This window comes from Engystomops pustulosus, chromosome 2 (assembly GCF_040894005.1).
Source record: "Engystomops pustulosus chromosome 2, aEngPut4.maternal, whole genome shotgun sequence".
NCBI classification, from domain to species: domain Eukaryota; kingdom Metazoa; phylum Chordata; class Amphibia; order Anura; family Leptodactylidae; genus Engystomops; species Engystomops pustulosus.
In genome coordinates, this window is record NC_092412.1 from 132,075,228 (window position 1) to 132,205,452 (window position 130,225).

At 41.7% G+C, this 130,225-nt stretch overlaps 3 protein-coding genes across 6 annotated transcripts; 1 reads left to right on the plus strand and 2 right to left on the minus strand.

Moving 5' to 3' along the window:
- Positions 1-3,844: 3,844 nt before the first annotated feature.
- Positions 3,845-18,755, minus strand: OGG1 (8-oxoguanine DNA glycosylase). Of its 2 annotated transcripts, none has more exons than XM_072136454.1 (8): positions 18,492-18,755; positions 17,210-17,320; positions 16,111-16,463; positions 14,513-14,692; positions 13,507-13,685; positions 5,584-5,731; positions 4,582-4,631; positions 3,845-3,995 (listed from the first exon to the last, which is right to left on the minus strand). In XM_072136454.1, coding segments are annotated over exons 1-8 (1,113 nt in total). In that variant the 5' UTR covers positions 18,494-18,755; the 3' UTR covers positions 3,845-3,905. The 2 variants fall into 2 exon arrangements, with proteins under 2 accessions (XP_071992555.1, XP_071992556.1); XM_072136455.1 differs by lacking the exon at positions 18,492-18,755 and adding an exon at positions 17,619-17,682.
- A 9,673-nt stretch (positions 18,756-28,428) lies between these two features.
- On the minus strand, positions 28,429-63,742 carry RPS6KB1 (ribosomal protein S6 kinase B1). Of its 2 annotated transcripts, none has more exons than XM_072136456.1 (15): positions 63,435-63,742; positions 59,025-59,071; positions 57,508-57,628; positions 56,572-56,640; positions 54,959-55,106; positions 52,026-52,083; positions 48,321-48,421; positions 46,199-46,289; positions 45,425-45,515; positions 43,644-43,751; positions 43,468-43,530; positions 36,619-36,696; positions 35,390-35,497; positions 31,944-32,056; positions 28,429-29,984 (listed from the first exon to the last, which is right to left on the minus strand). In XM_072136456.1, the coding sequence occupies exons 1-15, from the start codon at positions 63,564-63,566 to the stop codon at positions 29,747-29,749; spliced, it is 1,566 nt and encodes a 521-aa protein (XP_071992557.1). In that variant the 5' UTR covers positions 63,567-63,742; the 3' UTR covers positions 28,429-29,746. The 2 variants fall into 2 exon arrangements, with proteins under 2 accessions (XP_071992557.1, XP_071992558.1); XM_072136457.1 differs by lacking the exon at positions 63,435-63,742 and adding an exon at positions 63,199-63,293.
- On the plus strand, positions 63,562-90,615 carry TUBD1 (tubulin delta 1). 2 transcript variants are annotated; one of them, XM_072136459.1, is made up of 9 exons: positions 63,562-64,169; positions 72,928-73,118; positions 73,193-73,340; positions 73,895-74,111; positions 80,669-80,900; positions 81,908-82,072; positions 89,241-89,375; positions 89,560-89,743; positions 90,412-90,615. In XM_072136459.1, exons 2-9 carry the CDS (start codon positions 72,950-72,952, stop codon positions 90,512-90,514), a joined length of 1,353 nt encoding a protein of 450 aa, XP_071992560.1. In that variant the 5' UTR covers positions 63,562-64,169; positions 72,928-72,949; the 3' UTR covers positions 90,515-90,615. The 2 variants fall into 2 exon arrangements, with proteins under 2 accessions (XP_071992560.1, XP_071992559.1); XM_072136458.1 differs by lacking the exon at positions 63,562-64,169 and adding an exon at positions 64,262-64,533.
- The last annotated feature ends 39,610 nt before the right edge of the window (positions 90,616-130,225 follow it).

Sequence of the window (130,225 nt, forward strand, 5' to 3'; positions counted from 1 at the left end):
TGCATGCCCACAGTAAGCGATTTGAAATCCTCTTGTATCATATCGAAAAAAAATTTTTTATATGATGGCCTTGATTATGTACAGGATAAAATTTCGATTTATTTCTAACCTTCGAAGGATTTACACTAGAGGACTTACAACTATTAGTTATCGAATTGGTGTTCCCCATAGTGGAATTACGACTCTTTTGTTTGTCTATCAAGGCAAAGTGACGTTTAAGAGTTAATTTTCTAATGAACATATTTATGTCTAAAAAAAAGTTCAAAGTTATTGGGGGGTTGATTGGGGCAAAAGGACAATCCTTTAGATAACAATGATATCTCATCAGGGGTTAGAGTATAACCAGTTAGATTAAAAATGTTTACCGAACTAGTATGTTCGGATTTTTGTTTCCTTTTTATCTTGTTTCGTCCTCCTCGTGTCCCCCGTTTAGTTTTTTTCTTTTCTTTTGTTGGTGGAGAGGCTGAATCCCTACTACTAGAGCTCTTATCACTGGTGCTAGAGAACAATTTTTTTTCCTATAATTCCATCCTGTTTCATCAGACCTGTGGAACGGCGATGGGCACGAAACTAGCACCAGCCTATGCAAATTTGTTCATGGGGGTATTCGAGAACAGATATATATTGTGTGATCACCCATACAGACAATATATACATTTTTACCGTCGATATATAGACGACCTCATCCTCATTTGGACTGGGTCCCCTGAAGAAGCCATAGCCTTTTCGGAATATCTCTGTACAAATGACTGGGGGATATCTTTCTCCGCGGAACATCAAAATGATACCATCACATTTTTAGATCTCAATCTCTATATTAAAGATCAATCTATCTATACATCCACTTTTTAAAAAAAAAAAGTGGATACAAATAGCTATCTTAATTATGATAGTCTACATTTTAGTAAGTGGAAAAAGAATATACCGTTTAGCCAGTACAAGAGAGTTAGAAAAAATTGTACGGACCCACAGGTTTTTAAACAACAGTCTAAAATTTTAAAGGAAAGGTTCCTAGAAAAAGGGTACCCTAAATATATTTTAAATCAAGCGTATAAAAAGACCAGTATTCTAACACAAGAGGACTGTCTCACAAAAAACAGATCAGAATCTGAACAGAAGGTAACACAAATTAACGATCATTCTCTTAATTTTGCGACTCGCTATAATGATAAATCTAGGGAAATCACAGAAATTTTAAATAAGCACTGGCCCATTTTACAAAAAGACAAAATTCTCAAGACTATTCTTCCACTTAGGCCCAAAATTACTTATCGACGGGCCTCGACTCTCAAAAATATTCTGGCTCCCAGCCAAATAAAACAACATAAGACATTGGGAAGCATGAATATTAAAGTGTCAGGGAAGGACCTCCCAATGATTAAGAAATGCAACCATAAGCTGTGTCTATGCTGTTCTGTTATAAAGAATGAAGCCATTACCTTTAAATCGAATGTCACACAGCAGTCATACCCGATAAAAACGACTATGACCTGCAAGTCGAGCTATGTAATTTATTTGGCAGAATGCCCATGCGGCCTCCAGTATATAGGGAGGACCACGCAAGAATTACATGATCGGGTCACCGGACATAGAAATAACATCAAAAAAGGCTTCCTTAAGCATGGTCTTTCTAAACATTTCTTGTTTAAACATCAAAAAAACGAAAATGTACTTAGTATTATGCCTATAGACCATGTTCCAGAAAGTGTTAACAATAGATACCAGACCCTATGTCGTAGGGAGGTATATTGGATTTTCAAGTTGCAGACTCTCAATCCTGACGGCATGAATGAAGTCTCAGAAACCATTATTTAATCCTTTTATCTCAATTCATGTTTAATTTTCATGCTTACCTTTAGTCTGGATTTCCTGCGAGCTTGTTTCTGTGACACTCGGCTCCGTTGTGTGTCAGTTATAGTCACTGATAATATCGCGCATCCAAATATTAGTTAAAGAAAGTAGATGTCGATCATGGGACTAGTCATGTGATCGAGAGACGTCACGTGATGTGATCATGTGATCGAGAGACAACATGTGATCGTGATCACGTGATCGAGATCGCGTCATGTGATCGAGAGATGTCACTCCCACCCAGTGTATTCCACCAACATTCCAAACACCTCTCTCAGGACTTACGTCCTACGAATTAACTAGTTTTTGGAACAAAGAAATATAGACATGTTCTAGCTTTAGTCTTGCACTACATCAGATAATATAGAACTATTTTGTGATAAAATATTAAATGCAAATTGTTTATATGTGAGATCATTAGTTGACATCACTTCCTGTTGACATCACTTCCTGTAAGTTGGGTATTTATAATGTTGGGCTAACAAGTGTAATTTAGACCTGAGGAAGCGTCCGTGCAATAGGACGCGAAACGCGTTGTCTGATATTTTATTTCTATTTTTAACTTTTGATTTTATATGTTAAAATAAAAACTACCATTTTTGGATCAGAGAAGCGCCGGGAGTATAGTCCTTTTTTCCTACTACCGTAAGGACGGAATCCCTTCTACCTTTCGGATCATATTTGTTACAGAGAAAATAAGCCCTCACACAGCTCTGTACATGGAAAAATGAAAAAAGTTATGGATTTTTGAAAGTGGAGAGTGAAAAATGAAAAAAAAACCCCGCTGCCTCCTTAAGGGGTTAAGGGTTATACTCAAGTGTTTTTGGGAGACTTGGCATTTTCGCTCTAACCCCTACTATTCCTCAACATTATTTTTTCTGACAGACTGGCAGTGCCATGCGGTCTGGACCCTCAGCTGATAGCATAGAGCCTAGTGAACATACTGTGTATCTACTACTGCTAATGGGGGACTGGAGCAAACGGCCTGGTTCTGCTAATCTGAAAGTAGAGATAAAGACAGTGATTTTATTTTGGGCACTAGAGAGACCATTTACAATATCAGAATTAGATCTTCTATGGTGTCAGCAAACTTAATGCCATTGACATGTATACTTGAAAATGGCTGTCTCCATTGTTCAGTAGTCATATGATGTACATGATATGGGAACTCTCTTGCTCCGTTATGCTGAAGGTTATTCATTCCTAATGCCCCTTTTACAAATTTCCTACTCTGGTTGTGATTTACTGAACCACCTTGTGCCAATAGTGGAATTTTTATCCAGAAGGGAATTGATCAAGTCATTTTTACTGGCGTCTGCAATGGCATAATTTACACAAAATGTATTAAGTGTCAAACAATACTTGATAAATGTGGCATGTTTGTAGGTCCTAATACTTCTGTTCTGTAAAATTTCCTCGCATTCTACTCTTCCAATTCACTGGAATTAGTTTTCAACAGTTTGACAACTTTTTTTTAAAGTCACATTTGATAAATCAGGTTTACAGACAGCTTAGCCGTGCACGCAATTTTAAAAAGTGGACTGAATGGTGTAAAAAAAATCCAAACTGTAATTTGAAACTTTTTAAGGTAGAATTTGGTGTGCAGGACCTAATGTTCCCCACACATTGCCTGCATTCATGCTACAGTGGTTCCCACTAAGTAATTTACAGAAAACATGGCATTTGTTTCCATAAGGCAGTGGTCTGCTCATAGAGGGATGGCTTCCTTAGAGTATAATAGTAAAAAAACCAAACTACTTTGTGTCCGCAAAGTACTGGTCTGAAGAAGTGTCACTGTAATTTTTATATTCCGTCAAAAATTGCAGTTAAATCTTAAGTACTCAAACCCAATGTATAAACACTGACAAAAGTAATAAAACCACCACTGCACTTCACTTGCTGAGGGTTTTCTATCACACTTCATCACACATGTCAAACATAAGCTCCAGGGGCCAAATGCAGATCTTTTTAACGACAAAACATACAAAGGACACAAGGTTATGAGGAGTTCATTATTAAGTAGAAAAATAAAATTGTGCATTACAAAATAACATTCATTTCAATTCTTTAAGCTTCATTTTTGACATTTTTTTTGGTTGATTTCCTGAACTCTGAAACCTCTTAAGATCCGAACAAAATAAGACCTGGTAAAAGAATACAAATAATTATTATAGCAGTGATAACTTCACTTGTTGTTCTTGTTTTAAGTTGAAATGTGAATATTTAAATTAGTTATCAGTTTATAAGTTTTTGAAAACATAAGTCAAATGTCACACTGCTGTGTAAAAGTGGCCACCATTATGGTAAACACTGGATTCATAGAAATATCTTCTAGCCACCAAGTGATCGATAAAAACCTGGTGGATAGGATTTACACTGTGGATGTATTGATATTTTCAAATAAATTTTGAACACGCTTTGGAACCTGGCTGGACCATTGGATTATTTTGCTTGTTGTTTTGCCTTCTCAAATGTGGTTGGTCCTTTGCCGGCTCCGTGTATGATCAAAAACAGGCTGGAGGTGAGCTGGAATTTAGCTCTTTTTTTCTTAGGTAAAATTATGGACCTCGGCTATGTTTTAAAATGGAAGTCATTAGTAAATAGATAATAACCAAGTTATTTTATTTTTTCCCCAAATACCTGCACCATCAAAATAAATTTAAATATTCTATGTTCTTTCACAGATGTTATAATGTGTTGTGTTTAACATAAAATTTTACAAGAACTTACTCCTTGGGCCCATCCAGCATAAGCACCCCAGAGACTGCGGAAATAATCTCCTGAAAAACAAGAGCCGAACAGAAAACTTAGTTAACCCCTTCAAGTAAAGCTCCATTTTCGTTTCCCTGTTTACACTCCTCATTTCAAAACCATAATTGTTTTTTGTCTTTCCCAATCCAAAGCCATGGCTTATCTGTAGGACCATATTATACTTTCTAATTGGCACCATTAACTGGGAAAATGTCAAATACAGTGGAATTGACAAATAAAAATTGGGTTCGGTTGTTACAGCTTTCATTGTATAGTCCAAATAACACCTCCCCTTTATTCGTTGGTTCAGTATGAGCACAGATGCCTGATTTCTATCGTTTTATATTCCTTATCCCTTTAAAAAAATTAAATACTTTAGAATTATTTTTATCAATCAATTTTTTCCCAATTCTAAAATAAATAGCATTCATTTTGTGTTATGGCATTCAACCTACAGGATAGTGAAGCCCTGCTAAATTAGAAAGCACCAGATATCTATCTTACATCAAGGAGATTTATCTCCTTTTTTCATTACCTTCTCATGTAAATAAAACCAACTATCCCACTTGACTTGGTTCGCACCAAATTGGTGTGTGTCATGGTGAACAACAGACTTTACTATCTAGTCAACAATAAAAAAGCTCTTTTTCAGGATACGTTGCAACTTTGACAGTGTTTGATGTAACTACCCACAGAGCTTCATCCTCCCCCTTTCTCTCTTCTCCCTACCCCCACTTTACATTATTTCTGACTGTACCATGTCATTCTTCCACTCCATTTCTTACATTATAATATTAACAATTGTTTGTTTCATGTCTAACAAATTGTTCATGTTTCTATTGAACCACCTGTAACCCCCAAAAAAATTCCTTGAAAAACAAATACCAATACACAAGCTGCATAAAAAAAAGTCTTGCTTCAGCATTCATAACTGAACATGAAAAAGATAAAAATGTAATAAAACCTCTTAAATATCCTTACCAATCTCACGGTAAACTCGCTCTGTGAGAGTCTTATTACCCTGACCGAGCTGAGGTAAATAGTTTCTTTTTGCAATCTGCCAGACATGTGTGTCCACAGGTACCGCTTCTGCTTTATCTAGAGCCATTAAGCAAACACAATCTGCAACCTAAAAGGGTAGAAAAAAAACTGAGTTTAAGCAACACCTTGGAATTTAGGTTTTCTTTTATCCCTATACCCCCAGTATCTATAATTCAGTTACTATAACCATAGACTGAGCAATAGTCAGAAGGGAGTAAAGAGCACAGTAGAATGTCCACTTCTGCTGACTTTAGTAATCCTAGATACCATACTTGTCATGTCCCAGGACTTGTTTCTATTCATTGACATGTATGTGTGTTATACTGCTTTGCCTTTTGACCCTCCTGTCTTCCTGTCCCCTAGCTGCAGTATTGTAACTCCTCCCCTCTCCCTCATGTATGCAGCCATCTTTGTCAGGAAAAGTGTATATCTGAATGTCTCTGCTACCCTGGCAAATTATATCCTTTTCACACCGTTGTAACCAGCATTTCTTCAAGATTTCTGCACTAAATAAAGCTGGAATCTTCCCACATGCTTTTTTTCGATGGAGTTGACACTATCTGACGAAAAGTGATTTTTGCTGTGAGTACTGGTTAAAACAAAGATATAAGACTATCTATAAACACCTGCTTACAGCCAGGTTATTGAGTCAGAATAGTGAAAAGGATCATAGACTGCCAGTCCCAGCCGTGGGGACAGAGACTCAGCTACAGCTACAGTCATAGCAGCCATCTCTCCTCAGAGTAATCCGTCCTGTGTGTATTCCATCATCATGGCTGAGGGACACTCAGTACAGGGAGGCATGGATCCCAGTCTGCTGTCCAGTGATAAGGACAAACGCTCTGTTAAGCCTACATGGAAGGTTAGAGAGAACCTTGAAAGCCTCCAGCATGAACTTTCATCAGACATTATGAATCTGTGGAAAAATTTACAGGCACATGTCTTCACCATTTCCTTGCCTGAACATAATGTATTGCCTCTAGAGGGAGCCCTAGAGACACTGTCCACTATGCATGAGCATTACATGCTGAAGTGTCAAGAATATGAAAGCATTCTGAAAAGAATCAATACACAAGATAGTCTAGAAGAACTGCAAAACTTCCAGCATCTTAATGCTGAACGAGACGGCTTAATATATGAAACTTTGTCAAAAACAAGGGCAAGAATTGTGCAACTTCAAGAAACAACATCTTGTACTTCTGAGTCCACAAGACGTTCTAAACGCACGTCTAGGTCACAATCTTCAAAATATTCAACACTCAGTGAGCAGCTTATAAAGGCGCGTGCAGAAGCCGAGGCGACTAAGGTTCAGGCAGCCTTTGCGCAAAAGAAAGCTGAAATGGAAGCAGAGGAAGGCTGAAATGGAAGCAGAGGCTGCGCAAAGGAAAGCTGAAATGGAAGCAAAGGCAGCAGCCAGAGAAGCAGACGCAGCAAGAAGAAAGGCAGAAATAGAAGCTCTTCAGAAACAATGTGAGCATGCTGTAGCCATCGCAAAGGTGAAGGTCCTGGAAGAAGCAGCCAGTGGGAGTGAAAGAGACAGTGTTGCCTTAAGCGGAATGGATGCAGAGGATTCTCTCAAGCGTACTAGAGACTATGTGTTAAGCCAAAGCAGTGAACCCCAGATTGCTATTACCGTCCCTGACAAAGCAGATATGTCTTCACAGCGACAACACATAATTCCTCCTGCAATATCCCAAAATCAAGGTCAGTACAACATTCTGCCTGTTCATCATCCTGATTCTTCACTCTACATAAATCACCACGGCCCTACACCCCAAGACGCTCAACAAGCTAAAACGCCAAACCCTAACAATGGCCTAGCATCATACCAAGCCACAGCTAATCCTATGGACAGTAAGCCACCTCCTGGGCTAAACACCTATGCAGCCTCATTTACACCTCTGTTTCTTAGCCAGAACGCCGAGAACAATGTGACCAACATTACTCAGCCAGCATTTCCTTGTCCAAGCTCAGAGCGAACAGACATGTCAGAGTTTGCAAGATACATGTTACGCCGTGAACTTACTAAGACCGGACTCACAAGGTTTGATGACCAACCTGAGAACTACAGAGGCTGGAAATGTGCCTTCAGAACCGCAATTAGTGACCTCGGCATCACTGCTGCTGAAGAGCTAGATCTGTTGATCCGATGGCTAGGCCCACAGTCCACAGAACGTATTAAGAGACTCAGGTCTGTTCACATTGGTAATCCTGCAGCAGGTCTTACAGCTGCCTGGGAGAGATTACAGCGAACCTATGGCAGTCCTGAAGCAGTTGAGAGTGCTCTCTTCAAACGGTTGCAAAGTTTCCCAAGGCTATCTGGCAAGGACAACCAAAAATTTCAAGAGCTTAGTGACCTACTTTCAGAGCTCCAACTGGCCAAGACAGACCCTCACCTACCTGGTCTCAGCTACCTGGATACTTGTCGTGGGGTAAACCAAATAGTTGCCAAACTGCCACTTAACATTCAAGAAAAATGGTCTACAGTTGGGTCAAGATACAAAAGAGAGAATGAAGTCTGTTTTCCTCCATTTGACTACTTCTGTCAGTTTGTCAGCAACATTGCAGAGTCCAAGAATGACCCAAGCTTTTCCTACGGTGAGTCCAGCGGCCTCAGTTCACCACCTTCTAAATATGACAGCTCACACTCCGAGTACAGAAAACACAGAGGTCCAGTGTCAGTAAAAAAGACTGATGTTCTTCCCACTACCTCATCAGCTTCTGAGGAGCTCAGCTGTAAGATCAACCAAGGTGAAAAGATTGAGAACCCCAATCGCCTATGCCCTATTCATAAGAAGCCGCATCCTCTCAAGAAGTGTATTGGCTTCAGAAAGAAGCCACTTCAAGAGCGCAAGGAGCTGCTAAAGAAGTTTGGAATATGTTTCCGATGTTGTGCTTCCACTGAACACGTTGCTAAGGACTGTAAATCCACTATAAAGTGCATAGAATGTGACAGTGAGAACCACGTACAAGCTCTTCACCCCTCTCAGTCCAGCCCTACACCACCTGCAGATCTCCCTCCTCCGGCAAAGCATGGCGGGGAGAACACAGATCAAGCAGCAAGGCCTATTACAGTATCCTCTTCATGTACAGAAGTCTGCGGAGAAGATCTTTGTGACAAGTCCTGCGCAAGGATATGCCTGGTCAAGGTGTACCCAAATGGTCAGCCAGAAAAGACTTTAAAGGTGTATGCCATCCTGGACGACCAGAGCAACCGATCACTTGCAAGGTCAGAACTTTTTGATCTGTTTAACCTAAAGGGAGATGCTTACCCATATACCTTGGGCACTTGTAGTGGCATTACAGAGGTTTCAGGGAGAAGAGCCAGTGGACTTGTAGTAGCTTCTCTAATGGGAAATCTAGAGGTACCTTTGCCCACACTTGTTGAATGCAACCAGATACCATCAAACAGACAGGAGATCCCTACACCAGAAGCTGCTCTCCATCACCCTCATCTAAGGACCATAGCCAGTGAAATACCAGCTCTGGACAAAAATGCTGAGATCCGGCTTTTACTGGGAAGGGACATTCTCAGAGTGCACAAAATACGTCAGCAAATCAATGGTCCACATGATGCACCATTCGCCCAGCGCCTTGACTTAGGCTGGGTTATTATAGGCAACGTCTGCATTGACCGAATGAAAAGGCCTACCAAGATATCCTCATTTAAGACTCATATATTGCCAAATGGTCGCAGCACTTATTTTCAGCCATGCCCATGTCATTACCAGGTGAAAGAAAAGATGAGTAACTGTAAGGGGCAGCATGACCAGCAAGATGACATGAACATTTGCCTTCCATGGGATGATAGCCTTGGATCTACAGTGTTCAACACCACAAGTGATGACAACAAGTTGGCACCTGCTAGAGAAGATAAAGAATTTCTCAAAGTAATGGATAAGGAATTCACTCAAAATGATTCCAACAGCTGGGTAGCACCTTTACCTTTCCGTACTCCAAGAACAAAACTACCAAACAATCTGCAGCAAGCAGCCTCAAGATTTTCATCTTTAAAGCGTACCTTAAAGAGAAAGCCAGAGATGGAAAAGCACTTTGTAGACTTTATGCAGAAGGTGTTTGATAGAGACCATGCAGAACCTGCACCGCCACTAAAGGAAGGAGAAGAATGTTGGTACCTGCCATCATTTGGTGTGTATCACCCTCGGAAACCAGACCAAATCAGAGTGGTGTTTGATTCTAGCGCACAGTTTGAGGGAGTGTCTCTCAACAATATGCTCCTCACTGGTCCTAACCTCAACAACAGTCTTCTAGGGGTCCTAATGCGCTTCAGACAAGAACCTGTTGCAATAATGGCCGACATTCAACAGATGTTCCATTGCTTCATTGTTAAAGAAGACAACAGAAACTATCTTCGGTTTCTTTGGCACAAGGACAATGACGTCAACAAGGAAGTCATAGATTATCGAATGAAGGTGCATGTCTTCGGCAACAGCCCATCTCCTGCTGTAGCCATCTATGGACTGAGAAGGACAGCCCAACAAGGTGAGAAGGAGTATGGTTCCGATGCTCGTCAGTTTGTTGAGAGGAATTTCTATGTTGATGATGGTCTTAAGTCTTTACCCACAAGTGAAGAGGCAGTTGATCTTCTTACCAGAACACAAGAGATGCTGTCTGCAGCAAATCTCAAACTTCACAAGATCATCTCCACTAACCATGAGGTAATGAAAGCATTTCCCTCAGAAGATCATGCCATCAACTTGAAGAGTCTTGATCTTGGTTCTGACGCTCCTCCTGTGCGCAGCCTAGGGTTGCTCTGGAACATTGAACAAGATACTTTTACTTTCCAAGTGTCTGCTTGTGATAAACCCTTCACCAAGCGAGGAGTTTTATCTGTTGTGAACAGTATTTATGATCCTCTTGGGTTCATTGCGCCCATCACCATCCAAGGCAAGATACTGCTAAGACAACTTAACACTGAAAATACGGACTGGGACTCTCCGTTACCTATTGAGAAACAACTAAGGTGGGAAAAATGGAAAAGGTCTCTGGAAGTGTTAGAGCAACTCCAAGTTCCACGTTGTTATTCAACCAGCTCCCTTTCAACAGCCATCAGAAGGGAAGTCCACATCTTCTCTGATGCATCAGTGGAAGCCATAGCTGCAGTAGCCTATCTGAAGACCACAGGAGCCAGCAATGAGACACATTGCGGATTCGTCTTAGGCAAGGCAAAACTTACTCCAAAACCCGCACACTCCATACCAAGACTTGAGCTTTGCGCAGCTGTGCTAGCAGTTGAAATTGCTGAAGTAATACGAGACGAAATAGACATTTCAATTGATTCATTTACATTTTACACTGATAGCAAAGTCGTGCTCGGTTATATACATAACCAGACTAAACAGTTTTACATGTACGTCAGCAACCGAGTAGAACGCATCAGGAGTTTTTCTATGCCTGAACAGTGGCAGTATATCTCCACGGAACTTAACCCTGCTGATCGACGAACAAGACCTGCACCAATTGCACGTCTTTTAGATCACATGTGGTTATCTCCTCCAAAGTTTCTGTTTGAGGAAACTTGTCTGACTCCATCCAATGATGTCTTTGAGCTAATTGATCCTGAGTCTGATAAGGAAATCAGGCCCACAGCCTCCACATTGTACACTTCTGTAACTTCAAAGGTCAAGCTGAAGTCACATTGCTTCGAGCGTTTCTCAACTTGGTCATCCATTGTGCGAGCTATTGCCAGATTGGTTCACATCTCTCGCTGCTTTGCTAAGGACACACCATCACAGTGTCATGGGTGGCATATGTGTAAGGATCACCCTACTGCTTCAGACCTTGAACATGCTGAACAAGTCATCATCTGTTGTGTTCAACAAGAAGTGTATCGTCAGGAGATAAATTTCATCTCAAAAAACATCAGTTTGTCCAAGAGTAGTGCACTCTACAAACTCAATCCAGTGCTCGATCACCACCAGTTACTGAGAGTGGGCGGCCGGATAGAGAGATCTGACTTGTGTAACAAGGAACAAAATCCTATCATAATACCAGGTAGACATTATATTGCTACATTGCTGATCAGACACCATCATGAGCTAGTACAGCACCAAGGCAGACAGTTTACTGAAGGTGTCATCAGGTCAGCTGGTTTCTGGATTGTGGGCATGAAGAGATGTATTTCCTCTGTACTCCACAAATGTGTTAAGTGTCACAAGTTAAGAGGAAGACAGCAACAGCAGCAAATGGCAAACCTACCAGCAGACCGTCTAAGTACTGATCCACCATTTACTTATGTTGGGGTCGATGTCTTTGGTCCATGGCCAGTAGTTACTCGTAGAACCCATGGTGGAGCTGCAAATAGCAAACGATGGGCAGTACTGTTTACTTGTCTCAGCATTCGAGCAGTACACATTGAAGTAATTGAATGCATGGATGCCTCTTGCTTCATCAATGCCCTTAGAAGATTCTTCTCCATTCGTGGACCTGTCAAACAGTTGAGGTCCGACTGCGGTTCCAACTTTGTGGGAGCTTGCAAGGAACTACAATTGGAAAACTTCTTGACCGACAATAGATGTACTTGGGTGTTTAACCCTCCACATTCATCCCATATGGGAGGATCCTGGGAACGCATGATTGGAATTGCACGCAGGATACTTGAATCAATGCTAATGGACAGCAAGTCTTCTTTGCTTACTCATGAGACATTGGTCACTTTCCTTGCTGAAGTATCAGCCATAATCAATGCAAGGCCTTTAGTTCCAGTTTCCTCAGACCCTGATTCTCCAATCATTCTTACTCCTGCAACACTCCTTACTCAGAAGATCGGAACTGCTGATATTCCTCCAGGCACCTTTGACCACAGTGACATCTACAGACGCCAGTGGAAACAGGTCCAACATCTGTCTAATGTGTTTTGGCATAGGTGGAAGAGAGAGTATCTACATATGCTTCAAAGCCGTCAAAAGTGGCAGACTTCAAAACCTAACCTCCAAGAAGGTGATCTTGTTCTATTAAAGGATAAAGAAGCTCATCGTAATGAATGGCCCATGGGTCTCATCACTAAAGTCATGCCTAGCGACGATGGAAAGATTCGCAAAGTGGAAGTCAAGGTAACAAAGGGAGGTTCCGCAAGGGTCTTCTTCCGTCCTATCCATGAGCTAGTGCTTCTGCTACCAAAAGAAGAAGCTACATGAGTGACTTGGATACCCACTTAGCTTATGGCGGGGAGCATACCACCATAGACTATGATATCACCTGTGGATTACAGTGTGGGTTGGTAGAAGTTTTGCTGATTGCGTCTTCCCCAATCCGAAGATGGGTTTACTTGAACTTCTTCACAGTTTCGCATCAGGATTTCAAATCTTCAACCCCAAGATTTGGACTTATTGTTATTGTTTGCATGTTGTTTTTTCTCTTGTTTACAGGTTTTAAGAACAACCTTTGGACTCATACGACATTCTTTCAATTTTGGTATATTATGAAATCTTAAGATTTCAGACGGGGAGTGTCATGTCCCAGGACTTGTTTCTATTCATTGACATGTATGTGTGTTATACTGCTTTGCCTTTTGACCCTCCTGTCTTCCTGTCCCCTAGCTGCAGTATTGTAACTCCTCCCCTCTCCCTCATGTATGCAGCCATCTTTGTCAGGAAAAGTGTATATCTGAATGTCTCTGCTACCCTGGCAAATTATATCCTTTTCACACCGTTGTAACCAGCATTTCTTCAAGATTTCTGCACTAAATAAAGCTGGAATCTTCCCACATGCTTTTTTATTCGATGGAGTTGACACTATCTGACGAAAAGTGATTTTTGCTGTGAGTACTGGTTAAAACAAAGATATAAGACTATCTATAAACACCTGCTTACAGCCAGGTTATTGAGTCAGAATAATACTCACTTTGGCTCCTACACCAGGGAGGGCACACAGCGCTGTCTTTGCTTCCTCGTAGGGAGCTAATCGAAGTGTATCCAACCAATCAGGACCTTGCTTCTGTAAAATTGTCCGGGCACTCTCGCAGACAAACTTTGCCCTGTAGCCAAAACCCAAATCACGCAACTTTGCCACAGTATCATCAGCTGGCCAATAAACACAAGTTGAAAATATTAGTGGATTTGAAACATATAGGAAAATTATAAAATCACCTTCATAAAATCTCACATGAACACTGCAACAAGACAAATATTTTTTCCGTTAATAAAGTATATCACAAAGTTTACTATAATCATATATACTGTTGATTTATGCAGTTTGGTTTTATTAATCTTTACACTGCTTGAGGGGCTAAAGCACATAAGACCTTCAATTATGACGTTTATTAAACACAAATCATCAATAAATATATGCCTGTACCACCTTTTAATAGATGCCTAATGGTAACGTGCATTGTATAGCATTTTTCATAAGATACTAACTATGAACTACTTTCATGACCAAGGGTCATTGGTGCCTGAAGGTTATTTTGTCACATTGTTTAATCTTTCATTGATGATATCTTTGGAACAGCTTTGAAAGAGTTTATAGAATTAGAAGAAAAATAATTAAAGATCTGGAAAAATATGCTTTTTGTAATTTTTCTCATTAAAGATTTAATTTAATTTAGTTGCCCCCCGCCAGGTTTTAAGAGACACCACTGGCAGGGAGCCACATAAGGTGAAGTAAAGTTCATATAGTGCTGAAATTATTCAAAGGCATTTTTAAAATCAGCAATCATAGGCTTATGGAACCTGTCACCAGCACAAAATCACATTCCTGATGATAGGTTCTCTTTATATTCTAATTTAGGTTTCGTCTTTCCCACTAGTACATAAAATAAATATAATTCATACATTTGAAGGCCTCCTCACTTACAATTACTCTAAATTCATAAATGTATAGGTGGTTCAGAGGATGACCAGTATATTACCTGCCAGTGCCTGGAGTGTGGGGAAGGTATAGTACTCCACTGAGTCAAGTTGGCACAGTCTTTTACCCAGAGCAGTGCATAGTCGCTCAATCATTCCAGTGATGCGAGAGATGTGGTTGTTGGAGGTGCAGATGAAAGAGAAAAGACATTCTACGGGGTCCTGACGCAAAACTCTAATTCCTAGGATACAGGAAATACACTGTCAAAGATATATAAAGGAACACGGATATTCTCACCTATGAAGACAATGTGATTGATAAGTTATGGGTAGCTAAAAGAGGATTTCCATTAATACAATGTTACATACTTGTTATGAGCCCCGGGTGTTCCTTTGATTTCCTCTCAGAGTGTTCACTTAATGTGAACAAGGGGCTAACTTGCTGATTGTGGAGGTGATGGGTCTCAATGACGGTTCTATCCCCATTGCACTCAACTATCTCTGTAAGCACCAAAGAGATTAACAGAGCAGCCGGCCCACGCCTAACTGACTGCTCTATTCATCGAGGGTACAATGGGGGGGTTTAACAGATCCCCATTCTTGTGATCCATGGGGGTCCCATCACGGAGACCCCCACGGATCAGAGAATTAGTTTCTATCCTGTGGGCTTACTTGTTGTCAATGGAGAATCCCTTTAAGTAGATGTTTTGAGAAACAATCAAAGGTGTGTCATACCTGGAATAATACCTATACGGTTAAAGGAAATCTACTACTAGCTGGTAGACATATTAAACAAGGTAAGTATTAGTAGTTTAATATGTCTACCAGCTAGTGGTATATTTCCTTTATTGTTAATTTGTTGATACCTGTGTTTTCTATTGGTTGACTGCTATATAGCCCTTTGTAATCTATTATCATTTTTATGGGTTGAAAATTGTAAAAACATTTATTGTCACAGGTCTCTTACAGCAAGATCTATAATACCTCAAAAACGTGTAATACTCTTTGTGATTGGCTGTATAAAATATTATTTGATCATAGTAACAACCCCTTTTACGACAGCAAAAATACATTGATGTTACATGTTTAACCTTTATGATATATGTGATATGTAATTGGGAATGTATATACTTGCAGATAACATTAACTTTCATGGTATGTAGCATATTGCCACGTTTGTTATTTTAATAACACCCTGGAACACACACATTAGTCCCAGTCAACCCCTTTAGGGGAGCTATTCTAGCAACAGGGGGAGCAGTGAGGTACAACAGCTACAGTATGTCTCCACCCAGCTACTCAGAACCAACTGCAAATTATAAATGAAGACTACAGAAAGGAGAAAAAATTTGGAGAGGTTTACAGGTAACACAATGGGGGCATTTATACACCAATTTTCAACCCCCCAACCAGCACATAGATCCCCCTCATGCTGACTGGGTGTGACAAAGGGTGAGCTAGGATAGATGCCCAGGAAATGTACTATAGTTATAATACTATTCTACATCAGACAGGACCTGGAGTAGAGCTAATCAATGCCCCACCATCTTGATAAATTCTCCCCAATGAACATAAACAGTGTTATTCCTTCCAGATACACAAACTATAACAACTGGTTTCTGAAATGTTTGATATTATGCTTTAATATCTTAAATATTACCTGGAAAATCTTTAGCTATTTTCAGAAAGTGCTTGTCAGTTTCTCTCCAGCGACTGTAGAGTTCGGTTAGACTGACATGTAGCTGGAAGTAATCCTGTAGAACTTTGCTGTCTTTTTTGCAGTCAGTAGGTTGAGATCCCTTTTCCTCCTCTATTTCCTGCTTTATTCTGTCAGGGACCGGCGGGGGAAGCTTTCGTTTTGCAGGCCTTTTCCCAATTCTCTTTTCCAGTTCATTATCTGGTGTCCCTTGGTTGGGATACACAGCGTACCAGAGGAGGCCATCTTTCTGGGTCAGCGTCCACACCTGTCCATGTAATACCCCTGTCCAATACCCAGGGCTGCTTTCTCTCCACCTAAACATTTAAGAACCACCAGACAAGACTTCAAGAATTCTGAATCTTTCAATATGATCTGATTATATCACAACAATTCTACACATAATATACATACTCTTGTTCTTTTAGCTTAAAAATTTGCAGCTTTCAACGCAGACCACAAATAATGTATTAACTTCAGAACATTTAAATCAATATCGAATATGCATGGTCCATTGTTTTTTTTTATTTTTTTCACACTAAAAACACATTGGTGTTTGAGTTGCTGAATTTCAAGGGCCATAACTCTATTTTTCACAGTAGCCTTCTGAATGCATTTTCTATAGGCTACGCTTTCAAATTCTGTTCAACCGAAACATGGAAACTAAGCCTTAGGCTACATTCACACACATGTATGGGGGACGTATATACGGCCGACATACGTCCCCCATACACTTCTATGGGCTCACAGCCCTGTACGGGAGCGGAACGGTGCCGCACACGTGCGGCACCGTACCGCTCCGTAGCACGGGAAAAGATGTCCTATCTTTTCCCGTGATACGGCGCCGTGCTCTGTATCTTCCTGAGGAGAGGGGTGGGGGTGAACAGCATCGGTACGGCGGGCATACATTGTGTGAATGTAGCCTTAGCAAAAGAAGTTGCAATTTTTATGGTACCATTTTTTTAACCTATTAATGTTAAGGTATATCTTCCTCAAAGTGAACAGGACTTTACATCTGGGACACACCAGGAGTATATTATACTTAACAAGATCTTAAACCTACCGAAAAGATTGACCACTGGGCAAAATTAAATCCAAGCGGAGTTCTGAGAGATGGCATGGTATTGAGCGCCACAGATGTGGAGAGACTGAGAGAGAAGTAAGGTGTTTCATCCTGTTAGAATCACAAACAGAAAGAACGTAAACTACAAGGATGATTTTCTACATATATACCCCAAATGTGGCCTGCTCATAGATGTGAGAAGAAAACATTGACTTTTTTTTGTAGAAGCTGAGCATCAGTTGTCCAATTTAACGGAAACCTGCTATTAACATTTAAAGGGGTGTTCCCATTTTGGCAAATTGTTATTGTTTGTATAAAGGGGTATTTCCATTACAGCAAATAAATGTTATTGTTTGTATAACCAAAAGTTATACAATTTTCCAATATACTTTCTGTATCAATTTCTCACAGTTTTCTAGATCTCTGCTTGCTGTCCTTCTACAGAAACCTTCATTATTTATTTCCTGTGGACAGAAATCTGACCATGGTCACACAGGTGCACTGCTTTTTTTAACCCACAGCTCTGATTACTATGATACTAACGAGCCATGCACCTGTGTGACCATGGTCAGATTTCTATCCACTGGAAGTAAACATAGAAGCTTTCTATAAAATGACAGCAAGCAGAGATCTAGAAAACAATAAAGAATTGATATAGAAAGTATATTGGATAATTGTATAACTTTTCATTAATAGTTTTAATACTGTATGCGTCAGAGTATCCTGATACTACCCAGAGATGCTCTGTAATAATCTGCAGTACCAGGACCCTGGAGGAGCACTATACATAAGTCCTGTCTTCAACCATGAAGAGTTACACAAGCCCACAAGAAAATCTTTGTCATTTTTTGTGGAATTATTTCATCTGGTTCCTACGTTCCAGTAGCTCCAGAGGCTTATGTCCCTTTGACGTGTGACTTGCATCGGACACTGACCCATTTTATTGCATGTTTTTTTCAGGCAAGCAGTTTTATTTTAACGCACCAGAAAATCTCAGCATGCTCTCCTTTTGCTGGGGTGAAAAATGCCCTAAACAAGACTATGGGGGCGCAATGACAACTAAATGTGGGTACAACTTACGGTACATACTGAGCAAGATCAGATAGAAAACTCATGGAAATGTCTTATGAAACTTAATGATTTCTGGAATGCTTATGTGTAAGAAAACCATTTTAAGTTGTTACTTTTTTTGCACCCAGAACTATATTGAGCTTAGGTGCCAAGGGCCATGTTGTCCCATGTAATATGCTACAAACTGAAGGGGTTAACAATGGATACATACATTGTACTTCCAGTATCTGTGTACGATTCCCTGCAGTAGGTATAGTGCCCACGCAAACCTATATGTACAACACAAGAGGCTGCTGCCTGGCTGTAACCTCCTTCTATAGAGACATCTATACAGCCACAACAGATTCACAATCCCGGGAAGAGGACGGAACACCGTCGGTCGGTCTAAAGGACCTCTGATGATGTCATGACCATGTGACTTGTATGGGAGGAGCCTCTTTACACAGGAAGCCTGGTGATCCGTGGCAGAGGCTGCTGCTATGTGCTGCTGATGAGACACAGACCCAACCAAGGACGATATTTCCTGTGATGCAGGGCTGGAGGACCTGCGATGATGTCATCAACATGTGACTCCTGTGTTCTCACAACATTGTATGTGGAAAGAGAAGGATGTGGGTACCTGGTTGTGGCGATATTGGGGTGCACGCTGTGTGACAAGGGAGACATGGGGTGCAGGCTACGATAAGAAGAATGGCATAGGGATGTATAAAGTCGGACAGTGTGAGAGACGGGGTGCAGACTATGTGAAAAGTCTATAAGAGAACTGGAACACGAGGTAGAGACAGAGAAAGTGTGAGACTTAGGTGTGCACGTTATTTGAGAAGAGGGGCAAGATGCAGGCTGTGTCAGATGTGTGATTAAAGGGCATGTGGGTATAGGATGTGTGATAATGTGTGATGTGTGTCTTGGCTTGCTTTTATACAAGAAATCTTTACATGGAGTAACATTCGGTAGGATTGGCTATGAAGAAAATAAAGTGCTGTCCCTTTCTTATAATTAAGGCATTAGTGACAGGTCACTTTGCATATTATCATTGGACGGTACCCTTTGTGAGACTGGAGAGGAGGGATGGGGGGAGATGGAATATAATAGATAAACTTAGAGAGGTTTGGGGTGCTCAGGTTATGATATGGTCAATATAAACTGTTTGGTAATAACTGAGTCTAGTTTATAAACACACAAATGGAAAAGAAAAAGTCAACTCACCCTCCTTGAAGGATGGATGTGGATATAGGGACGAGTCCGTGTGACAGATTTAAAAAATCCAGTACTTTATTCATAGCTTGTTAAAATCCATATAGGCAGTAGAGAACATTGGAAGGCACACAGTCTATTGCCAGGCAAAGCCTATGCGTTTTGATATAATCTTACTCGTGGCTGAACAAACTCATATTTCCTGTTAAGAACATGCACCCCCGGCAGCTTGTTTAATTGCTATGGAACTATTCAGGTGATGAAAAAACAGCGCCCGGAAAGGGTGAGAAAATACATATAGGGAACATATGTTATAAAATTCTGTACATATATGTTCTTTTCATTATGCCCCTATAAAATGCGCGGTGCATCACACTCGTCCTGTTTTGATAAATATACATTAGATCTCGTCTTTTATTTAATCCATGGGGAACTCTCGTATCAAGTGCAGGAATATAACACAATGTTTGTGCTATATTTGGTGTATTTATTTTAGCTTGTGCAAAATTCAAAATGTGGGTTGTACCACCAATTCCCTGAAAACCAGAATGCGGAGACATTTGTCCGATATTGATAACACTACTGCTGTGAATATATCAGCTGTCACGAAACAAACATGCTGGTAATTGTAGTTCTTTTTCCTGCCAAGCTCCTGAGAAAGTTCTAAAACCAACTCAAGGGGAAGATCACAAAAGAAAGCTGCTAAACAAAGAGGCTTTCTGGATCTTCACCCTTAATACGAGAGCGCCCCATGGATTAAAACAGGACGAGTGTGATGCATCATGCAATTGTTCTTTTATAATAAAAGTTAGCATTTTATTGGGGCCTAATGAAAAGAGCATATATAATGTACAAAATTTTATAACATATGTTTCCTATATGTACTTTATTTTCTCACCCTTTCCGGGTGCTGTTTTTTCATATCACCTGAATAGTTCCATAGCAGGAAATATTTTCTTAACAGGAAATATGAGTTTGTTCAGCCATGAGTAAGATTATATCGAAACGCATAGGCTTTTCCTGGCAATAGATTGTGTGCCTTCCAATGTTCTCTACTGCCTATATGGATTTTAACAAGCTATGAATAAAGTACTGGATTAATTTTTAAAGAGTACGTCAGCAGCGGGATATTTTTGATGTTTTTAATTAGTTTGTAAACAGTCTATTGATCCTGAAAGTCACCTTCAGTAACCTCCAAATCACTTGCTCCACTACAGTATTCCATAAATGTCACAGGATACAACAAAACATAGTTGGTGCAGTTCGACTAGTTTGCATATTGTTCTAGTCACTCAACACATCCGCTTTTTTAAAATGAACACAAGAACAGCTCCCCCGACATGTTTCGCCAACTCGTGGCATCTTCAGGGGGTATCGGGGCAGTACTGAGAGCTAAAGGGTTTGACACGAACTTATATAAACTCCCCCCCCCCCCCATGGTGTCATCATTAATGGGCATAGTGTCAACTGCCAATGAGAGTGGCACACCTCCAGTGATTCCATATGTAATTGGATAATACCTGATAACTCGCTGAATAGTGTGCACAGAAAGGTGAAATCATTGTTGGCGTCATAGCATGTGCTAGAACATATCATTAAGCTGCAAAAGACAGTTTGCGCATGCGTGCAGACTAAGAACAATGAGGGTGGCTGAGTGGGTAGCACTTTTGCCTTGCAGCACTGGAGTCCTGAGTTCGAATCCCACCCAGGTCAACATCTGCAAAGAGTTTGTATGTTCTCTCTGTGTTTGCATAGGTTTCCTCTGGTTTCCTCCCACACTCCAAAACATACTGTTAGGTTGTTTAAATTGTGAGCCCCATTGGGGACAGGGACCGATTTGACATGCTTTGTGCAGCGCTGCGTAATCTGTGTGCGCTATATAAATAAAGAATTATTATTATGGTGTTAAAGCAGTTTGCGCATGCACGTGGACATGAAAATCACAGCGGTTCATGCAAGCATAAAAAGTTTAAATAGTCAGCATTATTCAATATGTTCCTCAAACAATTACTTCGCCGGATAGATAAAGCGAAGGTAAGTATCTCCTAAGGGCCCAATAATTATAGGGCAGCACGGTGGCTTAGTGGTTAGCATGACAGCCTTGCAGCGCTGGGAAACTGGGTTCCATTCCCAGGGTCAACATCTGCACACAGTTTGTATGTTCTCTCCGTGTTTGTGTCGGTTAATTGGATTGTGAGCCCCATTGGGGACAGGGACTGATTTGGCAAACACTGCATAATCTATGTGCGCCATATAAATAAAGGAATGATTATTATAATGGTGCTTGTTACCAAGAATGGTTCAAACAGCGGTAAGGCTTGTAGGGTGCGTGTGCCGACTGAGCACCGGAACACCCCTTTATATTCCTAGTGCAGCTGCCCCACAAAAGGGTCTCGTTAAATGCCTGTGCAAGCAGTTTGCATTAGAAAGAATGTGCAAAGACCGACATAAAACGGGGGCACAGCCCTTTGTAAATGTGCCCCAATATGTTTATGCATATAGATCTACTCATTACACATTTATTCGTTTGGGAGATCGTAGGTATATTGCCAATTGATATACAGTTCACTAAACCTTTGTGTGTCATTTGTTGGTCAATGATGACAGGGCGATAAGGATATACGCCTTTGGCGTATATTCAAATTTTATTTTAGACCCAAGCTACTCAGAACCACTTAAATATTCCTCAGAATCTTTAGTATTCCCACTATATACACAGAATTAATAATGTGGAATAATGTTGACTTCTCTACATCTAATATGTAACTGTTTAGATAAAAGGGGGTAAAAGTAAAACTTATTTAGTCCTAAAGGCGGTAAATCCACCTTGCTTCCAGTTGCATTAATTGGCGGTCTATATTCCCTTTTCTGGGGCCCATTTTAAAGTGTCAATTCCCCAGAATCTTAAATTTTTTATGTCCCCATTATGTTTTAAGCCCACATGTTTAGTCAGGGATGTATGTTTCCCAGTTCTAACTGAACTGAGGAGATCCTTCTCCTGAATTCTTGGGTTGTCTTACCCACATACAATTTGGGGAAACTATTTGGCAACATAGACTACGTCTGTAGTTTTACAATCAATAAACATCCTTATTTCATACGATGTTTTCTGGATGGTTTATGGAGTTTTTAGTTCTGCAAAGTTAATTGCAAAAATGAGCAACCAACAAGCAAATAAAAGGAAAAAGTTGCTCCAGCACTCCTACGGATAGTGTAATAAAAAACCTTCTTTATTCACGCATATAAAAATTCATAATGCAAGCAGACATGTAGCCTTCAAACAAACGTGTTTTGTCTATACATAGTCCTAATCATGGTATGAGGAAAGCTGACACAAAACCAGCATAAATACCTGTAGACGCCTCCCCCTTCTGCAAGATCACTTAGGAAACATATGTACATAAACAGCTTTTTTAAAAAATCCACACTAAAAAGCATTTGTTGGAACACATGGTTAATGGGTGTGGCCAACATCCAAAGTGATCTCAATTCCTGTCCAACTCTCCATCCAAACTATTTTACCTACATAAAGCATATTTTCAGCAGACATTTTGTATCCCCTGAGGAAGCCTTCTAGCAGGCGATACACGTGGGGTTTCTTCCCCCTCTCTCAGACCAGTTGTCCTACTTAAACTATCACAGTACAGTGTCATTTTGATGTGTTAACTACTTATCAGAATTCTGTCTCCAATATATTATGTCTGCTATTAAACCTCTTTCATGGATGTATTACTACTCAAAAGCTTTTATGGAGCCACGTGGTCACATTACTGTATGTATATCTTCATTATTTTCAGAGATTGGGTTTGATTTGTTTCCAGTATCTTCTAGCTTTTTAGGCGTTTTTAATTGTCATATGTACTTGAATAAAATTATCTTGCCCTTTATACACAGCTAGCTTTCTTTTCATGTTCAACCTGTCAGTCCTGGTGTACACAATTTTGGTTTCCCCTGGACCCAACCTTGTATCTTCTAGGCTTAGGGTCGGCAAACATCTTTCTCTTCTGTCTGACGCTGCATTCATCTTGCCACAGCCACACATTTCAAGAACGGTAAAGCTACAGACAGATAAGATCTTTATCCAGGGATGGAAAGGTATATAGCAAAACTGAGTATTATAGGTGAGATAGCAGGGCCGAGAGTGTCATTGTGTGTTATATGCAGCTCATTGATTTCATCTCTGAACTGTCTTATTTCTTTTTCTGTGTGTCAGATATTAGTACAATGTTTAGAAGGTAAATAAAAATGTACCCTGGACCGTGATAATCTAAGCACATTGCCGGCACACAGGGATCATGAAGTGTGGAATTTTAAACTGAACATCACCGAGTGATAAAAGCTAAAACAGCAATAAAACTGGGCAAGATGGTAAAGTAACAAGGTTAAAAATGTATTTATTGCGTAAACATCACTAATGGATTTAAATTTGAGAATTTTCTGTCATGGGCAAACCCCTTTAAGCACTCTTTTTGTAAATGGCCTATGCTACTGCAGACTCATTGCACAGTAGAATTTAAGGATACTTGATATCTGAGGGAAATATTTTGGATTAGAATAATGACAGCATGAGCAAACAAGTGTTCACCAACCTTATTTTGTGGCATTCATATGTAATTTATTAGGGAAAATAGATAGAACATGTATCAGTTTACAGTTAGTAGCATGGGAAGTTAATGTTATAACTCAATTTATAAAATTCAAATACAAATTATGGAAATTATGAATACCGACAATGCTCATTTCTAACATAGGCACTGCCACTTTGGCAAACAAATCCAAAGTTTTAAAAGCAAGTGTGCAAAAAAGTACAATTCTTATACAGATGATATGCAAGTAAGGAAGAACTCCACACAAAAAGTAGAACTACTGGCTGGAGGATTTTTATAACAACTTTGTACTCCCCTATTCTCGAAAGCAGTAAAAAATGGCCGGTCATAGGGTAGAAGTCACTTTAAATCTGCAATAAAACAAATGTAAGCTGTAATGCATAGAAATACAGGTGCCGCCACAATCATCACTCTTCAGCATACCGGAATACGGCCTCAATTCTTCAGAGAAGTTCATGTTCATTTTATATAGTGAATAAATGAAAGGGTCTCTAAGCAACCTTGTCTGATCCTTCAATGTATTTGTTTGAAATAAATTGAGCAAAGTTGAACAGATTACCTTTACATATATATGGGGCATTTATATGGATACACCTAAAAAAAATTAGGAAGTTGTGGCAAATAAGCATATGGGAGGGGTTTGGGGGAACAATTTGCAGATGGGCACTGACCATTGTGGTCAATGTGGATCCAACTACCCCCCCCCCCACACACACACACACAACGGGAAGAGGGTCATATAAAACATAACTTTTTGAAAATGTCACAAGAAAAACAATGCGTTTGGTTTTAATGTAACTTAATTCTTTCATGGGTTATTTACAAGTTTAAGACCACTTATAAAAAGGTCTTTAACCCCTTAAGGACGCAGCCATTTTGTAGCTTAAGGCTCCGTCCCATTTTTTGTACAGGCAGTCCCCGGGTTACATACAAGATAGGTTCTGTAGGTTTGTTCTTAAGTTGAGTTTGTAAGTCGGAACCGTATACTTTATTATTGTAACCCCAGTCAAAAATGTTTTGGTCTCTGTGACAATTGGATTTTAAAAATTCTGGATTGTCATAAGAACCAGGATAAATAATAAATCTTAATTACAGACACCTGATAACTGTTATAGCTGTTTATTGTAGCCAAGGACTTACGTAGGGGGCTGCCTGTATTCTGACTTGTGACAAATTTCCCATATGTCTACTTTACATTTTCATAATTTCTGAAATGTCTGGATAATTTATTTTGAGGTCACGCGGCTTACAAATAGATTATCGATTTTCTGTATTTTCAGAATTGACTATTTTGGGGATAAATACTGTTTTAAATGAAATTTTACATATTTGGCAATAAAACCCCCTATGTAACCAATCCATTTTCAAATCTGCACCCTTCAAGCTATCAGAAACATTTTTAAGAAGATTGTTAACCCCTTGAGATCTTCATAGTAATTGAATCAAAATGGAGGTGAAATTTAGAATGGTCAAATTTTGTTGGTTATACGTTCATTTAGCCCTAAAATTTACACATTTCCAAAAGATAAAAAGAGAAAACCCATCTTACAATTTGTTATGCAATTTCGCCCAATTACAGAGACCCCCTACATGTGGCCGTTACATGTTTTATGGGCGCACAGCGAGGCGCAGAAGGGAAGGAGCAGGATTTTACTTTCCGCATTGGCCCCTTTTGTAGGCTATAAAATTTTCGCTTTTTCGTTATTGGGGCCATGTGACCATTTTTTTTTTTTGCGGGATGAGATGCTTTTTCCAGTGTTACCATTTTGGGGTTGGTATCACCTATTGTTGAAAATTTAGGAACTTTTTTTTGAGGTCACGAGTAGAAAAGCATCAATTCTGTACTGGATTTTTACAGCATCATTCTGAAGTACATATGTTTTGCATTTTTAGTGGGATTCTATAGGTAAAAATCATAATTTTGGCAGGTTTTTAGCAGTTTTTTTTTTATGGAGTTTGCCGTAAGGGTTCAATAGTTATTTAATTTTATTCTACGGATTGTTACGGATGCGGTGATAGTATATACGTGGGGTTTGTGTTATGATTTAGACTTTTTTTTGAGCATTATAGGTCTCTATATGTTTTGGGGTTTACGGGCATTTTTAGTGATTTATAAACTTATTTTTTATTGAAAAACTTTTTTTTGTAAATTTTTTTACTTGTTCCACCATGGGACATGAACAAGCAATAATCTGATTGCTTGTTCATGATAATACTCTGCAATACTTATGTATTGCAGGGTATTAGCAGTGTCAGCCTATGCACATGCATAGGCTGACACTGTGCCTGAAAGAAGCCATCTTAAAGACCCCAATCGGACCCCAGAGATGCCATAGCAACGATCGGTGCCCCCAAAAACGGCAGGGGGGGGGGATGGCTAACATCCCGCGACCCCAGATGCCGTTTCGGCCCCTGTGCAGCGCTGAACCGGCATAGTCTGTGCGCAGTAGCATAGACAATTGCCTTCAGATGACCGAAAAGGTCTGATCATTCCGATATGTACAGTTCCCCGGGAAAAAGAATTGATCGCCGTGGGCCAGTTGAACGGCCACCAAGGTCTCCTGATCTGTCCCCCTTAGATTTTTGGGGTCATCCACAGGAAATTGTCTGTTGCTGTGAAGATACGAGAGGTGCAGCAATTGAAACGGATACTGGAAGCCTGTGCTAGCAGAAGAACTTCTATACAGTGTGTCAAGAATGGGAGAAGAGGGTTGCATTGACAATTTAACACAATAGGCAGCACTTTAAAAAAGATCTTTTAAGTGATCAAAGTTGTAAATAACTCATGAAAGAATAAAAGTTACATTAAAACCATAAAGAAAAAAGTTGGATCCAAAATGGCCAACACTGATTTTGAAAATTTCCCCCCTCCCATATACTAATGTGCCACAAATAGGACATTGATATTCTCCTTTTATTTAGGTGTATCCATATAAATGGCCCCCACGGTAAACAGGCATCCCTCGGGTTACGTACAAGATAAGTTCTGTAGGTTTGTACCTAAAGGGGTTTTCCCACTAAGACAAGTTAGGCCCTATGCATGGGGTGGGGGGTGGGGGACGGGGGTCTCGGTGCCGAGACATCAGCAAGTTGCGAAAACGAAGGGTCCAACCGACATCTTGTCACTCCATGAGAGTAATTGAGCAGATGGCCACACATGACCATTCTGCTCCATTAATCACCATGGAGCGAATGGAAATCTCCGAGATCGGACCTCAGGGGTCATCTGAAGACACTTTACAGCTTATCATTGCAGTCTGGGACTAAAGTAAAGCATCCAGAGGAGCTTCCGCAGAGGTCAAAGTGGGCAGAGAGGTACATCTGTAACAAAGGGGCGTCTGTAAGTTGGGTGTTATTAAGTAGAGGATCGAACACACACAGGTTGAAATTGCCTTCAGCATATGCACAGTTATTACATATGAAACATGTTATTTAAAAGAAAACTCATGAAAATTCATAAGCCATCACTAGGATTCTGGGGGATTCAACATAAAAACCACTTCCTGAAACTACATTTTTGGGTGGAGTTTTCCCTTGGATATAGCATCAATGACTCCATGAGTATAGACAAATTTGATGAAAATTAAACTAAAGCTTTTTAAAAATTTTGGCTTAAAAGCAGCCTTCTCAATCACTGCCATCATAAGGCGCATACCTACATTTTCTTTATTTGTATAATACAGTAATTTAGTAATTGAGACCCAAATTACAAGCCACACTTAACACACAAGTCAGATTTACATAACCCAATTACACTAAACGCTACTAAAAATTCTCAGACAATTTACACTCGAGATTGATCTGCATCAGAGGTTTCCGTGCCCCGTCATTTTTCATGTACATAAGGGTAGCTTATGTCATGCTTGTGTTTTTTTGTTTTTTAAATAGTAGAAACAAATTTTGTGGACTGCAGCACAATTTTTTCCACCATAAACATTGAAGGGCATTACAGAAAGACCCAAACAGATGTAAACATAGCCATTATTGCTTAAAGCGAACCGGTCACCACACTAACTCTTCCTCTAGATGCATACTGCAAGCACATCTCTACAGTCTTGTACACTCCATTCCCTCGGGTAAACCAAAGACTCCCCCCACCATTGTGCTTGCTGTTAACTATACTAGTATGGGAACAAAAAAAGCATGGTCTTAGCTTCTGGGCTTTGATAATGAAATTGAAAACATACTTTTGAGAGATCTAGAGATATAGATAGATATATATATATATATATATATATATATATATATATATATATATATATATATATATATATATATACATATACATATAACAGCATGAAAAATGTATGGGTGTGGTAAATTGAGCATCATACATAAAACAATAGCTGCATTGCCAACTGCACCAAAAATCGATGCTTTCTTTATTCAATCAGTGACATCAATACAAACATTTGTATGGCTTGTTTCCTAGGCTCAACTATTAGGTGAAAGGTGTGTGGCTGGTTCATATGCTGCTACTATGCACCAGTCCAAATGTTTATTAAATGTACATGAATACAAGGAGATGAGTAAGAAAACACTTTGTGATGCATTTAAGTGTACAATACAAAAATCATCATGATTTACCTTCTCAGAGATGTTCACAAAATTGCTTTTGTTAAGGCAGTTAAGGTAAAGTTACCTTTATTTCTTTGTACCTAGAAGCCAAACCATTCATACAGGATCCAAGAACAGCATTGAAATAACATTCCCTAGTTCCAGGTACAGAATTCCCCCTCTATGGAAGACATGAGTAGAAAGGCCATAATACTTTTACAATCGAATATTCCCAGCATTTAAAGTTCTTCAGAAACAGAAGAGAAAGCATTATATATGGGTGAACAGAAAAAAACCCCCACAAGATAAAAATAGCAAATTAATACATTACTGGTAGCATGTAATACTCCAGTGTTATGGTTCACATGTGCCTTGGAATCAATTCAGGCCTTCAATACTCATTTCCATAAATGCTGAACAGCAAAATAGCTCATTGTAAGAATGCATGTAACCTCAATGCATATATGCCCCCAAACACAATGGAAGACTGCCAATGGTTTCTGGGTAAAACAAGCCCCCTTTAACACGGCATCAGGAAATGTTCATTATTATGCATGTTGGCTTTGTTTTGCTGCAAGAAAAGTCTAAAACATTTTAGATCATTGGGTGCAGAACACCTTTCAGATATTAAGACATGTTCATTTTCTGTTACATGAAGCGCAACTTATTGTCCTTGTAGAATTATCTCCTCCTTCCACTCAGATTTTACCACGATATATTAAAAAAAGAAATGTAAACGTCTAAAGTAGGTTGAAATCCTTGAGCAAATGTAATTATCTTTCAACTATGGCATTGAAAGAGTATGCTGGGAGCTTAATACAGTGCCTCCATTTATGATTACAGTTTCTTTATCTGCTTTTTTGCACCACTGATTGAAATATATATATTTGAGCACATATATATAAATTATATCTTAAAAAATTAAAGGTTTGCGCCTTAGTCTTGCCTTAACTGATCTGTGCAGTAACCAAGACTACATTTCCTCTTCCCACTTATAGGGAGCTAAAAAAAGAACCCAAAACCTATATATTTTTTTCAGTTGGGTTTTATATTCCTTGGTTTCACCACCTGTATAGTACAAGTCAAAGTGTCAAGAACCGTTGTATGGTCATAGATTCATACGTAGATGTTCTGGTCGTTTCGGGATCAAAGGATAGGCTTGCTTCTTATATGGCCCAGCATTCGATTGTCTAATTGGTAACGGTGCTGAGGCTTCTCCGCTTACGGTCACATCCATTTGTTCCACTACACTTGTTTCCATTCGGAAATCTGCAGGTACTTGCGCAGCGGTGGCTCCAGCAGCAGTTCCTCGGCCCCAGAAATCTCCAGGGGAAAACTTAACAGGGCTGTAAAGAAAAAAAAAAGTTTTGACATTATTTAACCTTAACTTTACATATCGGCACATTCCCTTTACAGTGGCCAAAGGCTGTAACTGCAGACTTGGCTTCCAATAACTTTAAGAGGAGGCCCTTCCACAGCGCAGAGCCAGAAGTAGTTAACTCTAAGGGGATCAAAACATCAAATTTCACTGACCCTGGGGCTAGGCCAGCACAGCAGACAACTCCTTTAACACATAAAGCACCATACCGCATTATCTAAAAATGTGTCCATCTTGTTCACTTTACAGTGTTCTGTACTAGTTTACCCGGCTTTTGTCTGCAACAAGGACTGGTAATGGAGACATTTTTATATGAAGTGAACCTTAAATACAAATTGACAAAATATGTCTTTAAAGGGAACCGGTCACCATATTTTTCACAGATACAGCTAGTAGTAGGTTCCCATAGAGCACTAGTAACTGATACCCTTTCTTTCTTTTTTAAATCAATGATAAAACCTTGAAAGGGCATTTGGAGATACAATGCACTTAGTAAGTACAGCAAATAAATGGTGGTTCCGCAGGACCCCACAAAGGAGGAGAGGAGTTACTTATGTTAAGAGGCTAAAGGACCTGAGAGGTCACCCTGGTCACACTGCATTAGACCACGCCCCTCGTCTCGCTCTAGATATCACGCAAGTTTAGAACTCTGATTTTATGGAGACACAAAGACAACAATTCTTAGCTTAAAGAAGAGTGTCAGTGAGTTCTATAGAGCTCAATAGAATTCTATGGGAACCTGCCACTAACTGTATATGTGAAAAATGTGGTGACAGGTTCTTTTTAAGCTAAGACCACAATGAAAACCATCTAGGACTTTATACAATTTTACAAATTATTCCTTCTAAAACCCTATAAAAAAATGCCTTGATCATGTCTTTAATCAATCAACAGTAATAATGAAAGCTTTACAATTCTCGCACACTCACCGCTGGGCAGCGCAGGGAATCATCATGCATAGCGTTAGATTTGCAGGAGATTTAGTGACTACACCCACTCTCTGACTGCTGTGTAGGCGGGCCAATCAGGCCGTGTGCATGATGAAATTACTTGATAGCAGTGTCAAAGAGGTTCATGTGCATATTTTAAAAAGCTTTATTTCTACTAAATGCTGCCGTTCTAAAACATACTAAAAAAATTACAGCAGATGGGGAACAGGACAGGGAGGTGAGTAGTAAGCATCTACCATCAGGTAATCTGATGGTAAATGTCCTTTAAACAACATTTTTTATTGTGCATTTAAATTTTATTCATACAATAAATCAAGTTTATATTATTTACATAGGAAAGAATGTAATCACAATACCAGTTATATGGACACCTGAAAAACACAGGGACATAAACCAGCTACACCTCTCATAACAAGGTCACGTTTACTGTGACCACGGGAAGTCCCTTACCATCACAAGATGATTCCACGTGGTGGTTCAAAATGATCCAATTAAAGGGGTTATCCGGGTTAAAAAAAATTTTTATGTCCGGGCTGGGGAGGGCTAGTTAAACATAATAAACATGTACTTACCTCCTCCGGTGCTGCTGATGTCCCGCGCCGCGGCCCGTCTTCTCTGTGTGCCGGTTTCATTACACCGGCGCACAGGGAGCTTCCGGCCGGCCGGATGCTCCCATGCGCACCATCTCCCAGCGCTTACAACGCTGAGAGATAGGGATGCATGGGAGGAGCCGTCCACATCGTGGACCGGAAGCTCCCTGTGCGCGGCTTCCGTGCCCCTGTAAACAAACAGGGGCACGGATCGAAGGGACCGTGGCGCGGGACAATGGCGCCGCCGGAGGGGGTAAGTACATGTTTATTATGTTTAACTAGCCTTCCCCAGCCCGGACATAAAAAAAAATTTAAACCCGGATAACCCCTTTAATGCTGAAGCCAAAACGCTAATTAAGATGAAAGGAAAAAAAAAAGTAAAGTTACCTCACAGGTGTCCTAGGGCTTCCAATGAATCGTCGAGGAGACCGAATTTTTGGTTCAAAGGAAAACTTTTCTTTTACACTTTCAAGTACAGAAGGAGCCACATATGTAAAACCCTAGAAGATTTAAGCAGACTGTTAAAAAATAGTTATGTAAAAATTGTAAAAGAGCAGAAAGTATTGTATATTTCAAAAGCAAAGATATTATATTTATAATATAAAAATAATATATATTTAAAGTATAGCAGATTGTAATCTGCTTTGTCCCATACTGCAATGACCGTTTTCTCAAAGGAGGTTCTGCAAAAGTTTTGGTACCCTTTAAAATATTATTGCTATGCATTATATGTAAGCATAGGATTCTTACTGTAGGGACTTAAGGAATGGAAAAAAGGTAGCACCTTTATATAAAATACATAAAAATTTGTGTCTTTAGAGGACTTGTCACCCCTCCAAACATGTCAGGTGTATTGAAAGCTTTTGATCTCGGGATGGGGTGGGGGGGTCGTCGGGATTTGTGCAGCTGTACCTGTGCTTAAATGGTGTTAAAAAGTAATTGTTATTACAATCGAAAAAGACTAATCATCTGGTTGATGTAATTTAAACTTACAGCACTCTACAAGATCGATGCCTGCGGCAGTTTATGTATGTTTTTTATGTATTTTTACGGTCAATAAAAATGTCAGATAAAAAAACCAAAAAAAAAAAAAACACACACACTTAACCCCTAGGCGCACCACGACGTTATACTACGTCCCCGGGGCTAGATGCTTAGCGCACCGGGACGTAGTATAACGTCCAGCTTCTGGGACCGGCTCACGAACAGAGCAGGTACCAGAAGCAGCAGCTGTCAGCTGTCTATTACAGCTGACACAGCGCTGTAACACCCGCGATCGGAGCCGACTCCGACCGCGGGTGTTAACCCCTTACACGCCGTGGTCAAGCATGACCGCGGCGTGTAAGGGTGTTCCTGCTGTGGATCGGATCCCCCGTGCCGCTTACCGGGGGATCCGATCCTCTTCTGGGCAGCTCCGAGGACTGGCATGTGCCCCGGAGCTGCCCGGACCCTTTCCGGGTCTGACTGTAAACTGTCTGAGCATGCGCAAGCTTGCTCAGACAGTTTACACTGCTCTACAATAAAATAGTATTGTAGAGCAGTGTATTGAACTTAAACCAGTGATCAGAGCATCGCTGGTTTAAGTTCAAGTATGTATAGTTAAAAATATGCAAAAACACTTAACACTACACATTATAATAAATAATTACATAAAATATAAGCCCCTATAATGTCACTTTCCCATAAAAAAAAAACTTAATAAAGTATAAAAAACATAAAAACACAAAAAAACCCCGCATATTTGGTATTGCCGCGTCCGTAACAATCTGCATAATAAAACAGAATTGTTACTGAACCCGCAGGGTAAACGTCGGAGGAAAAAACGCAAAAAACTTTCCGAAAAAAGATAATTTTTAATTAATACCCTATAAAAAAATGCTCAAAAAAGTGATTTAAAAAATTTTATGCCCTCCAAAATAAGCCCACTAAAAAGAACAACTCTTCTCGCAAAAAATAAGCCCCTAACAAGATTTGTCAGACAAAAAATAAAAAAGTTATGCATATAAAAAGATGGTGATGCTAAAATGAATAAGATTTTCTCCAAATTAGTTTTTATTCAGTACAATTGAATAAAATACACAAAACCCCCACATATTTGGTATCCCTGCGTCCGTAACAATCTGTATAATAAAACAGAATCGTTATTAGATCTGCAAAGTGAACCCCGTAAAAAACAACCTAAAAAAACTCTGATAAAGATGATTTTTTATTAATGCCCTTTAAAAATGCTCTAAAAAAGTGATTTTAAAAAGTTACGCAATCTAAAATAAGACCACTAAAAAGAGCTATCATTCTTGCAAAAAATAAGCCCTTAAACAGATTTGTGAGGTGAAAAATAAAAAAAGTTATGCATATGAAAGACGGTGATGCTAAAATTAACAACAATTTTGCCAAATTACTTTTTATTCAGAAAAAATGGGAAAAAATAAAAAATATATAAATGAAGTATTTTCATAAACGTGGCGACCCATAGAATAAAAATAATATACTATTTTCATGGTATGGTTAACGGCCAAAAAAAAAAAAAAAATTTCCTAAAAAATTTGATGATTTTCATTTCCTCCACCAACAAAGAGTTCATTAAATCTCACCAATTAGCTATAGATGCCCCAAAATTCTGTATTAGAAAAGTGCATCTCATGTGGCAAAAGAAATAAACCCCTATAGGTCCTCAATAAAAAAAAAAAAAAAAAAAAAAATTTATAGCCTGTACAATGTGACATAGCAAATCTGATTTGGATGGCGCCTCCTTCTCTTCTATGCCCGGCCGTGCGCCCATACAGCAGGTTACCACCACATATAGAGTATCCGTGTACTCGGGTATCAAACTTTGTGGAGCCTTTTTTCATTTAATCCATTATAAATGTTTAATTTTCCACCCAAAATGAATGTATTGTGAAAAAATATTACAATTTGCAGACTGCACCTCCATTTTGTTTTAACCCCTATAAAACATGTAAAGGGTTAACAAACTTCTTAAAAGTGGGTTTTCCATACGTTGAGGGGTGTAGTTTCCACTATGGGGTAATTTACGAGTCTCACTATTATTTAGGCCTCTCAGTGTCAATTAGAAGTTGAGCAGGTCCATCTAATACAGGTTTTGTCGATTTTACAAAAAAATTGAAAAATGATACCTAAATTCTGAGCCTCATAACATTCTAGTAAAATATGTGGAATCTTAAAAAACCATGCCAACATAAAGCAGACATTTGGGAAATGTAAGTTCTGAATTTATTTGGGTGCTTTGACTATCTGCATCAAAAATAGAGAATTTAGAACGTTGAAAATAAAGAATTTTTCAAAATTTTTGCCAAATTTAGTTTTTTTCCATAACTAAACGCAAAAAATTTCATCCAAATTTTTAAACTAATTTGAAGTACAATGTGTCACGAGAAAACAATCTCCCACGCTATAACCACTTATAGTGACACAGGCCAGATATGAAAAATGGGGCCGCGTCCTTTAGGCCAAAAGATGCCGAGTCCCGTAGGGGGTTAATACCCGGGAAATTTATTTTTCTAAGCAGTTATTGTAGTTTGGATTGCACAGCAAAGGACTGGTAACTCACTGGAACAATTTTTTTTCAAACATTTCCAGGAGAAAGAACAAAAGAAAAGCACATTAAAGCTACTGCAATGTGAAGATACTGAAGAGAGGGGGGGTTATAGAGCATAGTGAGTTTAGGAAATGTATGGTAATTAAGACCTTACCATAAAACCCTTTACACTAAAACTTAGTTCAAATATTCTATCAAAATGATGAAACAGCAATGCATATTGGTGGAGACAATTATACAATAAGAATATTAAATACATTTGTAGAGGTTAACTTACCAAAAATACTTGGTTGGCACTTTCACTGAGTGTGGCATCATCTGGACTGTCAACAGGTGTCTGACGTGTAAACTTGGAATCAAACTGACTCACATCCTCCTCAGATTGCTTTACGTAGAAACAAACATGTTAAAATAATAGACAGACTGTGCCATTGAAAATTTAAAGATTAGATTTTAAAAATTTTTACATTTCCACCGTTTGTGATTTCTATAAATCTGTCTCATTTCTTTAAAGATTCAAGTACATCATTTCCTAAATCAACTCTATTATATACAAATATACAAAAGTTACAAAGACTAGTTATTTTCCTTCATAGTTTTAAATATTTACTTATAAGGAAACCTACCATTTGATTTGATGCATTATGAAGCAAACATACCTTGAGAATGCTGTAGCTACACTGATGCAGGACCTTGGTTAATTCCTGTGCTGAGTTGTTTTGCTGATAAAACAGATACAGGCAGTTCCCAAGTTACATACAAGTTAGGGTCCATAGGTTTGTTCTTAAGTTGAATTTGTATGCAAGTCCAAACTGTATATTTTATAATTATAGTTCCAGACAAAAAATGTTTTTGCCCCAGTGACTATTGGAGTTTCATAATTTTTTGCTGTACTGGGACCAAGGATTATTAATAAAGCTTCATTACAGACACGTTACAGCTGATCATTGCCATCTGGGACTATAGTAAAGCATTCAGAGAGCTTCACCAAAGGTCACAGTGGTCAGAGGGGTCCGACTATAACTATGGGTCGTCTGTAAGTCGGGTGCCCTTGAGTAGGGGACCGTCTGTACAACATTATGATAATTAAGCTCCAGTGCTTGCTTCAGTGCTTCTTGTAGGAGGAGAGTTTCTCTGCAGCAGATGATGATGATGATGATATCACTTTTCTCCATGCCAGACAGAATAATCAATTGCTGCACCATCCCCCAGCTGCTGTGTATGAGTGATCCAGCTCAAGTTGATTAGTGCTTGACTAGTCATGGTTAGTCATGCTTGACTAAGCGCCAATTGCAATTCCAAGGGCGTTTATCTTGTGCTGTCCCAGCTTTCCCAAGGTCCCGAATGTTATAATTGTTTTTTCAGCAAAAGCACTCAGCTCAGGGATTAACCAAGATATGACCCTGCATCAGTGCAGCTACAGAAGTCTCAAGGTATGTTTTCTTCATAATGCATCAAATAAAATGGTAGGTTTCCTTTAAATAAAAGTAAATTTCTCACACATACCAAAAGCGGCTTAAAAGGAGGCTCCACCTTCCGGGCTAAGAGATCTTCCCAATTAATATGTCTGAAAAATGGGTGAGCCTGAAACAGAAATTGAAGAAGGTTAAATAATATCAATTGACCAAATTAAATTCAGCATTAATCTCTTGCCGTTAGTTGTGCACCTTTCTATAGTTTGCCACAGGCAGAAAAGGCCATGTTTACTCCTGCCCATAGGACAACAAAATATAGAATTAGACTCACCGGTAATTCACTTTCCATCTAGTCCTCCATGACGGCCCACTTGGAGGATGCCCCTTGACCTCTGTAGGGACAGGAAGCAGAGAGGTTAAAAGCCTCCCACCCGCATCCTCCCGCCAGTGTCTACCAAATAACTACACCGGTGGAAGGTACAACAAAATTTTATTTTGTATGTTAAACATTCACATACATACAGAATAAGTCAGGGAGGGAATATATATATAGGCCGTCATGGAGGACTAGATGGAAAGTGAATTACCGGTGAGTCTAATTCTATATTTCCAATACGTCCCCCATGACGGCCCACTTGGAGATCTACCAGATAAGTAGAAGTTTTTAGGGTGGGATGACAGCTTGTAGAACTTTCCTACCAAAGGAAAGATCTTGAGAACAAGGTAAATCCAGTCTGTAGTGTTTTATGAAGGTGGATGATGAGGCCCAGGTAGCGGCCTTGCAAATCTGCTCTAAAGATGCACCTCTTTTTTCAGCCCAGGAAGTGGACATAGCCCTGGTGGAATGGGCTTTTAGGTCCGTTGGGATCTCCTTCCCTTGCTGCGTATAACAAGTGGAGATAGCTAACTTTAGCCATCTTGCTATTGATGTTTTTGAGGCTTTTCTCCCTTTGTTTTTTCCCTGGAATTGAATAAACAAGTTATTGTCTAAACGCCAGGACTCTGTAGCTTTTATATAAGCTAGTACAATTCTTCTTACGTCTAGGAGGTGCCACGAAGCTTCCCTACTAGTAGAGGGGTTTTCGCAAAAGGATGGTAGTGTGATTTCTTGAGTTCTGTGAAATCTGGATGTCACCTTGGGAATGAAGCCTGGATCTAAAGTAAGAATTATACGATCAGGCAAAACTCGCATATAAGGCTCTTTGATTGAAATAGCCTGAATTTCACCCAGTCTTCTAGCTGTAGTGACAGCAACAAGAAGGGTAGTTTTTAACGTTAAGTTCTTTATGTTGGCGCTATCCAAAGGTTCAAATGGTGGTCTGGAAAGCGCGTCTAGGACCAGTTTTAGGTCCCATGTAGGAACTCTCCTGAGAATCTGGGGTCTGATTCTGGAGGAGGCTAGGATAAACCTTTTGACCCACCTGTGCTCCGCCAGTGGACGATCGCAGAAGGCGCCAAGGGCCGAGACCTGGACCTTTAAGGTGCTGGTAGAAAGGCCCTGTTCCAGGCCTTTCTGTAGAAAGTCCAAAATCTGTAAGATATTGGGGTTAGATTGAGATGGAGGATTATCTCCACAGAATGTTACAAATTTTTTCCAGATTTTATGATAAATTGCGAACGTAACCTTTTTTCTACTTGCCTTCAGAGTTGTTACTACAGCCATTGAAAGACCCCGCGATGTCAGGAATTCGGACTCAGGATCCAGGCTGTTAGCTGAAGTCGTCCAGGGTTGGGATGTAGAATCGGTCCCTGGTGTAACAGGTCTCTCCGTGAGGGTAGTATCACTGGTTGCTGCTGGGTTAGAGATGTCAACAGGGGATACCAGTTCTTCTTTGGCCAATTTGGACAGATCAGTATCACCCTTGCCTGGTCCGTAAGGATTTTTCTGAGGACCCTTGCCACTAAGGGAATAGGGGGAAAGGCATAGGAAAGAGGTTCGACCCATCGATGGCTGAAAGCATCCAGTCGATCCTTCGGTGCTCCTGCCTCCAGAGTGTAGTATCGATGGCATACCGTATTCTTCTTTGTGGCGAAGAGATCGATTTGAGGAATTCCCCACAGATTTGTCAAATGGATGAATACTTCTGGATTGATGCTCCATTCGTTGGGAGAAATTTGTTCCCTGCTGAGGTAATCTGCCTCCTTGTTTAGAACTCCTCTCAGGTGCGTTGCGGAGAGGGAGAGCACATTCTCCTCTGCCCAGGAGAAGATCGTATGTGTTAAGGTGGAAAGAGTTGTCGATCTTGTCCCCCCCTGTCTTCTTAAGTAAGACACTGCTGTGGTGTTGTCTGATAAAATGTGTACATGGTGGTTCTTCAGGAGAGGTGTATTTAACCTTAGGGCTTCCCAGATGGCCCGTAGCTCTCGATAGTTTGATGGCTTCCGGGATTGGGAAGGCGTCCATAGACCTTGGGCGTAATGGGAAGGGAAGACCGCTCCCCAGCCCATACTGCTTGCGTCGGTCGCAATTGTGAGACGCGGAAGGCAGTGCCAGTGGACCCCGTTTTCCAGGTTCTTCCTCTGTAACCACCACTGTAAACTTCTTTTTACTGAGGATGGGATGATGACCTTCTTGTCCAAACCTGAGGGCCTTCGATCCCAACTGCTCAGAATCCAATTCTGTAGGATGCGGGAATGATTTTGACTCCAGGCCACTGATGGGAGACAGGCTGTAAGGAGTCCTAGGATCTTCATGGCTCCTCGGATTGATATAGACATCTTCATTCTGAAGGAGCGAACGTGTTGTCTCAGATCCTCCGCTTTCCCCTGAGGAAGAAAGGACATCAGATGAGTGGAATCTAACATTACACCAAGGAATTTCTTGAGGGTGGAGGGAGAAAAATCTGACTTTGGGGTGTTTATTAACCATCCCAATTCTGACAGCTTGTGTATCGTAAGATCTCTTGCTATAATGAGATCTGAACTGTCTTTTCCCACAATCAGCAGGTCGTCTAAATAAGGGACGTGATAGTAGGCGTCTTGCAGATCTATTGTGCACATGCAGTAATCGGTGTAAATGATTTGGGTCGCAGATCTTACCGATTCCATGTGGAAACGTCTGTAAGTGATGAACTTGTTCAAGGCCTTTAAGTTTATTATCATCCGGTTTGACCCGTTTGGTTTTTTGACCAGGAAGAGGGGAGAATAGAAGCCCGTCTTTTCTTGATCTTGCGGGACCCGGGAGATCACTCCTGAGAGAATGAGAGATGAGACTTCCTGCCAGATGAGAGAATGGGTAGAGGAAGAGGTAGATGATAAGGGAGGCATAAATCTTGATGGTGGGGGGGAACTGAATTCTATCCTGTAACCCGAGTTGATAATATTCAGGACCCAAGGGTTTGAGGTAATACGAGACCATTGGTTGACAAACCCTAGAAGACGCCCCCCCACTCTGGCGTCACTGTCTCTTCCCTCCGGAGTTGTCAGGGGAATTTGAGAATAGAAACCCCCGACCTCGGCCGCCTTTAGGGTGACTCCAGCGACCCTGTTTACCTTTTCCCCGAAAGGTCTCCTTGGTGCTCCTGAAGGGACGAAATGAAGGTTTCTTGGAAGGTGCTTTGTTCTCCGGAAACCCCTTCTTCTTATCAGAGGCTCTTTCTAATATGGCGTCCAGCTCTGGACCGAAGACGAAATCTCCAGCGAACGGGATACTACATAGCTTCGTTTTAGAACGAATGTCACCGCCCCATTGTTTTAACCACAAGGCTCTCCTTGTAGCATTTGTTAGAGCCCCTTCTTTGGCCGCAAACCGGACGCCTTCAGCTGAAGCATCGGCTAGAAAGGCAGTGGCAGATTTAAGGAGAGGAATACTTCCTAACAGAGAAGCTCTAGAGGTGCCTTCTCTAATGTGGGATTCTAATTGGTTTAACCAGAAGAAGAGGGTTCTGGCAACTGAGGTAGCCGATAAATTTGACTTTAGGCTTGTCATAGATGTTTCCCAGGCCCTTTTAAGGAGGGCGTCTGCCTTTCGGTCCATAGGGTCTTTGAGTTGAGCCGAGTCTTCAAACGGTAAGTCTGTCTTTTTGACAACCTTTGTCACCTGCACATCCATCTTAGGAACAGAGTCCCAAACTTTGGAGACTTTCGGATCAAAGACTAGACGTCGTCTAAACCCCTTGGAGGTTGTGATCTTCTTCTCTGGGTCCTTCCATTCTTCTGTAATTAACCCCAACAGGGTATCGTTAACTGGGAAGACGCGTTGTTTTTTGGCTCTCAGTCCTCCAAACAATTCGTCCTCTCTAGATGTGCAGGGGACTTCTTCTTCAATGTCTAGAGTTTCGCGAATGGCCTTTAGTAGATTATCTAACTCATCCAACTGGAAGAGGTGACGTGGATCCGTCTTTTGACCTACGTCCTGGGAATCGATTTCTTCTGTGTCCATCATAGAACAAGAAGGGACTTCAGAATCGTAATTTTCCTCCTCAGAGGAGGAGATATCCGCTAGTCTTGGCTTTTTTGGAGGGGGTTCCTTCTGTGTTGCTGAGGCCACTGAAGCCACCACTTTCTCCTCAATAAAGGATTTTAGTTCATCCATAAATGAAGTTTTTTCCTCTCGCATAAACTCTTCTATACAGGTTTTACAAATGGGCTTCTGGTAAGCCTCGGGCATAGTGCGAAAACACATATTGCATTTTTTAGCAGTGTTTCTGCTCTTAGTAGGTTTGCTAGCTTTTTCAGTTTTTTCAGGTCTGTCCTCTTTACCTTTCCCCTTAGTCCCTTGATCCTTGTCCTAAGGGAGAAAGGTAAGGAATAACTAACTTGGAGTTCTAATATGATATACTACTAGAACATGCCATACAGCACCACTTACATAACCAGGGGGGTGGAGTAGGCCCAAGTCTGCCTCATCAGCCATGTCAAAGATGTCTGGGACGGCCAGGCCACCGAACGGTATGTGCTCCTAAACAGCAGACACCGTTCCTCTGATAGAGCTAAAATTTATACCTTAACGGGGAGCCCATCCCCCTAGCTGGTGGCTCTGCTGCGCTTGTTCTGGCGCTCCGAGGCGCGTCTGACGTCACTTCCGGTCGCGGCCGGAAGTCGTCATCGGCCGCAAAGGACTCCTGGGAACGGAGTTCTCCGCGCGGCCTCGCGTAGGCCCCATTCGGCTGCCGGAGAGGACCGCTGTCCGGATCAACGAGGGACCAGGGAGGGGAAGGACCCGGCCGCGGACCCGATCCGGAGGGGAACTACGACCTGCAATAGGCCGGCGTAACCCCGGTAAGTTTCTTTTAAAGTAACATGCGTCCCCCCCCCCCCCTAGGAGGAGAGGAGCCTCTCTGACCTATCCCCTGTAGGGACAGGAAGACACTGGCGGGAGGATGCGGGTGGGAGGCTTTTAACCTCTCTGCTTCCTGTCCCTACAGAGGTCAAGGGGCATCCTCCAAGTGGGCCGTCATGGGGGACGTATTGGAAAAACATGTTTGCCATGCTTCTTCTTGACTGCTGCCCAGCAATTATACCACAACACTACCACTCTACTCAACCCCCCTCTATAGCTGAATAGGATGCAGAAATGAATCAACCCTACTTCATGGAGGAAAACTCTGCAGGAGAGGAGGGAAAACCTACCTGATTAACTACCGTATGGCAAAAATGGATCCCTGCATACCAGAATTTTTGGGTTGAACTGCTGGTGGGGGAGGGGAGACTTCCTCGTGGAGAATTTAACCGCATTTAAAGAGAAGATTGCCAATTAACCCACACAGAATACTTTATAAAAAACTATGGTTAAAAAGCATTGTCATTATCCCTAAATGGTTCCTTTCCATGGATGTAATGTTAAAAAAAAAAAAAATCAATTTGTAACCTTTTATGCTAATCACCTGATCGAGTGACACTAAGTCCACTGCTAGAGAACATGCTGCTATGTAGAACATTAGGCACTTTATGTCATGTGAACAAGGTCCTGTTACATTTATAAAATTTGTGGTGAATAAGACTGCATTCACACTAACGGGTGGCCACACCTCGGGTGAACTGGAGAGGAAGAGAGGTGGGGTCATATATCCACACATAATTTAAAAAAACAAAGTGATGTGGAAAAGCCTAAATAATTAATACTAGTATATTACAAAAATCTAACTTTATTATTGTTATGCAGCATAATCAAAGTAATAAAACAAATGAAAAACATGAGTATAAAATCATGTATAAATAGACTCAAATAAATAGATCAAATTTATACTATCCTAATCCCGACAGCAAATTTAGCCTACCCCTAAAATGTGAACGTACACATAAATCAGTGAGGTATAAACTGTATAGAAAACCCCCAATTGATCTTAACAGGTCAGATGTTACTACAGTACTCAGTCAAACAACAAAACATGAAAAATGAATAAGGAAAAATATTACCAGGTATATGAGAGAAATATATGAAATGTGATTCATGGAGGATGGGGAGTTGTAGAAGTCCATGGAGGCATGCGATGATCATGCCATGATACGGCCATGTGAGCGGATACATAAATGGGGTAGACTGTGCAAATGTAATTGGGACCTTAGATGACATCACCCAGGTCACATGGCATGGTGAAAAGAGCCGTTGGACATGGGGAACTGTAGATGGGAGTGGCCAGCTGAGCAAGACACACTCCCTCCGATAAAGTTGATGATAATGCCCCCCTATGATACAGATGACCCTAGCTGAAAGAAGGGTGTCAGGGCTCTAAGGGAACCTGTCACTAGCTGTATTTGTGAAAATGTGGCGACAGGTTTCCTTTTAGCTCTAACTAGAATATTAAAAAGGATGGGTGAAGAAAGCCTACGTGTTAAAGCAGTAGTCAAAAAGTACTCTGCTCAAAGATATAAACAGAAATGACTGTGCCTGCTCATAACCAACCAACATTTAAGTTGATAATGTGCACACTTACTAACCAATAGTCAAATGCAGACATTCTTCTGAAATACGCACAAGTACTACAATCTGAAGCTTTACCTGAACGTCTCCAGCATCAGCTAAACCAGCTCCAAGACGTGAAGCGGCATTTCTTTTCAGCAGCTACATTAGAAATAACAAATGTTTTTAAAGTTTAATCAGTTACGCAGAGAAGGAAAAGAGTGATAATTGGAGAAACTGTATGATAAATAGACTGCAAAAATAGATTTACATACCTTTTTAAGTAAATCCCTGGCTTCTTGGGTGAGGTAGGGGGGCAAATTAAGTTTACACTTGAGAATTTTATCAATAGTCTTTTTACGGTTTTCACCTGTAAATGGTGGCTTGGAAAAAAAATAAAATCTCATCAAAAAATTGCACTGCAGGCAAAGAAGAAAATATTCTGGGCAAAAACCTGCCACCAGGTTTTACCCATCTAAGCTTCTAGTCCCCTCAGGCAGTGTATGAAATTTCCTGTTTAAATTTCCCCTTATGTCAAATTTCATCTGTTTACCTATACAAAAAAAATAAAAAAATAAAAATAAAAAGGCAAATGTGCCTCTTCTCATCCCATTTTCACATGCGAGGAGTTTATAGGTTTGTAGGGGTTGTCACTTAGAAACATGTTTTGTGTGTCGTAGTAGTATAAGAAATTCATCTTTCAAATCCCATCAAGCATACGATTCTGTGAGCTACAGAGCTGTACTGCATCTTGTGTGATCCGAGATCCGCATCTTTCATACGATACAAAATGCATGTTTCTAGATGCCATAGAACAGAAGATAGGGTCTTCTGAATTGACAATACCTCAAACCACTACACTTGACTCATCTCAAGAATGGGTTGAGAAGGGTCATATTTGCCCGAGGTCAACAGCTGTGGTCTCAAATAAAAAAGGGAAATCTAGAAATTACATTTCATACTCTACCTGGAGGGGCCAGTAGTTTAGTGGGATAAAAACCTGTGACTGGTTCTATGTAAAAGAAAGCAGCACAACGCTTTCTGAAAACTTCACAGGTTATGTACATCTTTGCAAATCTTTTATTTTTGTAAAATAGTGTTACGAGTTGGTTGAGATGAATTAAAAATTTCCTAGCGTTTGTGTCAGGCAGTTTGAATGCATAGCTATACACAGCACAATTACCCTGCTCAACAATCACTAATATTATAGATCAAAAGGTGTTGTTTGCTTTCAGCAAATAATACTGCTTGTGTAATGAAAAGTTATCCAATTTTCCAATAAAGTTTCTGTATAAATTCCTTACGGTTTTCCAAATCTCTGCTTGCTAGAAAGCTTCTAGGTTTACTTCTAGTGGATAGAAATCGGTCGCTGCTTATAGTGTGTCACACAGGTGCACGGCTTGTTATATCGTGACCATCTATAGATATGTATGCACATATTTATTTACATATTTATGTAAACAATGAAGCTTTCTATAGAAAGACAGCAAGCAGAGAGCTTGTGAGGAAACGATACAGAAAGCAGATTGGAAAAATCTAATAAACATTTCATTACACAGACTAGATCATTTATTTGATGAAAATGGGAAACCCCTTTAATATTCAGTATATAAACTCCTTCTCTCAATTCATGCACATGTCTTGGCAACAAGCTCTAGTAAGTCCTTCTGCTCCCCTCCCAACATCAGTAAAAAAATATATTTCAGTTTATATTTCTGAGTCTCTGCGTATCAGTATAACACAGGAGGCAGCTGTCAAATACCTCAAGTACAAATGGTGTATGTCTACAGTAACCACATGGGTATACAATCATGAGAAAGTTTAGGCATCCCTATTAATCTTAATCATTAAAAATGATAACTAAAAATGATTAAGATTAATAGGGATGCCCAAACTTTTTCATATGACTGTATGACTGTATATGACTGCATTAGGCAGGAATAAAATCTCATGCACAAATCAATAAAACTTTGCTGCTTGTTAGAAATCAGCTTGATGGTCACATTCTACGGAATAAAATAAAAACAGCTACTAAGAAAACATTCTTAACACTCACAGCACCAGTTAGCATGTCATACATCAAGGCTCCCAAACTCCACCAATCCACTGCTCGATTATGACCACTTCTCATTAGAATCTCTGGGGCCCTGCAAAACAAAATTTAAAGTATTAAATGGTAGAAAACACATAGAACAGCAAAACTCTGCAAACAGACTTTTCTAATGCCCTCCACGCCCCCAAATACATTTTATCCCATCTACAGCATTTGCAACATAAGCTGTTAACCACAGCAATTTGGTAGTTAAATTATGCTTTTCAAAATATGTGCAAGAACCCTATGCTTTTACATAATTTTATACTAAAAAGGTCAAGTGAAAACAAAATGCTTGGTGTGCAAGTTATCCTAATTAGTCACCAAGGGCACTGCTGATGTTCATCACACCACACTTTGTCTCTAACATTTTTAATATTGTATTCATAAAGACAAAAAAAATACTTTTACCAACACAGAAGTTTTACAAATATCCTATCTTTTGTCACATAGTTTGCAACTTCAGCTACAAGCCAGCCACAGCCCTCCCCTTCCACAGCAGGCATCTCAGCCTATTCCTGCTGCTTCCCTCCCTCACTGCCTTGCACCACCTGAAAAGAAAAAAAAAAAACTCTAGTGGTAAAACCCAAATTATATTTGGATGTGTAAAATTTGGAAAATAGTCCTGCCAATAAAAGGGGTTTATCAGTTATTCTGCAAAGTAAAAAATAAAGATTTAACATAAGACAGTCATGTTTACAGTAAAAAGGTAATTAAAGTACAAATTAAAGGACTCACATGTATTCTATAGTTCCACAAAATGTATGCGTTACTGTGCCATCATGAATGGATTCCTTACAAAGTCCGAAATCTGTTAGTTTAACATGTCCTATGAAAAGGGCAAAAACTTTTTTATTCTTTACTCAAAAATAGAATACTCCTTCTTGTAGCTTTCTATTTAAAACTATGGCAGACTGTTTCTCAAGGCTAAACTTTACATACAACCATCATCAAATACACTTTTATATTTTAAATACTACTTTCCTAGAAAAAACTTCTTCTGATCAATAACTCCACTGCCAAGGACAATACAACTGTCCTAAACACATGTGACTAACACAAAGGGTATTTTTGAGGCATATTCTGCTCCGGTGATGCATTTCCTCTCCACCTTTCTTCTTAGATCCATGTATAGTTAGGTCCATAAATAATTGGACATCAGCATGTGTTTTTTTTTACGCCTGTAAAAAATGAATCATATTCAAGTTTTAGTGTAGTCCTAAAGTCCAGACTTTCAGTTCTCATTTGGGAGCATCCATACTAAAATTGGATGAAGGTTTTAGGTTTCAGCTCCTTAATATGTATCACCCTTTGTTTAAAGGGAGCAAAAAAGTCATTGGACAATTGACTTAAGGCTGTATCATGGGTAGGTGTGGGCAATTGCTTCATTTTATCTATGTAAAGAGCTGTGTATGGGCTTGTTTTCTGCACAACAAATTGCACTTCCTAGTATAACAGTATTTATTATTCCATGTCATGTACTGGGAAGTGGGGGCAAAAAAATTCTGAATGCAGGGAAAATCATGAAAAAACACATTTCTTTGTGTTTTTTTTACAAATTTTAAGACCCCCTAGTGTACTTTAACCCTTGGTTGTCTGATTGATCCTACCATATACTGCCATACTACAGTATGGCAATATATGGGGATTCTGTACACCATCTATTACAATGTGCAAATTGCACATTGTAATAGATAGATCCGAGGCTATCATGATCTAGACTGTGTGATCAGTCATGTGTGATCAGGCAGTCATGGCAACAGATCGCCGCTCCCCAATGAAGTCACGGGGAGCAGAGATCTGAGCTAAGATGGCAGTGCACGTTTTTGCGTTATGGGGTTGAGCAGATCAAGGCTTTGAGTTAATATGAGGTATGGTGCTTGCATTTGGATGAGTTTGCTGTGAAAAAACTTGCAGCCAAAGGAGCTCTCCATACAGGTGAAAACAAGCCATTCAAGCTGCAAGAACAAAAAAACCCATCTAAAAAGATTGATAGTGTTTATTGATGAGGTGACAAGACACGAAGCAGCCCGATGAATTTTGAAGTAATTCAGAGACATACTGTGTGCTCAAATCCAGCCAAACTGATTGTCCATCTGTATTATAAATTGCAAACCAATGACCCAAAAGAAAGCCAAAGCAACCCAAGAGCTTATTAAAACAAAGAAATGGAATATTCTTGAATGGCCAAGTCAGTCACTTGGTCTTAACCCAATTTAGCAGGCATTTTACTAGTTAAAGATTAAACTTCAGACAGAAGTATTTATGGACCTAACTGTAGTCAGACATCGGAACAGGGAGCTACTGTCTCTCTTGAAAACAAGACAATGCAGGGGATATTTCAGCGAGAAAAGAAGAGAGCATAAGAGTCAAAGTTAGTTTTGAAAGTAGCAGTTTTCTCTGATATGCCAAATTATGTCTTTTGTATTCATTTGATGTATGAAAGGTGTGAAGTCAGTGACAATTTAAAGTAAAGGAAGTGTAAAAGGATACAATTGTTATGCCAGATAAAAGTAAAGTAGTGAAATTAATTAACACCAAGCCCTGCCTTTCCCACTCCAATGCTAACCAGGTTCCCTGCTGATCGCTAATTCCAGATCCTTTTCAACACAGAAAAATTGTGAAGCCTATCACTAGCTGTGGTAAGTCACCAGTTGGTATTGCACTGCACTGTGTGGGCATTGCCTATGTGCCAAGATATGACAAGGGAATTCCACCAAAGAGCCAGAAAGGAATAGGGGGAAGAGGGAGTTTGTTTCTGGTATTTTATCCACAGGAAAACATTTTGGGATAGGTGTTTCCAGCATTCGGTGCCAACAATACAGAAGACCTTATAACTGTCTCTTAACTATATTTTCACCTTGATGGTTGAGCATGATGTTTTCGGGTTTCAGGTCACGATAAATTATTCCTTTTTGATGCAAATGTCCCAGAGCCATAGAGATCTCAGCCAAGTAAAAGCTAAAAAGTAAACATGAATATCAATATAACAACTTCTTAAATATAGAGGTCTAAAAGGGGTTGTCCAGGTTTAAAAAAAAAAATTAAAAATTAAAAAAAAAAAATTATAAAATGGCCTAGGGAGCTGTGTGTAAAAAAATAATATATAAAAATTGCTAAAAGAAAATAAAACGAAGCAGCACTCCAAGAACTGTGAAGGTGTATTCACCCGTGGTGTACAGAAGCAACATTTCAGCTCTTCAATAGAGCCATTTTCTAGCAATTCACAAAGGGGAGGAACCTATATGTACGACCATCTTGCTTTAGGTCAAATGAATAGGTTCTTCCACGTCTGTAGTGCAATTGGTCTGAATATGTTCTATGGATCTCCACGATCCAAGGTGAATCATCTGCAGACTCCTCAATCCTGCGAGATAGGGGAATACAGGTATTTACCCGGTTTGTGCAAGATCAGCAACCGAAGATGTGATCCTCTGCTGGAACTTCAGGCCTACTTACCTCTATCCTGTGTCCATTCTATATCCTGACAAATGCCGATAGTATATGGCAGTGACGGCAAACCTTTTAGACACCGAGTGCCCAAGCTACAACCAAAACCCACATTTTTTTCGCAAAGTGCCAATGCCACAATTTAAGCAGTAACTTATTACCTCCTGCTCTGTCACAGGTTTAAATCGTATAGGCACCTGAGGACACCAATACAGTAGAAAGAAGGAGAAGACGTTTGGATCATCATTGTAGCTTCCTTCTAGGTTCCTGGGCTGCCTGTGATTGCAAGAGGCCTTGAATCCTGTCTGGTGAGGCCTGCCCTGGGGTGATGGCAAGGGTGCCCCTGTAGAAGGCTCTGAGTGCCACCTCTGGCACCCGTGCCATAGGTTCGCCACCACTGGTATATGGGATCATCTTTGCCCTCTACAGAGAGTGTCATTACAACCTGATTCACCAATGTTTTTATCTATATCTATATCTATATCTATATATATATATATAACATTGACACACGTTGCACTATATGTATGAATTGTTACAGATTTCTTTACAATTATGTCACTTTGTAGATACATATTATATTAACATTTAAAAATGTATGAGATCATGATGATGTCACATCCTGTGGGTGGATAAATACCTGCCTTGTAACACTGAATTGCTTGAAAATGGCTCTATTGAAGACCTGAAACATTGCTTCTGTATACCACAGGTGAATAAAACTTCACTGTTCTTGGATTGCTGCGTCGTTGCATTTACTTTTACCAAGAGAATTTTTCATAATTATCGTGTCTGGTTATAGAAGCGTGCACTCAGCTCTTGGACAAGATCTGTCTCATTGTGCTTATCTATATCTATCCCTCTTCCATCGCTCCAGGTGTCCCACACCGCTGCCCATCTGTGCCATGACCATTTTTTTTTTTTTTTTTTTACAAAGGCGCACCCATCCAACTATTTCCACTTACCTGATACAGGATTAGATGCAAAGTTATATTGGGTGCTTCTGTAACCAAATGGGCACAGACCAGAAGGGTGATGGCACAGGAGGTACGGATAACTTATTGTTTTTGAAGCCCCCCTAGGCCACTCATATACTTTGTTTAAAGCCTGGATAACCCTTTTAACACAGAAAAAAAAAAAAAAAGTCTTTGGTACCCAAAATCTGCTGATGGGTTTCCCTGCCATCTACTAACAGATCATTAACCGCTTTAACCGCTTAAGGACACAGGGTTTTTCGGCTCATTTCTCGCTCTCCAACTTCAAAAATCCATAACTTTTTCATTTTTACGTGTACAGACCTCTGTGAGGACTTATTTTGTGCGTAACAAATTTTACTTTCCCGTAATGTTATTTATTTTAACATGCCGTGTACTGCGAAGCTGAAAAAAAATTCCAAATGTGGAAAAATTGAAAAAAAAAAAAAAACGCACGTGGTCACATTCTTGTGGGCTCAGTTTTTACGACTTTCACTCTTCGCTCCAAATAAAACGCCTACTTTATTCTTTGGTTCGGTGCAATCGCGGTGATACCAAATTTATATAGGTTTTATTGTGTTAATACATTTTCAAAAATTAAACGAATGTGTACAAAAAAGAAAACATTTTTTGCCATCTTCTGACGCTAATAACTTTTTCATACTTTGGCGCACAGAGATGTGTGAGGTGTGAGGTGTCATTTTTTGCGAAATGAGGCGACGTTTTCATTGCTACCATTTTGAGGTCTGTGCGACATTTTGATCATTTTTTATTTCATTTTTTATGTTATGTAAAAAGGTGTAAAAGTCGCATTTCGGACATTTGGGCGCCATTTCCCGCCTCGGAGGTCACAGCCGCCCATAACCGTTTTTATATTTTGATAGATCGGGCATTTTGGGATGCGGCGATACCTAATATGTTTGTGATTTTTACTGTTTATTATGTTTTATATCCGTTCTAGGGAAAGGGGGGTGATTAGAATTTTTAATATTTTATTAATTTTTTTTCTTTTTTAAACTTTTTTTTTCACTATTTTTTAGACCATTTTTAGAGCCACTGGCTCATTGTAACGAATCTGCAGAAGCCATTAAGCCTCGGGTCAAAAGAAGACCCGAGGCTACCATGGCAACCAATCGCCGCCCCTCCGATGACGTTCGGGGGCGCCGGCAAAATCACATGGTTAATGGCCGCGATCGGTGCAAGCACCGACCGCGGTTATTAGCGGTGGGGGTTTTCTGCAAAATGCAAAAACCCCCACCTTTCTATGAAGAGGACTCAGGCCGCGAGCCCTCTTCATACATCCCTTATACCTCGCAGAGCGTTTAATGGTTAAAATGCAGCCAGGTATTCATCTTATTACCAACTTCAAATTCGTTATGCAATTCGTGATGTTACTTGTTATATTGGTGTACAGAGAAGCGCAGAAAGTAAAGGGACCATGCTGAGCTAGTTTTGCCTCTAAAGATTTTTGTGGGTTTTAGATTCTTCAGCGCTCTTTAAGTGAGCTATAAAATATTTGTTTTTCCATCAATATTGTCATGTGAAGGCTTATTTTTTGCAGCAGGAGATGCATTTATTTTTTTGTAGGAGATGCACTTTGCAGTGATACTATTTTGGAAAGACTATGCCCTATTGATAAAAAATTTTTTAATTTCTCTGTGGGGTGGTGTAGAAAAAACATGAGATCTATAATCATTTTTGGTGTTCACCGTATAGCCCAAGTATCATGTTACTTTATTCAATGGGTCAGTACAATTACGGCGATACCACATTTGGGTATTTTTTCTCATGTTATACTAAACTTCTACAAAAAAAAAAAAAAAAGTGGGTAAAATATAGTTTTTGCTTAACTGTCTTCCAAGAGGTTTTACAGTTATTTTTTTGTCTATGGAGCTTCCCAAGGGCTTGTTTTTTGCCAGACATGTACTTTACACTGATACCATTCTGGGAGTATGCAGGATTTTTTAAAACAAGGGCATAAGAAGCTAAAAGAAGAGAAGATCAAGCCAGAGGGGGCACACACACCAGAATGTCAGTTTGCTTAATCTAAAAGCCTTCATCCTGGTGGTAGTAGTTCTTTTAAGATTTCAGCATTTTTAAGGTTTACATACATTAACAAAGGAAAAGTTTTTATTACTCACCAGGCAGTATCTTCCATAAATATTCCTTCACGCTCCAACTGCATGAAGAGTTCTCCACCTAAATATTAGAAGTAAAATAGATTAAAGCTTCTATGCTTCAAGCACATAAATTAGAGATCAACATGCTCCTTATTATTTAAAAATTCACTTCTCACAACTGATTTTTTAGATCATTAGAGTCCTGCCTCTGACATTTCCCTTACATGAGAACACCGTTAGGAAGGGCAGGCACCCGATGACAGGGCTGGCAAGTTTGTTTAACCCCTTAACGCTGAAGCCACTTTTCACCTTCCTGACACGGCCCATTTTTTCAAATCTGCCCTGTGTCACTACAAGTGGTTATAACTTCGGAACGCTTTAACATATCCAAGTGATTTTAGAATTGTTTTCTCATGACACATTGTACTTCATGTTAGTTGAAAAATTTTGGTGGTATGTTTTGCATTTATTTATGAAAAAATCAGATATTTGGTGAAAATTTTGAAAAATTCTTGATTTTCAAACTTCAAAATGTTCTACTTTTTCCATACAGTCATAACCGCAAAAATACTTAATAACTAACATTCACCGAATGTCTTTCTTTGGACATGGTTTTTTATGCATACTCTTATTTTTGTAGGATGTTATGGGGCTTTGAACGTTAGGTGCGATTTTTCACATTTTCTTAAAAAATGCAAAATCCTGCTATTGAGGGACCTGCTCTGGTTTCAAATCCCTTTGAGAGACCTAAATAAAAGAAAACCCCATAAATTACCCCATTATAGAAACTACACCCCTCAACGTACGTAAAATAACTTTAATTAAAGGGTTAACAAACTTCATAGTTTTACAGGGGTTAAAACAAAATCGGATGCAATTTTGAAAGGGAAATTATTTTGGCTAAATTAATGTGTTTTTCAAAAAATGTACAAATTTTCAGTGGATAAAATACCAAAACGCTCCACAAAATTTGATACCCAATCCCTCCTGCGTATAATACCCCATATGAGGTGGAAACCTGCTGTATGGGCACACGCCAGGGCATCGTAGAGAAGCTGCGCCATTCAGAGCAGATTATGCATTGTCACTTTTTATTGGCTATACAATCTTTATTTTTTGGGCAATTTGGACATTTAAGGGCTTATTTTTTGCGACATGAGAAAAACTTTACAAATTCTTCATTTTAGTGGGTCATTAGCTAATTGATGAGGTTTTATAAACCTGCGCATGCTCAGTGTGTTACAGCCGAGTCCTGTCAGAAGGCACGGACCCGGCTACAGGAAGGAGGATCGCGCAGCACCGGGCACCGGCAGTCCCGGGGCTGCAATCGGAACAGCGGACCCCCCTGGTAAGCGCCGCAGGGGGGGGGGGGTGTCTGATTCACTTTAAATTCCCCCTAACACGCCACGGTCAGCGCAACCGCGGCGCGTTAGGGGTTAACACCCGCGATCGGAGAAATGTCCAATCGCGGGTGTTAGAGGCAGGTGTCAGCTATAATATATAGCTGACACCCGCAGCTTCTGGCCAGAAGCATGACGTAATAGTACTGCATTTTGCGGGAGGTGCGTCAAAATACATTTTGTTCTTTTTGGTCAGCATAATGTGGGAAGATTTATACCATCGTTTGGCAAAAGATACTACAGATGGTCCCCTACTTAAGGACACCCGACTTAGAGACTGCCTCTAGTTAAAGACAGACCCTTCCACCCACTGTGCCCTTTGGTGAAGCTCTCTGGATGCTTTACTATAGTCCCAAACTGCAATGATCAGCTGTAAGGTGTCTGATGAAGCTTTATTGACAATTGTGCCTGGGACAAAAAATTTTTGTCTGGAACTACAAATTATAAAATATACATTTTCAACTTTAAGTTAAAGCTATGGAACCTATCTTGAACGTAACCCGGGGACTGACTGTACTTATTAAAAAAAAAAAAAAACCACCAATTGGAAAAATGATAAATGCAAATTTTTTTTACATTTGTAGCCAATTATTGGCAAATTTTAAATACAGGTGGTCCCTTAAGAACAACAGACTTACAAACGACCCCTAGTTACAAAAGGGCCTCTAGATGTTGATAATTTACTGTACTAGTCCTAGGCTACAATACTTCGTGCCGGGCGCCGCCATTGTTCTCCCCTGATGGCGCCTAGTATGACGCCCTGCTACTGACGTCATACTAGGCGCCGACTGGGAGAAAAACAATGGCGGCACCCAGCACGAAGTTAGAGAAAACAGAAGACGGGCACAGAACCCGGAAGACAAGCCGCGCAGACATCGGGGGAGCAGCGCTGCGCGTCGGGGCCACCGGAGGGTGAGTATATAAGTTTATTATTTTTTAAATATTTTTTAAGTGTAAGTATATGTATATTGACTCGTGTATAAGCCGAGGGGACGTTTTCATCACATTTTGTGTGCTGAAAATCTTGGCTTATACACAAGTATATACGGTAACTTATGAAATTAGATTCTTTACAAACCTAAGACAACAAAATGCAGCACTATTTTCCAGTCTGAAAAACAAGTATAAACTGATGGCATTAAGAGTTTTTTTTTTAATGGAAGTCTTTATGCTTTGCTTGAATAATATCAGCATAGGAACTCGTGCACCAGACCATTAAGGGGGCTGTGATCTGGCTGCAGAATTTGTGGCTAGATCATGGCCCCCCATATAGATTTACGACACCTGGTAACAGTGCAGTGAGCACACTGCGTCACCACACAGTGAATAATTTGGTTTTCTATGCAGAGGCTCCTACGTCCTGCCACTTGGCTTTCTATAGAAAGGGGAGGGGCAAGGAGAGCCTGCCCCTCCTCCCTCTTGCACCCAGCTTTGCTATTGCCTGGGTTACAGCCTGGGCACGCAAACATTCCTGTGCAAGGGAGCCATGACTGCTCTCATAAAACAAGGGAGTAACTTCAAAGAATAGTCTGTAGTTTCATGAAAGTGACTGACCACTAAGATACTCCAGGATGAGGTAGAGTTTTCCACCAGTCTGAAAGGCATAAATAAGGTCCACAATAAAAGGATGCTTCACTTCTTCTAGAATATTCCTTTCTGCTTTCGTATGTGCTGTGTCTTTTGCATTCCGCACAATCATGGCCTAGGAGAAAATAATGTATTACATCGGCTAAAAGCATAAGTAAACTTTCACACTCCTAATATGTATTAATCTGTTTTGTCAACTTAAAGGGGTTGCCCAGTTCATCTCTACGGAGCTGACAGCAATCTCTGTCAGGTTCAAAGAGATAGACTGGGCAACCCATGCATGCACGACCATCTGCTCAGGTCATCTCGGGGTGCGTCGGGGGTCAATCGGACACAACTTCTCATGATCTGTGGGGGTCCCATCACTGAGACCCCCACAATCAGCAAGTTAGGCTTTACAACCCCTTTAAGTAAAAAGTGGCATTTCAGTTTCCAGGTCAATGTTCTGACTAAGCAATGATGGCAACATCTGTACTCAAAGAGGATGACATACAAGGTGCAAGGCAGCAACATGCACCTTTTTTTAGACACACTCCACTGATGTGAGACTTTTAGTAGCTGCAGAGTGTAGCTTTCTATTCAGCATTTGCAGATTGTCAGCCAGCCTCAACTATATGGGGCTTACTGTAAAAAAACAATCCCTACCTATAACATTAAGATAAGTCTGTAAGTGCAGTCAAGCTAGTTGGTGAGGGTAGTTTTAAACAATAAGTTTCATGCAGATGGCAGTGAGGATAGGGAAACAAGAGTCAGACCGTCGGCGTTAATTGCAACTGCTCTGTTCCCATTTGCCTCACGGCAGCTACAGAGTGATCTGTTTTATACAGGGAGAAAAAAAGCAGGCTGAATGTGTGAAAGAAGTTCAGAGCACCGATAAGGAAACTCACTTTTATTCAAAGAAAACAAAACTACGCAAAATAGATTAAAAAACTAAAAAACTCACATTGTGTATACAATTTTAAAAGAGTTTAAAGTGAAAGTTTGAAGTAAAAAGCATAATTCTTTGACAATCTTCAAGATTTGCAAGGGCTATTAAAGGGTTTGGTACAGGCTTTACAAAAAAAAAAACATATCAGGCCTGGGGGTCTATACAAACAAAAAGCAACTTATACTTTCCACCTCCTTAGCTCCCATTGTCCTGTAGCGCTGGACGTCAATGCTGTGCCCCGTTTGTTTGCAAAGTCAGACACTCCCGCCCATCCACTGCCACATGACTCATACCTCAACATTTTTAATGCGCATCAGGCCTGAAGAAGTACTTGGACGGGAGCAACTGTCCCTACACAAAAAGGCATAGAATTGAGGGCAACACCACGGGATAACTGAAACGTTAGAGGAAGCAAGGATAAGATTTTTTTTTAATTGTTTTCATAGTCCCTCCCAGGCCTGATAAACTGGTCAACCACTTTAAGCATTAGTTCTAGAAAAAAAAGCTAAGTTATCTGCAGAAAAAAGTTACGGTACTTATTTCCTAAGAAGGACATAGATCAAAAAAATGGTCAAACAGCTGGTCCAAAAAAAGGGAAACATATGCTGTGTGGTGCACCATTTGCGAAAGTGTATAAAGATTCATGCCCTACCTTTTTAAGTACTTTCATGGCAAATATTTTTCCAGTATGAGCTCCTAATACTTTGCGTACTTGAAATACCTGCAGAAGAAACACTTGTTTTCAGTGTTCAATGACAATATAGAGATCATATTGATAAATACCAATACATCAAAGATATATTATCCTCTGGTTCAGGAACAAGTGAGGTTGGGGGTAGTATATCTGAGTTCTGAGTAGTTCAGCAATAAACCTCGTAAGTTAGAATTTTCAATATCCATGTCATTGATCCTTCAAAACATTATGAAGAATATGAAAAACAGAAGCTTTGATTCTTCGCTCTTCTGCAAAATATCATAAAGTCCAGGCTGTTAAATTCAGATGACTGTACACAAAATACAGAATCCAGCCTACTATAGATAACAGGCCTTGAAACCTGTGGTGAGTAGTTACATGAGGACATGTGGCAGAAATCAAAGGCTGCCACAGATTTCATGCTGCCAGTGGTGCCATCAAATTCTGGACTGAAATAGTGCAGGTAAATATTTCAAAACAATTGGATGTTTACTACACATTGGCTCAGACACAAATCTGATCCCTGCAAGTATTTTTTCTTCACATACAATGGATGTGTAATTTTAGGAGAGCCAACAACGATTTATAATTAGGGTCTACAAGTGCCTAAGAGCCCATAACAGAGCAGAGAAGAATAGGAAGGCATAAAAGTAAAGGGGTTGTCCGACACTTAAAAGACTCTAGAGGTGGGCAGGGGAGGACTGTTAAAAAAACTAAAAGAAAATAAGCATGTTTACAGGGGCAGACACACTCGGCACCGACAACTTCTGCCCAGCTGTTACCCTCTCCCAGCGTGGTATCAGTTTACAATTTCTGATGCACTGATCGTTTATTTCATGAACTAGAAGGGGAAGTTTGGGCAGCACTAACCCAATGTAAAAATATAAATCTTACCTTCCCGTAACCACCTTTCCCAAGAACACGAAGCAGCTCAAAACACTCTGGCCTAATCTTTTCTGGACCCTTATTCACACTGGTCTCCGAGATCTCAAACTTTTCACAATGCTCCATGCCACTAAATTAAGAAAAATATGTGATTTGTTAATGTGAAACCAATCAATGAAATACAGTAAGATATATACCTCGGAGCAGACCACACCACCCCAATCCAGGATAGTGTCCACCGAAAATACACAAAACGATGAAAGAGACCAAAAATCCTGTAAGTTATTGCTTGGGGTATGAATAATTGAGACACTGTGGTGCCCAAAGGAGCTCGGGTAACACCCCAGTCTCAGTACCATCGTTTTAACATGTTCAGTAGTATTATGGTGGACATGAGCCATCTGTTCCAGTGTGCTGCTGAAGACTTTCCTGCTCTAATGCTCCTAACAATAGTCCTGCTTGCTACAATCGTACTGTACTGTTGTCTGACAAGGCAGAATATTTTATTAGTAGTAAGTCTAGTACTTCTGTCCGGAGGTTTTACTATACTTTCTACTTCACTGAATCCATGGAATTAGTTTGTAACCACCTCGGCAACTTTTTAAGACCAGAATTTAGCAGTTTAGGTCTTGTCATCACCCCACAGTGGGGGCTTTCATGGAAATATTTCCTCAGTCAGAAACCCCTGAGTTTGGCTCATCTCCCCGCCCCCTATTTAACACCCATGATCAGTGCTGGCAAGTCATCAGAGGATTTACATGCAGACTGAGTGTACGCACCCCCTACATGCATGCCACCATGGTCCACAGTTAGAATGGTGAATTTATTAATAATTATAATGGGTAAAGTGTTCATTAGCTGGTTGATGCAGTTTTGCTAAAACACTATCTGTAATGAAAAAAATTATGCATAGAAACTATTTCACAAAATAAAAAAATACTGCATCAATCCTTTAAGGATTTCCTAGTGGTACCATTTAATATTCTATGCAATGTACTGGGAAGATGGAAAAAATTCTAAAAGTGGTGGAATTAGCAATAAAAATGTGCAGTTGTGCCAATTTCTTATGGGCTTTATTTTTATTTTTACAGCTTTCACTGTGTGATAAATTGGGGTCAGTACGATCATGAAGATACTAAATTTATTAATTATTAAAATTTCAAATATACTTCGGCAAGTTCTCACACCAGTAAATTTTTCATATTTTGGTGTACAGAGCTGGGTATTGTGTAATTTACAATGTTGCAATGTTGCGTTAAGTTACAATGCTGCATTGTAACAAGTTTATGATTTTATTTATGTATGCGCAGCAATTTAAATTTTTTTACTTTTTTTTTTTTGCAATAGAATAGACCCCATATCATACACAGCATTAATACTGAAATTATGTTAACTGATCATATAAATGTTTTTGCTGCAGTTTTACAAACGGTTAAAACATTTACATGTAAAAAAATTCAATTATAAATTCTGCAGTTGCATCAGAAAGTTATGCACTTCAGGGGTAAAGTAACATTTCAACTTACAGGTCATATGCCATGCCCCCATGGTCCATGAATTCATTGATACAGCTCTGTAAAATAGAGAAACAGGATAAAAATCACCAATAATTTTACAAATATTTCAAAGAATTTAGCAAAGTCCAGGTGGAATCGTCCGATACACGTGACCAGTCTTGAACCGACAGTGTCTGCATTTTTATAGTGATGGGTAAAATGGTGGCTTAGTGGTTAGTACTACAGCCTTACAGCTATGGGAACCTGGGTTCAAGTCGCAGAGTTTATATATTCCCTCCGTTTTAGGCTACATTCACACAGCCTTTGGAAGACGTATATATATACTGCCCACGTATATAGGCCCCCACTGGCCACCAATAGGCGCACAGAGCCGCACACGTGCGGCACTATAGCCTTCCGTACCTGAGGAAAAGATAGGACATGTCCCATCTTTCCTCGTATTATGACGCTGTACGCCTCTATGGAGAGAGGCGAGGGTGAGCAGCGCATGCGCCCGCCATGCTACGTAGCATGGCAGGCACACCTTTGTGTGAATTGAGCCTTGGCGTGGGTTTCCTCAGTTTCCTCCGGTTTACTCCCACACTCCAAAACATACTAGTAGGTTGATTACAATGTCAGCACCATTGGGGATGAGGACCGATTTGGAAAGCACTGTGCAAGGCTGTATAATTTGTTTATATCGCTATAGAAAGGAATTATTATTGATGGAGTTGTCAGCTGCATCACTACAAGTCGCTTCAAAAGGCAGCAAGACCACTACAGAAACCAATCTGTCATAAAGTGGTAATCCAGCCAAAAACATTTATGACATATTTAATAGATCCAGGATACATGGCGAGAATCCCATTATAAAACTGATATACTAAATTAGTTAGGTCCTGGATGTCAATGTCACTTCTAAAAGGAATGTAACCAATGCCACAGCTGGTGAAAGCTGTGGTGGGTATAAAATTGATACCTCAAGACACAGATCCACTGGCGTCAGTCTATTTCATTATAGAATAACGAACACCTAAGATGGACTTTCCATTTAACATTTAGTGGCTTCGATGTAGCAAAGCTTCCCTACTGTTACATATCAGTTATTTACGATGGCAAAATTAGTGCTTCTGTTGGCATTATTTTATCTGTAATAAATAATGGAACAGTAAGGCTTCATACACACGAACGTATGAAAACAGCCGTATATACATGCAGCAAATGGCTCCATTGATTACAATGGGCAATATGGCCATCCATTTTAACCCCCGAATGATGCGGGCTGAAAAGGATTTAAAGGATCCTCCAGGATGAAAGACTGTATGCAAATGAGCCTGAGGGGCTCCTTGCTCCATTAACATCTATAAAGCCTGGAGACCCTCAGGCTCATTTCCATACAGTCCTGCATTCTTGTGGTAGATGCCCTTTAATGACTGCAATATTTCTAGTGAATATTCGAACTTGGCATTTTAAGGGCAAAAAATGTTTGCATGCTACCTTTTTGCATTGAAAATTTTCAAATGAACATGTTTAACTCATCTGGGACCGCCGGCTGACTTTAGACATCAGCGAGCGCAGTCAGCAGCGACATCTTTAGAGGCGTGAGCAGGACCTGGTCCCCGGTTGTCCCTGACACTAGAGAGATGCGGTTTGTTACTGCTTCTCCATTCTCCGCTCGGAAGGAGCGCAATTCAGAGAGCAGCAGAGCCGGCACTGCCGCGGCTCTATAGACTCGGTTGTCTGCGTGAGGCCTAACAGCGGTCATCACTAACATTGGTGTGAACTTAGCCAAGTGGAATAGAGCACTAGCATAACACAAATTGCTGGTTTGGGAGAAGAAATATTCTATATTAGTCTTAAATTGGCAAAAATTTAGACAAATAAGAAGCTGACATATCCCAAAACGGTAAAAGACATTTTGTCCATCACCCCTTAAGGACGCAGCCATTTTACAGCTTAAGGCTCAGGCCCATTTTTTGGATTCTGACTTGCGTCGCTTTATATGGGACAGTTTTTTTCCCCACATGATGTACTTCATTTTAGTGGTAAATTTTGGCAGAGAAGTTTTGTGTTTATGTACAAAAAAAAAAGGAAAAAAATTATGAATTTTTTGAAAAATTTGCCATTTTCGAAATTCAAAATCACTGCATTTTCAGGCAGATAGATTTTCCACCTAAATAAGTTGCTGAATAACATTTCCCATTTGTCTACTTTACATTTTCATCATTTTTGAAATGTCTGGATACTTTATTTTGAGGTCACGCGGCTGACAAATCGAATAGCGATTTTCTGTATTTTCAGGATTGACTATTTTAGGGATAAATACTGTTTTGAATGAAATTTTACATATTTATCAAAAACCCATATGCATACAAACTCCAAGGAAGGAAGCAGCACTCCAAGATAAATAGTGAATGTTTATTCCACCAGTGGCTCGTAGCTGCGCGCCCTCGTCCGACAAGCCGAAGTTCTGCGCATGCACACAACAGGGTAGGAGGAGTAACATGGCTACTGGGGCGTGGAGTAGCCACGCTGTGTAGCCTTGTGCCCGGCTACTCCACGCCCCAGTAGCCACATAACAGAATTTACATATTAGTGGAATAAAGTTTCCCTAAAGTTAGCGGGGACGTGAGGATTAGCTCTAAAAAGAGCTATCCTCACGTCCCTTACATCCACCTACCACCCGATCTACCTTTATAGGTAGAAGCGTGGTGGTAGGTTCCCTTTAACAGTTTTTTTTTAAACTGCGTACATCGTGCGGGTTCAATAATGATTTACTTTTATTTTACGGATTGTTACAGACGTGGTGATACTATATATGTGGGGTTTGTGTTAGGATTTAGACTTTTTGGGTTATATGTCTCTTTATATGTTATGGGGCTTATGGGCATTTTTATTGAATAACTTTTTTTTTTACTTTTTCACAGATTCCACCGTGGGACATGAACAAGCAATCATCTGATTGCTTGTTCATGATAATACTCTGCAATACTGATGTATTGCAGGGTATTAGCAGTGTCAGCCTATACAAATGCATAGGCTGACACGGTGCCTGAAAGATGACGTCACAGACGCCATCTTTCAGGCACTGCCAGCAGGCACCTCTGGGGTCCAGATCGGACCCCAGAGTTGCCATAGCAGCGATCCGCACCCCCGAAAAAGGAGCGGGGGGCACCGATCGTGGGGGGAAAGACCCCTCAAAGGCATGTTAAATGCCACGGTCGCGCTGTTCGTGGCATTTAACGGGTTAAAGTGTAAAAGTCTGTCAGCCTCTGTGTAATAGGCATCTCTGATATCTCATATCTCTATGTGTCAGTGTGTACAATGCCAGAAGACAGATGAAAGTATGTTCACATGTACTCTGATCTAACCACATTGTCACCCCACAGAACTAGATGGATCATGATATATTTGCTTAGAGAGCCCCACCCACACCCTGGAATATTAAAATGGCCATCCTACAGTTTGATTTCCATTTTAGCTCCTAAGTAAAAGTGTAAAGTAAGGGGTCAAAATGATCTTTCTTGTGTAAATATCACTAGGGGATTGAGATTAGAGAATTTTGGGGGAAAACCCCTTTAAAGTGGTTGTCTGTAGGTCAAAACACCTGGCTGACAATGACACCTGGCCGATATTGCAGATAAGCTGTATAGCAATAAATGGAACTGAAACCACACAAAGCCCATGGTCAGAAGAGGGGCCATTGTGCATAAAGCCCACGAAGAAGAACGTTATCTCTCAGGAGGGCTTCAATGCCTTCAGAAGGGATTATACACTCCCCGGTGTTTCTGTTCCATTAGGGCAGTCTGTCATGCTGTTAGGTTCATTGTACATGTGATGTGTGCCAATTCTCAACCTTGAATGTCGCTGCTGAGACTGGGGATTGGCCCAGACATTATATGCCATCAGTGATGCTGCATCAGGACCAAGGATTCCCTTCAGAGGAGTATATCATTCTCTCTGCAGTTTACCACAAATGCTACCCCTTCTAAGCTATTTTAAAGAATCACAAAACCCCATAGTTTGCCCCCCGCCGGACACATAAGCCCTATTAAACTGCAGGTTACTATCTAGTGGAGGTGGTGCGCTTATGAATGTTGCAACGTGACCATACACTTGCCCTTCAATGTACCTGAAGAACTGTGTACAACTAAGGTGATAAAACAGGGAAAACAGGAATATCACCAAAGTATAATAAATCTACCCTTTAAATGGTTCTATGTGAAGCAAGGATCCCCACCAGCACAGGAAATCCTACTACACACTAGCTGGTGGATAGCTCCCAGTATTCAGGAGTGTCGCCATGTAATGCAGCCGCTCAGCACGCGGCACCGGAGCGCAGGCATGTGCCACATTCTAGAACGCTGAGTCTCGGGTCAGGTGAGGGCTCGGGCAGTCGTTGGGCCTTCAGTCCTCCTTAGCCTCGCAGCTTTTACTCACCCCGTCCTCTAATTCGTCATCTGAAATAGCGTCCTCGGGTTGGTCCAGATCTATATCAAACACGCCCGCCATGGCTTCGGACGTTCTCGGTTTTCCCGCACAGCGGTTTGGAATCCCGTGTCCCCGCCTCATGGGCTCCAACACACGGCCGCCATCACCGGACGTTGAAACGCAGCGGCGCCCCGTACGACTCTACTTCCCAGGTCCCCTGCGTGCGCGTTCCCGCCAACACAGGGAGCGAACGCTTGTGACCAGAATTGGCTGCGCGCACATGCGCAATGGGAGACAGCGGGTTTCAAAGCTAACAATCGCTGAGGCTCCAGTGGGAAATCACTGTAGATGTACCTGTAGCCTTGAAGGAATTAACCCCATCTAAATAATAAAGAAATTATAGATGCTTTAACCTTGATAACTGTCTAATGATCTAATATTAGTACTTTTGAACTATTAACTGAAAAGGTTGAATTACTGGCTTCAACAAAATGGCTCCTTACCTGCAGACAATTATAGCTTTTGTTCTACTTGCAAACAGACAGCAGGAGATGGTAAACTGTCTAAACGGCGCATTCAAAGAAACTTGGGAAATATGCAAAAACCGTTCTTACTTCCCGACCTCAGAAAAACTTGAAGAGTAATAGGATGGGAGCTTTGGTTTATCAGAGACAATTCTAAAAGTCGGTTGTAGCTTCATATCTGCTCGGTGAAAGGAGACAAGGCTCCCGCACTCGCTCTAAGGTATGTTGTTGATGTTTTCTGAACTGACTTCCAAAACCTTTTTCTAAGCCTCATTGTGGAACTTGGACAAGTGCTCAACTGAAATTATGTAGATTTACTGTATAACAGCAGGACAGAACGAAAAGAATGAACACAGAAAGATGAGCTATGTAGACGGGGGCATAAGGTGAACAGGTGTTCCCTTTGGATTTTAGGAATGAAATGGACCATTATTCCACATATAGAGGCATAACCAGTAGTGATGGGAAGTCTAGCTCTTTATATGGATCAATATTCTCATCTTACTAAGTAGAGCTGGTTTCTGATCGGCTCCCTATTTAATCGGACATGCAGGCAGTCCCCGGGTTATGTACAAGAAGATTCTGTAAGTTTGTTCTTAAGTTGAATTTGTATTTAAGTTGGAACTGTATATTTTATAATTGTAACCCAAACCAACATTTTTTTGGTCTCTGTGACTATTGGATTTTGAAAATGTTGGGGATTAACAATAAAACTTAATTGCAGACACCTTTGATAACTGTTACATCTGATCATTGTAGCCTGGGGCTAAAGTACAGTAAATTACCAAGATCCAGAGGGGCATTTCTAAGTTGGGTGTTCTTAAGTGGGGGACCCCCTTTGCTAAAAAGAATGAATTAGTAAAGGTTAAAGGGGGCATATAGTGGAATGAACATACATTACACATATTTCCATGTTTACAGAATTCTTCCTAAAGAGCTGTGTACAGAATCCCCTGGGCATCCTAGATGGGGAATGAATAAGTGTTATGTGTAGATTATAGTGGATGACGTATATTACACATATTCTGCTGTTTACAGAATTCTGGGAGCATCCTAGATGCAGAATGAACAATTTGTATGTGTAGATTATTGTGGAATGAGCATGTATTACACATATTTAGCAGTGTACAGAATTCATGGAGCATCCTACCTTAGATGGGAATTGCACAAGTTGCATGTGTAAATCATAGTGGAATAAACATATATTACACAGATTTAGCTGTGTACAGAATTCACTGAGCAACATAGATGAGGAATGAACAGGTTGTTTGTGTAGATTATGGTGGTATGAACATATATAATACTTATACAGCTGTGTACAGAATTCCCTGAGCATACTTAATGGGGAATGAACAGGTTTTATGTGTAGATTATAGGCGGCGGTCGCGTTCCGATGCATGGAGAGGGCTCGCGGGCCGAGCCCTCTCCATAGCCGGTAAGTCTCTGCTGCATATTGCAGCAAAGGCTTACCAGTAAAACCCGTGATCGGTGCCGGCACTGATCGCGGGTGTTTTCTTGCTGATTGCCGCCGACAAAACTGCCGGCGGCTTCAAACAGATGGCGGCGCATGGGCGCCGCCATCTTTTCGAGGATCGCCGCTACCCGTGACGTCATCGGGGAGCGGCGACCCGTCGCCATGGTAGCTTCGGGTCTCACGAAGACCCGAAGCTACTTCGGGTTAACCCATTCATTACAATGTGCTGTCAGCACATTTTAATGTATGAGGAGTAAAATCCCCATATACTGCCATACTGTAGTATGGCAGTATATGGTAGGATCGATCAGACAACCTAGGGTTAAAGTACCCTAGGGAGTCTGAAAAATAGTAAAATTAACCCCTACGGGACACAGCATCTTTTGGCCTAAAGGACGCGGCCCCATTTTTCAAATCTGGCCTGTGTCACTATAAGTGGTTATAGCGTGGGAACGCTGTGAGATATCCAGGGGATTTTGAGATTGTTTTCTCGTGACACATTGTACTTCAAATTAGTTTAAAAATTTGGATGAAATCTTTTGCGTTTAGTTATGAAAAAAAACTAAATTTGGCAAAAATTTTGAAAAATTCTTTATTTTCAACGTTCTAAATTCTCTACTTTTGATTCAGAAAGTCATAGCACCCAAATAAATTCATAACTTACATTTCCCAAATGTCTGCTTTATGTTGGCATGGTTTTTTCAGATTCCACATATTTTACTAGAATGTTATGAAGCTCAGAATTTGGGTGCCATTTTTCACATTTTTTGTAAAATCGCCAAAACCTGTATTTAGATGGACCTGCTCAGTTTCTAATTGACACTGAGAGGCCTAAATAATAGCGAGACTCGTAAATTACCCCATTGTGGAAACTACACCCCTCAACGTATGAAAAACCACTTTTAAGAAGTTTGTTAACCCTTTACGTGTTTTATAGGGGTTAAAACAAAATGGAGGTGGAGTCTGCAAATTGTAATATTTTTTCACAATACACTCATTTTGGGTGGAAAATTAAACATTTGTAATGGATAAAATGAAAAAAGGCTCCACAAAGTTTGATACGCAATTTCTCCCGAGTACACGGATACCCCATATGTGCTGGTAACCTGCTGTATGGGCACACGGCCGGGCATAGAAGGGAAGGAGGCGCCATCCAGATCAGATTTTCTATGTCACATTGTACAGGCTATAATTTTTTTCATTTTTTTATTGTGCACCTATAGGGGCTTATTTCTTTTGCCACATGAGATGCACTTTTCTAATACATAATTTTGGGGCATCTATAGCTAATTGGTGAGATTTAATTAACTCTTTGTTGGTGGAGGAAATGAAAATCATCAATTTTTAGGAACATTTTTATGTGTTTTTTTTTTTGGGCCGTTAACCATACCATGAAAATAGTATATTATTTTTATTCTTTGGGTCGCCACGTTTATGAAAATACTTTATTTATATATATTTTTTTATTTTTTCCCATTTTTACTGAATAAAAAGTAATTTGGCAAAATTGTTGTTAATTTTAGCATCACCGTCTTTCATATGCATAACTTTATTTTTCACCTCAAAAATCTGTTTAAGGGCTTATTTTTTGCAAGAATGATAGCTCTTTTTAGTGGTCTTATTTTAGATTGCGTAACTTTTTAAAATCACTTTTTTAGAGCATTTTTAAAGGGCATTAATAAAAAATCATCTTTAGCAGAGAGAGTTTTTTTAGGTTGTTTTTTACGGGGTTCACTTTGCGGATCTAATAACGATTCTGTTTTATTATACAGATTGTTACGGACGCAGGGATACCAAATATGTGGGGGTTTTGTGTATTTTATTCAATTGTACTGAATAAAAACTAATTTGGAGAAAATCTTATTCATTTTAGCATCACCATCTTTTTATATGCATAACTTTTTTATTTTTTGGCAGATAAATCTTGTTAGGGGCTTATTTTTTGCGAGAACAGTTGTTCTTTTTAGTGGGCTTATTTTGGAGTGCATAACATTTTTTAAATCACTTTTTAGAGCATTTTTATAGGGTATTAATTAAAAATTATCTTTTTTCGGAATGTTTTTTGCGTTTTTTTCCTCCGGCGTTTACCGTGCGGGTCCAGTAACAATTCTGTTTTATTATGCAGATTGTTACGGACGCGGCAATACCAAATATGCGGGTTTTTTTTGTGTTTTTATGTTTTTTATACTTTATTAAGTTTTTTTATGGGAAAGTGACATTTTAGGGGCTTATATTTTTATGTATTAATTTTTTATTTATTATAATGTGTAGTGTTAACTGTTTTTGCATATTTTTACTTATACATACTTGAACTTAAACCAGTGATGCTCTGATCACTGGTTTAAGTTCAATACACTGCTCTATAATACTATTTTATTGTAGAGCAGTGTAAACTGTCTGAGCAAGCTTGCGCATGCTCAGACAGTTTACAGCCAGACCCGGAAGGGGTCTGGCTGCTATGGAGACCGGGCAGCTCCGGGGCACATGCCAGTCCTCGGAGCTGCCCAGAAGTGGATCGGATCCCCCGGTAAGCGGCACGGGGGATCCGATCCACAGCGCAAACACCCTTACACGCCGCGGTCATGTTTGACCGCGGCGTGTAAGGGGTTAACACCCGCGATCGGAGCCGGCTCCGATCGCGGGTGTTAGCGCAGGCTGTCAGCTGTACTAGACAGCTGACAGCCGATGCTTCTGGTACCGGCTCCGTTCGTGAGCCGGTGCCAGAAGCAGGACGTTATAGAACGTCCCCGTGCGCTAAGCATCTAGCCCCGGGGACGTACTATAACGTCCTGGTGCGCCTAGGGGTTAAAATAAAAAAAAGTTAAAAAAAAATTATAATAAAAAAACCTAAAAATTCAAATCACCCCCCTTTCCCTAGAACTGATATAAATAAACAGTAAAAATCATAAACACATTAGGTATCGCCGCGTCTGAAAATGCCTGATCTATCAAAATATAATAACGGTTTTTCACTGCTTTTAACCCCGTAACGGAAAATCGCGTCCAAAGTCAAAACTGGCACTTTTTTGCCATTAAAAAAAAAAAAAATTCTATAAAAAGTGATCAAAAGGTCGTACAGTCCTAAAAATAATATCATTGAAAACATAATCAAAAGTCGCAAAAAATGACACCACCCTCAACTCCATACAACGAAGTATGGAAAAGTTATAAGCACAAGAAGACGGCAAAATAAAAAATAAAAAAATTTGTTCATGAGGTTTTAATTTTTGTAAATGTATGAAAACATTATAAAACCTATACAAATTTGGTATCCCTGTAATCGTACTGACCCAAATAATAAATTAGATGCGTCATTTGTGGCGTGAAGTGAAAGCCGTAAGAATACGACACAAATGCGTTTTTTCACCATTTTCACTGCATTTGGAATTTTTTTCCCGCTTCCCAGTACATGGCATGGAATATTCAATGTGATCACTATGAAGTGCAATTTGTTACGCAAAAAATGAGCCGTCACATAGCTTTTTACGTGTAAAAGGTGGGGAGTGAAAAAGGGAAATGAAAAAACGGGAAAGGGCCCAGTCCTTAACCGGTTAATATATATTACCAGACCCCCAGACGAAGGCTCGCTCTGAGCCGAAACGTACGTCGGGGACACGGCTCCTCCAGGACAGTGATTCTACAGATGACTGGGTAAGATCTTGCCTTCACACATCATAGCCATTCTGGCTATGCAGCTCACAAGATAGCGTTATCACCATTTATAAAAAACTTACTCTCTCTCAAAGCTATCGCTGATACTAGTCCTGTTTAGAACACATGTTTCTATAGCAGTGCTTAGGCTCACACCTACCCAGTCTATTGTTTAAACCAAACAGGTTTCTACTTACCCATCATCCCATCTGTCTGTAGTCAGCCGTTCCTTCTGTTCTGTACCATACCACCCATGTTCTCAATATCATTTTACTGTTTGTTTTTTGTCATTTTTATGACGGTGCCACCTGGTGATGGCATCGCCTATGTTATTGTGCATATGTGCTATAAATAAAGACTCACAATTTGTATATATTCTTCTAGTTTGTCCTCTTTTTCTCTCTCAAATTGGAGGGTAAATGTGTTTTTCTTTTTATATTACCAGCACTGCAGAGTCGGTAAGACAAACCTCTGACTTTTCAATTTCCCAAACTTTCTATTAGTAGTTTTGTATTTTGGGGATCTCCAGTATTTTAATCCATCTATGTGGTCTAAAGTACTATTATCTACTATGTTGTCTGCACTATTATTGTCTAGTCTGAATGCAGTTTCTGGGTTGGCATTTTGTGCTGTACCGTAGTTGTTGGTGCATCCATGGTGCTGGTTACTGAGACGGGGCTCTTAAAAAGGACCTTTCACCACCTCCAGCTTGTGGAATCAGCATTCCATTCTCTGGGGGCTGCTACACGGATTTGGCTCTTTTTTTTTTTTTTTTTTTTTTCTTTCCAGTCCCCACGTTTGCAGAGATATCAGGTCCACTATCTGACCGTTATAATCTGAGAGAAGGAGTTGGAGGAATGTGTTATGCTTCTTCACTCCAAACTTACTAACTTTAACATACCTGAATGTAGGGACTTGCTCACGGATTTACAGGCACTTTGAATTGTATTCCTAGCCCCCACCGTTGCCAAGATATGAGCACCGTTCTCTGACCATTCAATGTAGCGGATGGTCAGAGAGGAGGTGCTGCAGGAGTGGTGTGGGCGTGTGTGTATATGCAAATGTTCTGCCACCGTCCAATCAGCGGCGGACGGTGTCAGACCAGATCTTCCTTAGTCACTGAACTTGCAGAGTGGTCTCGCTGTTCTACAGCTAGCGAGACCACTCTGCCTGCTGCTTCGCGCTCCCCGTTCGCTTTGTACATAATGCACATTGTATGCTGGTTGCGCGCTGCTGCTTTGTTTGGCACATAGAACACAGCGTGTTATCGAAAGATATCACAAGAACACACCCCCACCCCTGCTGCAGCACCTCCTCTCTGACCATCCGCTACAGTCAGAGAACGGTGCTCATATCTCGGTAACGGTGGGGGCTAAGAATAGAATTCAAAGTACCTCTGAATTAGTGAGCAGGTCCCTACATTTGGGAATGTTAAAGTTAATAAGTTTGGGGTGGTGAAAGGTCCTCTTTAATACTGTCCAGTCACTGGCAGACAGTATGTGATCTCTTTATGCTCATATAGACATTGTACTCTGTGAGAAAGTAAGAGGTATTGTGTGGGAAAACCGCTATTTGTCTTACAGGCAGATGAAATGCATGTGGTAAAAGCCCTGGGTTTGTCTGCAGTAACCCAAGGGTTAATGCAGACATGATAAGCAGGAATAGTCTGTTTTGTCTGTGTTGGCCTAGCTAACACAGACACATTTGTAATATCCGTACTGGGCCTGCTTATTATGGAGTAGGGGTAGGCTGGTAGTGGGACTCCTACTCCACCCGGGCTTCGGTCCTGGTCTTTTGTATAGCCCACAGGTGCGGGTCACAGGTCTCGTTAGGGCCTGATTTAATCTGCAGGCCAGAAGCAGTAGGAGAGGCCCTACCTGGAGAGCTGAAAGCGAGATTGCATTCTGACAGCAAAGGTAACTGAGGGCCTCCTGTCTTGCTGCTGGCCAAGAGCGTGTGCCAGGCAGCCTGGTACCCGGATAGATAGGGTCCGTCAAATGTATTAGACAGTGCCTAGCCGGGCAGGAATTACTTTTGTAATGTTTTTTTTGCATGTGCCTAAGCCAAGGCTGAATTTGTGTTCTGTTTTGCAAGTGTGAATAAAACACTTAAGTTGGACTTTAAACCTGCGTGTGTCACTGCTTCCTGCACTGCTACCTGTCAACTACCAGAGCAATTCCCCACAACTCATACAGTGGCCCACACTTATCAAAACTAGTGCAGTTTGCCTGTGGAATGTGCAGAGTGCACCAGATAGATCAAAACACGTTTTTCATTAATCGGGTGGAATAGTTTGTCAGTTCAGCACTGAACAGCGTAATGATCATCCAATGGGGCACATTTACTTACCCGGTCCAGTCGCGATACAGCCCCCCCCCCCCCATTTCTGTTGCGTGAAAGTCGGCGCGATTGCGCCAAAAATCGATTGTGTGCGCCACAATCCTGTGAAATACAGCGCAAAGCAGAAATATTCGGGAAAAACCCGACAGATTTGCGGCTGCGGACCCTTAGTAAATGTGCCCCAATGTCTTGATGTTTAGGAGCATTTGGACTGAAAGCAAAAGAATCAAAAGACTAGACTCACTTTTGCTGAGGAGAATGTTGTATGAACAGAGGAGAAGTGGTCTACAGTACATATTAGTGAATAAAGGAATTTATTTGGATCTGATTAGATACAATGGGGCACATTTACTTACCCGGTCCCTGTGGAACCCCCGATCCGGACTGTTCGACGAGGATGAACTCTGCCGCGATTCATGAAGATCGTGCACCCAATATCCTGCTTGTGTCGCTTCCCTGCTCAGGTCCGCCAGAGTTCACCTTCTTCTTCCCGGTGTATGTAATCGGGGGCGGGCCGCCGGACGATCAGATGGTTTCAGACAAACCGCGGGATTTAACTTAAAAATTGTGTCGCAAGTCATGCACTTACATACACCGGGAAGAAGAAGGTGAACTCCGACTGACCTGATCGGGGAAGTGACACATGCAGGATATCGAGTGCACGCTTGTAGTGAATCGCGGCAGACTTCATCCTCATCGGACAGTAAGTAAATGTGCCCCTATATGTTTAGTGTATAATCAAATTCACACAAATTCCACATAACAGTTCCACATAACAAGTTCCTTGTACAAGCACAATGTTCTTGTATGTGCGTTATCCTAGTCTACCTTGGGCAGCACTATTACTGACCAGTGTTTTACGCCACTACATGGAACATCTTCCTGTGCAGAGTAACTTGCACTAGTTTGGGCCAATTATCTTGGAACAGGTGCCTCTTTGAAGTGAAAGAAGTGCTGCATTCAGTCCATTTTATGTAGTGGGGGGACTCTTAAACTCCAGTCTTAAATTTCCCCCCAAAATCCCAAATCTGCTAAGACGCTCAGGCCTCTTAATACATGTGGACCAAGCTCCGTTAGGTTGGACCTGTTTAGACCAGGTCTGGCCTGACTGAGATTTCAACAATAGTCTCCACCGTCTGGTTGCCGCTGGAGACCATAGTTAAAAATGGGACCCGGAGCATTCACTGCCAGGGATAGGGAGATTTTCAGGCCTACTCCACCAACCATAATAAGTCCCCCAATTATGTAGTAGATTCTGAAAAAGAAGACCTCCCTCTGAGCTGTGAAAATCCGACAAAACTCAGATGACATGTCGACAATACAGCACTGGGACAGGAATATAATAGAAACTAGTGTATGTTTCAACGATCTAACACTTTTAAAACATTTGTGTTCAACTCAACCGTTGTGGGTGTTGTTTTGTGTATGAACCCTGTGAGCATACAGAATCTATGCACCATACATTAGCATTGGTGATACTCTACCTAACATATCTCTTCTCTTCCTCCTGCAGATTAAAGCTGTGTTATTTGGACATGTCTATAATTACAGTACAGTTGGGGCAGTGTGGCAATCAAATTGGCTACGAGTTGTTTGATGTCATTTGTAATGATTTCCACAGCAATGGCCTGTGCCCCAGGAAGGAGAATGGACTATATCAAGCTGCATCTAAGGAGAGGTTCTTTGAGGAAACTGAATCTGGAGGTATAAGTTATTTTTAAAGACTTTAACTATCTTTGCTTTACTGCGGTTTAATTGTATCTATTTTTCTGTTGTAGAATTTGTCAGCCGGGCAGTGCTTCTTGACATGGAACCTAAAGTCATTTCTCAGACTTTATCACTGGCAGCCCATTCTGGTAAATGGAGCTATAGTGAGAAGTCCCTGTTTTCCCAGAAGCAGGGTTCAGGGAACAACTGGGCAAATGGGTAAGGGTATTTATTTGCATTTGGGATACAATTGTCTTTATGTTTTTAGAGAATGTTCTAAAAAATTATTTTGGTTTGTAGTATTAACCATGTTGATGTTTTGTACAGTGTTTAGTTTTTCAGACAGGCAACTTCTCCAGTTCATACATGGCAATCATTTCAGAAATTTTCAAGGCTTTGGGCAGGTTCAAATGCTGCCTTTGAATAGAATTTTGGGGTTGGTCTAGTCAAAAATGTTTTTTCTTATAAATTTGACTAATCCATACTTTAGCTGGGATTCATTGAAACTACAGCAAGTTCCAACATGCAAACTTGGGACCCTGCTCTGTAGATTGGTGGAGGTTCGGCAGAATTGTTCCAAATTGCCTTGAAAGTAGGTGACCAGCAAATACATTTAAGTTTTACTGCATGTATTCAGTATATATGTATTCAGAAACATGTTAAATATAATATATTATACGGGATTTATTTTCTTTAGGTAGAGTTTGCTCAAATATGTTATCTTCTCTGAAATAATAGTTTAAATTTCAATTATTTTTCAACTATCATTACAGATACGGTGTCCATGGACCGAAGCATAAGGATATAATCATGAACTTGGTTAGAAAAGAAGCAGAAAAATGTGACCGATTGGGTGGTTTTGTCACAATAATGAGTATGGCAGGTGGCACTGGCTCTGGAATGGGAACCTTCATAACAAGTTGTTTACGTGATGCCTATCCTACCTCCCTATTACTCAATGCGGTTATATGGCCTTATGGAACAGGAGAGGTAAATATACTTAACAAATTCTTATATACTGTAAAAGTGAGAAAGATTGCAAATTCTTGAAGCATAATGTGTCACAAGTGAGTTTGATGCATCCAACTGGAACTGTGTACTTTCTGGAACATCCAGCCTGAACGCTCAGTAAATGGAACTGAACTCAGCGTGTCTGTTCAGTTCTAGTTACTGAGCATTCCGGACAGATGTTCCAGCAAGCACAAGAAGCGAGTTGGACGCATCAAACTCTCTTGTGGGCAGTAGATCCTAGGCTCAGTTTACATCTAAGTCTGAGCTTTCATTTACATATTCGATTTTAAAAAGGGTATAACAGGAACTAAAAATAGAAGGTCTTCAGTTCCCCATTGACTTACATAAGTATACTGAAGGTTACCTCCCTTCTTGCTTCTGGTATTAATAGCAGAAAAAAAGATGTGATCTGATGCACTATTTTTTCACTATTTTACAACTTTCTTTGCATTTTTTATTTTAATTTAAGTAAATAGGACATGGATAGGAGATATCCTTAAAGTACACAACGCACTTCAGATTTGTAGCATTTTTGTATGGAATTTAATTTTTTTATTTACATTACCTGGCTCCCTGTCAGCAGCATATAGTGAATTCCAGGGGAGGGGCAGCTGCAGACGTTGTGTGCCTGTGTCTCTGCATGCTTTCTTCTCTCTTCCACACCATCCCCCCCTCCCCGGGTTACTCAATGGGGGTAGGGGTGAGGGAGTTGCATGAGTGTGGAGAAGATGAGACTGACATGGGCACACAGGCTGCTGCTGCCCCTCAAACGGGATCCACCACACGCTGCTGGAAGGGAGCCAGGTAATGTGAATTAAAGTTATATAAACTAATAAAATGATTCATGATGGTGCAAAGGTATTTTTAAAATCAGCTTAGTACAGGCTATTGGAAATTGTCTCCAAGCAAAAACCTCATCCCTGGTGACAGGTTCCCTTCAGCCTTCTTTTCAGAGTTTGTTAGCCACTCATTTAGTAGTATGACTTGTTAAAATGGCATAACCGCGTTGTGGCCAGATAAGACTGACTTTACTGTGGGCGGATTTATTTGTATGAAGGAGGAGACCTTTTGGAAAATCCCATTATGAAATAGGAACTTTACTCAGTGACTCACATAATTCTACTTCGGTCTGTTGTTTTTAGCTTTGTTTGTACAAACAAAGTAATGGTACTTTATCCTGTGACTATTGTGTCACAGCTACATAGTTTTCTCATAAAAGGCACAGGACCATGTATTTATTTCATACTTCAGATAAAGGTTCAAATATATTTATGTACTATAAAAATTACATACCGTATATACTTGTGTATAAACCGAGTTTATCAGCACAAAACCTCACCTCGGCTAATACACAAGTTAATAAAAAAAATCATAAACTTGCATACTCGCCTTCCGCCACTCCCAATCCTCGTCACGGCTCCCGCGGTCCTCTTCTTCTCTCTGCTGTAATCGGCAAACTAGGGGTTGTCTGGCTATACAGGCGGTCCTATACTTAAGAACACTCGACTTACATACGACCCCTAGTTACAAACAGACCTCTGGATACTGGTAATTTATTGTGCTTTAGTCCTAGGCTACAATAAACAGCTGTAACAGTTATCACAGGTGTCTGTAATGAAGCTCTAGTGTTAATCCTGGTTCTTATGACAACCCAACCAATGCATTTCCCACTCTTGGCTTAGGTCAATAGGTTTTCCCAGTTTTTGTTGGTAAAATTAAGGCTTATACTCGCATTGGCTTACACTCAAGTATATACGGTACTTTGGTTTTGTTACTTTTTCATTCATGAATATAACACATAAATATAATATAGAAGGCAACATAACTGAAAGAATCAGGGTGTAAGACCATATGAACTCCACATAATAAACAATAATTTGGACTGAACTACTCTGGATCTACCCAATAACTATTCAACTGCATATTCGAGATGGGAAAGAAATGGTCAAGAAAAAGAAATACAAAATGACAGGGTCAGATATAATATGGCAAAAGGTAGCAAAACATAAGAGCTAGTATACATACACATGCTAAACAAGCAGTAAAGTAAGAAGTGTGCACTAGCTACCAAACAATATGGACCTGAGTCACAGAAGCACAGCACAGCCAGTGCACGCCAGTACCTGAGTGAAGTTGCCCCCCCCCCACCTTGTTCAAATCAAACAAAATTGGTGTATTTGTTTGCCGCTATCATTTTTAAGATTTTAATGAGAGTTTCCAGAGGTCATCAGAGGTCAACCAGCCCCCCTACATTGCCCAAATCAAACAAAACTGGTGCCGGACAATTCTGCTACGTTTGTGCTGCGCAAATTTTTGTTTGTGCTGCTTTTGTTTTGAATATATGAACAAAAAATTAAAGTTCAAAAGTTCAAGCAGCCCCCCCCCCACATTAACCGAGTCAAACAAAACTGGTGTCAAACATTAGTGCTACGTTTGTGCAGCAAAAATTTTCGTTTGTGTCGCTATCATTTTTAAGGTATGTTCAAGTGTTTGAGGTGTTTAGGATGAACTGGTAAAAAAAACAAACCTAGTGACACTTCCCTGGTTTGATCACCAGGGGGAGCTAGCAAACACATTGTACTTTTGGAAGAAATGAACTCTGATGACCTCTGAAAAAAAAAGTATGAATATATTCAAAACAAAAGCAGCACAAACAAAAATTTGAGCAGCACAAACCAGCACAAACGTAGTAGAATTGTTTGGTCCCAGTTTTGTTTGATTTGGGCAATGTGGGGGGGCTGGTTGACCTCTGATGACCTCTGGAAACTTTCATTAAAATCTTAAAAACGATAGCGGAACAAACGAAAATTTCTGCTGCACAAACCAGCACAAACGTTTGACACCAATTTTGTTTGATTTGAACAAGGTGGAGGGGCCAACGTCACGCCAGGTAATAGTTTGTCCTCCTTCCTGTCACCTTAGCGCCTTTTTCACCACCTTCTAGCGCTTAATCGTTTATCACTGGCTGTGCTGCTCTTAACTTTCTTATTTTTCCATGTAAAGAGCTGTGTGATGGCTTGTTTTCTGCGTAACGTAGTGACAATATTTATAATTCTCTGCCATGTACTCGGAAGCGGGAGAAAAAATTCTAAATGCAGTGAAAATTGTGAAAAACGCATTTGCACCATTTTCTTGTGGGCTTGGATTTTACGGCTTTCACTGTGCGCCCCAAATGACATGTCTCCTTTTTTCTTTGGGTCGGTGCAATCACGGGGATACCAAATTTGTATAGGTATCGTAATGTGGACATACATTTACAAAAATTAAAACCTCCTGTACAAAATAAAAAAAAAAATTCTTCATTTTGCCATCTTCTGGCGCTAATAACTTTTCATACTTCAGTGTATAGAGCTGTGGGTGGTGTCATTTTTTGTGAATGTTTTTTAGCGGTATTTTAGACTTTGGTGCTATTTTCCGTTAGAGGGTTGAACGCCAAAAATAACAGTTATTATACTTTCATAGATCGGAAATTTGGCATGCGGCGATACCTAACGTGTTTTTAGGTTTTTTTAATATAATATTTTTGTAACTTTTTTTTTAATTAGCTTTTTTACCATTTTTCAGACCCCCAAGGGTACTTTAACCCTAGGTTGTCTGCTTGATCCTACCATATACTGCCATACTACTCTATGGCAGTATATGGATATTTTCCTCATCATTCATTACAATGGGGGATTTAACAATGTGTCTCAGGTTCCGCCAGTTTCTAGCTGGAAAACACTAGTCTTTTGCTGCGCCAGATTTATCACTGTGCTGATGAATCCTGGTTCAGGATAAGACAGTCGGTTCCTACTTTGGACCCACTTATAGTTGGTATAAACTGTGCGGCAGAATTTTGGGCGCACGGACGATTTTACATAAGCCATGCCGCTTTCTAGCAAGACCACACCCATGTTCCTGAAGGCCACGCCCCTTATTTGAACAAGTCGGAAAGCTGCCGGTCTAAAAGCCTTGATAACTGTGCTGCAAGGCATTTCAGGCAGCGTTTTAGGCGCAAAACCACAAGAATAGTGGCGCAAGTGCGTTAATACATCCCCCCCCCCATGTGTAAATCGCACATTGTAATGAATAGATTACAACCAAAAGACCCGAGGCTGTCATGGCAACCGATCGACACCCCTAATGACCTCAAAAGTTGATGGTGTCCTTGTGCCGCCAGGATTTAAATGCCTCTGACAGCTTTGCCAGAGGCATTTACATGGTTCACACCCGTGATCGGTGCCAGAAACAACCGCGAGTGTTACCAATGGGGGTATGCTGCAAAAAGCCTGTGAGCCCTCTCCATACACCCGCAGCCAGCATGATACATAATAGTATGTTACATTTCGGCAAGGAGTTAAAGGGCATCAAGCACAATCACATACTGTGTGTCCCCTCTGGCAGGATTTTCTCTTCTTTAAAGTGGTTTGCCCATGAAAGAAAGTTCTCAAATTTCAATCCCCTAGTGTTAACACAATAAAGATCATTTTTAACCCTTTACTTTGCAATGGTTTTAGCTCCTATCACTCCGTGATGGTCATTGAAAAATTTTAGGGTGTGGGCAGGGACTCTCTTAGCAGAAACAGGTGAACTCCGGCGGACCTCGGCGCAGAAGCGACAGATGCAGGAACTCGGGCGCACGAGCTTAGTGAATCGCGGCAGACCTGAATCCTCGTCAGACAACGCACCACAGAATCGCGACAGGACCGGGTAAGTAAATCTGCCCCATTATGATCCATCTAGTTCTGTGAACTGACAATGTGGTTAGATTATCAGGGTACATTCCCTAGTATCTGACACAAAGAAAGAAAGAGAGATAAGTCAAATCGGAGATGATGTGATCTATGAGATGCCTATTACACACAATGACACTCTCCAGCTCTTGCCACATGTCAGCTACACGCACACTATCAGCCACACTATTGTGGCTGCATATTGCAGACACCCATGATTGGTGCTGACACCAAACGCAAGTGTTAACCCTTTAAATGCTGCCAGCATCGCTACCACAGCATGTAACGGCCACCCTCTTAGCTGTGATCGTTGCTCCCCATGACATCATCACCATGACAGCCTCTGGTCTTTGTAAGGACTTGTCATTTTAGAACATCTGTTACGATGTGCTGGTGGCATGTACTAAATCCCTATATGTATTTGGAAATATCAATCAGGGATAAAGTACCATTGGTCTGAAAAATAGTAAAAATAAATAAAAGTAAAAAACATATAATATCAGTTATATATAACTGATATAAAAATAAATACACATTAAAAAATGTGAACATGTCAGGTATTGTCGTATCCCAAAAGTCCCGTATATAAAAACTGTTATTCCTGAAGGGGAAACCGATAACGGAGAAAAACTCCAAAATATCCAAAAAGCCAAATTTTTTTACATTTGCAAAAGCAATCAAAAGGTTGTACAGTCCCACAAATGGTATCACATTTAGACTTTTTTTTTCTTCCTGCTGCCCAGTACACGGCATGGAATATTAAATACCATCTACAGAATTATTTTCAGACCTCTGTTGTGAGGCTGTCTGCTTTTGCCCAGAATGACCAATCTGACGGCAGAGAACCAGTAGAGCAAAGTGGATATTGAAACTATGCTAATTGTTTTTGTTAATGAGCTCATAGAAGGTTTACACAGTATAGTTTCAGAAAAGCCTATTAAGAATTCAACTAACTTTTTTATTCTTTCATTTCAAAAGGCAAACTTTGTTTGATTATGTGTATTTAAAATGGCCATACACTTTTGATAACGACAACTGAATATTTAGATGGTTATTAAGATGCACATTCCATAAATACATTGGAATGTTTTATGTGATGGTCAGAGATGCTTTAAGATTGAAATGTTTTGTGACTGCAGTGAACCCTGTGAGTAGATCCCAGTTTTCACGGTAGAGATGGCTGGACCTACAGTTGTGGAATCAAATGCATGTTTCCCCTCTGGACTAGTATTTGTTTTGATCATGTGCATACGGCAGAATAGCATTGATGCCTTTGGCACTATAGAATTTATTTTTCAGTCTTGATGGACATATGTTTTATTTTTACTCCAACCATGCGGTCTTTGTAGCTTTGAAAAGTTATGGGACCCTATTATAATCCTGAGGTCTGTTGTGTGCTATTGGTGCCATGTGATGGAACAATCCAGATATGATTAGATCCTAAGGCTCTGTTAAAGGGTTTTTTAATAAACATTTTTCCCTTAGCCGCAGGATAAATATGTTTGATCACATGGGTCTGTTTGCCAAGACCCCTGTGACCAGTAGAATAGGGACCTGCAAGTTCCCTTAGCTGCCCTGTGATATGGACACTAAAGTTAATGGAACACATGGTGAGTTTTTATTCCTCTATCCTGTGGATGGGGGATATGTAATTTATGATAAAACATCGTTTAATCATCATTTTTTATTTGAATTACTGTTTGTGTGTGTTTGTATGTTTGTTTTATACAAACATTGAATGCTATGCATTTTCATTGATTTACCTTATTGTAAATGTATTATTTTAACCAGTCTAATTCAGTTATCCAAACTTTTCACACCTAGGTCATTGTACAGAATTATAACTCCATTTTAACACTCTCCCACCTCTATCAGTCCTCTGATGCTCTTCTGGTTCATGAAAACGATGTTATTCACAAAGTCTGTTCTCAACGAATGAACATTAAGCAGATATCCTTCCAGGACGTTAATAAAGTTATTGCACACCAGCTTGGCAGTGTATTTCAGCCTGCATACACAACAGATGGAGCCACACACTACAGTAGAAATCCCCTTGGTATGATATGTCTGTATACATTTGTAAGGTTTTTTTAATATAAACTTAACTACTGTACTTGGTATCCGTGGTAAAAAGTGTGAAACATTGCACAAATAATATCACTCATTTACAGTAACTATATGTACATCAAAATGGTGCTCTTGTTTTTCTATCAATGTAGCTACATTGATAGAAAAATTAGAACTTAATAAAAAGTGATAAATATTTTATAGATCCATATACCGTACCTTGCACATCTTGTGTTCTACATAGTTTGTTTATTTTAACTTTATTTCCTCTAAGGGTATTTTCACATTAATGGAATCTTTTCCTTTGATATACATCTATGGCCGTGCTCTAAAATGTTTGTCAAATCAATGCCAGATATCCCCATTGGCTTTAAAGGGCTTGGGCATGAATAAAATAAGTTTACCAGGATAAGTACAATACCCTAACAGGGTCACCTATTGTTCCCTGTAAACTTTTTTTTTAAGACTTTAAATACTATGAATTACTGAATGCACATCCTTTCCTTGAACACCATTTGTGTGGTTGGAAAGGTATGCCAATGACATCTGCTCATCCCTCCAATGACATAAGTGATGTTTATGGGGGGGGGGGGAGTTCATATAGTAATGAGCCACTGGAAGTCCACAGAACATGGGACATCGTAGGAAGCTCCGAAAGTGTTGGTGGGTCACATGACCTGAAGGGAAAAGTTTTACCCTATTAGGGTATCGGTCTATAGCCGTTAAAAAAAGAAAATTCAGACATACTATTATTTTTACATTCAATAATGATTACATTTTTCTACAATAATATTTTAAGGGGAACCTGTAACCAGCCTCCCGGGCTGACTCATCTCAACGTATTTGCATATTGTAACAGAAGGGAAATGCTTTTGAAATGCATTTCAACAGTCTACCTGGTGCTGTTAGATTAGTTATGCTGTGACGGGTTACCTTTAAAAACATACTTGTTTTCATCAGGTCTGCTAATACACACTATTTTCCTTTTCATTTCAGGGGAACTGATGGAGAGCCTGGTTCCACACCCAGAATTTAAGATGCTAGGTCTTCGTAACATTCCTCAGATGTCTGAACACTCCCTGGCGTACAGTACATTTACTTGGCATGGTCTCATCAAACATCTACGACAAATGCTTATTGCTAATGCAAAAATGGAAGAAGGTACAAGCAGTCATGTAGCAGATCTCAAAATATATACAGATAACTATGTAGTTTGAATATGTGTTCTAGTAAGCTCTAAGGGTTTATTTATGTTGGATACTCCTCGGATGACTTTGGCCAGTTTAGTGGAAAAAATACTCCTTCCACATACAGTAAAGAAGCATCTTTACTGGCATATATTGTGGTTGCAGCACCCACAGTCCAAACTCCACCAAAATATAGGACAGCAACTCCCATAGTAGAACAGACACTTCTCAGTATTTGTGCCCTCAGCTAGACGTGCACTTTCTGGTTAGAACTTCAGTCCTTGTGGAAACAAAAATAATTGGCTTGTGCATAGCAGAGAGTGGGTTTGTCTGAATGGAGCTCGAGAGGCTAGTCCCCAGTAATGGGTTCACGAACATTTATATAAAGGACAATTGTTTTAATATTTTTTTTCAAAGTAAATAGGGTACACGCTTTAAAATTTCTTTATAATGAATCTGTTAAGCGCTTTTGGCAAACCCCTTCTTGTCTGAGGACCATTGGAGTCTGAATGTCCAGGTCAAATTTTGAAGTTCTGTTCTCCTTTTAAAGGGCACCTCTCGTTTTATAATTTTTAGTGGTTGACAGGTTTCAGTAGCCTTGGCTATGCTGATTTTAATGGTGCCTTCCCCGGGACTCTCCACATGGTGGTGACAGGGAGCCACGTAATGTGAAATTATGTTTTATAAAGTTTTGAAATGATTCAGAATGCAGACAAAGGCACTTTTAAAATCTCCATAGCATAGACCAGTGGTGGCGAACCTATGGCACGGGTGCCAGAGGCGGCACTCCAAGCTCTTTCTGTGGGCACTAGGGCCACTGCCCCAGCACACCAGACAGGAGTCAACGAATTATCCTGCAGTTTCAAACAACTTAAAAGATGCTGATTTTTAGTGTTATTTTAAAGTGATACATACATGGGACTGTAGGAAAAGGGGAATGTGTAGACAGGGCCAAATTCTCTTTGGAGGACCTCCTGTTCGCCCAATGATTCTCTGTGTACAGAGGGACATGGGAATAAAGCTACAATGACGCAAATTTGGGTGTCCTCAGGAATCCAGTATGATTGAACGTTGTTGAAGAACAGGGAGCAATAAGTTACTGCTTTATTTTTGGTTGGCATCTTGCGATAAATGAGGGGGCTTTGGGGTTGCAGTTTGGGCACTCCGTCCCTAAAAGGTTCGCCATCACTGGCATAGACCATTAGAACCTGTCAACAGCTACAGGAATTACATTCCTGGTGAGAAGTTTGCTAAAAATTACATTCCTGGTGATAGGTTTATCAAAACACACAGCTTTACATATAACCATTTTGGGGTTTTTTACATGACATGTGATACAATAACGTGTTACAATAGTTGTTTCTAATACACAAATAACCAAATAATAGGAATTAGACTTACTAGTAATTCGGTGTCCACTATTTCACCATCACATCGCAGCGGGAGGTTGCTCCTATTCTCTGCAGAGAGTTGAGAGTGGTTAAATGGCCATCCATAGCAACCCCTCACCTGTTTCTAACAGAGTACCACCAGAAGAGATTGTGATGATAACCATATAGTAAGAAAAGAGAGGGGAAAAAACGGGCTGTCATGGTGGACTAGTGCCCATTGCACACCCCCCCCTCCCCCATTGCAGCCCAACTGGAGACTTACCAGATACTTTTTTGGGAGGGACCTCTGCCTGAATGATCTTCTTACCAAAGACTAAATCTTTGGAAGACTCCACATGCAAGTTAAAATAGCGGACAAATGTAAATGGATTCACCCATGTGGCAGTATGACATATTTGGTCCAATGATGCCCCTTGATTCTCTGCCCAGGAGGCTGCAACTGCCCTAGTAGAATGAGCTTTAAGTAAATCTGGTACATTTGATAATAAGTAACACACCCTAATTGTCGATTTTAACCATCTCGTAATAAACCTTTTTGACGCTTTGACAACTTTGCCTTTTCCTGAAAATTGAAGAAAGTCCTTCCTCCAGTTTTTGTTAGTTCTAGATACTGCATAACAGATGTTCTAACATCCAAACAATTCCATTTTTCTTCCTTCAGATTTTTCAGGTTACTGTAAAAAGAGGGTAAGACTATCTCTTGACTGGTAAAAATTTTGTAAAAAAAAAACTTGAAGAACTTATCTAGTTTTAGGATGATTCTGTCATCCAGGACTTGTAGAAAGAGGTGTTTACATGAGAGACTGTAGCTCACCAAACCTATAAGCTGTTGTAATTGCTATAAGCAAAACCCTTTTAACCCTTTCAGGACCTGGCCCTTTTTTGTTTTTTCATTTTCATTTTTTACTCCCCATGATCAAAAATCCATAACTTTTTTATTTTTCCATGTACAGAGCTGTGTGACAGCTTATTTTCTGCGTAACAAATTGCACTTCATAGAGATGGTATTGAATATTCCATGCCGTGTACTAGGAAGCGGAAAAAAAAATTCCAAATGCAGTGAAATTGGTAAAAAAACGCATTTGTGCCGCCTTCTTGTGGGCTTGGATCTTACGGATTTCACTGTGCGCCCCAAATGACATGTCTACTTTATTCTTTGGGTCGGTACGATTACGGGGATACCAAATTTGTATAGGTTTTATAATGTTTTCATACATTTAAAAAAATTAAAACCTCCTGTACAAAAAATTTTTGGGGGATTTTGCCATCTTCTGGCGCTAATAACTTTTTTATACTTTGGTGTACTGAGCTGTGGGTGGTGTCATTTTTTGCGGATTTTGATGACGTTTACAATGTTATCAATTTTAGGATCTTGGATCTTGTGATCACTTTTTATAGAATTTTTTAATTTTTTTAAATGACAAAAAAAGTGCCATTTTCGAATTTGGGCGCGATTTTCCGTTACGGGATTAAACGCAGTGAAAAAACGTTATCATATTTTGATCGGGCATTTTCGGACGCGGTGATACCTAATGTGTTTATGATTTTTACTGTTTATTTATATTTATATCAGTTCTAGGGAAAGGGGGGTGATTTGAGTTTTTAGGGTTTTTTATTATAATTTTTTTTTTTTAACTTTTTTTTATTTTTATTTATAGTACTTTTCAGACTCCCTAGGGTACTTTAACCCTAGGGAGTCTGCACGATCCTATCATATACTGCCATACTACAGTATGGCAGTATATGGGGATTTTACTCTTCATACATTACAATGTGCTGATAGCAATATGCAGCAAAGACTTACCGGCTATGGAGAGGGCTCAGCGCGTGAGCCCTCTCCATGCACCCGCGGCCGACCCGTGACGTGCTATTACGTCACGGGTCGTGAAAGGGTTAAATTGTAATGTGATTAATGTCTATTTCCGATATTGGCTCAAAAGGTTGTTTAGTTACGGCTTCCAAATTAAGGGAAAGGTCCCATGTAGGGACCAATAGTAGTTTTAAGCCTTGGACATCCTTTAATAAATCTTCTGATCCAGGGATGCTCAACAAGTGATGTGTCAAAGAAGACACTTATGGCTGAGATTTGTACCTTCAAAGTATTTGGTTTTAGACCTTTTAAAAATCCTGATTGCTCAAGTATTAGATTTTTTTCAATGTTTGGTTTCTGTTGGTCTGGTGTATTGTCTCCGCACCATGAACAGAACCTCTTCCAGATCTTCCGGTAGATAAAATTTGTGACTGGTTTTCTGCTAGATATTATGGTGTCTACTGCTTCCGTTGACAGACCTTTTGAATCTAGAAGGCTCCTTTCAGGATTCATGCCACTAGGTTTAGACCCTGAACATCTGGGTGATGAATCGGGCCCTGAACGAGAAGATCCAGTCTGAGAGGTGAGAATACTGGATTCTCTAAGAACATTTTCAGGAGAGCCAAGAACTAGCCTTTTTGGCCAGAATGGCATGATTATAATTAGTCTTGTTGGTTCTAAGCATAGTTTCTGAAAAACTCTTGCTATTATTGAAGTTGAGGAAACTGCATATGACAGATCTGCGTTCCAACTCTGGTAGAATGCATCCAGACCCACTGACTGGGGTCTAGTGAAAAGAAATGTGGTACCTTGTTGTTCCTTCTTGTGGCAAATAGATCTAGCTGGGGCATACCCCATCTCACTGTCAAGGAAATAGACTTCCCGGATTCAGGGACCATTAGTTGGAGTCTAGGAGTAGACGACTTAAATAATCCACTTCTGAATTGTCTGAGCCTGCCAGATAAACTACTGACAAAGACAAAACATTTCTCTCAGCCCATGTGAAGATCTTTCTGGAAAGATAACAGAGATCCTGGGGCCTGATTTCCCCTTGTCTCCATAGAAAGGCTACCGTAGTAGTGTTGTCCGACATCACTCTGTGTTCATTCTCCAGTAACCCACCTGATTGACTGAGAGTCTCCCATTTGATGACTTCAGCTTCGTACCCACCGACCAGGCTCCCTGTAGATTAATTCTAGGAAGAACTGATCGCCAAACCCTGTAGACTGGTGTCGGGCTCCAGAGGTAGTGAACCCACTGGACCACTGCAGACAATGATGTAAGAAGACACCAGAGACTGGAATCTAAGTGGCACCTGGTTTTCACCAGAGCCCGCCGCAAACCGGGTTGGACCTGCTGCAGCGAGGTACCGCCAGGTAGTTCCAAGGTGCGACTTTGTCCACGGTGGCATCCAAGTCGAGGTACACAGACGTTAAGCAGGATTGTAGTCAGGGAGAGGCAGGAGGTCAGGAAGGGGAGCCTGGAATCAGAGTCGGGAACGGAGCAACAGGTCAGGGCAGGCGGAACAGGATCAGAGTGAAGTACGGAACCGGGGGTCACAACAGGAAATCGCACAAAGAACGCAGGGCATCAGGGAACAAGCTTTTTCAACGGCACTGTGCGCCGAAGATTTCGGGTAGGAGGAACAAAGAAGCTAAGTACATGTTATCAGAGCCCCTCATTTCTGTACCTTTTAAAGGCTGTTACATTCTGAAAGAGCATTTCCCCTTCCCACTGTGTGCTCACTCCTGCAGAGATTAAAGGTAATGCAGAAGGAGGGGAATACTGATATGTGCAGTTGAGCTTGGGAAGTCAGAGCACAGATGGCTTCTGTAACATGTCAATAGCCCTTCAGGCTCATTGGCATAATTTTAACATTTTATTTAAGAAGCAAGGAAGCCATGAATAACTGATATAAGAGGATTATCATAGTTTCAGTACATGGATCTATGAGAAAGTGCTCCTGGTTTATCATGCTTGACTTTGATGTTGGATTTCCTTTTAAAGAGCACCTTTGACCACATCATATATTTTGAGATGAACATTTTCTTACTAGCCACCATGGTTGCCAAGATATCAGTTGCAGTATCTGACCACAATAATCCGCCCCACTGTCATAGAGGAGGCTCTGGAGCAGAGGAGGAGGGGATGTGTCTTATAAAGTGTGACTTATAATGACAAGATTACCATAACACACACCCTCTCTGCTCCAGAACCTCCTCTCTGACAATTGAGAGGTATACAATGGTTAGATAAGACTGATAAGTCAGCAACTCTTAAAGTAAGGAATTGAGATCTGTGTATATATCCTGTTCTGTGTCACCTGGAAACAGAACCCTGGGTATATTCTCCTCTTTAATAGGACACCAGAATTGTATTTCTAGGTACCACGGTTCAGAAAATATGACTGTTTAACGTTTGACACGGTCATATATATAAAATATATGCCATCTACATAGGGCATGTGCAAAAAGGACATATATACGGTAGCCGTATGCCAGTCGTAACTAGGGTAAAGGGTTGTCAGAAACTATTGAAATGAAGAGACTTGCAATTAATCCCAATTCACTTGAATGGATAAGAAATAAAAAGGGAAACTTCTTCTAAGACATGTGATCACTATTTTTTTTTCAGAAGAAATATACAAAAAATAATATTGTACCGCTTTCTCCCTTCCCTACCCCTTTTTTCATCACACCACTTTAACTGATTCTAGCTCCCTCTCACACAATTGTATCCGGTACAAATTACAACCCCACACCAACCTCCATGGATTCAGGTACAGTTCTTCTGATGCGTAGCCCGACTTCTTCTCACATTTTTTTTAACACTCCCTGTTTTCTGGAATACCTTGAACTCCATCCAATAAATGGGAAAACAGGCAAGATGGGGCCCCTCTAAAATAGATATTTCTTGGGGATTTTTGAATGCCCATACCCACACCTCTTAGGTGGAGGTTTACCTTAAGTAAACGTGGGCGCACTGTATTTGGATTTCACATGGTTCAATTGCCAATTGAATTTATTGGATCGGCACCAAGGGGTTGGGATAGGTGTCCAGGATACAGATTTAAGGTTGACATGTGTAGCCACACAATTATAATTTTATTGTAAATCTGATCTTTGAATGTGATATAAATTTATTATTGAAATCTGCATCCTGCACACCACCCCCATGACCTTGTCAACAATTAATTTCCGTCAATTGGCACACAACCATTTTCATCCCCATCAAAACAGTCCTATTTACCATAAGTATGACTTCTTCCAGTCTCTGCAAATTCACATGTATTCTTTACCAGGCTTTACTCTTCCGTCCTTGGTAGAGGAATTTCTCCACAGCCAGACACTTATTCCGATTACACTGCATACTATTTAAATAACTCACCGACTGACTTTAGGGTCATGAGGAAACCTTATATCCTACACCCTGCCAATCAAATCTTCTGCCTCCCTCCAGAGAACCAAAACACGTGTGAGCCATTAGCCATTCCTCTAAACAACCGGGACAAACTGCATGGGAAGCTCGGTGCATGCTGCCCAATCTGTGCGCTATATACAGTAAATAAAGGAATTATTATTTTCATCTTCCAAAGTAGCAGTGGTGTCCTATATACCTGATGTAGCAAAAACAATTGCAACCTTCTCTCCGCCACATTTAATGACAGGCGACTAGGATATCTTGACGTCTCTGCCAACTCCTCATCTGATAGAGATCACTATTTTTGTTATCTGTTTTTATTTTGAGATTTGTACAATCTTCATTGAATTATCATGTGTGATTCTATTTTTTATACTATTATTATTAGCCTAGAATCCTTTAGTAAATGTTTTGGAGACCGGACTAAACAGGAGATTTGTAATTTGAAGTATTATCCCTATATTCAATAGGCAGTGTTTCTATAACTTTTTTTTACTCTCACAAATATTTTAAATCTATAGGCATCAACTGGCAAGTTCACCTCCCAACAGAGGTGGCAACAAGAAATAGCTCTTTGTCGGCTGAACAGCTGTTCAATAGATCTGTAGCAAACCTTGCAATATTCCGTGGAAAAGATATTGAAGGCGCTTCTTCTGGTGAGTCTTGTTTAAAACATTTTTCGTCATTGTACGGCAGACTGTCTCCACAATGTTCTATACAGAAGCCAATCTGTTTAAGACTGTGGCCACTTTGTTGCCTTATCTGTTATTGTTAGGAATATGGCCAACATATGCACTTCATGTTATTGACATGTACTTTTTTTTAATTGTTTCATTTCAGAGGGCTTCAGAGATCCTGCAATGTATACACCATGGTTGCCACCTGATGATTCATTCAGTATTTGGAAAACCCCAAGATCTTTCAATAAATACGAAAAGTCTGCCACTTTAATGAGCAATAGTCAAGGTCTATTAAAGCCTTTGGATTGCATTGTTGGAAAAGCATGGAACATGTTTGCATCAAAGTAAGAACTTAGAAAGCACATATGGACCTACAGTACAGTGTTCTTAGACTTGCTAACATTATTGAAGATTAACATTTATTTTAACTGTTTGATGCAGTCAAACTATGTATTTCTTGTATGCAAAAAGTACTTTATTTATGAAAGTGTAAATACCAACTAAGGGAAACCTCATCAACTGGTATATAGATCCAAATAAAAAAAAAGGTAGAAAGTCCATCACATGTCGAAATGGTAGAACCACAGTCAAGAGAAATGCAATTCAAAGGGACCTGGCTTTGGTGCAGTACATACAATGAGGTGCCGCCCTCAAAATTAGCAGTGTGGACCTGGGTGTGGTTCATCTATATGGTAGCTCTACCAACCATGCAAATGTTCTGAACAAGAGTATAGAAAGACCCTGCCAGACATTTCTGCAAGTGGCTTACCAACAAAAACATTAGTGGAAATCCAAGTTGCCTGACATTTAAAGGGGTTTAATACACTAACACACAGGGTACCAAGAACTTCAGTGATTAACCATAAAAGTTTAATACATTGAAATCAGAGGCTAGAATGACAGCACAAAGCAATAACAAGGATTGAGACCAACTTCTTCCAGCATGGAAATATTGTTTGGGTTGAGTTGGCCAATAATTTGTGTCTGAGTTTTCTTTCTCTTTCTGTTTTAGAGCCTATGTTCACCAATACACAAAATATGGCATTGAAGAAGAGGATTTCCTGCAGTGCTTCACAACACTTGAACAGATAATTTCCAGTTACTCCACTTTATGACTATTTATTCTAAGAATACATATGTTTTGCATGTTTAAGCACATCTAGTGTTTTAAAGAAAAAGAAGCACTTTTTTGCTGAGATTGATATATTTTTAATAAATCTTATTTATTCTTCCTTTTGTTTTTTTATTCAGATAAGGGTGAACAAAATGGAAACGATATAGCTTAACTAAATGGAATCAATAGCCTTTCAAAGTCATCTAATCAGTAAATGGAGTACATCTGTATTTGTGCCATGTGCCCAGACAGTAGAATATTGCCACAAATTGGTTATTGCTGTATCCAGGACAACCCACATAATCATTTTTATGTTTCAATATTTTTATCACAGTTTTTAACAATTTTACAATTAATGTAACTGTATTTTTGGACGTGAAGTGACAATATAAGAAATTTGTAGTATACAGTGTTATTGATACAACTAACAACTTGGTTAGGCTCAGTCAGTAGTTTGGTGCTTTAATACTCTCCTATGAGCGACACTTACTCTCTGCCCCAAATGGAACTTCATAGCGACAATATTGATAAAACGCATTACTCTGCCCCAAATGGCACTTCATAGCGACGTTATTAATAAAATGCATTTGCACCATTTTTTGTAGGCTTGGGTTTTACGGCTTTCATTTTGCGCCCCAAATGACATGTCTTTTATATTCTTTGGGTCAGTGCAATCACGGGGATACTACATTTATATACTGTAAACTGTTCGGCAAGGGGAGCCGAAGTTGGAGGCAAAACTGAAGACAGAAGACCTGCGGGGTCGTCGGAAAGGTGAGTACAGAGTTTTTGGGTTTTGATGCCGGGCAGGGGACTGCTGGATATACAGGGAGGCAAGCACTGGCTATATACAGGGGATAGCAGGCACTTCGTATGGTGTTATTTTTTGCGAGATTACCTTTTTTAAAGCTACCACTTTGAGGACTGTACAGCCTTTTGATCACTTTTTATTACATTTTTAGATGTTGCAAAATGGCGAGAAAGTGGCATTTTCAACATTAGGCACTATTTTCCGTTATGGGGAATAACCATTATTATATGTTGATAGATCAGACATTTTGGGATATGGTGATATCCCAATTCTAGGGAAAGGAGGGTGTTTTGTTTTGTTTTTTTTACTATTTTTCAGACACCTTTGGGTACTTTAACCCTAGGTTGTCTGATTGATCTTACCATATCCTACTACCAGTATGGCAGTAAATTAGGATTTTACTAACCATTTATTACAATGTGCCACTGGCCATAAAACATACAGCCTTGGGTCTTACAAAGACCTGAGAAATCCGCAGCTGATGTGTGATGTACACATATGTCAAACTGGCTGCGCCCTAATTGGATCAGTTCTCAGGGGTTTATGACTGTACTGGTTCCTCGGGGTATCTACAAATGCTGCCAAAAATATATGTATAAAATCTGTGGTCCAAATTCCAGTTCTCCCCTTCTTATTGCCACATATTGGATATTGCTGTACCCAGGAGAATGCGCAAAATTATTTTGGGGGTTAATTTCTCCAGTGGCATGAGTTTGGTATGATATATTCACCAAAAAATGGCATATTTTCGAAGAAAATGCAATTTGTACGCTGCACCATTCACTGTATTACCTGAGGTGTCAAAATGTCCACTGCACCCCTTAAAAAATTCTTTAAAGGGTGTTGTTTCCAAAATGGGATCACCTCTCATGTGTTTCTACTATACCGGAACTTCAGGGGCTCTATAACGATATTGCATCCAAAAACAGTTGTGGCCAAATCTGCCCTCCAATAACCTTCTGGCGCCCCACTGTGCACCCAAACCACATTTGACATTCACAAGTTTGGGGTATTGCCATACTCAGGGAAAAATAAATCCCAAAAGTTTAAATGGGATAGGTTATGGGGGTTTAAAGTACATAGCCCCCAGGGGCGTGGCCTGATGCCGGACTGAGAAGGACGTGCGCCGCGGAGCTCCCGGGACCCGACACCCCATCTCCCTCCTAAGGCAGCCATCCCTCACTTGTGCCCGTTCCCCTCCGCCCCGGGGTGCCCCACACACCTGCCACTGTCCTCCGGTGCCGTTTTGGAGGCGGCTACGGACACCGCGCCGCTCCTCCGTGCTCCCCCGCGGCCGACCACGTGACCCGCGCGGCGGCCCGCTCCTAGCCGCCCGGTGCAGCGGTAAACCGATCGCCGGGGACATTTTCCTGCACCTTGCCGCCTGGACATCGCTCCCACCGCCGAGGGCACTGTGACAGCGCTCCAGCCAGCCCTTTATCCTGCTGGAGGCGCCATCCTGTGGACTCCCCTGCGCTGCCTGAGGCCTAGGCGCGCAGGGTTAACCCTGTCACTGCTGGACTGATCCAGGACCAGGTAGGGAAGTAATTCCCCTGCTGCTGCCCACCTCTGCCCTGGGGACCCCAAGCTATACAGCCCAGCACTGAGTCCTCCATATTCCCAGAGATCCCCTGTTCCTGGGTTCTGTTTTATATTAACCCTTGCAGTCCTGCTGCAATACTCCACGTGGGTTTGGACTGTATCTCTGCTAACTACTGGACGCTAGGCTTCCTGATTGTTTATCACTGGCCCCCCCCTGCCCAGACGCCATGGGTAATCGGAGGAAGACGGCTAAAATGCTCAAAGCAGCGTCCGGGGTGTCTGCACCTCCTTCGGATGATGAATCCGTCCATGGGGATCCTCCATTCCAGTCCCTGGAACCCCTGGATGCGCAGGAATGCTCCACATCACAAGCCGTTCTGGAGCAGATACAGTCAAACGCTGCCAAAAAGTTAGGGAGATTCTCCCGCACACAGCCTTGCTCTCCTCAGGGGTCCCCAAACTCCTCTCCCTCCCTCTTTGAAGGCTCCCAGAGCCCGCCACAGCTTGTAAGCTATGAAGAGGGTGCTGATCCGTCTGACGCGGCCACGGAGTTGGATCGGAAATTTGCAGAGGTGCTGGCGGCCATTAACGGATGCCAATCCAAACTGGTCACCAAGGTGGATGAGCTGCGACAGGACTTTGTTCTATTACGACATGATGTCCACAAAGCCAAAGAGCGAATCACCGAAACTGAACGCAGAATATCTGAGGTGGAGGATGTCCAGAGGCCTATGCCGACACAGATCAGAGAGCTTCAGCGCCAAATGTCTGCATCCATCGACAGAGCTGATGACCTCGAAAACCGCCTGCGACGGAACAACGTCAGAGTGGTTGGTCTCCCCGAAAAAGTGGAAGGGTCTGACCCTGTATCCTTTTTTGAAAATTGGCTCAAAAATATGCTTCCTGCAGATACCTTCTCCCCGTTCTTCACAGTGGAAAGGGCCCATCGCGTGCCATCCCGCCCTGGCCCCCCAGGGGGCAATCCGAGACCCTTCCTGGCCCGGCTGCTGCACTTTAGGGACAGGGACTCTATCCTCAGGGCTGTCCGTACCAAGGGAGAAATTCTCTATGCCAACAGCAGAGTGTCCTTCTACCCTGATTTCTCTGCATCCGTCAGGAAACAGCGAGCACAATTCACCGAGGTCCGTGCCCGTCTCCGTGACAAGGGGTATAAATACTCCATGATGTACCCTTCCAAGCTCCGAATTGTGGACGGCCAGAAGACTCGTTTCTTCACCTGCCCAACCGAAGCACTTCACTGGGCTGACGCAGCCCCTCGGGCTCCTGCTGGAAGGCCCGCACCTCCTGAGTGACTGGACTCACATATCCTTTTATCTGATGTGCTATGACAATGCTGGACTTAGTCCTGAATAGTTATCTAGGGGTCCCAAATCACTGTTACAGTTTTCTAATATTTGTTTACACATTACGTGCCTCACAAATGTACCCTGTGATTGATTTGTGTTCTCTGTTTGGTCATATCGACCAGTGCGCCACATATGGCACTTCATTCTTTCCCTATTCCCCCCCCTCCTCCTCTCCCCTCCCCCTTCCCCCTCCCCTCCCCCTTCCCCCATCCCCTATCTCCTCTTTGGTTTTCTCTAAATATGGCTGCCTAATAACCTCCTGATCATATATACATTAAGGGTTGAAGGTCCCGGGACAAATGGTGTAGGTTTGTCTTGAGTTAGGGACCACTGTTCTACTCTTTGATTGTTATTGGGTATAGGTCTACACTACTGCTGTTAGGGTGTTAGACAGGGGGTTTGTATTCTTGGGATTGTTAGTTCAGTTCTGTTATATTTGTTATGCTCACTGTTGTCTGTCTGTCTATGTCTTTGTGGTATGAAAGGATGAATGCTTGGTTGCTCACGTCTCCTTCCCCACACCCCTTTCCCTTCCGCTAAGATGTCTTCACTTAAGGTAATGAGCTGGAATGTGAGGGGACTTAATTCTAAATTCAAGAGGGCTCTGATGTTAGATGTCATTAAGCGTCAAGCCCCTCACATTGTATGTATCCAAGAGACACACCTTACGGGTCAGAAGGTCCTCTCCCTGAAGCGGGCCTGGGTGGCTAGAGGGTATCATTCCTCCTACTTTGTCTACGCTAGGGGAGTATCCATACTCATATCCAAAGCGCTTCCCATAGAGGTCATACAGGTAGCGCCGGATCACTTTGGCCGTTATGTGATCGTACATTGTGCCTTGTGGGGCTTTACCTTTACTATAGCGTCTATTTATGTCCCCCCTCCCTTTGATCCAGCTGTATTGCACCTAATATCCAGTAAGCTGGCTGCTATGCCTCCCAGTCCGATACTCTGCATTGGTGACTTCAATGCAGTCCCTAATCCCTCCTTAGATCGTACAAGTGGTCTGGACACAGGCTCGGTCCGTCTGAACGAGTGGCTCACTTCTCTAGACCTCGCCGATGTTTGGCGTAGTAAACACCCTCAAGAGAGAGAATATTCATTCTATTCCTCTGTGCACAGGAGCTTCTCTCGGATTGATCTGGCCTTTGTCTCCCCTGATATGTTGCCGCACGTTGACCAGGTATCCTATTGCCCACGCAGTGCATCAGACCACTCCGCCTTGCTCATTAGTCTCCTTATAGGCCCCCCCAGCGACTCCCGCGTATGGCGCCTGCACCCGGCCTGGCTCCAATCCCCAGCGGTCCTGAGTACTGTCAGGGCTGCGCACAGCGAGTTCTGGGATGTACACTCAACCCATCCTGATCCTCTCCTAGTCTGGGACTCGTACAAGTCCTCGGTGCGGGGAGCATTCATGTCAGGTGTAGCTGGCCATAGAAAGTCTCTAAACGCGCAGGAGGAGAGGCTGACCGCTGCACTGGTAAATGCAGAAAAGGAGTATCTAGAGAAACCTACTCCGGGGAATAAAAAGACTTGGGCTCAGGCGCAGAGGAACCATCTAGCTGTAGTGAAGGAGCGCACCAGTAAGCGCCTGCTAGCCAGGGAAGCGTCCATCTTTGAATTCGGAGATAAAAATGGGAAGCTGCTTGCGTATTTATCGCGGGCTGAACGTCCTTGTGCTTCCGTTCCCTCTATCCTTAACAGTAGTGGAACCCTGATCACAGAACCCCGGGCCATAAACATGGTATTTCATGAATTCTATTCCTCTCTTTACAGCTCCAGATTGTCCGCCTCTTCCGTCGAGATTTCCAGATTCCTTGACAGTCTTCCACTTTGGAGACTCACATCGGCACAGTCATCGGAGCTTGATGCTCCGCTCTCGGCGGAGGAGGTGGAACTGGCCATCCAATCGTTGCCCCTCGGTAAGACACCTGGACTTGATGGGCTGGGAGGTGAGTGGTATAGGGATAACTGTGAGACCCTGGTCCCTCATCTACTTAGCCTGTACTCCGATGCGCTCGACAGTGGTTCCCTCCCTGACTCCATGCGAGAGGCCCTTATTGTAGTTCTTCCTAAGCCTGGCAAGGATCCCCTGCTTCCCGACTCGTACCGCCCAATTTCCCTCCTAAACTCAGATGTTAAAATCCTAGCAAAAATTCTGGCAACGAGGCTTAATAAAGTGATATTATCCTTGGTTCACCCGGACCAGACAGGCTTTATGCCTGGGAGGGGAACTGACATAAATATACAAAGACTACACCTGAATATAGCAGAGGCAGAGCGGTCTCCAGACCCTGGGTTTATCTTATCCTTAGACAATTGTAAGGCGTTTGACTCTGTGGAATGGGCATATCTGTGGACCCTTTTGCCTAGAATGGGTCTTGGCCCTCGATTTACAGCATTAGTTAAACTACTGTATAATGATCCCAAGGCTAGGGTACGGACCAACCTTAACATCTCACCTACTCTCCCTATGGCCAGGGGCACTAGGCAGGGCTGCCCGCTATCTCCCCTCCTCTTCGCACTTGCCATTGAGCCCCTTGCTGTGGCGATCCGTCACTCTGATAGCATTAAGGGTATTACTAGAGGTCCTATCATTGAAAAGGTATCTCTCTACGCTGATGATACACTTGTATACCTTGGAGACGTGGGCCCCTCTCTGGAATCCCTTCTGTCCCTGATAGAACGCTACGGGGGGTTCTCAGGTCTCCGGGTTAACTGGGACAAATCGGTCCTTTTCCCCTTATCTGATGTAGGGGTACACTCCCTCCCCGTCCCAGTCCAGGTGGTGTCCACCTTTAAATATCTGGGAGTTCAGGTGTCACGCAGGGTCCAGGCATATACGGAGTTAAACATTACACCCTTGATAACTGCAACGGAATCACGCCTAAAAGCCTGGTCCACTCTCCCCCTGTCTTTGTACGGGCGTATTAACATATTTAAAATGATTTTTCTCCCAAAATTTCTATACCTTTTCCATGCCTGTCCTATACTCCTTCCTAAGAGTTTGTTTAAACGCTTAGACGGCATTCTCAGGTCCTTTTACTGGCAGAGTAGTGCCCCGCGGTTCAGTTTAGCGCTGCTTCAGGCTCCCAAGTCTAGGGGTGGACTGGCTGCCCCGGATCTGTATCTTTATTACCTGGCTTCCCAGCTTGTATATGCCCAGTGGTGGATAGATATAGACATGGGTAATGCAGCTACTGCACTGGCTGGTGCCCTGGTAGGTTCCTACGAGGCCCTTACAAACCTGCTGTACAGGTATAAGTCCCCATCTGATACCCCACTTCCCCTACGTACGGTAGCGGTGTGCTGGCGTAGGGCACAATCCCTGGTAGAACCGAGCAGCTCTCCCCCTCTCTCGCCTAGGACTCCATTGTGGCTCAATCCATGGCTCTCTCACTTCCTCTCCCTCCCGGGCTGGACAATGTGGGGGGCAGCGGGGGTGAAATTTGTAGGCCAGCTCTTATCCCCGGTAGCAGAGTTACTCAGCTTTAACGAGATAAGGGAGAGACATACTGTACCCAATACGGCTAGCTTCCATTACACGCAACTGCGGCACGCATTCAAAGCCCAATTCGGCTCCTTCAGCCTGACAGTGAAATTCTCCAAACTAGAGACTCTGATGAGTACCCCGGACCTCCCTAAGCCACTCACTCAGTGCTATGCTCTCCTACAAGAGCAAAAGTCCAGACCGTTTGATAGAGCCTGTGAACGCTGGAGACAGGATATCCCTGACCTGTCAGATGATGACTGGAGGGAGGTCGAACTGTCCTACTTCACATCTGTAGTGAGTGCGAGGGACTTCCTGATCCAATCTAAATTCCTCCATCGAGTATACTTCACCCCTGCTAGACTATTCCGCATGGGAGCAATGCCCAATGATCTTTGCTTTCGCTGTCAGGCTGAAGTCGGATCCTTCCTGCATTGTGTCTGGTCCTGCCCTAGGGTCCATGTCTTCTGGTCCGAAGTGCTGGAATTCCTAAATATACACTTTGATTTCCCACGCTTGATGTCTCCCTCTGTGTGTCTCCTCGGCATCATAAATGAAGTTGTCAATGGCCACTATGACAAAATTTTCTTTAGGTTTGTCTTATACTACGCCCGAAAAGTGGTGGTGATGACCTGGAAGGACCAGGAGCCCCCTCCATTAAAAAGATGGATACTACTTATTAACAGCGTCATTCCCCACTACCGGTCCCTGTATACCAACAGGAAGTGTCCCCAGAAGTTTGATCGCATCTGGTCCAGATGGTGCGCGACTCCCCATACAGCCTTATAATCACATGTGACATATACTCCTCTCCATGATGAAGGAGACTGAGCGTGCTGGTATGTGTGTGTGTGTGTGTGTGACTGATTGTCTATGTGTCAATAGTTGTTTGTGTTGTATCAAGATGTCTGGCTGCAGTATCCTGCTGTTATCTATTGTGTAATATCCCTCAGGTAGTTTTGAAACGCAGTAAGAACCTGACTGTTACCATGGCTGTTGTATAATAATCCTGTAATGGGGGGAAGGAAATATGTGGCAGACAATCTTGTTTTCTGGTTTTGTTTATTGTAATTGTATAAAATTTCAAAAATTGCAAAAATAAATACTTTTAAAAAAAAGTACATAGCCCCATCAAAACCATTTCCATAGTAAATTGGCCACTGAAACAATAAAATAGTGAAAATTCCTTGAAAATCAATGAGAAATTGCCACTAAAACTATAAACATTCTAACATCCATAAAAAATAACAGGACGTTTGTCTTTGTCTAACAGACAGGGTCTCATAGGCAACACTGACAGCATAGAAAACACTGACAGCTACAATACACTGCAATGTATTGAATGATGGATGAAGGTATCCCCATTGTAAGACCCCCTAGTGCAGTGGTGGCGAACCTATGGCACGTGCGCCATCTTCACTGTGGTCTGTGATCTCTTCCACTGAAGGCTGCATTTGACCCCCCCCCCCCCAGTCCTGGAACAAGAGGAGAGTGGCAGAACTGTGGGTGGGAGTATACAGCATTGGCCCCCAGTCCAGATGAGTACAGTAGGAGGGAGGAGGGCAGAATCTGCTCTGTGTGTATTTCACAGGCAGCAGTCTGGTAGCTTTGGGACATTAAACAACTATAGGTCCTTACTGTTTAGTGTCCCTCACTGTGTAGCGGTAGTCTTCACTGTACGGCGGTAGTGTCCCTCACAGCAAGCGGCTGACATCATAGTCTGTGAGCCGCCGTCACACACACGGACCTGTCATTGCCAGCCGGACCGCATCAGCGCAGCTTTGGGGGACTACCGGAAAGGTGAGTAGATTTTTTTTATTTTAAGGTGTGTCTGGCAGGGGACTGGCTTTATACAGGAAGGGGGGGGAGTGTGCAGGCTGTCTGTATACTGAGGAAGGGGGGTTAGCTGCATACAGCTGGTACGTTAGGTGCTATATTCTTGTACATAGGGGGCAGTATTATAGAAGTTATGGAGAACAAGAGGGAGGGCAGGGGAACCAGCACAATAGGACTCCACAGGTTCAATTAAAACTTAATCCAAAATTTATTCTTCGTTAAAAAACACGCATATCCAAAAAGAATTACATGGACACAAAAAAGGACAAAAAATATAAGACAAAAGACAGCAGCGGTAACGCGTTTCGGACTTCTACATATCAGTTCTTAGTCATGACGATCACATCAGATCTTCACTGCCGTCTGTGGGTGAGCTGTTACCAATTTTTTTCCTTCTGCCACTATATATTATAGAAGTTATATTCTTGTACATAAAATGCAGTATTATTGTAGTAATATTCTTGTACATAGGGGACAGTATTATAGTAGTAATATTCTTGTACATAGGGGGCAGTATTATAGTAGTTATATCCTTGTACATAGGGGGCAGTATTATAGTAGTTATATCCTTGTACATAGGGGGCAGTATTATAATAGTTATATTCTTGTACATAGGGGGCAGTATTATAGTAGTTATATTCTTGTAAATAGGGGGCAGTATTATAGTAGTTATATTCTTGTAAATAGGGGGCAGTATTATAGTAGTTATATTCTTGTACCTAGGGGGCAGTATTATAGTAGTTATATTCTTGTACCTAGGGGGCAGTATTATAGTAGTTATATTCTTGTACCTAGGGGGCAGTATAATAGTAGTTATATTCTTGTACATAGGGGACAGTATGATAGTTATATTCCTGTACATAGGGGGCAGTATTATAGTAGTTATATTCTTGTACATAGGGGGCAGTATTATAGTAGTTATATTCTTGTACATAGGGGACAGTATTATAGTAGTTACATTTGTGTCCGTGGCCGGCGGACTAGGCTCTCTTGCATCCCAGAGGAGTGGAGACTGGATTACAGACTACATGTCCAGGTGTGTGAGCGCTTCTACCTGTTTCCCTCTCATTATAGTAGTTATATCCCTGTACATAAGGGGCAGTATTATAGTAGTTACATTCTTGTTTATCGGTGAAGGTATTGTAGTAGTTTTTTTGTGTATATATAAAGCAGTATTAAGTTGTGTTCTTTTTTTAAAAGAAGCTTTTTATTTATTTGTTTATTATCAGTATGGTGGTATTCTTCTTGTTGTACGGTTGTTGTATTAGAAAGCAATCAAAAAGTCAGATGTACCCTATAATAGTACTAATCTAACTGTTACCTTTTCCCGCAATTAACAAGCCCTAATAATCCTCTTTTGATCAAAAAATAAAAACTTTACAGCTCTAAGAATATGGAAACACATAGGCAGATGCGGTTTCCTTAAAAAGTTTTTATTTTCTATAGTAGTAAAACATATTAAACAAATACCTGTTTGGTGTTTGCTTAATCGTAATAACCTGAATAATTATTTCATGTTTATTATACTATACGATGAGCTGTGTAAAAGTTTTAATTAAAAAAGTAGCAAAAAAGTTTTATTCTGTTCCGCTGTAGTTAATACATTTTAATCAGTATGCTATTTTTACCATAAACATGAACCCATTGGAATCTACATATCTTACCCCAAAAAACAAGCCCTCATGTGCCCATGTCAGATAAAAAAAATTTAAAAAAGTATTTTGGTATTTGAGCAGTGAGAAACGTTTTAAAAAGTGCTGTGTCCTGGAGGCCATTTTAGGCTGTTTCCTTGATGCACTCCATTGAGCATCATCTTTGCTTCAAATACCTGTGTCATCCCTTGTCCTGTTTTGCAACTCAGCTGCCTATAAAGTAGCAAGGCTTGGTAGACTGCAAAGAGGATGCTTTTGGATTACCCCTTTAACAAAAATTCTAAATGTTTGGGGTCATTGCTACTTCATACCACAAGATGGGGCTCTTTCTGGGTGAATTATTCATCTGCATAATGTATACCCAGGACTGTACAATTCTAAACTCCAAGAAACCTAATGTACAAGAATTCAGTATAAAGCCTGACTTTTTTATCTCCAGGAGTAAGGGTCAGGTTATTTTCTTATAGCAGAACAGGGACAATGTTCATGTTCAGCGTCATTTGGACGCTGTAACGTTTGGGGTTAATGAAAAACAGACATTTTGATTATATTATTCCAGACTTCCAGGGGAATGTCTCATTGTAGTTACCTCCGTTTTCTGGCATATAAATGCCATACAATTGCCAATTTGTGCAACATTTGCAACACTGTTCTCTAAGTAGACAGATTTATGCAGTGCAACTTTTCAAGACGCAAATCAACTCCTGTCCCTCAGTGCCATTAGAAACAGGAACTATCTGCAGAATCTAATGCATACATGAACACTGCACATGCTAATGTAAATTTACCAAGCTTTATCAGCCACTATGATAAATCTGATGTGCAAAAGAACTGGAGCAAGGCTGTCTAATGATACATTTTTTGTGTCTGCAGGTGGAAACCATGGGTGAAAGCCCATTGAAATTAATTTGCCAGTTTTCGTGTACAGGGGGCCTTACCCTGACGATTAAATATTGTGCTAAATATATAGGACAGGTTGTAATATACACTCACCGGCCACTTTATTAGGTACACATGTCCAACTGCTCGTTAACACTAAATTTCTAATCAGCCAATCACATGGCGGCAACTCAGTGCATTTAGGCATGTAGACATGGTCAAGACAATCTCCTGCAGTTCAAACCGAGCATCAGTATGGGGAAGAAAGGTGATTTGAGTGCCTTTGAACGTGGCATGGTTGTTGGTGCCAGAAGGGCTAGTCTGAGTATTTCAGAAACTGCTGATCTACTGGGATTTTCACGCACAACCATCTCTAGGGTTTACAGAGAATGGTCCGAAAAAGAAAAAACATCCAGTGAGCGGCAGTTCTGTGGGCGGAAATGCCTTGTTGATGCCAGAGGTCAGAGGAGAATGGGCAGACTGGTGCGAGCTGATAGAAAGGCAACAGTGACTCAAATCGCCACCCGTTACAACCAAGGTAGGCAGAAGAGCATCTCTGAAGCACAGTACGTCGAACTTTGAGGCAGATGGGCTATAGCAGCAGAAGACCACACCGCTGCCACTCCTTTCAGCTAAGAACAGGAAACTGAGGCTACAATTTGCACAAGCTCATCGAAATTGGACAATAGAAGATTGGAAAAACGTTGCCTGGTCTCGATTTCTTCTGCGACATTCGGATGGTAGGGTCAATTTGGCATCAACAACATGAAAGCATGGATCCATCCTGCCTTGTATCAACGGTTCAGGCTGGTGGTGGTGGTGTCATGGTGTGGGGAATATTTTCTTGGCACTCTTTGGGCCCCTTGGTACCAATTGAGCATCGTTGCATTGCCACAGCCTACCTGAGTATTGTTGCTGACCATGTCCATCCCTTTATGACCACAATGTACCCAACATCTGATGGCTACTTTCAGCAGGTTATTGCGCCATGTCATAAAGCTGGAATAATCTCAGACTGGTTTCTTGAACATGACAATGAGTTCACTGTACTCAAATGGCCTCCACAGTCACCAGATCTCAATCCGATAGAGCATCTTTGGGATGTGGTGGAACGGGAGATTCGCATCATGGATGTGCAGCCGACAAATCTGCGGCAACTGTGTGATGCCATCATGTCAATATGGACCAAAATCTCTGAGGAATGCTTCCAGCACCTTGTTGAATCTATGCCACGAAGAATTGAGGCAGTTCTGAAGGCAAAAGGGGGTTCAACCCATTACTAGCATGGTGTACCTAATAAAGTGGCCGGTGAGTGTATATGGCGATATCCAATGTTTTTTGTTTGGTTTTATTTCATTTTTTATATAATATAATTTTTGACTTACGGTAATTCTTTGACTTTTTAAATGGGTTAACTTTAAGCTATTCTTCAATGTTTTCTCCAAATGGGGATTTGAACTTGTGATCATTTGATCATCTATATATCAGGCAGCCTATAAGATCCTACCTTTGGCTGGATTCTGAGTGGATGTTTAATCAACGGACAACAGGTACTGGAATCAGAAATATGCCCGTTAACCCATCAACAAAGACAATGTTCACATTAGCGGTAACCTGTTAGAAAATTCTCCCCTATTTGCATAGAATGATTTACAGAACTCTTGATTTTTGATGAGAGTCCTATCATTTGATAAGGGTAGAGCAGGGAAAACCTGGAGATGTACCATACCAGGAAAGTCTTTCATTTGGAAGTAATTAAATACTAGCTGACTTCTTCATATCAACTGTTACTATGCACCCAAATATCCAGGCAAAACTAATTTCTTCAGAATTCATTAACTAGTTTAAACAAGGCACACCCCATTGCTATGTCTAGACCAGCTGCAAATGGACAGTAGCCCTGATGATATAATTAAGTAAAGTATGAATTACAGAGAGTACAACTTGGACTGTAATACTGAATGTTGAGTGACAGCTATGGGAGCCTGTTACAGCAACTTATTAGCACCCTCCGATGATGTCAGGTGGGTTTCACTGAGGCACCTTACAGGTTAACTGCCTTGATCCTAATCTGTATAATACAACTGACACTAGCCTTACATAAGCCCTCTCTATACCCCTTCACAACAACCAGAACATTAATTTATGTGGGTTGGCCATCAAGGGGTTAAATAGTCCTCCTCTTCATGCTATTTACATTTTAACATAATGAAAGGAAGGACCTAAAAACTGATCCAAGGCAGCTTACCATTACAAGGCTTCCAGCAAGATGTTCTAAGACAGAAGTGGCCTCTGAGCTTAGGATGTCACAACAGGTTGCAATAGAGAAACAGATATATTGGCAAAGTCACAGAAAGGTATAAAAGTCTACAGGGCTGAATTAAGGTAGGTGGAGGCCCCTTGGTGCAAAATCTGGTTGGGGCTTCCACTGAATGTAGCCCAGACAATGGTACACATTACTATTCTATTATCATTCATATTCTTAACTTTCTCCTACTTACATAAGCCTAGCTGCTGGCACAGTGGCAGTACCAGTGACCACTAGTCCCAGTCGACACGCCAGTCCAATGCGCCACTGCTTCCCTGAGAGTTCTCTCTCCTCCTTTCACAGATTGGGCCTTAAAGTAATCTGTGAGGAAATAAACCTATCACTGATTGGCTAGGACTTGGCTGGCAACCAGTTTAGCCAACCAGTGTTAGATACTTCTGAAAAGCATGCTGCATGCTTAATGAGATTGAGTATGAACGGGCTGCACAGGCATGCTCTCACTGACAGCCGATGGGTCACTATCACAGCTTGGAGGCAGGCGCATGTGTGGCACATTGTTACCCCTGCAGTTCATTGCTCCCAGAAACAGCTCACAGCTGGGAGCTGACTGTCAGAAGTTGTTGGTAATGGCCCCCTTATGAGTAGAGTGGTGGGGGCCTCAAAGCGTGTGTCTCTGGAGTCCTCCATATAATCTGGCCCTGGAAGTATACCTCTTTTGACCACATCCCACTTCATTGTGAACAATGGCATGCAGAGTGATGAGGAATTCCATAGACCTCCAAGAACACTTGAGGGAGGTGAGGAGCCCCCAACTGTCACATCAGACCAGTCAAAACTGTTTACATCACCATGCTCTGTGTGCTGAAAAGTAATGTGACCACACCACCACTGTTTTGCATGAGCCAGGGAGCATCTATGCTAAACGAAGAGTTAGAGATTATGAACACTAACAATGTTGGAGACGTCAAAGAGAAGTCAGCAACATGTTGTCAACTGTTGGTGGTGTTGCAGTATGGGCAGATGTCTAGTCAATACAGAATTGCTGTGCACTTTGTGAATGGTACAGTGACAAGCCCATACTATTTGAATGGCAACATTAATTCAGTCATTGTGCTTCTGCATTTACATAAAAAAAGTTAAAAAAAATAATACTAATAACTAAAAAATTAATATGAATAAAAATTCAAATTGCCCCTCTTTCCCTAGAAGTCACATTAGGTATTGCCACCTCCAAAAAAGCCCAATCTATCAAAATATAATAACGATTTTTCACTGTGTTTAACCCCGTAACGGAAAATAGCAAAAATATATAAAAATATTTAAAAATTCTATAAAAAGAGATTGAACGGTCATACTGTTCTAAAAATGATAGCATTGAAAACGTCATCAAAATTCGCCAAAAATGACACCACCCACATCTCCGTACAACGAAGTATGAAAAAGTTACTAGCGCCAGAATATGGCAAAATAAAAAAAAATTGTACAGGTTTTAATTTTTGTAAATGTATGAAAACATTATAAAACCTATACAAATTTGTTATCCCAGTGATCGCACCGACCCAAATAATAAAGTAGACATGTTATTTGAGGTGCACAGGGAAAGTCGTAAAATCCAAGCCCACAAGAAAATGTTGCAAATTTTTTTTTACGGCATGGAAAATTAAATACCATCACTTTGAAGTTCAATTTTTCACTCAGAAAACAAGCCGTCACAGAGCTCTTTACATGTAAAAATAAAAAAGTTATAGATTTTTGAAGGTTGATAGTGAAAAAAGGAAATGAAAAAAACAAAAAAGGGCCAGGTCGTTAAGGGTTTAAATGGTGTGGAGTGTCCGGCTTCTCCAGAGCTAAATTCCATTGAGTCACCGAGTAGCTGAGTCACCATGTAGATGCTGGTAACTGTGTACCCCGAAACCTCAATGACCTGACGCCCTTCAAGAAGAGTGGGATGCTATGTATAAGTGGCCTTGTGAACAGCAGGAGACTAATTGATGCTCAAGGCTACATTAATGAGACATTTACATTTTGTGGAATAATATCAATACAGTGTGAACTTTATATATTTTCCATAAATTTCACCTAAAAGTCTAATATAAAACATGGTCACATGACCTCTACAGGTGCTTAAGCCAGAATGGAGGGCAGTTAAGAGTCAGAGTTAAATTCCAAAATGCATATATTAAAGCGTAACTCCGAAGTTATAATGGTTTTACCAAGTTGGCATATTTGATACCCCCTTTAAAAACATAAAGAACCCATGCCCATATTATAACACTTTCTATTGTGAAAGTGTTTGACAAAAATTGTTATCACCAGGAGTGAATTAGGCGGAGTGAAGTGGGCATAGAGTCTATAGACTAACCTCTTCCTGTAACTTCCCTGAGTCCAGAAGTAGAATCAGAAGTAAAAAAAAAAGAAAGCTACATGAAGTGCATAGTTTGTGCTGTGTGAGCACTAAGGATTAACTGTAGACAAAGTGCCATTACATGTGGAGAAGGGGTGCAGAATGAGGTAAAGAGAGACAGAAAAAGCTCTGTAGAATCACAGACTTGGTTGGAGGGACTGATGGGGAAGAGGGGAGATCTTGAACCTCACTATTCAGTGAAGGAGACCTCTGTTTCCACAGCACCACAGATACTCACCTCTGCTATACACACAGAAAGCACTTTCACATGACTCCCCCTCCTTCACACTCTGTGAGCAGGGAGCAGCAGCCCCTCACATATATGACTTTTAGCTATAAATGCAGCGTAACAAATAAATTATTAATAAAATCTGAGGAAAGTATCCCAAACAACCCCATACAGGAGATGTACGCTTCCCCTAATAACTGTAGCACATAAGCTGATTACTGATTATTATTTTTCAATATATTCACACCAGATAACTGGCATACATAAGTTGATAAACTGCTTAAATACAACAATAACCTGCAACACATAAGAAAACTGGCTTCTCACAATAACCACGAGGGGGAGCTAAGAGCATAGGAAAGTGAGTGGTGGCATTAGCAGCAGGACAACGCCTTGAATAATGTCCACAGGTAGGAAAACAAGATCTGGTCTTGTAGTAATCTAGAGGGTCTGGAAGCCTGTATTTGTTCGCGATATATTTTTGTGGTTTGCGAATTTATTTGTGAGACACAACACCTTAGGTATGTCTTCTAAAGCAACTTATAGAAGTTGTCTCTGCAATCATCATATGAGTAGTTAGAGTTCCATCTTCTGGAAGGAGATGAAGAGGAGCTAGAACATCTACAATAAGAGAAGATGCCAACTGCTCACAGCCTCTAACTTGTTATAAGGAGTCTACATAATACATGCCTTATTGATTATTAGGATTGCAATGCATCTTGTAAATAGTCCCTATAGCAGTGATGGCGAACCTTTTAGCGGACGAGTGCCCAAATTGCAACCCAAAACCCCCTTATTTATCGTGATGTGTTAACCAAAAATTAAAGCAGTAACTTATTGCTCCCTGTTCAACAACTCTCAATCATATTGGCCTCCTGAGGACAAAACACAGTAGAAAGATGGAAAATTTACATCACTTCTTTCCAGTGTCCCTCTGTACACAGAGAATCGTGGGGCCAGCAGGAGGTCCTCTAAAGATAATTCGACCCTGTCTAATGCTCCCTCTTCCTACAGTCCCAAGTAGCGAAGGAAGTATCAAAATTATCACTGATAGCAGCATCTTTTAAGTTGCTTGGAACTTCAGGAAGATTCTTTGAGTCTTGTCTGGTGTGCTGGGGCGATGGACCAAGTGCCCACATAAAGGGCTCTGAGTGCCACCTCTGGCACCCGTACCATAGGTTCGCCATCACTGCCCTATAGAGTCTATTATTGTAAGCAATGATTAGACACAACAAGTATCCCAACCTAGTGAGTGATATTATCAGTATGTAATAATCCTGGCCTGATGAAAGATACTGTACTGTATCTATTGAATGATGGGACAGTATACAAACTCTTTTCCTTTGATCCCATGTATCATATTTCTGCAAAAATCATGGGTAGAATCTAGTAATTACCTCCAATCAGGGATTACACATGAATCAGTAAAGACATTTCTAACCAACACACAGGTGTCTGGTTTTCCACATTCTCCCTAAAGTCGACAAGTGACTACATAAGCCCCTGGGGCGACCCATTGTTGCTTCTGTTAGTAGGAGGACCCTGCCAATTTATATGGGAGGATAGATGGAGACAGTAGGTGCAGTCATTTCGTGTTGTGGATAATTGTAAACAGATGGGTTTTCAGGTAATGTTTAAAGGAAATCTACCATAAAAATCAAGCATAATAAACTGGTGACACTTGACTGTGGTAATGTTCTAATATTTGTTATCCATGGCCTCCTTTCTTCTATATCAACTTTTAAAATGATGCTAATGAGCCTTAAAGGATACCTACCACTTCAGATAGGGCTTCTAAGCAGCAAATGCCATGCACCAGCTCAGGGTGAGCTGGTGCAGGCGCTTATCTTCGTTATGTTTTTAAACTATTTTAAAGCATTTAATCACTTTATTAATGTTTATATCCAAAGTAGCTTCACCGCACCGGGGTCCGCGCTCGGCGCACCATGCACGCGACCACTTCCTATTCAGGTGCACACATGGTCGTGCACATGGTGCGCCAAGCGCGGACCACAGTGCGGGGGAAGTTACTTCGGATATAAAGATTGATAAAGTGTTTAAATGCTTTAAAACACTTTAAGAACATAGCGAAGATAAGCGCCGGCACCAGCTCACCCTGAGCTGGTGCATGGCATTTGCTGTTTAGAACCCCTATCCGAAGTGGTAGGTTTCCTTTAAGGGCTCTTGGGGGTCTTGCCAGACTCCCTACATGCTGCAGCTTCACAGTTTCATCACCACCAGTTTTCACCTCCCTCTGCCCTTTATAATTTTACGGCAGCAGAGGAAACTTCAGCACAAAGTGGGAAGGGGAAGTGCTCCTTGCACACGGTAACAGCCTATAAATCTGCGCACAGAGGGGCTCTAGTAACACCATCAGGAGCCCTTCAGGTTCATTATCATCATTTTAAAAGTTGATATTAGAAAGAAGGAGGCCATGGATAACAAATATAGTAATATTAGAGTCAGAGTGCCTTGATCTAAGAATAAGTGTCCCTGGTTTATCATGCTTGATTCCAATTGATTCAATCCTCTTCGCCTAATGTGGCTACATCATAACTCCGTGACCCAGAACATGTCAATAAAGTTATATGTAACACCAAAAACACACAGTGGAATAAAGTTTTTATTTAACACCTTCCTCCATTATTTATTCCTATGTTATGGCGTTCTCACTCAAATTCTTATGAACCGCGGCGGGTTCTCTTATGGTGCAGCTAATACAATGGCGCACATTACTGTTTTCTATAGATATTCTGGATTTGTACATATTTTAGCGTTTAGCGAATTTTTGGGAATGTAAATTCTTGATATTGTGTATTGTGGCATATATAAATCTGCTCACTTTGTGTTATTATTTTTAAATCCCTATGTGTGTGTAAAACTCAGCTTTGATGTGAGTTTTATGTAAAAACGTAAGTTTTCATGGCATTTTCATTGCACTTTTTGTTTAGTAATTTGTGTTTGTCACAAAGTTACATGAGGGTGGTACAGGCTGTCAACTGTTAATCAAGGCAAATGCAAGGCAAAATCTGTGAACTCTATACATGTCCATTTATTACATTTAGGAGATGTGAAGGTAAATATTTTCTGTTTGGAACAAATTTTTTGCCATCAAAGCTAAAAATTTTTATAAAATTTTACAGTTTGAATCAAAATTGCATGAAGGTACCTATGTCTATAAACTCTTTAATGCAATTTGGAACATGGGGCAAGTGTCAGCTTTCAGAAAATATATGGTTTGTTGGGGTTTACTATAATTCTTTTTACTGTAATTTTGGTTTTATCTGTAAACGTCAAAATGCTAAAAATTGCTCTGACTAATAACTAGACAAAATTTCCAGAAATGCCTGACAGTGAAAGGGTTAATACCCCTTGGTTGAAGATGCTTATCATCTATCTTCTGCCTATGGGGCAGGACCTCTGCACCACGCCAGTGCTATTGCTAGCACATGCAACTATTTTGCCCTATCCGCAACCTTCACGTCAGTGGGGCGTGGGGGGGGGGGGAGGGGAGGTTCCAGCATAAGGTAAATATCCCCCTATATATCTATCTGTTTAGTTATCTATCTCCTATAATCTGTCTATCTACCCATTTATCTATCTCGCTTTTTCTCTATTTAGGTTCAACTTCCTGAACTGGCTGATCTTACCACCGTTGTGGTCCAGCAGTCCCAGCAGATTGCCACGCATGGTCAACAGCTTGGACAAGTAACCGCCATGCAACAGCGTCAGGTTCCTGCAACTTCTCCTGCTGCTCCGGTTATGATGGGGACCCCAAGTTTATCACCCAGTGTTCCCTGCACATTGAGCTTATGCCGATTCAGTTCATCACAAAACAGTCTAAGGTGGCATTCATCATCAGCCTCCTCTCCGGGAAAGCCCTGGCATGGGCTACTCCCCTCTGGGACAGAAAAGACCCGGTTACAGCAGACATCACCTCCTTCTTCACTGAATTCCGATCCGTCTTTGAGGAACCTGCATGGGGGCGTCTTCAGCTGAACCTGCTGTACCTACGTCAAGGGGACTCATCTGTTGGGGACTATGTGGTTCAGTTCCGTACTTTGGCCTCTAATCTAGCTTGGAACAAACACGTTCCTCATCCAGTAACCGTCATGGTCTCTTCCATGGTCTCCAAGTCACTGGAGGGTCTCCCAGCTTCCTATCAAGACTTTGCAGATGTCTTTTTGAAGAAGCAAGCAGAGACTTTGCCGGGTACGTCTTCTCCTCGTGGTCGGGTGTACCCACTCTCTGTACCCGAAACCGCAGCAATGTCGGACTACATCAAAGAGAACCTGCAGGGGGGGGGGGTTCATATGTAAATCCTCCTCTCTGGCTGGTGCAGGTGTCTTCTTTGTGACCAGAAAGGATGGGTCACTCTGTCCATGCATAGACTATCACGGTCTTAACAAGGTCAGCGTTAAGAACCTTTTGCCTTTGATCACTGTTAGAGATTTTTATCCGCTGCTCAAACCCCCCCCCCCCCCATTGCAAGGTGACTTTCAAATTAACTCTTTTATGGCTCCCAGTACCAGGAGGAGAGAATAAACCCAAGACACAGACATGGTCTTCAGCTGCACTCAAATCACCCTGTTTATTTCAAAATTGTCGTGTATATACAATCAGAAAAAGCAGCATTGGGGGGGGGGGGGGAGCGTGACAAGGAGATAAGAATACTGTAATGCTATTGGCCATAATAAATTTTACAAGGACATTCTCTAAGACATTCTCCCAAACAGGTAATGAACTGGACATTAGCTGGATTGTGGTCAGCGAAGATGTCCGCTGTATCTAAAATGGCTGACAGTACGCAAGATGGCGTCCGAAACCAGTCCGATCTCCTTAACAATCACTGAGCTGTTTGACCACCTACGTGGAGCCAAGGTCTTCTCCAAACTGGACCAACGCGGGGCCTATAACTCATCCGTATCCACAAAGGTGATGAGTGGAAGACAGCCGTCAACACTCATGACGGACACGAGTACCTGGTGATGCCGATTGGACTCTTTAACACACCGGCTGTCTTCCAGGAGTTTGTTGAGGACAGTGAGAGGTAATCGGTTCTTCTTAGTAGACTGGAAGGGGTTCGGGCCTGAGGAGAGATCTTGGGAGCCCGAGGACAATATCCTGGACCATGATCGTCTGCAGAGATTCCTCCGGCTCAAGAAGAGGGGGAGGCAGAAGGGGGGGTTTTATTGTGGGTTTCGGGCTCACCCGTTCCCCTGTGTGCCCCAGCGGTCCTTACTCTCTCGTCCTCGTTCCTGTCTCGGGTCCGGTGGCCGTGCACGTCCCTGTCTCCTAGGGTGCTCATACAGACTTCAGAAGATTTAAAGGGCCATGCACCAGTAATTGGTGCTGGACACTTCCCAGAATCCTTTATTTGCCAGCCTCTTACAGCACACCCTGCCGGATCTTCATGCCTAGTGCCATTGAAAAAGCTTGTTCCCTGATGCCCTGCGTTCTTTGTGTGATTTCCTGTTGTGACCCCCTTGAACCCTCTTTGACTCTGATCCTGTTCCACCTGCCCTGACCTGTTGCTTTGTTCCCGACTCCGATTCCGTGCTGCCCGTCCAGACCTCCTGCCTGTCCCCGACTATGATCCGGCCTAACATCTGTGTACCTTGCCTTGGCATCTGTGGAACGATCTGATAGTACAATTTGATGGTTCAACCCATTTTGCGGCGGGCTCTGGTGAAAACTGGTTACCACTTAGATTCCTGTACCAGGTGACGGCTTACGTCATCGTTCGCGGTGGTCCAGTGACTCAACTATCCCTGGAGCCTGACAGCCCTGCTCGGATCTATGAGTATGATGATGCTTCCTGACATCTGGGAGACACATTACTATTGGTATTACATATTATTTTCATTGATTTTACCGGGGGATTTTGATCCATCTGCAGATGTTTTCAGGATGATCATTTCTGCTTGGCTGTTGCCCATGAGTTCATGACATTCTTTATCTATGCAACTTATTTGTAATTAGAATTGTGATATTTGTGTAGAATAGATTGACACCATGATATCTATATACAGATACAATGATAATGCTTGTTACAAAGGTTTGCTTCACTAGCACTGTGGTCAAATAATGTAAATCTGCTCAACATTTATAGCCATGAAATGCGTATAAGGAATTCCCCCTTTTTTCACAGAGGAAATTATTCAAATCTTTTCCTTTCTTTTTTTCTGTGAAAGACCCTTAACTTAACACAATCTCTCCATACTCAGTAAGAGGTTGACTGAAAATATTATTTTGTTAAAACATTGTTCTTAAGTTATAAAATTCTGGCATATCACTGGGTTCAATTGATGATTTGCTATCACAATGCCAGTAAGTTTCTCTGTGTACAGTAGTGCCCTGGGCGAGACAATCACTAGACTACTATGTGGCTGTGCAGGAAAAACATAAAATAGTTTTTTTCCCCAGCCTCAAAATTATAACCTTTGTTAGAGACATAAATAGACATAAAGACATGTGAACAGGACAGATACACTCTGAATAAAATTATTTATTAAAGGAAAAAAAACCCACAAAACTCTGTGCATGATCAGGTACTGTATAGGATCAAATTTGAGGACTTAAAATTAGAGATGAGCGAACATGCTCGTCCGAGCTTGATGCTCGGTCGAGCATTAGGGTACTCGAAACTGCTCGTTGCTCGGACGAATACTTCGCCCGCTCGAGAAAATGGCAGCTCCCGCCGTTTTGCTTTTTGGCGGCCAGAAACAGAGCCAATCACAAGCCAGGAGACTCTGCACTCCACCCAGCATGACGTGGTACCCTTACACGTCGATAGCAGTGGTTGGCTGGCCAGATCAGGTGACCCTGGGATAGACTAGCCGCTGCCCGCGCTGCTCGGATCATTCTGTGTCTGGATGCCGCTAGGGAGAGAGCTGCTGCTGGTCAGGGAAAGCGTTAGGGTGTTCTATTAGCTTACTGTTAGGCAGGAGTGATTCTCAAAGAACCCAACAGCCCTTCTTAGGGCTACAATAACGTTCTACTTTTTTTATTTTAATTTGCATCTAGTACCATTTTGTGAGGAATTAGCAGGGGGACTTGCTACCGTTGTGTTTAGCTCTTAGTGGCACACATATCCATAGCAAAGACCGAAGTGGGAAAATTTAGTAGGGGTTGGATTTCAATTAGGCACTAACTCAGTGTCATCTCATCTGGCATAGTAGTGTGCTTTGATACTTGGCTAGAAAATAGCCATAGGAGAATACAAAGAGCTTACTTACGCATACAGTAGCGTTCTATATATTTGATTTCTGGTTGATCTGCTGGTGGCTGTACTTTCTGCAGTGCATGTACTAGCCAATTCTGAGCAATTTGTAGTGAGACTTGCGACCGCTGTGTTCTGCGCTTAGTGACGCACATATCCATAGCAAAGACCGAAGTGGGAAAATTTAGTAGGGGTTGGATTTCAATTAGGCACTAACTCAGTGTCATCTCATCTGGCATAGTAGTGTGCTTTGATACTTGGCTAGAAAATAGCCATAGGAGAATACAAAGAGCTTACTTACGCATACAGTAGCGTTCTATATATTTGATTTCTGGTTGATCTGCTGGTGGCTGTACTTTCTGCAGTGCATGTACTAGCCAATTCTGAGCAATTTGTAGTGAGACTTGCGACCGCTGTGTTCTGCGCTTAGTGACGCACATATCCATAGCAAAGACCGAAGTGGGAAAATTTAGTAGGGGTTGGATTTCAATTAGGCACTAACTCAGTGTCATCTCATCTGGCATAGTAGTGTGCTTTGATACTTGGCTAGAAAATAGCCATAGGAGAATACAAAGAGCTTACTTACGCATACAGTAGCGTTCTATATATTTGATTTCTGGTTGATCTGCTGGTGGCTGTACTTTCTGCAGTGCATGTACTAGCCAATTCTGAGCAATTTGTAGTGAGACTTGCGACCGCTGTGTTCTGCGCTTAGTGACGCACATATCCATAGCAAAGACCGAAGTGGGAAAATTTAGTAGGGGTTGGATTTCAATTAGGCACTAACTCAGTGTCATCTCATCTGGCATAGTAGTGTGCTTTGATACTTGGCTAGAAAATAGCCATAGCAATAGGATAGCATTGTTTGGTTTTAAAAACTCAAAAAAAAAAAAAACACAAAAAAAAAAACACAAAAAAAAACAAAAAAAAGTAAAAAAAAAAATAAAGTTATAACTCTCATTTTAAAAATGTTTAACCCGAGGGCTAGGGGTAGAGGACGAGGGCGGGGACGTGGGCGTCCAACTACTGCAGGGGTCAGAGGCCGTGGTCCTGGGCGGGGTGAGACACCACCTGCTGATGAGGGAGCAGGGGAACGCCGCAGAGCTACACTCCCTAGGTTCATGTCTGAAGTTACTGGGACTCGTGGTAGAGCACTGTTGAGGCCAGAACAGTGCGAACAGGTGATGTCGTGGATTGCTGACAATGCTTCGAGCAATTTGTCCACCACCAGTCAGTCTTCCACGCAGTCCACCCATGTCACCGAAATCGCCACTCCTCCAGCTCCTGCACCTCAGCCTCCTCCCCCCCAGTCTGCCCCCTCCCAGGAAAATTTGGCATTTGAACCGGCATACTCTGAGGAACTGTTTTCTGGACCCTTCCCACAGTCACAAACCACTTGTCCGGTTGCTGCTGAGCAATTTTCCGATGCCCAGGTTTTCCAACAGTCACAGTCTGTGGGTGATGATGACCTTCTTGACGTAGTGGAAGTGTGTAAAGAGGTGTCCGACGATGAGGAGACACGGTTGTCAGACAGTGGGGAAGTTGTTGTCAGGGCAGGAAGTCCGAGGGGGGAGCAGACTGAGGGATCGGAGGATGATGAGGTGACAGACCCAAGCTGGGTTGAGAGGCCGGGTGAACACAGTGCTTCTGAGACGGAGGAGAGTCCTCGACCAGAACAGGTTGGAAGAGGCAGTGGTGGGGCCAGACGGAGAGGCAGGGCCAGAGCTGGTGCATCAGCGCCAAATGTGTCAACTAGTGAAGCTCCCGTGGCGAGGGCTCCTGCGGCGAGGGCTAGATCTTCAGAAGTCTGGAGGTTCTTTAAGGAAACACCGGATGACCGACGGACTGTGGTGTGCAACATTTGCCAAACCAGGCTCAGCAGGGGTTCCACCACTACTAGCTTAACTACCACCAGTATGCGCAGGCATATGAATGCTAAACACCCCACTCAGTGGCAACAAGCCCGTTCACCTCCGGCCGTGCACACCACTGCTCCTTCCCCTGTGTCAGCTGCTAGTCAGCCCCCTGCCCAGGACCCTGCCACAAAAACCCCATCGTCGCCTCCACGATCCTCCACAGCATCCACCAGCGTTCAGCTCTCCATACCCCAGACGCTGGAGCGGAAACGCAAATATAGTGCAACCCACCCGCACGCCCAAGCCCTTAATGTGCACATCTCCAGATTGCTTAGCCTGGAGATGCTGCCCTATAGGCTAGTAGAGACCGAGGCCTTTCGCAACCTCATGGCGGCGGCCGCCCCTCGGTATTCGGTCCCCAGCCGCCACTACTTTTCCCGATGTGCCGTCCCAGCCCTGCACCAGCACGTGTCAGACAACATCATCCGTGCCCTGACCAACGCCGTTTCTGACAAGGTCCACCTGACCACGGACACGTGGACGAGTGCTGCCGGGCAGGGCCACTATATATCGCTGACGGCACATTGGGTTAACTTGGTGGAGGCTGGGACCGAGTCTGACACTGGGGCTGCTCATATACTGCCGACGCCGAGGATTGCGGGGCCTACCTCGGTCCAGGTGTTTCAGGCCTACTATGCCTCCTCCTCCTCCCACCCCTCCTCCACCTCCTCCTCCGAACTACCATCCGTGGGCACGGCGCCATCAGTCGGTAGCTCTAGGCACAGCAGCAGTGCCGTCGCTAAGCGACAGCAGGCGGTGCTCAAACTGCTGAGCCTAGGCGACAAAAGGCACACCGCCCAAGAGCTATTACAGGGCATCACGGCACAGACTGATCTGTGGCTGGCACCGCTGAACCTCAAGCCGGGAATGGTTGTGTGTGACAACGGCCGTAACCTGGTGGCGGCTCTGCAACTCGGCAGACTGACACATGTGCCATGCCTGGCCCATGTGTTAAATCTGATAGTTCAGCGTTTCCTCAAGACATACCCCAATCTGTCTGATTTGCTCACGAAGGTGCGCCGCATCTGTGCGCATTTCAGGAAGTCCAGCCCAGATGCTGCCACTCTCAGGGCAGCGCAGCGCCGCCTCCAACTGCCCGCTCACCGACTGTTGTGCGACGTGCCCACGAGGTGGAATTCAACACTGACCATGTTATCCAGAGTTTACCAGCAGCGCAGAGCGATTGTAGACTGCCAGATGTCAACTTCCACCAGAACTGGTAGTCAGGTCAGTCAGCTTCCTCAAGTCTACAATGAGGAGTGGACGTGGATGTCTGATATCTGTCAGGTGCTGAGTAACTTTGAGGAGTCAACACAGATGGTCAGTGGCGATGCCGCCATCATCAGCCTCACCATCCCGCTGCTTGGCCTGTTGAAAAACTCTCTGGTCAGCATGAAGTCGGAAGCTTTGCGCTCGTCACAAGAGACAGGGGAAGAATATTCCCTTGTTGATAGCCAAAGCACCCTCAGGTCTGTTTCTCAGCGCATATCGGAGGAGGTGGAGGTGGAGGAGGATGAGGAGGAAGAGGAGGAGAATGTTGGTGAGACACAAGAGGGGACCATTGTTGAGTCCTTTACTGTTCAGCGTGTATGGGCAGAAGAAGAGGAGTTGGAGGAGTTGGAGGAGGAGGAAATGGACAGTCAGGCCAGTGAGGGGAGTGAATTCTTACGCGTTGGTACTCTGGCGCATATGGCAGATTTCATGCTAGGCTGCCTATCCCGTGACCCTCGCGTTCAAAGAATTTATTCCAGCACCGATTACTGGGTGTTCACTCTCCTGGACCCACGGTACAAGCAAAATCTTTCCACTCTCATCCCTGCAGAGGAAAGGAGTGTGAGAATGCATGAATACCAGCAGGCCCTGGTGCACAAGCTGAAACAGTATTTCCCTTCTGACAGCGCTAGCGGCAGAGTGCGTAGTTCTGCGGGACAAGTAGCGAGGGAGAGTAGGCGAGCAGGCAGCTTGTCCAGCACTGGCAAGGGTACGCTTTACAAGGCTTTTGCCAGCTTTATGTCACCCCAGCAAGACACTGTCACCTGTCCCCAGTCTCGGCAGAGTAGGGCTGATCTTTACAGAAAGATGGTGAGGGAGTACGTAGCTGACCATACCATCGTCCTAAATGATCACACAGCTCCCTACAACTACTGGGTTTCAAAGCTGGACATGTGGCACGAACTGGCGCTGTACGCCTTGGAGGTTCTTGCCTGCCCTGCCGCTAGCGTCTTGTCCGAGCGGGTTTTCAGTGCAGCTGGTGGCATCATCACCGATAAGCGTACACGCCTGTCGACTGACAGCGCTGACAGGCTGACGCTTATTAAAATGAATAAAGGCTGGATTTCTCAGAATTTCCAATCTCCACCAGGTGAAGGAAGCTCAACCTGAATAATTGATCCACTCCTCCTCCTCCTCATTTTCCTCCTTCTCCTCCTCTTTGTACAGTAAAGCAGAGGAAAATGGCTATTTTTTGACAGGGCCCACTGGCTCTTGCTATAGTACTTCATGCATTTAATTTTTCTGGAGGGCCACCTACCCGGTCCTCTGTTTGAAACAATTTTTGTGAGTGCCACATACAGGCACTCAATCTATTCCATTTTACTGCAGGGCCACCTACCTGCTCCTCTGGTTTGAAACATTTTTGGGACTGCCACATACAGGCACTCAATCTATTCCATTTTACTGGAGGGCCACCTACCTGCTCCTCTGGTTTGAAAAATTTTTGGGACTGCCACATACAGGCACTCAATCTATTCCATTTTACTGCAGGGCCACCTACCTGCTCCTCTGGTTTGAAACATTTTTGGGACTGCCACATACAGGCACTCAATCTATTCCATTTTACTGGAGGGCCACCTACCTGCTCCTCTGGTTTGAAAAATGTTTGGGACTGCCACATACAGGCACTATCCAAATTAAATTGTCTCCATAGCAGCCTCCACACGTTGTCTCCATTGCTACCTCCAAAAGTCGTCCATATAGCTGCCTCCATACATCGTCCCTTTATCAAACGAGGTGTGTCAGGCAGAAATTTGGGTTGTTTTCATGGATTCCACATCAAAGTTGTTAACTTTGTCGCCACCCTGCTGTGTTATCCACAAAATATACTGGCAAACTTTTACCATTTAGGGATATTATTTCAGCGCTTCTTGCGCATCTGTTTACATTCCCCTCACCCGGCATATCCTAAACTTATAAGAACGCTACTACACTTGATCTTATACAAAAGGTTCTTAGAAGTGCTGTTTGGGGAGTAGCCTAGAGACAGGGGCTTGAATTGGCGAAAGCTCGCCTGGCAGCGGAGCGCCAGCTCCATGCGCATCATGCGCTTCTTGCGCATCTGTTTACATTCCCCTCACCCGGCATATCCTAAACTTATAAGAACGCTACTACACTTGATCTTATACAAAAGGTTCTTAGAAGTGCTGTTTGGGGAGTAGCCTAGAGACAGGGGCTTGAATTGGCGAAAGCTCGCCTGGCAGCGGAGCGCCAGCTCCATGCGCATCATGCGCTTCTTGCGCATCTGTTTACATTCCCCTCACCCGGCATATCCTAAATTTATAAGAACGCTACTACACTTGATCTTATACAAAAGGTTCTTAGAAGTGCTGTTTGGGGAGTAGCCTAGAGACAGGGGCTTGAATTGGCGAAAGCTCGCCTGGCAGCGGAGCGCCAGCTCCATGCGCATCATGCGCTTCTTGCGCATCTGTTTACATTCCCCTCACCCGCCATATCCCAAACTTATAAGAACGCTACTACACTTAACTTGGTGCAGGCTGGGACCGAGTCTGACCCTGGGGCTGGTCATATACTGCCGACGCAGAGAATTGCGGGGCCTACCTCTGTCCAGGTCTCAAAGGCCTACTATACCTCCTCCCACCCCTCCTCCACCTCCTCCTCCTCCGAATTACCATCCGTGGGCATGGCGCCATCAGTCGGTAGCTCTAGGCACAGCAGCAGTGCCGTCGCTAAGCGACAGCAGGCGGTGCTGAAACTGCTGAGCCTAGGCGATAAAAGGCACACCGCCCAAGAGCTATTACAGGGCATTCCACATCAAAGTTGTTAACTTTGTCGCCACCCTGCTGTGTAATCCACAAAATATACTTGCAAACTTTTACCATTTAGGGATATTATTTCAGCGCTTCTTGCGCATCTGTTTACATTCCCCTCACCCGCCATATCCTAAACTTATAAGAACGCTACTACACTTGATCTTATACAAAAGGTTCTTAGAAGTGCTGTTTGGGGAGTAGCCTAGAGACAGGGGCTTGGATTGGCAAAAGCTCGCCTGGCTGCAGAGCGCCAGCTCCATCCCAAGATCCAACTAACATAGTTGCAGCACCTTTAATCTACTACTAGTTCACTGCCTCCATAATAATAATAATAATAATCTTTATTTATATAGCGTCATCATATTCTGTAGCGCTTTACAAATCATAGGAAACAAATACAAATGTAATGTAACAGAGCACAACATTTGTATGGAACAACAGGAGTGAGGTCCCTGCTCGCCAGAGCTTACGGTTTATGAAGATGATGGGGTAACACGAGGTAAAAGAATATTTAATGGTCAAGCCATTCTTCTTAGGGAATAGAAAAAAATATAATAAATGGAATTGCTGTCGCTTGAACCACTCAGCCGTCATCTTATATACCAGGTCCAGGGTGAATGGGACTGCAGAGAAGTCTGGTGCCTGTTGGTTGCTGGATAACAGATGGGAGGACGACACAGGACGGGTTAGTAGAAGAGTTAAAACTTCATGCAGTTAATGAGTGTTATAGGCTTGCCTAAAGAAATGGGTTTTAAGAGCACGTTTGAAACTTTGGAGGTTAGGTATTAGTCTGATAGTCCAGGGCAGAGCATTCCATAGAATTGGTGCAGCTCTAGAGAAGTCTTGGAGACGCGAGTGGGAGGTCCGCACTAGGGTAGAGGTTAATCTAAGATCACTGGCGGATCTAAGAGCACGGGTTGGGCGATAGACTGAGATAAGAGAGGAGAGGTAGGGGGGTGCAGCATTATACAGAGCTTTATGGATGAGGGTTATTATTATTTTAAACTGTATTCGAAAGGAGACTGGCAGCCAGTGCAGCGACTGGCATGAACTGTAAGCATACATGGTCCCCTTATCAAACGAGCTGTGTCAGGCAGAATTTTGGGTTGTTTTCATGGCTTCCATGTTAACTTTGTCGCCACCCTGCTGTGTAATCCACAAAATATACTGGCAAACTTTTATCATGTACCGATATTATTTGAGCGCTTCTTGCTCACCTCCTTTGGTTCCTCTCTGACACCCATTGGTTTGAAGCCTGAGTCCAATTAGGGTATGTCGCCATGCCACTCTCTAGCCTGCTGCCGCTGCCTCTGCCTCTGCATGCCGTCCCCTATAGTGTCAGGGTCAATTATTGGATGTTTTACATGCTATCTAGCTTCATTCTGTCACTCTGTCATGGCCATGCTGTTGCCCATAATTTCGGCATAATGGTGTGATTAAGCAGCCTCAGAGGCATCCATGCATGCTGCCCCTGCTGTTTCCTGTCCATTTCCGTGGTGTTTCCATCCTTTTCTGAGGTTCCCAGGTGTTTGGCCAAGCTTCCCTGTGCAGAGCCTTGGTCCCCTTGAAAAATGCTCGAGTCTCCCATTGACTTCAATGGGGTTCGTTATTCGAGACGAGCACTCGAGCATCGGGAAAAGTTCGTCTCGAATAACGAGTACCCGAGCATTTTAGTGTTCGCTCATCTCTACTTAAAATGCTTGTAATAAACATTGTAATAAACAATATATGCACAGTTTGTTTACATAGAACACTATTTTTGTTCCCTCTACCAGGGAACATGGCGGCTGCACATATTTCAACCGGTGATGGCCACAATCGGTGCGTCCAAACCCCCCACCCCCACCGCAGCCATCACTGGTGGCCCCCCAGGAGCCAGTATCACCTGCCGTCCGGCCAGTATGTCTTTTGCAGGAGGGCTGGGCAGCAAATGGAAACTAACAAATAACCAAACTAATTGAAAACCCATATATAGACGACTTCATACAACCAACAGACACATCCATACCGACTCACAAGACAACTTACACAGACAAGGGGAGACAGAAGGAAGGGAGGGGGAGGGGAAAGCATCTAGTCACATAGCAACCGATTATGGACCACTTATCCAAATAGCAAACTGTGGGTTGTCCTATAATGAGACCCATGGTAGACATCGCAAATGGAATTGGTGCCCGGCATCAAGCTGATAATCATCCAGCAACCCCATCTCCTCCATCCTCAAGATATATGCCATTTCCGCAGACCACATTGCCCTAGAAGGGGGTGTAGTCGACTTCCATCTGGGAATTACACACCTTATTGCAATAACAAAATGCCTCAGAAGCCCTAATCTGACTTTCTTATATGAGCCAGAGTACATGGAGAGAAGAGCTACGGCTGGACTACAGGGGATGGAGGAAGATATCAGTTTATCGTGAAGTGAAAGAACTGCATTCCACAGATCCTTAACTCTAGGGCAAGCTCACCAAATGTGGAGCATCGTCCCCTCCTCCACCCCACATCTCTAGCTCCTATCAGACACTGAGGGGTAGAACTTGTGTAATACAAACAGTGTCCTGTACCATTGCGACAAAATCTTGTAACCCGTCTCCTGTAACAGACAAGAAATCGAAGCCTTATGAGTAAACACCATAGATCTAGACCACTCCTCCTCTGAAAAAGCCTGCTGGCACTCTCTTCCTCAAGTTTTCTGAAATCTAGTTTTGAGCAGGGACTTGCAAAAACTATTGACTTAATGCAGACATAGCCATCTGCGGTCCCTGGGCATGTTTTGCAACAATATGTCACCCATAGATCCTAGACTCGCTGAGGACAACATGACGAACTTGGATTACTGGGCTGTCCAGAACTGTTAGGAATAGAGGGTCTGTCTAACCTAGTGGGAAGTCTGGATTATAGGACAGAGACGAAAGCGGTCCAGGACGAGAGGAAGCCAATCCCCTGCGGATCAGCCCATCCCATACTTGCACAACGACATTAAATAGGGGAGATAGAAGCAGTCACCCTGAAAGTGGACCAGGAGGAATCCACAAAGCTGTTAAAATCGTGGAAGAATTGCTAGCAGTCTCAATTTCTACCCACAGGCTATGCCGGTTAAGAACGCAAGAAAGCATCGTGGCACAGGGCAAAATCTGGAAGACTTACACCCAACTTTGGCCTAGAAAAGGTATATAAAGATAGCCGCGATCTCGATGTCCCCCAGACAAACCTCATGGCCAGAGAATGTAGTTTACACAGAAAGGAGCTGGGAACCCACGGAACTGTTTGAAACACATCCAAAATTTTAGGGAGAATGTCCATTTTCAAGGTGTTCATCCTACCCATCTATTATAGGGGCAGCTTGGCCCACCCCGCCATATCCTTTTCCACCGAGCAAGCAGCAGAGTATAGGTAAGAGTAAATGCTTCGAAAGGGTTGGAAGGAATTAAAACCCCCAAGTACTTCATGGTCCTCAAACACCATTTGAGCAGCATGGAACTCGACAGTGAGGGTACCACCCGCTCTGGAAGATTCACATTTAGCAGTTCTGATTTACATGCATTCGCTTGGAAGGTCGAGACTACCGAGTACCTGACCAATTTTTTTTAGTGTCGCCGGGACTGGGACTGACATCTTATGTGCAGAACTGTCTATCCCAGTAATTTTGCTGGTAGCTCTGATGGCATTGGCCAGCAATTCCATGACCAAGATATACAACAATTGAGAAAGGGGGCATCCCTGACGAGTTTTATTCCGAACAGGGAAAAGTTCCCATAGGATACCATTGACCCTGATCTGGGCCCTAGGATTGTGGTACATGATCCGGGACAGCATAACAGGACCTAACCCTGTACTACGCAATCTCCAAAACATTCTTTAAAAAAGATTCTGGATCTGTAGCAATATGTTTGGCCTTGTAACCTGATATAGTTACTATTTTTAGCAGTATGTCAAAATTACTATGTAGCACAATTAACCTCAATGCTTAAATTCTTTTACTTGATTTCTGGGCAAAACAGGCTGTAAAATGGAGCAATACCTTGTATAAACCCTGTAAGACCAACAGTTTAATACTGTACATTTTTTTTGGCAAAAACAAAGTGCTGTTATAGGGAAAGTACTTGCAGCTATAAAAACATGTTGCTGTGCTCATCATGCTACAATACAAAAATATATGACATGCCGCTTACCCACTTGGCCAAGCCTGTTCAGAACTCTTTCATATCAGTAGATGAGCTGGCTGTAATGTGTGGATTCATTTTCTCAAATCGCAAGGATTTGCCAAGTTGCAAGACTTCTGGCACAGTCTACAAATAAGGCAATTGAAAACATTATTTACACTAGAGGAAATTTATATGGAGCTTTTTATTTTTAAGTTTCATGTTGCTAATTGGAGTAATTTAATTGAAAATGAGGATATTAACAGGACCGCAAAATTATATTTTGACACCAAATTCTAGTAATGTGCTGCACAAAAGATAATCCTATTTACACAATGTGAAACACTTGGTCATGACCGATATCAATATGCTTTATTCTTTGCTGCCAGAGGGAGGTAAAAAGGATAACTGTCAGGCAATTATATTTTAGCGTGTGTAAAATTTCACTGATAGATATAGGACATCTATTACAGTATTCCTAGTTTCTTTTATGTGGTCTAACCCCATAAATAATGTTATAGTCTGTGAATTGGCAACACTAATTTGTACTTTTGATCTGAATCACAAAACAACTGCCATAAAAAGCAATTTTAGTAGTAAAACCTGCATGACATCGGGTTACAAACTCCCATCAAGTACAGTTTGTATTCCAAAAATATGTATTTATTCCTGTCAGGTGTACACCATCAAAGTGTCAATCTAAATTCAAGCCATTAGGAAGGGGGAGTAGAAGGGAAAAGTAGCAGACCAAAATATAACTTTTAGTGAACTTTGTTAAAATATGGACAAAACATAAAGACATAAAATCCAAATAGGGTAGAGTGAATATGTCATATAGTCCACAAGAAGAAACCCAGTCAAATTGATAGGTGCACTGTCCCTTAATTCTTTCTGTGGATAAAAGGAGATGTACTATTACATAATAAGGGGAAAATATTGATTCTTTATTATCTATGTGTCCTACAGACTTGTGCTTAATGGTTGGGTTTACACACTGTTTGTTTGACCAAGACTGTATGCTAACAAACAAAGCTGTATAGAGATAGGCAGTAATGGTCTTTCTGCCTTCTTAGTGTATCTTCATTTTAGCTTAAGCTGCATGATTGACCATATCCTGCTATAATGTGCATATTTTTTAAAATAATAAGCACATTTATAATGTGCTTATTATTTAAAAATAATAAGATTTACGGCAAAGAGGACTGGATTAAGTGTGACACGCAAGGCACCTCTGCGTGGGTCTTGCATGACACAACTCCTTTTACATATGTCCACAGATCAGGATTCCCAGCAACAGAGTTGGACTGCGGGTTCAAGGACCCACCAAATGTTGCATAGAAATATTACCTGTACACTCTTAGGCCACTTTCACATGATGCGTTTTCATTGGAATTAAATATGCGCTGCAGATATCCTAGGTAAAATGTATCACAAAATACTTTGGTATCAATGTTGGTAAACCAAGTGTTTATCTTTGTTTAAAAAAAAAACACTTTTTGCTTCTTACTGGAAATGAGCAGTAACGTCTAAACAATTATACGTTTAGGGAAATGTGCTTGAAATACGTTCTAAAACACAAGTCAAGTGTGACATGTAAACATGGTTTGCGGTCTAGCATTCGGTAGGACTTTTTATTAGAATCAATCTGTGCCTTTGCCAGCTTCCCCTAACACTAGGACACATTTACTAAGAGTTGTGCAACTAAGAATGTGTTTGCCTGTGTATAATGCAGGGTGCGCCACAAAGTGTTGCGTGCGCGAGAATATGTCTCAGACACTTATTAAATACCTGTGCAAACAGTTTGCACTAAAAAGAACAGGCAAACTCTGACAGAAAACTGGTGCACAGCCCTTAATAAATGTGGGCCACGGTGTAGCTCCTTCATATTGAAGTCCCCTTATCTCGTGGGCCTGGATTATCTCTACTTTATAGTGTGTCCCCCTCCCCTCAACCTGTTGGCCCCCTCTCCTCCTCCTTTCTTTATTCCAAACAATAATAAACCTCAGATATTCATCCCTCCCCAGCAGCTCTAACATGACATGATGACATCATCACACGGCACCTGCTGCATCTGGGGGAACAGTGATGATGAAGAGCTCTCTGCGCCATAATCTTATTCAACATAGAGTTTAAGTCCTGACGCTGTAGGGGTGGAGTCCACAGTGGCAGGGCCCTCCGTTTTTTTTCAATGGGACACCCATGGGCCCCTCACTCAAGTGCTCGGCTTCATCTCTGGAAATCAAAGTTGCACGAACCTTTGCACTTTCTTGATCCACAGTCATGGCCATAAGTTTTGAGAATGATACAAATGTTAAAGGGGTATTCTCATCTGGGCACTCACATTCAGTTTCATTAATCTGCCATATGTAAACATTTCTTCAATTGGATGTTATTAAAAAATATGTTCCTGTGTGAAAATAATTTCTCCTAAATGTAGTGATATGGTCCCTTAGAAACGAGATAGCTTCCTCGGATACGGCCACCTGATGGATTGAGTGCAGAAAGAAACAAAAGGTTTTTGTATATGAAATGTCCGGGAGTTACTACATGTCCCACAGCCGTCCTGTGGTAATGATTGCTGAAGCCAGGTGGTCCGGCAGGACTCTATAGCGCATGTCTGGCCACCACTGTCAGAGTGTGACGTTGTCGTATCCGAGGAAACTATCTGGTTTCTATGGGACAACATGGCTACATTATGAGAAATTATCTTCACACAGGAACATTTTTTTAATTAACATCCAATTGAAGAAATGTTTACATAAGACAAATGAATTTAATTAAATGTAAATGCCCAGATGGGAATACCCCTTTAATTTTTACAAAGTCTACTGCATCAGCTTTATAATGGCAATTTGTATATACTCCAGAATGTTATAAAGAGTGATCAGCTTAACAGCAATTAATTGCAAATTCAATATTTGCCTAGAAAATGAACTTTTTCCCCCCAAAACACATTTCAACGTCATTGCAGGACTGCCTTAAAAGGAGCAGCTAACATCATTTCAGTGATTGCTCCATTAACACAGGTGTGGGTGTTGATGAGGACAGGGCTGGAGATCAATCTGTCATGATTAAATAAGAATCACTCCACTGCACACTTTAAAAGGAGGCTGGTGCCTGGTATCATTGTTTCTCTTCTGTTAACCATGGTTATCTCTAAAGAACCTGTGCAGTCATCATTTCACTGTACAAAACTGGCCTAACAGGGAAGAGTATCGCAGCTAGAAAGATGGCACCTCAGTCAACAGTCTATTGCATCATCAAGGAATTCAAGGAGGGAGGTTCCATTGTTGCCAAAAAGGCTCCAGGGCGCCCAAGAAGGACCAGCAAGTACCAGGACCGTCTCTTAAAAGTGTTTCAGCTTGGGGATCAGGCTACCAGCAGTGCAGAGCTTGCTCAGGAATGGCAGCAGGCAGGTGTGAGTGCATCTGCATGCACTGTGAGGCGGAGACTCTTGGAGCAAGGCCTGGTGTCAAGGAGGTCAGCAAAGAAGCCACTTCTTTACAGAAAAAACATCAGGGACAGACTGATGTTCTGCAAAAGGTACAGGGAGTGGACTGCTGAAGACTGGGCTAAAGTCATTTTCTCTGATGAATCCCCTTTCCAATTATTTGGAACATCTGGAAAACAGCTTGTTCGGAGAAGACAAGGTGAGCAATACCACCAGTCTTGTCTCATGCCAACTGTAAAGCATCCTGCAAACATTCTTGTGTGGGGTTGCTTCTCAGCCAAGGGAATCGTCTCTCTCACAGTCTTGCCTAAAAACACATCCATGAATAAAGAATGGTACCAGAGTGTCCTCCAAGAGCAACTTCTCCCAACCGTCCAAGAGCAGTTTGGTGAGCAACAATGCCTTTTCTAGCATGATGGAGCACCTTGCCATAAAGCAAAGGTGATAACTAAATGGCTCAGGGAACAAAACATAGAGATTTTGGCTCCATGGCCTGGAAACTTCCCAGACAAACAAAAACCAACAAATTGTGACAAAATGATTGTGCAAGAATGGACTGCTATCAGTCAGGATTTGGTCCAGAAGGTGATTGAGAGCTGCCAGGGAGAATTGCAGAGGTCCTGAAGAAGAAGGGTCAACACTGCAAATATTGACTTGCTGCATTAACTCATTCTGTCAATAAAAGCTTTTGTTACTCATAATATGATTGTACTTGTATTTCTGTATGTGATAAAACATCTGACAAACACACATAAAAACCAGAGGGCAACAGATCATGTGAAAATATAATATTTGTGTCATTCTCAAAACTTATGGCCATGAGACAGCCACATTCTTGATGCATTGAAATGTGGCTTAGTGTGTACAATATACATCTCTGATCCATTTTTAATAGATAAGTGGTTATTATTTATTTATAGAGCACAACTAATTACACGGTGCTGTACAATCAGTAAGGGGTCACATACATTACATTAAGACAAAAACATGTGCAAGTACAAAAAATTACAGGAAACACGTGGGAGGCAGGGTGGAAACACAAAGTGTAGGAGCAGAGTAATGCAGTTGTTTGAAAGGTGGGGGACAGTCTGACACATTTTGGTGGAAACTTCCAGTCTATGGGGGATGCATGGGAGAAGTCCTGGAGACAGTTTTAAGAAGAGCTCAAGGTAATAGAGTGAAGCAGAAGGCTGATGAGGAACACAGATTACATGTGGAACAATATGGGTTGATGAGTTCAGAGAAATAGGGAGGGGACTGGGTATGGGCAGCTTTGTAAGTTGTGGTTAGTATTTTAACCGGTTCGCGACCGCCCGCCGTGTATTCACGGCGGCGGTGGCGTCGCGCTGCATGGACAGGGCTCACGGGCTGAGCCCTCTCCATAGCCGGTAAGTCTTTGCTGCATATTGCAGCAAAAGCTTACCGGTAACATCCGCGATCGGTGCTAGCATCGATCGCGGGTGTTTTCACAGCGTGGGCTGCCGGCAAAGCTGCTTACCTGGGATCGCCGCTCCTCGTGACGTCATTGGGGGGCGGCGATCTGTCTCCATGGTAGCCTCGGGTCTTCCGAAGACCCGAGGCTATTTCGTTTTAACCCCTTCATTACAATGTGCTGATAGCACATTGTAATGAATGAGGAAGAAAATCCCCATATACTGCCATACTGTAGTATGGCAGTATATGATAGGATCGATCAGACAACCTAGGGTTAAAGTACCCTAGGGAGTCTGAAAAATAATATAAATAAAAAAAAGTAAAAAAAAAAAAATTATAATAAAAAAAACTAAAATTTCAAATCACCCCCCTTTCCCTAGAACTGACATAAATATAAATAAACAGTAAAAATCATAAACACATCAGGTATCGACGCGTCCGAAAATGCCCAATCTATCAAAATATGATAACGGTTTTTCAATGCGTTTAACCCCATAACGGAAAATAGCGCCCAAAGTCGAAAATGGCACTTTTTTGCCATTTTGAAAAATCTAAAAAAATCTATAAAAAGTGATCAAAAGGTTGCACAGTCCTAAAAATGATATCATTGAAAATATTATCAAATTTTGCAAAAAATGACACCACCCACAGCTCCGTTCACCAAAGTATAAAAAAGTTATTAGCGCCAGAAGTTGGCAAAATCTAAAAAATTATTTTTGTACAGGAGGTTTTAATTTTTGTAAATGTATGAAAACATTGTAAAACCTATACAAATTTGGTATCCCCTTAATCGTAGCGACCCAAAGAATAAAGTAGACATGTCATTTGGGGCGCTCAGTGAAAGACGTAATATCCAAGCCCACAAGAAAATGGCGCAAATGCTTTTTTTCACCATTTTCATTGCATTTGGAATTTTTTTCCCGCTTCCGAGTACATGGCATGGAATATTTAATACCATCATTATGAAGTGCAATTTGTTACGCAGAAAACAAGCCATCACACAGCTCTTTACGTGTAAAAAT

Excerpts from the sequence above, each read along its gene's own strand:
- OGG1 (XM_072136454.1), bottom strand. Across the intron at positions 16,464-17,209 it reads CCCAGTGGTCAATCTTTTCG|GTGGAGAGAAAGCAGCCCTG; the intron begins GTAGGTTTAAGA and ends TTAAATGTTTAG. Across the intron at positions 4,632-5,583 it reads GCGAGTTTACCGTGAGATTG|GAGATTATTTCCGCAGTCTC; the intron begins GTAAGGATATTT and ends CTTGTTTTTCAG.
- RPS6KB1 (XM_072136456.1), bottom strand. The coding sequence starts at position 63,566 with ATGAGGCGGGGACACGGGATTCCAAACCGCTGTGCGGGAAAACCGAGA. Across the intron at positions 59,072-63,434 it reads ATGACGAATTAGAGGACGGG|AGCTGTATCAATGAATTCAT; the intron begins GTGAGTAAAAGC and ends TCTATTTTACAG. Across the intron at positions 43,531-43,643 it reads CCAGGGATTTACTTAAAAAG|CTGCTGAAAAGAAATGCCGC; the intron begins GTATGTAAATCT and ends TTTCTAATGTAG.
- TUBD1 (XM_072136458.1), top strand. Across the intron at positions 73,341-73,894 it reads GGGAACAACTGGGCAAATGG|ATACGGTGTCCATGGACCGA; the intron begins GTAAGGGTATTT and ends CTATCATTACAG. Across the intron at positions 82,073-89,240 it reads TAATGCAAAAATGGAAGAAG|GCATCAACTGGCAAGTTCAC; the intron begins GTACAAGCAGTC and ends TTAAATCTATAG.